This window comes from Dryas octopetala, chromosome 4, assembly GCF_963921425.1.
Source record: "Dryas octopetala chromosome 4, drDryOcto1.1, whole genome shotgun sequence".
Classification (NCBI taxonomy): Eukaryota; Viridiplantae; Streptophyta; class Magnoliopsida; order Rosales; family Rosaceae; genus Dryas; species Dryas octopetala.
In genome coordinates, this window is record NC_141369.1 from 12996453 (window position 1) to 13127357 (window position 130905).

The 130905-nt window shown below is 35.1% G+C and overlaps 6 protein-coding genes and 5 pseudogenes across 7 annotated transcripts; 5 read left to right on the top strand and 6 right to left on the bottom strand.

The window, feature by feature from the left end:
• Positions 1-4976: 4976 nt before the first annotated feature.
• On the bottom strand, positions 4977-5734 carry LOC147286970 (prunin 1 Pru du 6-like). The gene is made up of 2 exons (XM_086240862.1): positions 5399-5734; positions 4977-5315 (listed from the first exon to the last, which is right to left on the bottom strand). The coding sequence occupies exons 1-2, from the start codon at positions 5732-5734 to the stop codon at positions 4977-4979; spliced, it is 675 nt and encodes a 224-aa protein (XP_086096988.1).
• A 30474-nt stretch (positions 5735-36208) lies between these two features.
• LOC147286971 (DNA-binding protein S1FA-like) lies at positions 36209-36418 on the top strand (annotated as a pseudogene).
• A 4080-nt stretch (positions 36419-40498) lies between these two features.
• On the bottom strand, positions 40499-43109 carry LOC147286972 (uncharacterized; annotated as a pseudogene). The gene is made up of 2 exons (XR_015121988.1): positions 42975-43109; positions 40499-41349 (listed from the first exon to the last, which is right to left on the bottom strand). The product of XR_015121988.1 is annotated as an uncharacterized LOC147286972 (transcript).
• Positions 43110-48062: 4953 nt separating this feature from the next.
• On the top strand, positions 48063-49792 carry LOC147286973 (putative UPF0481 protein At3g02645). The gene has a single exon (XM_086242323.1). It carries the CDS (start codon positions 48107-48109, stop codon positions 49790-49792), a length of 1686 nt encoding a protein of 561 aa, XP_086098449.1. The 5' UTR covers positions 48063-48106.
• A 4532-nt stretch (positions 49793-54324) lies between these two features.
• LOC147286974 (putative UPF0481 protein At3g02645 pseudogene) lies at positions 54325-56016 on the bottom strand (annotated as a pseudogene).
• A 4807-nt stretch (positions 56017-60823) lies between these two features.
• LOC147286975 (putative UPF0481 protein At3g02645 pseudogene) lies at positions 60824-62399 on the bottom strand (annotated as a pseudogene).
• A 17143-nt stretch (positions 62400-79542) lies between these two features.
• Positions 79543-80498, top strand: LOC147286976 (uncharacterized). Its single transcript, XM_086241641.1, has one exon. The coding sequence runs from the start codon at positions 79598-79600 to the stop codon at positions 80207-80209; it is 612 nt and encodes a 203-aa protein (XP_086097767.1). The 5' UTR covers positions 79543-79597; the 3' UTR covers positions 80210-80498.
• A 4338-nt stretch (positions 80499-84836) lies between these two features.
• On the top strand, positions 84837-89896 carry LOC147286977 (Major facilitator superfamily protein). The gene is made up of 3 exons (XM_086241250.1): positions 84837-85332; positions 87595-88481; positions 89086-89896. The coding sequence occupies exons 1-3, from the start codon at positions 85003-85005 to the stop codon at positions 89549-89551; spliced, it is 1683 nt and encodes a 560-aa protein (XP_086097376.1). The 5' UTR covers positions 84837-85002; the 3' UTR covers positions 89552-89896.
• Positions 89897-90778: 882 nt separating this feature from the next.
• LOC147286978 (Sterile alpha motif (SAM) domain-containing protein) lies at positions 90779-91807 on the bottom strand. The gene has a single exon (XM_086242051.1). The coding sequence runs from the start codon at positions 91761-91763 to the stop codon at positions 91161-91163; it is 603 nt and encodes a 200-aa protein (XP_086098177.1). The 5' UTR covers positions 91764-91807; the 3' UTR covers positions 90779-91160.
• Positions 91808-96752: 4945 nt separating this feature from the next.
• On the top strand, positions 96753-99906 carry LOC147286979 (pentatricopeptide repeat-containing protein At2g03880, mitochondrial pseudogene; annotated as a pseudogene).
• Positions 99907-100093: 187 nt separating this feature from the next.
• Positions 100094-102299, bottom strand: LOC147286980 (Transmembrane amino acid transporter family protein). Its single transcript, XM_086241369.1, has one exon. The coding sequence runs from the start codon at positions 102112-102114 to the stop codon at positions 100636-100638; it is 1479 nt and encodes a 492-aa protein (XP_086097495.1). The 5' UTR covers positions 102115-102299; the 3' UTR covers positions 100094-100635.
• Positions 102300-130905: the final 28606 nt, after the last annotated feature.

The window sequence follows — 130905 nt, forward strand, 5'->3', positions numbered from 1 at the left end:
GCTGCTTCCATTCCTTAATAGGAGTATTGAGTACTAAACTTCTAACCTTCCAGGGGAGATTCAATGAAGGCTTAAAAGGTCGCGCAGCTGACCCCTTCTAAACCTTTTTATCCCTTATGCCAAAATGTGTCAAATGATGTAACCTTACATAATGGTGTATGTTCTTCAGTCCCTCATTCTTCCTCATAATGATGTAATCTTATGGACAATCTTATGCAGGAGTTGACAAGGATAGGTTTGTGGATGCCTGCTACAGTAACTGCAAGAAGAATTAATTCTCAGTTGATTCTTAGAAATATTGACTGTACTTCTTGGAGGGAAGAAAATAAGGCATTCTGTATATATGATAGAAGAAATATTAAGATCGAGATGTATGATATACCTCTAATGATGTTTTAGTTACCCATGAATGATCTCTCTAATAAACTTCCAATATAAGTGAGGCCCACCTCTATTAGAGAGATGATACTTACACTAGATGGTACAAAGAGATGTCTCCCTAGCATTTTCCCTCAAATAAACTTCCAATTTCTCAACATGGTTTCACCAAATGGAATAAAGGATTAAAATATTGACAATTATTTCGCGATAAACTGTATATAGCCTAGACAATGCTTTGATTCATAGCTAGTTTTAATTCATGCCATATTGCCATGTGTTACATACTCTAATGGCATGGTTCATTTACTGATATATGCTTTCTGTTCTCCATTTGTTCTTACTATTTTTCCACTTCTATATCTACAATAGAGCTGTGTCAATGTTTTTTCACCTTTTGTTTATCCCACCTAGTGTTGACCCTTCCAAGCCTCCAGTAGAGGAAAACATGCAGAGCTGTAGAATGTTCTTTATGAGAAATTATCTCTTATATTGCAGGTAACATAAGAAGCCATATGTGTAATTAGCAAGTTCTTTGGTTTGTGCAGTAGTACTAGACAAAATAATAAATTAATGCCTGGACTACACGAAAGCAGAGGTGTGGGATTATAATCATATTAATTGAAAATAAGTCTGCAAACTAATAAACTAGCTAATATTGTAACCATAAAGAGGAAGAAAGCCATTACAGAGATCAAATAAGCCAAGTCGATCTAAAAGGAGCATAAGCTCAAATACTTCAAAATTATTTTTTGATTAGAAGCTCAAATACTTCAAAATTATTTTTTGATTAGAAGCCCAAATACTTCAAATTGCAGCACCAGCCAAGTTCCCCATTGTCGCGCCCAAATAACTTGCCTGCATAATTGGAACAAGACTCAACATGATCGAGTATGAAATCTAAGTCTGTCCACTCCATCATGTGAAACATTAGTGCCTTTTCTGTTCAGATTTAGCCAATCTATAAAAGTAACAACAATACCCACCCTGCTAAAACATAGAAACAATGTTGTATTAACAAGCTAGATAGGATGCCATTTCAGTGGAAAGGACAAAAGGAAAAGCATGTAGCCATTGATAGAAGTTCAGAGCATGAATGAAACAAAAAACACATAATTGGACAAAAACCCAAATACGATCTTTGACTTTGGATTAAACCCACCGTTTCTGAATTATCAAATTAGGTCCTATTTTACCTTGACATGTTGGATTTCTATTTTTGTTGTATTTTTTTAATTTTTTTTAAATGTCCATTTTGCCTTTTAGTTGACAAATGACTAGTTTTAATGCTATGTCAATAGAAAGTTCAAAATGAAAGTTGAAGAATTTGAAGTTCAAACCTCATCAATAACAAAAGGAATCCATGCCTCTAACTCGTCTACTAGCCTAGCTAGCTATAATAAGAGAGCAGTTCGGATTGATGTCGTATTGTTTAGCTCGATCTCATTTCTAGCATAAAACACAAGGATTGACTAACATTTCATACAAACTCAGATGTGTTTACCAAAAGAATTGTGAAATTGGTAAAAAGATTTAGATTGAAATTAATGCTCTGGTTCTAAACTGTTCAAGCATAATGAATTACATGCCATGGTGGTATCTAAATGTATTCATCTAGGAGCTTAAAGTAACTGAACCTAATTGATACAACCACTCTAACAGTCTAAATGTATTCTAATGTGTCAGATGATGTAACCTTACATAATTAATGATGTATATTCTTCAGTCCCTCATTCTTCCTCAAAATTAAACTAGGCTTGTGTTTCTAGGAGCCAGATCGAGCATTTGGTGATCTGAATGCATTATAACAGACTAAATTTGCCTCTATTTTTCTTTTTATTTGAACTATGAAGTGTATACTTTGAAATTGTTATTTTCATTTAATCGGAATGATTGCAATGCAATGTTCATTCATGGGTCCATGACTAATTAAAAGCAATATATATATATATATTTGAAATGGTTAATTATGACTTATTAGCTCTAACACCATGGTTAAGATCAGCAGCTGGGCGCACGTTCAATGGAGGTATACCTAAAATCTTGATTGGATTATGGGGTCAGAACTCCTTCAGCTAGAATCCCAACAGGAATATAATTGACCTTCGAAGATGAAGCCATTTGGGGAGTCGAAAAAGACTATCAAAGACAATGGATTTTCCCTCTTGGTTTAGAATGTATGAATACATAAGAATTTTTGTTGGGCAACGGGTTAATGTGGGCCCACTACTATTATGGATCCTTTTAATAGTGGATCCCAACTTATATATTATAGACTGTTGAGTGACTTTTACAATATGAGATTTCATTTCGCATCCATTGGTATTGGGTCACACAACTCCAAAAAATTTCAAGTCCAAAGTTTTTTTTTTAATTATTTTTTTAGGCTAAAGTTCAATTTAAAAAACATACCTCATCTAAAATTTAAATTGAGAAAGATGAATTTATCTTCCTCTTTTCCTTTTTAACCCCTCTCCACCTCCCACTCTCTCTCTTCTCTCTCTCCGACCAACCCTCCCAACCCAGCCCCTCTCGACCTCGGCCACCCCCCCACAACCTTCCCGACCCCAACTATAGCTAGTGGGGGGATATATGGCCAGCACTAGGGAAACTTGCCGGTGGCCTTGGGCCGCTGGGAAATGGCCGGCCTTGGCTGGGCTGAGGTGGGCATAGGGAGGGAGTCGTGCGAGAGAGGAGAGGGAAGAGAGGGATGGTCGGGGGGTGAGAGACGAGCTAGTGGCTGGTGGCTAGTGGTGCTACGTTGGTTGGGCTTGGCCAAAGTTGGCTTGGTCACGGGCGGACTGTGCGAAGTCACGCGAGAGAGAAGGGAGACACAGGGAAGAAGAAGAAAAATGAGAGAGAGAGAGAGAGAGAGAGAGAGAGAGAGAGAGAGAGAGAGAGAGTCGGGTAAATGGAAGGGGAGAGTCCGACGGGTTGTGGTGGGGGGGTCAAGAGGGGCTGGGCTGGGAGGGTTGGCCGGAGAGAGGGAAGAAAGAGAGAGTGAGAGATATATAGAGGGGGTAAAAAAGGAATAGAGGAAGAAGAATTTATTTTTTCAATTTAGATTTTAGATGGGTATGTTTTTGAATGATTTTGTAGTTGATGATACAGTTGAAATACCCCCTATAGTTTAGTGTCAAAATTGAACTCTCGCATTTTTTTTTTTAATAAGGAATCAAATTGCACTCATTCATAATATAAAATGCTAGAGGATAGGTACTAATATTAATTTAATACACACTATTGAAGACTTGTGATCCTTTCCATGACAAAGCATTACGTACACAATTGAAAAAAAAAAAAAAAAAAAAAAAAAAAAGGCCTCCCTAGTACACCAAGAGGCACCTACCTTGCTCCCCTCCGGCCCCAACACAAATTTTAAATTCCTTTAATACTAAACTTCTTTGCATACTTAAAACTTAAATGTACGTATATATCATTGAGATTAAACCAAGTTCTAACTTAATAACTTGTCATGAAGAAGGATTTAAACGCTATGATTTAAAGTTTTGTTTTTATTCAAAAGAGGGAGGGATATATCATATATCAAGCTGAAGCCATGGACAGAAGTAATATTAGAGCACTTGTTATGGTGATGTTGATTGTAGTTCTTGTGCCAATTGTTGTGCAAGCCAAGGGGTTAAATATCACCACTCTATCTGCCTCTCCTTTTCCTCTTCCCTATTTCTCTGCAACTTCATATGGAAAGAAAAATATTAGAGTTTTAAATAGAACATGCCATGAAGGTTGCGTAAATGATTGCGATGTAAGATTCAAATGTGAACCATTCAAAGTTTACAGACATTGTGTTGAGATATGTGAACAAGTATGCAGTTATTATAAAACCATAGGCAAACCCTTAAATGTCGTCCACGAGGACCACGACTGTACTTTTTCTTGTAAGAAGTCCATGAAGAATAATTTTGGAACTGGTACTCATTCTTTTACCCCAAATCTTTAATCTTGTCTCCCTTGATCATCATGCATGCGCGTGTGCACACCCACATATTTGTATTTATGTGGTGTACATGCTTGTGTCGTTTTTGTATACATTAGATTTCTCACATGAATAAAAAAGGGCAAATTACACAAAAATACCTCAACTAACCACCCTATATCACTTGAGTACCCAAATTAAAAAAAGTTGCTCGTAGGTACCTCAATTACTGATTTTGCACTCCCAGGTACCTCCGTCAACTTTTCCGTCAGGCCTGCCGTTAATTGCCTACGTGGCACACTAGAAACATGCCACGTGGACAAAAAAAATTTTAAAAATAAAAAATGTTTTAAAAAATAAACTAATTATTTAAAAAAACAAAAAAAAAAATTAAAAACTAAAAAAAAAACAAAAAAAAAATGGAGTTGCAGGAGCCTCCCTCCGCCTCTCACCTCTCCCTCCGAGACCCACCCAACCCAGCCATCCCCCCCTCCGACCCCAGCTACCATGCCGCCGATCCACCCACCACACCGCCGACCCACTCAACCACTCACCCCCTCTCTCCTCTCTCTGCCTCACTCTCTCTCTCTCTCCTCGCCCCTCTCTCTCTTAAGAAATCAGCATGGAAAAAGAACAAAATTAGAAGATGATTGTTCAAACATTATAAATTCGGAACGCCCCTCTGAGCCTGCTCTCGAGAAATCTGGAACGCGTTGGTCAGCACTTCATCCGGCAGTGCCCGCAAGGCCGAGGTCTGGCCCGCTAGAGTGTTAATGGGTGCATTGTCCTCGGTTATGAAGTTAATGAACTCGTATCCCTCATTACTCGCCTGCTGCAACACTGCGTGGTTCTGGGGCACAATGAACAGCTGGCCCTCCCTCACCTCGTCGTCCAAGATGGCCTCGCCGTTCTGGTTCACCACCTGGACCCTCGCGTTACCCCTGATCACGTAGTACACTTGGTGGGCCCTGAGGTTCCAGTGTGGGCTGTAGATAGCATTCTGCATAAAGAGATGATCAATTGAAAAGATATAGGAATCATTTTTACTCTCCATTTTCATTAATTACTATCATTTTCACTCACGTTGTAGAGGAAGCCCCGCTCAGCGCTGAGCCCGATCCACCTGAGCAGCGGGAGGTTCTCGCTGTTCAGGGTGCTGATGCGACCGCCCTGGGGAGTGAAAACGTCGGCGCGTGAAGGGTCGCCGATGTTCTCTCGGATCCTCTGTCTGCACCCTCTGACCTCGACACTGTTGTACTGCTCTTGCTCTCTCTCCTCTTCCTGTCGCTCCTGTTGTCGCTGCTCACGTTCGCGCTCCTCCCGGCTGCCGTGCCTGTCGCTGAGTGGGCTGAGGAAGTCGAGTCTTCCCCTGACTCTCACAATCTCGTTCGAGCAGCACAACACCAAAGCCATACACATCGCTCTTCACATACAAATGACCTGTTAATTTATGGTGTACATGTCAGGCATGTCAGCAAGAGAGAGCGAGGCAGAGAGAGAAAGTGAGGGGCGAGGAGAGAGAGAGAGTGAGGCAGAGAGAGGAGAGAGGGGGTGAGTGGTTGAGTGGGTCGGCGGTGTGGTGGGTGGATCGGCGGCATGGTAGCTGGGGTCGGAGGGGGGGATGGCTGGGTTGGGTGGGTCTCGGAGGGAGAGGTGGGAGGCGGAGGGAGGCTCCTGCAACTCCATTTTTTTTTTTTTTTTTTTTTTTTTTTAGTTTTTAATTTTTTTTTAGTTTTTTTAAATAATTAGTTTATTTTTTAAAACATTTTTTATTTTTAAAATTTTTTTTGTCCACGTGGCATGTTTCTAGTGTGCCACGTAGGCAATTAACGGTAGGCCTGACGGAAAAGTTGACGGAGGTACCTGGGAGTGCAAAATCAGTAATTGAGGTACCTACGAGCAACTTTTTTTAATTGGGGTACTCAAGTGATATAGGGTGGTTAGTTGAAGTACTTTTGTGTAATTTGCCCAATAAAAAAACATTGTTGCTTGGGTGGTTTTATTTAGACCATAATTTGCTCACTCCTCCCAATAGACCCTTGCAGACTCAAACCCCCAAACCAAGATCAAAATCCTTTATTACCCTCTTAACATAATTAATGCAAGCAATTGGATCGATATATAGTATAATGGCAAAGACTATTTTTAGTAAGCTTTACAAGCTTTTGGTTCCATTTATAACAAGTATGGTCATTCTTCATTGTGCAGGTCCTGCAGGTCACATGAAAGACGTCGTGGAAACCTGCTCCAGCTATTGCAAAGAATTATATTAGTTGATATCCAACAGTATTTACTCTTTATCAAAGAATTAATGTTATAATATGTTCAAAGTTTAACAATGCCCCTGAACTTTAGCTTGTGTCCCTTGGCCCCTGAATTTCATTTTGACCCATTTTGTCTCCTAAACTTCATTTATGTGTTTACATGGTCCTTGCCGTCTAATAACTGCTTTCAAAGGCATGCCTCGGGCTCACCTCATGGCCAGACAGTAGCAAAACACCTGAGGCTCTCACTTGTTCTAAAAAAAGCATGAAGGGCTTACGCCTCGCGACGGAAATGCGTAAATGCACAACAGGCGTAAGACTTTGAAGTATTCTTTCTTTTCTCTTTGCTTTTTCTTCTTCACACTGTTCTAGTGTTATTTGGGTTAGTTTTACTGCAATTATTTGAAGTTCTTCACATTTTGCTTTTGTCGGCAGCTATTTATTCTGTTTCAAATTTTTGTTTTCCTATTGTTGTGTTGTTAAGGTTAAGGGTTTATCGCAATCTTTCGCATTGTTCTGCAAGGCTAAAAACATTATTTGGGGCAGTGTTTTGTATTGGTTTTGTTGTAATAATCAATCATGATTTTGTTAAATTTTATATGTATTGTGATTGATTTTTATGCTTGAATGACCATCAATATTGTTTTTAAACCATATTGTATTTTGTTTTCATTTTTATTATAATAATTTTAATACTGAAAGCTACGCTTACGCCTCAACGCTTATTTATTGCCTTGCAAGGCATAAAACACCTTGCATGACACCTTTGCAAATGAAAATAATGCGTTTAATCCGCTTAATTTTCTTTAAAAAATAGTCATATGCTATTCATTGGGCACAAGTTGAATCAATGGTAAATCAAATTAACAAAGGAAATCCCTAATTAACAATTCTGCGGAAAAACAAATATGCCCCTAACGCTATAAGTACTGAAAAAACATATATATCTTGTAGAGTTAATTACACTTACACCCTCTTGAGGTTTATCGCCTTTTCACATACACCCCCCCTGAGATTTCAAAACTATTGCATTTAACCCCTTAGCATGTATTTTTGCATAATTTATTATCATTTTTCATCTCATTATAAGGGGTTATATGCAACAGTTTTGAAACCTCAGGGGGTGTATGTGTAATTTTTGAAACCCCAGGGGGTATATATGTATGTGTATGTGTATGTGAAAATGCGATAAACCTCAGAAGGTGTAAATGTAATTAACTCATATCTTGTATGGGTACGTAGTGGAACAGAGCCCTTTCTTATAGGGTTGTTGTGCTTAAAGCACCAAAAACAAACACAACATAGATGCAAGAACAAAGAAAAGAGAACAAACACACAAACACACGATATAACGTGGTTCGGCAATGTGCCTACATCCACGGAGCAGCTAGAACAATTCACTAAATGATGGAGATTACAGAGTACAAATTAAGCTCACAAGCTTTCTCTCTAAATGGCTCTCACAAACAAAATAGCTTCTCTAGCTCACAAGATGAAATAAACTCACACCAACAAAAGCTTCAGCAAACTTTTTAAAGTATGCTCTTATATTTATTTCCCAAAACCACGTTGAAACAAAGAGGTGATTAAGACAAAACTATGTGGAATAGTAAAGGTCTTCATAATTAGAATAAGCTAGTTGTCCAAAGCATGCTGAGATATTGGGAAGCCCAAAGGTCTGCAGCCCAAATTAATAATTGAGCCAATATTTAATAAGGGTTTACGAACTTGAATGTCCAAATGGTCAAGCAAAGAAAGTACCTTGGAAATGTCTTCATCTGAGATATGCTCCATTGCAAGATCAACATGGAACTAATTCGGACCAGTTGGGCATAGGTTCTAAGGAGGTATAGAGACCTTAGGCCTTCCACAATGCAGCCTGAATCTGATCCCCAAACCTATTTTTTTGGTATAAAATGAGTATAGTCCAGCCATAATGGTTCAAAATGTGATCCCCATAATTTTTTGAGACCCAAAAACTATCTCCAATTTTGGGTATAGACTATACCCAAAACCAAATTAAATGGCTGGCCCACCAACAAATAAATGAGTTAAATATTAATATCTTCATATTTGAGTCTCAACACCATTGTGTTGGTGATTGCTAAAATATATATTTTTACACTTTTTGATATTCAAAATTGATTTGAGTATTGGATATTTGAGAATTACCATTGTAGAAGGCCTTAACTTTGGATTCGATTATGGGGGTCAGAGCTCCATCATAGAGAATTCCAAGACCAATCTCCGAGTCCCGACCTTTGGACATGCATGATTTGGGAAATCGATCGAGAAAGACTATGTACCAAGATGTTGACCAAAAAAACGAAAAAGAGTACAAGACAAAATGGATTTACCCCCGAAAGTTAGCCATAACTTTTAGTACAATTAAAAGTACTAAACACAACAAACTATATATATATATATATATATATATATGCTTTAATTTAAGTACAATTAAACAAGAAAAATAACTAAAAAGAGGTGTAGTACGTCTAGTGGGCAATGCTTCTTTTTTAACTTATGTCACTGGTTCAAATTCCCTTTCGTGCATTTTTTTTTTGTTTAAGATTATGCACAACGAGGGTTTGGATTATTGAAAAATAATTTAAAATAAAAAAAGTGTTGTAAAAATTAATATTTATGTGATTGTCCAAAATTATGTATTTGGGGTCTTTATTTAACTTTATAATTATAAAATCATTTCTTGTGCAAAACAGGAAAACTTAGAAATTGTCTCCAAATAACCCTAAGCCTATTAATATAGGCCTTATGCTAATAAAAAAAGTCACTTTGAATTCTCCTTGTTGTGCTATTCTCATATTTTCTCTCCCAAATCCCTTTATTTTATAACATGTTATTAGCACCAATATAATGTTCTCTACTTTGATTTTTTTTTTATTTTTTATCAAGCTTTAAATTGACAGATACAACAACCAATTAATAGAGAAAGCCGCCGACACTACTAGATCAACCCAGACAAGTGCAGAAAACATATCTGCTGTCATATTATAATCATTCATATACCTTGAAGATATCAGCCCTCATGCTTAGCTTTGTTTAATTGGTATTCTACTCAATTTTTTTTTTTTGTAAAAAATTAAGATTTTTCTTTTAAATGTGGGTTTTCAAAATCAATTTTTAAAAATTGAAAACTTGTTTGGTATGAAATTTGAAAACAATTTTTAAAGTTTAAAAATGATAACAGCTGATTAAGGAAGAATGATGCGTTAAAAAAAATAAAAGAAGAGAAAAATGATATTTTATCGTTTTAAAAAAAGGCATGTTTTTTAATTTTTTTTTTCTAAAATTTTTTTTCAAAAATGGTCTGCCAAACATATTTTCTTAATTAAAACACGCTTTCTTGTTTTTTTTTTTTTTTTTGAATACGATACCAATTCAACAAGTCCTCACTTATGCGTTTCCTAAAGTCTATTCTCTTAGTGCATGTAGGTTTATTAAAATAAGAACAAAACTTAAGATATGTTCTATATAGATTGATATATATATATATATGAGTAAATTACAGATTTAGTCCAGTTATTTTATACTTAGTTCAATTTTGGTCCACTAATTGTTTCACTTGTTCAATAAAGGTCCATATTTGTTTTCTCAAATTTGGTCTGCCTTTTATTCTATCAAATCTCATCCAAATTCAGCAAACATATACTTGTTTTAAAGCTATGCATTTCTTTTTTATAACCATATAAAGATCATTCAAATTGAAGTTCTAAAATTCAAGATAATTGACCCCAAAGTAGGGTACTCGAAACTGCCAATTTTTCAAACTTCACCCAATCTCAGTTCTCTTAGATTCTAATACTCCAAATTTGTTTTTATGACTAAAAAATGATGAAATATAACTTATGCTTCAATTATAATTGAAGAAAACACAACCTAAAGGATTTAAAGTTACAAATTTGGACCTTTATTGAACAAATGAAACAATTAGTGGACCAAAACAGAACTTAAAAAAGATCGTTGACCAAAATTGAACTAGATATAAAATAAGTGGATCAAATCCGTAATTTTCTCATATATATATAAATTAATTAAGGTGCTCTTTAAGCGCGCTTGTTGCCACCATCAATCATAACTTTTAATTATATTGTCTCTTATGTATGCTTCATCTATCAGTTTATGCATTCGGTTCATATGATCTGTATGTTTGTGAAATATATATGATACATTTCAAATGTTTTTTCCTTACTCACGATTGCACTGTGTGTTATGTAAATATATATATATATATAGAAATGTTCTAAAACTTATTGGTTAGTAAGTTAATACGAAGCTAATCATGTTTTTAGGAATACCACATAACTAATCTCATAATCAAACCGTTCATTTTTTAAACCATACTTCGAAGATCATTATTGCAAAAAATCAACTAAATCGGAAATCATTTAGTCATCTAATTGTGATCAAATAAATAGACGACTACTGATTTCGATAAAAGCATATAAATAGTTATTATTATAATCAAATGGCTAAATGACTTTCGATTTTGGATTTTTTTACAGAAATGATCTTTGAAGTAAGGCCTAAAAAATAGACGGTTCAGATTCTGAGATTATATTGTGCGGTGGATCCAACATGGTGGTTAGTTTTGTATTAACTTGCTAACTAGTTAGTTTTAAAGCATTTTTGTATATATATATATATATATATTCTATTATGACTTTGATTTGTTATCTTATGTTATTATAAACTATTGCATCATGTGATTATCATCATGAATAAGATTAAAACTGAATGTTGCCTGATTCTCAAATTAAAATTGATTAAGGGCATCCTCAATTCTCAAAAAACTGATCAAGGGCCAGAATATTCTTAATCCTATAAAATCGATTGAGGACAAACGAGAGCTAGCTTCAATTCTTATACAATTGAATGAGAGCTAAAAGAGCTTTAGTTCTTATACATTCAAATGAGTGCATCAAATCTTATACAATAAAATGAGGGTCTGAAGTTTCTCAATTATTATACAATTACCTGAAATTACATAGATCAAAAATACTCTAGAGCTAACCAGTTAATAAGATAATATGGTGCTAACCACCCTTTTGGGCTCACTACACAATGTAATTTCATGATCCAAACCGTTCATATTTTAGATCTCTATTCAAAGATCAATCTTGCAAAAAATCAACCAAATCAGAAATCATTTAGCCATTTGATTATCATTAAAATCATTTCACGTTTTATTAACTGATTAGCTGTAGAGCGCTCATCTTACATAGATAGCCTATTTTGGGGGTCCTCTTACTTGTTTAGGTAAGCGAGATAATTTTTACTTTTCCAACCCTTTTTTTACTTAAAAAGACTAAAATGCCCTCACTATAAAGACTATATCAAAGGCCAAAATTTTCTCATTTTGTTCTCTCCCACCTCAGCTCTCTCTTTTTCTTCCTCCAAGCCTAGACCCCCCCTCACTCTGTCTCTCAAGATTAGAATGATTATCCAAAAAGGTACAAAGATTTCATATGCCAGATCCAGTAAATTTAGTAATATAAATTAGCTCTGCTTCTCATTATTCTGTATTCTTTTTTCTTTTAATATATTTAAACTTTTAGTAAATGTGTATAAGTTTGTGTTTTTTCTTTCAATGCGTATAGCTAGAGCTTTATGATTACAAGCACTGGTTTCTTTTTTTCTTTTTTCTTTTTTGTCATAAGATCGAAATACTCTTATTAAGGCACTAAGCCGGATAAAATCTATCGATCCTCATCGATCGATGATATAAAACAACCATGAGGGAGCTTCCTCCACCTAGCTAGACCAGTTCATCTATTACAGACAGAGAAAATTAGGCAAGCTTGTGATCGAGTTGCTTTATTACAATCTATAAGTACAAGAAACTAAAAGTTTCATCTTGCAGTTGTTTGTAGCATGCCTCCAAATTAAGAGCCTTTTACCAAATAAACCACCAAACCCTGACTTCCCACAAGAACCTTAACAAATATAATAACTTTTTTATAATATTTTGAATGGAAAACTTGAATATTCCATTGGGAATTATATTTTTGTCAAGAAAATTCCGTTGGGATTGAATAAGTAAGAAGTAAGAACAGAAAAAGTAACATATACGAATCTAAATAAAATAGTTCCATGAAGTGAGAGATCGTGCATCCGTATATATATAGCAGTAGTGCTAGATATACCATATTTTTATACCATAATTTTATACCACCTTATGTGGCAACTTACATGGCATTCATACATTGGATACTAAAAAATAAAAATAAAAACCCAAAAAAGAAAAGAAAAACTTTGTCCAATAAAGTAATAACACGTGAGATGGTATAAAAATGTGGTATAAGAATGTGTCAAAAAAAATATATTAATGGTGCCCAGAAGGACATTTATGGAGTTGTGAGAATATAACTAGGAAATTTTGGAAGTGTAGTACCAGGAGATCTAGGAATATATATATATATATATATATATATGGAGTTGTATAACTAGAAAATTGGAGGTTTAGGAATATATGGAGTTGTATAACTTGGAAAATTTGGAAGTGTAGTACCAGGAGACCTAGGAATATATGGTGTTGTATTACTAGGAAATTTTGGAAGTGTAGTACCAGGAGACCTAGGAATATATGGTGTTGTATAACTAGGAAATTTTGGAAGTGTAGTACCACGAGGTCTAGGAATATATGTAGGAGTTTTAAGGGATTTAAGATGAGGAGTACTTTCAGGGGTTTTTGGATGGTTAGGTTTTTTACGAATTTTTCTTTTTATGTCAGCAATGATTTTGTGAATAACCCTGTGAGTTTTATAAATATCACCATGCAAAAAGGATGATTGAAGGGGAGAGGGAAATGTTTTAGAAGGAAAGCGAGGTGGAGGGAGGAAATAACAAGGCTCTTCGTCTTTCGCGGGCATTACCTCTGGCACAAGTAAAATGATCCATGCGACCAACACCTTTAGAACTAGTGTTTTTGTGCCAAAACCTTCCATATATAGCTTTCATTTCTCTCTTAAAATTCTTTGCTATTTATAGGGTTTATAAAAACTCATGCACGGGTTTCTACTTCATGTTAGAGAAAAAATTATATTATTTTTCTTCGTTCTTTTTTACTTCGTAGCTGTTGTTCTATGGAAAGGGTGAGGAGGCAGTTTAAGCCAACAAACACTGAAAAACCACCAATAGATGTCAAACTATATATGTCAGAGTTGTCCTAAACTACTCATGACTCCTGATTAAGGCCAACATTCACTTAACAATCAGCAAATATTACTTTATTTTCTTCAGAGTATGCCGGAAAGGGATATTAATTACATTTCTTAGAGTGAAATATTGGAGCCAAGCTATAATCACTACAAGAAAAATATATTTGGGTGACGAAACTTTGGGAGACGAACCAAAATTCGTCGCCCAAAGTAACATTGGGTGACGAACCAGAAACGTTGTCACCTAATACCATCTAGGTTTGGGCGACGAATATAAATTTTCTCGCTTAAAGACACTTTGGGCGACGAAACTATGTCGTCACCTAAAACACGCACCAAAAACGATAGTTGATCCATACGTTGAGTGACAAATACGTACGTTCCTCGCCCAAAGTGACTTTGGGCGACAAACAGAAACATTCCTCGCCTAAAATGACTTTGAGCGACGAACGGTTTCGTCGCCCAAGATGATTTTAGGCGAGGAATGTTTCTGTTCGTCGCCCAATCTATGGGCGAGGAACATGCATATTCCTCGCCCAAAGTCTCATTGCCTTTTTTTTTGGTACAATTTTATGTAGGCTATATTCATATAATGTGATTGTGTTTCCATTAATCCAAACCGTTCAATTTTTAATTCCTCACTCAATGATCATCATTGCAAAAAATTAGCTCAATCGGAGATGTAAAAGTTACGTAACGGTGCTCGAATTTATGAACGATCGTGAATTTTCTAATACTAATCGATCGAGTAAATCAATTCCGATTTGGTCGATTTTTTGCAGGGATGATTTTTTAGTATAAACGAATAAAATGAACGGCTCCGATTGTTGAAATCACATTATTGTAGTCTTCACAATTGTTGAATCGACAAAGTTTCAACGAAAAAGTTAATAGAATTATACTCTTTAAGTATATTTGTATGTAGAAGCTCACTTTTCTATTGTGTTTTTAACGATCCGAAACGATCATTTCTTAGTGCCCCACTCAAAGATCATCCATGCAAAAAATTATCTCAATCGGAGATGTAGAAGTTAGGTTTGGCGTTTAGGGTGTATAAACGATCGTGATTTTTATAATAATAATTGAACGAGAATATGAACTCTGATTTGACCGATTTTTTGCAGGGATGATCTTTGAGTATCAACATAGATGATGAATGGCTCTGATCGTTGTAATCTAGTTGTTCTCTTCATAATTATTGAAACGACAAGGTTTCAATGAAAGAGTTAATAGAATTTTATTCTTTAAATGTATTAACCGTTCTTTTATATATAGAATCTAAAATATTGATCGTGTTTTCAATGATCCGAATCGTTCATTTATTAGTTTCTCACTCAAAGATCATCTATGCAAAAAATAAGCTTAATTAGAGATGTAAAAATTAAGTATCGGAGTTCGAACGCATGAACGATCATTGCCTACTAATAAAGGTTTGGGCGACAAACTATTTCCTCGCCCAAAGTTACTTTAGGCGAGGAATGTAACATTTCGTCTCTCAAAGAAGTTTTGGGTGACGAATATGTTCGTCGCCTAAGATAACTATGGGCGACGAAATTTAAATTCCTCACCTAAAATGACTTTGGGAGAGGAAATAGTTCGTCACTCTAGGTTACTTGAGGCGAGGAATATTAGTATGCGTTGCCCAAAGTGATCTTAGGCAAAGAAATGTTCAGTTCGTCGCCCAAAATCTCATTGCCTTTTTTGTGTACAATTTTATGTATGTAATCGTATAAGATGCGATCGTATTTCCAACGATCCAAACTGTTCATTTTTTAGTTTCCCACTTTAAGATCATCACTGCAAAAAATTAACTAAATCGGAGATGTGTAAAAGTTAGGTAACGGTGCTCGAACTTATGAACGATTATGAATTCTAATACTAATCGAACGAGTGGATGAATTCCGATTTGACCGATTTTTAACAGAGATGATCTTTGAGTATAAACGAATAAAATGAACGACTCAGATCGTTGAAATCACATTGTAGTCTTCACAATTGTTGAATCGACAAAGTTTCAACAAAAAAACTAATAGAATTATACTCTTCAAGTGTATATGTATGTAGAAGCTCACTTTTCTATTGTGGTTTGAACGATCTGAACCTATCTTTTCTTAGTGCCCCACTCAAAGATCATCCCTGCAAAAATTTATCTCAATCAAAGACGTAGAAGTTAGGTTTAGCGTTTTGGGTGTATGAACGATCGTGGTTCTTATAATAATAATCGAACGGGTAGATGAACTCCAATTGGACTGATTTTTTGCACGGATGATCTTTGAGTATGAACATAGATGATGAACGGCTCTGATCGTTGTAATCACGTTATGGTCTTCACAATTATTGAAATGACAAGATTTCAATGAAAGAGTTAATGAAATTTTATTCTTCAAATATATAAACCGTTCATTTATATATATAATCTCATATATTGATTGTGTTTTCAACGATTCGAACCGTTCATTTATTAGTTTCTCACTCAAAGATCATTTCTGCAAAAAATTAGCTCAATCAAAGTTTTAGAAGTTAAGTATCGGAGATCGAACTTATGAACAATTATGATTTTAATAATGATAATCGAACGGCTAGATGAATTCCTATTTGACCGATTTTTTGTAGGGATGATCTTTTAGTGAGGGACTAATAAATGAACGGTTTGGATCGTTAAAATTAATAAATTGATTATATAAAATTAAAAACATAATTGATTATGTAAAATTAACAACATATTTAGTTATTTAAAATTTATTATTCTGACAGCTTTTAGGCGACGAAGTGGGAAAGTCGTCGCCCAAGACTCTTTAGGGCGACGGAATTACTTCTTCATCACCCAAAAGTTGAAAAATTGGGCGGTATAAAGCCCGCCATATATTTTAATGTTTGGGCGACGAACCTAGAATTACTTAGGCGAGGAGATTCTTAGTTCGTCGCCCAAGAAGGTTTTAGGCAACGAAAATGCTTCGTCGCCTAAGGTTCTCGAAATTTTTAAAGTTCTTTCCTTTCTTCTTCTTCTTCTTTTCTTTCTTTTCTTCTGTTTTCTTCTCATCTCTCTGTTTTCTCTCCCAGCCCCAGGCCGCCCATCCCCTCCTAACCCCAGCCCCAGGCCCGCCCATCCCCCCCGATCCCCGCCCAGCTCCAGCCTCGCCGTGGCTTCGCCTCCCCTCATCGCCGCTTCGCCCATCCCAGCCGATCGCACACAGAAAACTCTCTCTCCCGATCTCTCACCCCCTATTCTTTCTCTCTCCCCGAAACCCACCCCCTCCTCATTCATAACAATCTAATATTTTTTTCAGGTTAACTTTGACATTCAGATGGATGATCCCCTCACCGTCACGTACATGACAGATTTACTCATCAAGTCCTACAGGCAGTGGAAGCACGAGCTACACGTGTATTTCAAGGGATTTTCGTCGGCAGTTGAGGCATTGGCGAACCCCCCTATGGAGTTGGTAGAGCGGTCTGACCAGTGGCGTTTTTTGTGCGATCATTTCATGAGTCCGTCATTTTTGGTACGTTTTATCATTTTAAGACTTTAAAAAATCGATTATTGTTTTGTTATTCTATTATTGTATACATACACTAACACATTTATAATTTGCTTAATATTTAACAGAAGAAGTCGGTCGCCAATGCCAGAAACCGGAAAGGGAAGCCGTTAAACCATCATAGTGGTCCGACGCCCATCTCATATCGAGTGGAGTCGCGACGTCGAGTACGTCATTATTTAATTTAATACATATATATTCTTTAATATTGGTTGGGTCTTTGACAAAATTATTTTCTTTTTCAGTGGGGGTCGCAATTCCCGAAGATAGACACTTTCGGGGATATCTATGTTCATCCCGGTTGTGATGCGGCCAAGGCAAAACATGTTAGTTTTTTATATTTTAATTTTTTTCACAGTTTTTTATATTTATTTTTCTAATTGGTTACTTGTATATATAACATTTTGAAGGATGAGATGGTGGCCAACTCGAGAATATATTTGGAGAGCTTGGCCGAGCAGCACCCTCTGGGTACTCCGTTGGAGTCGATTCCAGTACCCGATCCCGATGTCGGACTTTGTATTATGATAGACTCATTGGGTGTTAGGCCCGGTAAGGAAATACGCGGCATGGGATATAGGCGGTTCATGATGTTCGATCCTCGTCTTTCTCTTCATCTTCTTCTCAGCCATCTGCAGTCGTCGCAGGGTTGTCTGCTCAAGTGAAGAAGTTGTAGGAGGACTTACGAGCTGAGAAAGCGGAGAAGGAGGCGTTGTATGCTGCATTGACCAAGGCGATACCTGGGTTTGTCACGCCACCATCTTCTCATCAACCTCCTCAGATATGAATGATGATGATGCTACTGGTTTATAATAGATTGACCATTAGGATTATTACTACTTTGTATGGATATTTTAATATATAAATTTCTTAATTTTGTTTTATATAGGTTTTGAATAAAGATTTTTTTTTTAAATATTAAATTCAAATATATAATCTAAATAAAAAAACAATTTTTTTTTTAAATATGTTTAGGCCACGAACAATTTCGTCGCCTAAACATGTTTTGGGCGAGGAATAGTTAAGTTCGTCGCCCAAAGACACCTTGGGCAACAGAGTTTTTTCGTCTCTTAAAGCATATGACTCCTCGCCCAAAGCATGTTTGGGCGACGAAATTGTTCGTCGCCTAAAGTATGTTCTGGCGAAGAAATTAATTATTCCTCCCCCAAAGCATTTTTTTTTTTCATATGCTTTAAGAGACGAAAAAACTTTGTTGCCCAAGGTGTCTTTGGGCGACGAAATTACTGGTTCGTTGCCCAAACATTTGGGCGTCATGAATTAGGCGTCCAAACTCTCGACGAACTCAGTTCGTCGCCCAAATTTTTGGTCGACGAAATCCGACTTTGGGAGAGGAACTAGGTTCATCGCCCAAACCTTTTTTTCTTGTAGTGAATAGAACATTTTTGGAAGATGTGAGACTGTAGAAAAATCACTATCCTAAAACCAAAATGACATTCGATTCAAAATCGAAACAAAAAATGGAATCCTCAAATAGTTGGAGCAATAAGAACTTTTCTTATCAAAATCATAATTTCTCTTTGTTATTTATTAATTGACTCTACATCAAATCTTACCATTTAGGAATATGGAGTAAAATGGACATCCAAAGTAAAGGGTTTGGTTGGGGCAAACAACATTTTATGGGATTAATGTCATTTTGGTCTCCAGACTTCTAATTTGGAAAATTAAGAACCTTGACTTTTTCAGTTTTACCAATTGTGTTTATTCCGTCAATTTACACATTTTCTATCCAAATTTAGCGGAAAATGAAAGAGTTAAAAATGGTGCATGAGGAAAAAAGGGTAAGATATAAACGAAAGGGATCATTTTTCCCTCAAAAAAGATTCCACGTAATTGGCACATGGTACTATGCAAATGAATAGGTTATATAGAAGGGTGGGTTGGTTATATACTTGGATGAAAAATGTGTAAATTTACAAAATATCCTCAATTGGCAAAATTGAAAAAATCAGAGTCTTTAATTTTTCAAATTAAAAATCTAGAGACCAAATTTATACAAGCATAATAGAGTGGGGTCTAAAATGACATTAATCCCTTGAAATATTAAAGACATACAAAACAACATGCATACTGTATACGGAAATCATGTGTCCGAATATTAAAAATGGGCCTATATTGGAAAAAAAAAGAAAAAGAAAAAAGAGGTGACTTAAACCCAACAGCATGCATAGTATTAGATTAATTTATAACTAACTTTGCATTAAAAGAATGAATTATATTTAGAAAAGGCGGACGATTATTTTAGTTTAATGTATTCTTTCTTAAGTTTTAAAGGATGGACTCCCTCACCATCATGCTCATAATTAATATCTTTGATTGAATGGAGATCGGCTCCATCATGGCTTTTCTCACTACATTGAGTAAAGAGTGGAGTTAATTACACTTACACCCCTTGAGGTTTATCGTCTTTTCACATACACCTCATGGGGTTTCAATAATTACACATACACCCCCTAAGGTTTCAAAACTGTTATATATAACCCCCTATAAGAGAAAAAAATAAATAAATAAAAAAGAAAATATTTGTATTGAGGTTAAATTTTACACCTTGAGTAATCTTATTAGGCCATTTAACCCCTTAGCATGTTTTTTTGCATAATTTATCATCATTTTTCGTCTCATTATAGGGGATTATATGCAACAGTTTTGAAACCTCATAGGGTGTATGTGTAATTATTGAAACCTCAGGGGGTGTATGTAAAAAGACGATAAATCTCAAGGGATGTAAGTGTAATTAACTCGTAAAGAGTGGAATATTAATTTGAAAAAATTATTGTGTATAATTGTAATATTAGTATGGTGTAAGTGTGTAACTAATCTACACAGTGACAACCCACGATTGGACTGAGGTGGGCTGCAGCCCTTTTTTTGTAAAAAAATAAAAAATAAAAAAAATATACATGTAGTAGTCTTGACCCAAACCAAACTAGTTTCAGCCTAATTAATAATCCAATCATACCCATACCCAATAGCCCAAACATGTAGGGGTGGGCATTAATACCGGGATACCGAACCCATACCGATTCCATCTCGTCCCATCTCGGTTATGTCCCGTACCGTTTAGGTCCCGTAATTTTTGGGATGATCCCGTACCGATCCCGAATATAATGGGATGGGAACGGTACCAACATTTCAATCCCATCCCGTCCCGTCCCGTCCCGTCCCGTATATAATTAATTTTATTATTTTTATTTTATTTTATATCATTCCCCTTCTTTTCCCCCATAAGACCTGACATGCCTGAGCCCTTCTTTCAATTATTTCTTTTTTTTTTCTCTTTGTTCTGTCATCTTTTTCCCCCTTCCCCTTTCTTCTCTCAACTCTCTTCCCCCCTCCCCGTACACTTTCATTTTTTTTTTCTTTGTTCTGTCTTCCCCCCTCCCAGATTCTCTCAACTCTCTTCCCCTCCTAGGCTCCTAGTGCTTCTCCCTTTCTCTTCCCAGGTGCTGCGCAAAACCCAGCCACTGAGCCACCCATCTGCGTGTGCGTCACAACCACGGCCAGATTCCGGCGAGCTTCCCTCGGCCTTGAATCCGATGACCCAGACCACTGGCAAGCTTCCTTCGCCGACGCAAGACCTCCCATAACCCCTCACAGTCGCGAGAACAGCTTGGAGAAGCTCCCCCATCGCTGGCCTTCCACGGTACCGAACCCGTCCCGAACCCATCCCATACCACATTGTTTGGTTTTGATCGGTACCATGGTCATCCCATCCCGATCCCATCCCGAATAGAAATTCCAGTATTGGGAACGGGATGAGGTCAATCCCATCCCCCCCCCGTCCCGTGCCCACCCCTACAAACATGAAACAACCTGATCGGCCGATTCCCATCCCAGACAAAAAAAGAGAAAAAGTCTTCACTTATTTAGAAGAGGCGTGACCATCCCCTGCGTTTTTATTTTTTATTTGTTACTCTTTTTAGCTTTCCACTTGTTCAGTTGTTCTTTATCGAATCACTCTTCTCCCCCTCTCGATCAATCAGTTAATCTGATTCTTGTAAGTTCTCTCGACATCACTTCTTTAAGAGAAGTTGGAACATTATGAGTATGAGGCCTGTGAACTTTCACAATTTCAACATGTGTTTTCTTTTTTTGAATAAAAAAAAATTTGTTAGAATAAGAAAATCATATTGGTTAGTCGAGAGATTGATTCATCTAGTATTGACTCTTTCTTGTTGTAACACAAAGGCGAGCATTTTCATATACAAAACTTATTAAAACTCGACTTCGAGAATTTGTAAAATATACTAATTGATCTATACACGCACTAATAAAAGATACTGAATGGTTGAAAATTTCTAAGAGACTAGAAATTTGGTGTTGGATGGTGATCAGCAAGATTAGAATGATTATCCAGAAAATTACAAACATCTCATGCGCCAGATCCAGTAAATTCAATAATATAAAGTAGCTGTGCATCTATGTTAAACAAGTAAAAGCAACTGAAAAAACTAGCCAGCACCCTTCAGACCAAAATAAAAAAAAATAAAAAACTAACTCGCTGACTTTTTTTTTTTTTTTTGCCAGTGGTTAGCATGCCTGCAAATAGCCTTCTACCTTCCAATATCTGTCAACAACTCACCACAAGAATGTTTTTTTTTTCTTCTTAAATGGCTCCACCTTGCCCACCCATGTTGACTACAATGATTAATGGCTAGCTCCCTAAATAATCCGCCAAACCCTGAGTGCACGAAAACCTTAAAAAAAAAGAATTTTTGTATAGTATTTTGACTCAAAAACTTGATTCCATTGGGGTTGAATAAGTAATAGTAAGATCACAAAAAGTAACAAATGTACCTTGTTTGCACGAATCCAAATAAAAGAATTCAAATGCCAACAGAGTAACCTTTCACGTATAGTGCCACTTCTGTGCACAGGAGAAAATATATGATGTCAAGGATCAATATAAAGAAGTTATGGGAATATATATATAACTAGGAAATTTCTGAAGTGTAGTACCAGGAGTTCTAGGAATATATATATTTAGGATATGTAGGAGTTTCAGGGAATTTAGGATGAGGAGGTTTAGGAATATATTTAGGATATGTAGGAGTTTCAGGGAATTTAGGATGAGGAGGTTTAGGAATATATTTAGGATATGTCGGAGTGTCTGGAAATTTAGGATGAGGAGTTTCAGGGGGTTTTGTATGGCTAGTTTTTTTACGAATTTTTCTTGTTAAGGTAGATATAATTTTTGAAATAACTTTGGAGATTTTAAAAAAATCACCATATGAAAAGAATGATCCAAGGGTAGAGGGAAATGTAATTGTAGAGGGAAAATGAGGTGGTGGGGGGAAAATACAACGGTCTTTTTCTTCGGCTGGCATTACCACCGGCATAAGTAAAAGGATCGATATCATCATCATCTTCGTCTTTGTGCCAATTCCTTCCATATGTATCATCCATTTTCTCTCTTAATATTCTTTGTTATTTATAGGATTTTCAAAACTCATGCACGGATATATATTGCATGTTACTTCTTGTTACAAAGATAATTTTAATTATTTTATTTTTATGCTTTATTCTTTGTGGCTATTGTTCTATGGAAAAGATCAGGAGGCAAAGCCCAGAAAATCTCAACTAACCCGGATGTCAAACTATATATGTCAGACTTGTCCTAACTCCGGCCGACTCCTGAGAATGGCCAAGATTCACTTAAAAATCAACTCATAATTAATTATCTTTGAAATAATTAGAAATAACCCAAAAGGTATACATGACTTTATATAAAACCCAAGGTTTTTTCACTTTCAATTTAAACTCATTTTGATTGATGGCACGTTGGATTACATTCCTTTTATCGGTTTTGATGATCGAGTCACCCAATTACTCAACAACCTCATATTGCCCCTATGTTTTCAAATGGTAACTTTTTAATGTTGAATTAATGAATACCATATTGTCTAATAACAAGGTAAATAAAATTGTCATCCTTCTTCTTCAATTGTACGTCTTCTTATTATTTCTTCTTGTTTCATCTTCCATCTTCTTTCTTTTATTTTTTTTGTCCTGATTTAGAGGTATAATTTTCTCTTTCTTTACGTACCCCTTCTTGTACAACCTTTTTTAATTTTAACTTGAGCGAAAGGTATCTTCTCCTTCTTTCATCTTTTTCTTTACCTGAGCCAAAGGTATCTTCTTCTTATTTATTTGACCTGATCTAGCTAGAAGTTTCTTATTATTCTATCTTTTTTTACCTGAGTTCGAGGTAATGATACTTTGTACTTTTGAGTATATATATATATATATATATATACCTATTTTGGGTGCACTACAAAAAATATGGCCAATGATCACCTTGAAAAGAAACTAGATTAGAGTTAGTGGCTATTAACATTTTTTTTCATCACTAATTAATATTTTAGTAGAGGTAAAAAAAAGAGTGGAGTTAAAGGTTGCCATATGTTCCACTAATAGATATATTAGTTGACTAAGGGTAGTATGACAAAAAGAAAAACTCATTCGGTGGAATACTAACTAAATACAACTAAAATAATGAAAAAAATAATAAATACAACTAAATGGGTTGCGTTGGGCTGCGGGTGGTAAAACCCATTGTAAGATCCTTTCTTCCCACCACAAATTCAACCAAAAATTGGAAGAGTGGGAAATTTCTTTCACTTATTACAGTGGCTAGCGCACCATGAATTTGGGTTGCAGCCCCTTCAGTCACTATTTACACCTGTGTTGATGATAGATAACAAAATATGGTGATTTTAGTTTAAGGGGTAAATGTGTAATTTTGCTACTTAGGGTTGATCAAGGAATTAAATTTTGAAATTTTCGGTGAAATTTCGTTTTTTTAGAGTGTCGAAATCGAAACACATGTTTAATAATTTTTCGGGAAGATTTCGGCAAAATTTTCGAAATTTCGGCGATATTTATTGAAATTTACCGAAATTTATCGAAATTTTCATATTTTCTATTTTCTCCAACTTTAGAAATTCACCAAAAATAGATCGAGACTTCAAATAATTCACTAAAAAATTCTACGAACTCGTATTGATGAGTACTAATTTCCTATATCCTCAAAATAGTCAAATTGCTTTCAAAAAAATTATGAAAAATCCTACTCTTATAATTTAATTCTGAAAGAAATAATAATTGTCAAATTCTTGAATTTTCATTTTCTAAAATTCATTTCCACACAACTAAGCTCTAGAACCACAATCAAAGGTCTAAGTTAGTTAAAATAAATTTAAAGAAATTTCTAATTCCTTTAAACAAACCTTAAAACAAATTTGAAAAATTTAAGTAACAAAATTACCAAAAGCCAAAATTTGGGTTGTTACACTTAGTGAAGACAAAGCTTGGCTAAGTAAGAGACACAAGGAAAAGGGAAGGAAAGATAAAAAATAAAAAAAAAGACTGAAGAGAGAGGCAGGGGAAAAAAAGTAAGGAAAGAAAAAAAAGGAAAACAAATGAGGGGGGTTTGGGGCCTTTGGGCAATTGGAAAGAAGAAAAAAATGTTTGAGATTTCTTTTAGTTATTTTAAACCTTAAACTTTATTACATTTCAATATAAAAAAATAATTAAAAGTATCCTAAAGGGCTTAAAACCTAATATCCTAAAAAATATAGAGTATATAGGGTTTAATGTATAAATTATAGAGTATATAGAGTATTAAGGTTTAGATTTTAGTGTATAATTAAATTATACAGTATAAAGAATATATTAATTTTGTTTATTCATTATACTAATTTTATTTAACAGTATTTGCTACAACGCGCATTATAGTCACCTTATATTACATGAAACCTACTATATAATTTGATTTCTTCAATGTTTTTTATCAATTTAGTAGATAATATGTTAAATAAACATATGGTAAAGTTTCATTCAAAATTTTCATATTTTGATAGCAATTTCCGTCATTCCATCTAATTTCTGTCGAAATTTAAAAATCTTCGAAATTTTCATCGAAATTTCTTCGAAACTCGAAATTTTATTCCTTGGGGTTAATGGAGGATAAAAAACTAACTCCAGAAATTCATTTTCATTTTCTCCAAACCCCAAACCAGCCGCACCCTCTCTTCTCTCTCATTTCTCTGTCTGTGATCTAACCACCATCGTATGGTGGAGAATTCTGGCGACATTATCGCCAAACTCTTATTCTCCTTCTCTCTCTCTCCCTCTGATCTATGTCTTCCCAAAAACCCAGCCATGAAGCTAGATTGAAACCAGATGAGGGTTTATACTTTGTAGATCTGAAAACACATGGTAGGTTATGTTTGTAGATCTCTCTCACTCTCTTCTCTCTCATCTCTTTGTAGATCTCATTTTGTTCATATTTCAGGATTTTTTTTGTTTGTTTGTATCCAATTGATTAATCAACACAATGTAAATTAAATAAGTAAATTGTGGGTTATTTTGTAGCGAGGAGTGCAACAAGGATGCCAATGGCACTAATCAGCATGCACAATTGTAGCCTTGATGCCAAAATCAAGATGCATTTGGGTGGGTTTTGTGTTGTGTGAATTGTTTGTGAATATGATTTGGACTTGCTTTGATTAGTTTGTTTGATATATTTAGAGTCTCAAGTTGTGGAGAAGTCCATTGAAGGGTCGCTTGCTCGCTACGGCCAGCAGTAAAGGGACTTTGATTCGGGTTTTCAATACTTTACATGCTTCATTGCTCCAAGAGGTATTTAAATTCATTTTTTTTTTTCTAATAAATGTATGTATATCAAATTTGAATCTGAGTTAAAATTTTGATTGTCTGTTCATGGGGTTTTTGATTTTATTATGTGAATATGGGGTGTGTTTATATCATAAAATCAAGTTTTGATGAACATGTTCATCGTTTTTGCATGAACATCATTAAAATATATGAATTTTTGTAACCACTACAAAATATTTGTATTGAAGAAATGACTTGTATTTTTATGAAGGTTAGGAGAGGAGCAGACAGAGCAGAGATTTACAGTCTTGCTTTCTCTTCAACTGCGCAATGTCTTGCCGTCTCGAGTGACAAGGGAACCGTCCATGTTTTCAGCCTAAAGGTTGATTCAGCTGGATCCTTGGGGGGCATTGATAGATCAAGCAGTGCACCCGAAATCAGTCATATTCATCCATCAGGCATTTCACTGAAGTGACTAAGAAACCTTTCACAAAGAGGTATTCCTTGTTTCCATTTGAGTGGCTTTGTACGATTTTTGTCTCTTCTGATATTGTTGTATGTATGTTTTCTGCAGACCAAAGGCAAAGAGTTTCAAGACAGAAGATTGTGAAGAAGGGCAAGGACCATACAATTTATGTATCTTTTGATATTGTTGTATGTACGATTTATGTATCTTCTAATATAAGTGTAAGTTTCAAGTTGATTTTTATTCAATGAAATTCACATTTCTGGTTGCTTCTATCTGATTAATAATGGATGAGTTAGAATCTGCAAATAGCTCATCAAATATACTAGAAATAGCAGCAAAAACCAATGGATTTATGCATTACAATTAGCAGCAAAATCATTTGCCAATTTATCAAATATAATTCAATCTCACTCTAATAAAAAATTGGTTGAAAAAGGCATTTTGATTAACACCAATACAGCAACATTTCCATCAATGGTGATCCCATATTAGCAACTATCTGCAACATTGGTGGAGCCACAAGCTGTCAGCAGTGAAAGACAGTTCTTGTCTCCAAACTCCACCATTCCAAAAAAAAAGGGTTTGTTTAGCCACTTTGCCACCTCATTCTGAACAACTATCAGCTTAATGGTGACTGCAGAGTGGCAATTGCACCATTGATAGTGGTTGCTACATCAATAGCTAACAGAAAACAATACAGCAATACAGCAACATTTCCATCAATGGTGATCCCATATTAGCAACTATCGGCAACATTGGTGGAGCCACAAGCTGTCAGTAGTGAAAGACAGTTCTTGTCTCTAAACTCCACCATTCCAAAAAAAGGGTTTGCTTAGCCACTTTGCCACCCCATTCTGAACAACTATCAGCTAAATGGTGACTGCAGAGTGGCAATTGCTAAATTACTACCATTGATAGTGGTTGCTGCATCAATAGCTAACAGAAAACAATACAGCAATACAGCAACATTTCCATCAATGGTGATCCCATATTAGCAATTATCTGCAACATTGGTGGAGCCACAAGTTGTCAGCAGTGAAAGACAGTTCTTGTCTCCAAACTCCACCATGCCAAAAAAAGGGTTTGCTTAGCCACTTGCCACCCCATTCTGAACAACTATCAGCTTAATGGTGACTGCAGAGTGGCAATTGCTAAATTACTACCATTGATAATGGTTGCTGCATCAATAGCTAACAGAAGACAATACAGCAATACAGCAACATTTTCATCAATGGTGATCCCATATTAGCAGCTATCTGCAACATTGGTGGAGCCACAAGCTGTTAGCAGTGAAAGACAATTCTTGTCTCCAAACTCCACCATTCCAAAAAAAGGGTTTGCTTAGCCACTTTGCCACCCCATTCTGAACAACTATCAGCTTAATGGTGACTGCAGAGTGGCAATTGCTAAATTACTACCATTGATAGTGGTTGCTGCATCAATAGCTAACAGAAAACAATACAGCAATACAGCAACATTTCCATCAATGGTGATCCCATATTAGCAATTATCTGCAACATTGGTGGAGCCACAAGCTGTCAGCAGTGAAAGACAGTTCTTGTCTCCAAACTCCACCATTCCAAAAAAAGGGTTTGCTTAGCCACTTTGCCACCCCATTATGAACAACTATCAGCTTAATGGTGACTGCAGAGTGGCAATTGCTAAATTACTACCATTGATAGTGGTTGCTGCATCAATAGCTAACAGAAAACAATACAGCAATACAGCAACATTTTCATCAATGGTGATCCCATATTAGCAGCTATCTGCAACATTGGTGGAGCCACAAGCTGTTAGCAGTGAAAGACAATTCTTGTCTCCAAACTCCACCATTCTAAAAAAAGGGTTTGCTTAGCCACTTTGCCACCCCATTCTGAACAACTATCAGCTTAATGGTGACTGCAGAGTAGCAATTGCTAAATTACTACCATTGATAGTGGTTGCTGCATCAATAGCTAACAGAAAACAATAGTGATGATAAGGGGATAATGTTGTAGTGGTGGGGATACCTTTGGTTTATACACCTCATGAGGAGGTTGAATTTTTAGTGAAGTTGAGTATAGAGTTTAGATCGATGACTATTTGGAGTGTGTTAGGTGATGTTCTTTAGATACTTCATGAAATGTTATGATTTTTTTGTCTATTGTATACCTTATGGGGAGGTTGGGAAAGAATGGTTTAAGGTTGGAGATTGGGTGAGTTTGTATTCGGGGATGTTACACAAGTAAAGGCTTTGTTACTTATAGATTAGGTAATGAAATTAATACGATTATGCTTGTTTTTGGTGTATTGTTACATTGTACGACTATGTAAAAAGATTGTGATTATAGGTTCGTATTTGTGTATATATAATTAAATGTAGGTGCGTCATAAAATATTAGGCAGTAAAAAATTTTAAAATTCAAAATTAAAAGTAATAAATGCCTAAATTTATGGATTCTTAATTAATTTTCATTATTTACCTTAAGGGGTAAAATAGACATATAAATGGGCCTAAATCAAAAACCAAAAACCCTTGGTTTAAATCTAATAGTCATTATACTGTTTGGGCTTAAATCTAAAAATTCTCTAATAGAGAGAGAGAGATTTTACAAATCCACATGCAACTGGAATTATTTGGCTGAAATTATCACTCCATAACGACGTCGAAGACGTATGTTTACGTTGAGGACAATATTTAGGATGCTTTTTAGGAGGTTTACTAGGTTTTTTTTTTTTTTTTTTTTGACCATTTGGAAACGATTCCATTAAAAAGCCACAAAGGCAGAAAGTCCAAACAATACACAGGAAACAACAAACTAATTACAACTGAATCAAAGCAACTAAAACAATGTAAGAATGCAGACTACCAATCACAGAAATTAATCAATTGGTAGGCCATCAGCTATTAACACACCAAGCAAGGAGAATTGGGGGGGAGGGGGGGTTAGAAACCCAGTCCTCCGGACACATTCCCCTTCGAGCCAGTTGAGCCAACTCATGAGCAGTCTTATTGGCTTTTCTTGAAATCCATGACCATGTAACAGAAGAAAAATCTTGCTGCAATAGTTTGATGTCATGAATAATATGAGTTGTTTGCCAAGAAATAGGATGTGTAGAGTGATTCAAAGCTATAATGATAGACTAAGAATCAGATTCCACAAGTAAATCTGCAAAACAACGTCATGACACATTCCATATATATATATATATATATATATAAGCTACTTAAGGCTCAGGTCAATAATGATGGAAGAAGGAAATGAAAAATAAAAAAAGAAGATAGAAGAATAAGATACCTTTGGTTTAGGCTGATGTGTCCTCAACCTTCGCATAAGGTATCCAAACCAACAAGAAAGTCGTAACAACATTCTAAAGCACCTTAAAAACATCAGCCAACACAACGATTTGATCCATACTCAAACCCCCCTCCCCCAACAGAATTCAACCTCCTTATGAGGTATATAAACCAACGTTTCATCACCTATGATTAATGTAGAAAAAGGTGGTTTAAAATCAATATAAACCAAAGGTAGTTTAATACTGTTACGTGCTTTTCCAACATGGGTCGTGATGAGTAGTTGAATGAGTCAAATAGCTAGTTTAATTCATGTTTTAGTTGTTGAGTAATTGTAGGAGTCAGCATATGGTTAGTTGAGAGTTAGTAGGAGTTATGTTGGTCCACTTGCTGTTGCAGAGTGGGGTGTTTATGCTAAGAGTCGTGGGACTGTGTTCCTACTTTTATGCTTTCCATTATCAAGTCTTGCTTGTATAAATTTCATTGTTGAATAGAATGAAGCACGATCTTTTTATCTCAATTTGTTAGCTTTGTCTAACTTGGAGGTCATGGGTTCCCTCGAAGCAATCCAATCCATTCTAATTATCCTTGTCGTTATATTTTCCACTACAACAATAGGAAGACGTAAGAAGAAAACACCAGTGAAAGACCCACCTCCATTGCAAGATCGCCCAGTTACTCGGGCTGTGACTTTGGCACGTAACAAGTTGGTATCAGAGCCAGGCATGGAGGAGCAGAGGTTGGGACGTTTAGAGAATGACGTGAGTTCCCTGGCTACTGGCCAAGAGAAAATTCTTAAGGAGATGCAAGAAATGTTCTCAGCTATGAATGCCCGCTTTGATCAAATTTCTCGTACTGGTGACAGCTCTCATAGTACAAATCAAAACGGAAATGGTCGACCAAACGGAAATGGAGGGACTTCAAACACCACTGGCTCTTACCTCCCTAAGTTGGTGAAGCTGGACTTTCCTCACTTTAATGGGACAGAAGATCCCACAAGCTGGATCTGCCGAGCTGAACAATTTTTTGAAATTCACCAAACTCAAGATGGAGAGAGAGTGCCGCTAGCTTCATTTAATATGGAGGGCGATGCTTAACTATGGTTTCAATTGATGAAGGAGGAAACTCCCATTATCACGTGGGAGGCATTCAAGCAAGGGCTTCATGACAGATATGGCCCAACTCAATTTCAAGACTTTTTTGGCGACCTGACGAAGCTACAACAAACTGGTACGGTGAGTGATTACCAAACCCAATTTGAGAAATTATTAATTAGAGCAGGAAGACTGACTCCAGATCAACAAGTTGGTTGCTTTGTGAGCGGTCTGAAGGAGAATATTAAAACAGATGTGCAAGCTTGCAAGCCACAAACACTTTCTGCCACCATCGGTTTGGCTCGACTATATGAGTCCCGCAACCAATCCAATCGTCGAGCAGTTATTTCGGAGGTGAAGAGGCCCCTACCCAATGGGCTTATGAAGTTTGAACGGCGCCGTAATTTCATGCCAGTCAAGCAGATGTCCCCAGCTGAACTGAAGGAAAGAAGAGAGAAAGGACTTTGCTTTAATTGTGATGAGAAATTTAGTCCGGGGCACAGGTGCAAGAAATTATTTCTATTGAAGGTTGTTGGTCAGATGAAGAAAATGAAGAAGTTGGAGAAGCTACATCAGAAGATAACATAGATGAAGAAGGATTGCCTGAAGTCTCTCTCCATGCCATCTATGGGGCTCGGACTCCTCAAACAATGCGGGTGAACGGTAAAGTGGGTAAGCACCATATGATAATTTTGGTGGACTCTGGAAGTACACATAATTTTTTAAGTAATAGAGCTGCTAAAAAGATTGGCATTAACCCCACTGGTTTTGGAAAGTTTGAAGTGTAAGTTGCAAATGGCGAAAAGCTTACAAGTGCAGGGCTTTGTAAAGGGGTGTGCATGCTGATCCAAGGTGTTCCAATTACAGTTGATATGTACCTACTGCCATTGGATGGATGTGATGCTGTTTTAGGAACCCAATGGTTGAGCACGTTGGGACCTATTATTTGGGACTTCTCCAAATTGCAAATGAAATTTCAAGTTGAGGGGAAAGAAGTGGTTTTAAAAGGAGGGACACCACCAGAGGATAAAATTGTGGGTGAGCAAGAATTTTGCAAAGAGTTAAAGAAAAAGAAAGATGGAGCTCTCTTACAAATCTGCTCTCTTACTATGCATGACCCTCAAGGTACAACTTATTCCACACTTCATTTGGTTACCATTAATTCACAGCTTGAGCATGTATTGCAGCTTTTTGAAGGTGTCTTTGAAGATCCACAAAGATTACCACCTCCCAGGTCACATGACCATAAGATACCATTGAAGGAAGGAAGTGGTCCTGTTAGTGTGAGGCCTTATAGGTACCCACACTTCCAAAAGAATGAAATTGAGAAGTTAGTGGCAGAGATGTTGAAGTCGGGCACAATTCGACCTAGCCAAAGTCCATATTCCTCTCCAGTCTTACTAGTAAAGAAGCACGATGGATCTTGGAGGCTTTGCATAGACTACAGGGCCTTGAATAGGAATACTATCAAAGATAAGTTTCCAATCCCTGTCATTGACGAATTGCTAGATGAGCTTCATGGTGCAAAATATTTTACCAAATTGGATCTTCGTTCCGGCTATCATCAAATCCGGATGCATCCTGGTGATATATCCAAGACAGCCTTTCGAACACACCAAGGGCATTATGAGTTTTTGGTAATGCCATTCGGCCTCACCAATGCACCCTCCACTTTCCAGTCACTCATGAATGAAGTCTTCAAAGAATACCTCCGTAAGTTTATATTGGTATTTTTTGATGATATTTTAATTTACAGTACAACATGGGACCAACATTTGGAGCATCTAAAAATTGTACTGTCAATTTTGAGAGCTAACCAGTTGTTTGTGAAAAAAGAAAAATGTGCATTTGGGCAGAAAGAAGTGAAGTATTTGGGGCATGTGATTTCCAACAAAGGAGTTGCTGTAGACCCAGAAAAAATTGCTGCTATGTTGGAATGGCCTAAACCAACCACTGTCAAAGCACTGCGTGGATTCTTGGGATTAACAGGGTACTACAGAAAATTCATTCAAGACTATGGCAAGATTGCTAGACCCTTGACAGAATTGCTTAAAAAGGGAAGCTTCAAATGGAGTCCCCAGGCTGAAGAATCATTTGAGAGGCTCAAGAAAGTGATGACGCAAGCCCCTGTTCTTGCCTTGCCAGACTTTAACAAGCCATTTATTGTTGAATGTGATGCATCTGGATCTGAAGTTGGTGGAGTTCTCATGCAAGAAAAGCGCCCAATAGCATTTTTCAGTCATGGATTGCAAGGTAAAAACTTGTTTTTATCTACTTATGAAAAAGAGATGCTGGCTTTGGTGCTTGCAGTGAAAAAATGGAGACCATACTTACTTGGGCGAAAGTTTGTTGTGCGAACTGATCAAAGAAGCTTGAAGCATTTGTGGGACCAGAAAATAATAACAACAGCTCAAGAAAAATGGCTTGTCAAATTGATGGGATATGACTTTGTCATCGAGTATAAAAGGGGTGCAGAAAATTTGGTCGCTGATGCTCTTTCAAGAAGAAGTGAAAATGGTGAAGTTGTAGCCATCTCAATCCCTGTACCAAATTGGTTGGAACCAATTAAAGATGAGGTACGCAGCCAACCAATCTTGCAACAGATTGTAGAGAATATCCAACAAGGTGAAGAAGTGGGTCCCTGGGCATTAAAAGATGGTATACTCTACTTTAAAAATAAAATTTATTTGTTGCCAGATTCATCTTTAGTACCTACTATTGTAAAGGAGATGCATTCCAGCACACATGAAGGCTACCACAAGACCATGCAGAGAGTTGGGTCAGTTTTTTATTGGAAGGGCATGAAAAAAACCATTAGGGAGTTCATCAAGCAGTGTGATACATGTCAAAGGAATAAAGGAGAAAATACTAAGCCAGCAGGACTCCTTCAACCTCTCCCTGTTCCTTTGCAGGTATGGACTGATATCTCAATGGACTTCATTGATGGGCTTCCTAGATCCAATGGGAAGACAAGTATTTTTGTGGTAGTTGACAGACTCTCCAAATATGCCCATTTTATTCCCATCTCCCATCCATATACTGCTGCAACTATCGCTCAAATATTTTTTGAGAACATTTTCAAATTATATGGCATGCCAAAAAGTGTTGTTTGTGATAGAGATCCTACTTTTACAAGTATTTTTTGGAAGGAGTTATTCAGATTGCAGGGAACAAGCTTCAATTTTAGTTCCTCTTATCACCCCCAAACTGATGGTCAAACAGAGGTGGTAAACAAGACTGTTGAAATGTATCTCAGATGTTTTACAAGCCATAGACAAAAAGAATGGGTGCGGTGGATTCCTTGGGCTGAATATTGCTACAACACCAGTGTACACTCTTCCACCAAGACAACTCCATATGAGGTAGTATACGGGAAGCCACCTCCTACATTACTGTCCTATGTTCCAGGAACAACTCAAGTGGAAGCTGTTGATTTGGAGTTACGGAGCCGTGACCAAGTCCTTAAAGAGTTGAGAGAGCAATTAATGGCGGCGCAGGAACGTATGAAAAAATTTTATGATGCCAAGCGAACAGACAAGAGTTTTGTGCTTGGAGATTTTGTTTATCTGAAGTTGCAACCTTATCGACAGGTATCTGTATCATTAAGGAAAAATCTGAAACTATGAAATCATTCAAAAGGTTGGACAGGTGGCATACAAGTTAAGACTTCCTGAGAGCTCCAAAATTCATCCAGTATTTCATGTCTCTCGACTTAAGAAGACGATAGGCACGAACGTGGCAGTCCAAGACTTTTTACCAGAAATTTCAAATGAGGAGGGAACCATTATTCCCATTCCACAAGCCATCCTAGATTATCGCAAACGGAAGCATCAGGAAGAGGTTTTAGTCCATTGGCAAGGCTTATCTCCAGCAGATGCAACTTGGGAAACCTTAAGCGACTTGAAACTGAGGTTTTCAATTGACACCCTTGAGGACAAGGGTCTTCTGTAGGGGGAAGGAATGTTACGTGCTTTTCCAACATGGGTCGTGATGAGTAGTTGAATGAGTCAAATAGCTAGTTTAATTCATGTTTTAGTTGTTGAGTAATTGTAGGAGTCAGCATATGGTTAGTTGAGAGTTAGTAGGAGTTATGTTGATCCACTTGCTGTTGCAGAGTGGGGTGTTTATGCTAAGAGTCGTGGGACTGTGTTCCTACTTTTATGTTTTCCATTATCAAGTCTTGCTTGTATAAATTTCATTGTTGAATAGAATGAAGCACGATCTTTTTATCTCAATTTGTTAGCTTTGTCTAACTTGGAGGTCTTGGGTTCCCTCGAAGCAATCCAATCCATTCTAATTATCCTTGTCGTTATATTTTCCACTACAACAATAGGAAGACTAAGAAGAAAACACCAGTGAAAGACCCACCTCCATTGCAAGATCGCCCAGTTACTCGGGCTGTGACTTTGGCACGTAACAAATACTCGATTCCCCCATAATCCAACCCCCTTATAAGGTATATAAACCAAAGGTTTCATCACCTCTGACTCAGATAGAAAATGGTGGGCGAAAAAGAAAAGACACATAGCACTTAATTAAGCAGCATAAGCTAACACAACCATCTAAAGTCCATATATTTTCAAGATATATCCAACCTCCTTATGAAGTGTATAAACCAAAGGTATCATCACTTCTAACTCAGGCTGAAAAGCTGGAAGAATAAGAAGAGACCTCTAGATCATGTGAGAAACAAAAAAACAAAAAAATATTTGGCTTGGGTAGAAAAAATGGAAGAAAAGAAGATACATCTAGCTCATGTTGAAAAAATTGAAAAATGTGAAGAACAAGAAATGGTATAAAGAATAAGAAAAAAAATAATCACAACCATGGAGGGCTAGCTTGGTATTGAAGAAGAAGATTAAAGTACATGTAAGGCATGTCTGTAAATGTAAGAAATATTATGAAGTTGAAGCTACAAATTTCTCCAATTGGTTAGTATTTTTTAGATTGCGTTGATGGTTCCGTGGGATGAAGTTGAAGCTACAGATTTCTCTAATTAATTAATATTTTTCAGATTGCATTTTTGAGTTACAAATTTCATCTAGTTGAGTTTTTTGAAATGGAGATTTAGTGTTTTATATTCCAGAATATTCTAGGTCGTATGCTGTTAAAATAAAAAGTAATTTCGGATACTATCCAACACAATTAATCATGTACGTAGCACTTCAATTGTTGCCTACGAAAACCATACGTTACGCACACAAAGAAAACGCAAAGAAGGCATGAATTAGGGAAAAATGACTAGAAGTATGTACCTTCCCAATAGGCCAGAACCACCCAAAATATATACATACAAACCAATAGATGCAAACTAGAAAGTGTAAGCTAGACATGAACCTAGCTCGCTAGAAATGAGGTAAATTATTCAGTTGATGCAGTGAGCCGGATCTCTCTCTCTCTCAGGCTCAGAGCGAGACAGACAGCCATGGAAGATGAGTTCGGAGACAAAGTCCCTTCCCTCCTTCGATCACGTGGGAGATGTGATCAAGGATGCTGGGACAAAAGGAAACTCTGGATTGATAGTGTAATTACTTGTTGTGGGTGGGCTACTAGCGATTTTCCTTGTTGGAAACTATGCACTTTACGTGTATGCTCAAAAAGCTGTGCCCCCGAAAAAGAAGAAGCCGGTGTCCAAGAAATGAGGTAAATTCAATTGACCAAAAATACGTATGGCAGAGGAAGCTCAGAACATACCTGTCATAGAAAATTGAAAGAATAACCTATGACATAGAAACTATTGTAGCACACAATTTTATTATATGAATTTGTAAGTCGACTATTGAGAATTGATTGCTAGGTCTATTTTGTACAAATATATATCATCTTCCTCTAGTATTTAAGAAAAGAAAAAGAAGAGAGAGACTTTCAATTTCGGATGATATCACATGTTGCAGTGGCATATCTTGTAACTTTCACAGATAAAACATGTTTTTATTAGTTTACTTTTCATCCTCGTTTAAGTAGTTAGGCGCATTTAAATGTAAAAAGTCAATGGGTTGCATCTAATATATACCAAGACAATGAAATGGGCCGGGATCTAAAAACTTGTATTATTAATTGATATACGGAACGTCATACAGAAAAGTCCAAAACTTAGAAACAAATATGTATTTGTGAACACAAGTTTTACAATATCCACTAATTGGAATTATTGACCTTGCACAATCATAGATCATAGATGGCAACATATATTGTAGCCGTTCTTGCATAGTGCCACTTCTACAACAACATTAACTGGGAACCAGTTCTCCGGGAGATGTATGTTGATGTCGGGGACGTAAACGACGTTTTGGTTTTTTGGATTTCTTGGGAGGACCAGGAGGAGGCTTTACTTTGGGAACATGAGGAGCTTTTTTTGGTTTCTTAGACCCTTTACGACCAAATATATTAGCAATTCCACGAAGCTTAGGAATATTTTTTAAAATATCACCATGTGGAAGGGATAGGAGAAGGCGAGAGGGAATTTTAAAATGGAATTGAGATGGAGGGACAAAAGAAGGAAGGAGGAGCCTCTTCCTCATCAGCTTGCACTGCAACAAGCTCAAGTAAAACCAATGCCATCATTATCTTCATAATTAGTATCATGTGCCAATATCGTCCGCATATAACTCTGCTTTGCTCTCTTGAATTGTTTTGTTATTTATAGTGCTTATTATAACTCTTGGAAACGAATGCAAGGCTGCACCTTATTTTTAAAATATAATAAATTTTATTTAATTGTTTTCTTTTTGTTTGGGGTTGTTGTCTTATGAAAATATTCAAGAGGCAAAACCATGTTGGTGTTATATATGTGGCTCTAGGCTGGACTGGGCATTAACCCGAGAAAACAGACCAAACTGCCCGGATAAACTTGTTGGGTTGGGTTGGGTCGGTGACACGTTAGCACGGCTGAGGCCGACAAGCCCAGCCCATCAAGCCGTTCATAATTGGGCCGGTATCGGTTTTGGGCCTTCACCGACCGGCCCGTTTTGTATTTAATATATATTTATATTTTTAATTCTATTTTTAGTTTTTAGTTTTATCCTTTTAGGTTTATGCATGGGTTTCTTTTTTTCTTTTTTTCTAGACTCTCTCACTCTCTCAGTCTCTCTCTCATGTCTCATCTTCTCTTCGAGCCAAGACCTAGTGCATCACCATCACCTCTCCTTCCTTTGATCTCCTCCAACCATCACCACCACCACGAATATCAATTTTTCGTCGCCTAATGTCTTGCGCAACTGACTTTGGCCAACAAAATTCGTTGCCTTAGGTCTTAGGCAAGGAAACATTATATTTTGTCGCCTAAATTTTTTTTTTTTTTTTTTTTTTTTTGTAGTGGGAAGTTCTAGCTCGATCTGGAAGTGTTAGGCACGATCTGAAGTGCAAGTCGATTTTTACTGTCGAGCAATAATTATCTTCCCAGATAGTTACTATTTGGATAGTGGAAATTATTGTTACTGTTAAAATTAAAATTTTTGAGTTTTGTGTTCGTTTTATGGTTTTTTTGACATTTTTATGCATAAAAAAAGAGGATATTTATACAAGTTGCGTTGTTTTTTGGTGTTGTTGCATACTGGGAATTGCCACTGTCCCACAGTGACAATTATTGCCACTATGTGATAGTGGCAATTCTCCTAACGCGTAAAAAAAAAAAAAAAAAAGACTAGGCATGCACCAGTGGCAATTCTCTTGACGTTTAAAAAAAAAAAAAAAAAACCTAGGAGTATTAGGCACTGCATGTGCTCAGCGCATTTTTCCAAGTAATTTTATTAAAGTTGACTGTATTGAAACTTGCTTTTTTATAGTGTGTGTTTTGTGTTTTTTTTTAAAAGTCCATTATAGAAAATAAGAACTTTTAAAGTGGGCATATGCTGAAAGAAGCCTTCACTAATTATCTGCAATCGATTATTATTGAGAAAACATGGGTATAAGTATAACTCATATGCCATTGGGAATTTCAAAATTGAAGTCCCTACAGTATCTCAATCTATCACAAACAGGCATTAGAGCATTGCAAATTGAGTTAAAGGCCTTAGAAAAGCTCAGATATTTGAACCTAGAGTTTACCAGCAAACTAGATATGGTTCCCAGGAATGTAATTTCAAGCTTTCTGATGCTTAGAGTTTTGAGAATGTATGATTGCGGGTTCTTCAGACGATATTCTATTTGGAGGTGAGGAAGCTTTGGTAGTGGAATTGGTGTTTTTGAAAAATTTGGATGTGTTAACTATGACCATAAGGTGTGTCTCTGCTCTCCAAAGATTCTGCCCCACCCACAACTTACTGGCCTGCACTCAAGTTCTATGCCTCGAGTCCTTCATTGGTGTGAGTTCCTTTGGTGTATCATCTTTGGCAAATATGAATTAAACGTCTAGAGATCCTTAACATTTGCTATTGTGAAAGCTTGGAGGATTTGAAACTTGATTGGGATATGGATGGATGGGAAGTACAAGTACCTAATGATCCTTGCAACTTAAGCATCAGAAGCAAAAGTTGCTGACTTGCTTCCACAGTGTTCAACGTGTGAGTGTGTCTGAATGCCCCAAACTAAAGGACTTAACCTGGCTTATTTTTACCCCAAATCTCGTGGCTATAGACATACTTGAATGCTCTAAAATGGAACAGATAATCTATTTTGGGCAACTGAGTAAAGTTGAGGAGGTGGTAGAAGATTTGAACCCATTTGTCAAACTTAGCAATCTAATCTTGATTAATCTACCACAGTTGAAGAGCATCTATATATGGAAATTCATTGCCCTCTCCATATCTGAAGACAATATATTGTTATATTTGACTGTCCAGAACACAAGATGCTCCCACTTGATTCCGGTGCAAACAGACGCAATATTGTCATTGAAGGAGAGGACTGGTGGAATGGATCGGAATGGGAGGATGAAGCTACTCAAAATGCTTTTCTTTCCTGCTTTCGAAATTTAAAGCTTTAACTGAAGAGAGCTTCAACATAACTGAACACTTTAGATATCAGTTTTGGTTGGTAGTGGTATAACCTACAATTTCTGTAATTGCATTTCATACTTATAGCTTGGGTACTTTATATTTCTCATTGCCAGTGGGAAAAAAGAATGCAACTCTATGATTGCAGCTTTATATTATTGCTTACTGGCCAGTGTTTCCTTCTTATGATGCTATAATTGCTTCCTTAATTATGTACAAGTTCTGTTAAGCAAATTGTTAACTATATCAATTCTAATAAAGGAAAGCTCAAGAGAGCTCTTGCTTTTGGAACCAACACTTAGAGCAGCTTAGCAGAGTGGACTCAATTAGCATCAACAGCTTGCAGCTCCTGTTTGGTTCGGTAACCCACTGGCTGGCTTTACACACAAGGGATACTTCTATTTGGTTCAGCATGATTGGTTGCTCCAAATCGGCTCTTGCCTTTTACAGATTTGCAGCAAGATCGTGTTTATGTTTTTGTCTGCCATTTTTGGCATGCTTTATCAAAGATAAGCACACATGATAATGTGAAAAACCATGCAGAAAGTTGGGAGGAGTGCTGGAAAAAGAGTTGGTGGGTGAAGGATTACTCATAGATAATAAACCAAGGGAAATTCAGTAATGTTTATAGGCAATGATATGTATTCTTTTTTTTTTTTTTTTTGGTGAGGAAATGATATGCATTGTTTAAGAAAACATAAAAATATATAACCAATATAAAAAAAATATCTATTCTTAAAATTTATGAAAAAGAAAAACACCAAAATTTATATCTAGTGCCAAAATTAATGAAAATCATCAAAATCCCAGATGATAGAAGTTCCTATTAATCAATATTTGATACCAAATGGTAGAAGTTCCTATTAATTCAAGAAATTCATCAAAATCCCATAAAACTTAAAAGCATGTATCGATCAAAATCTGATAGACTTACATACATAACCCAGGAGACAAATCCCCAAAACAGCACCAACACATCAGCCAAAACCCGTCCAGTTGTTCAAAGCTCATCCTCCATCCTCAGGTACTCACCAATATCCGCTTGGTGAAGCACCACAATTCCATTGGGGTCCAACTTCCTACAATCCTGGGTAGACTTGGCTGCAATCCCAAAACCCAAAGGAAGATCTGACATCGAAAACACAACCACCCCATCACCTGGCACAATATTCTCTGTAATCCTCCCCAACCCACCTTTCAAAACATGGTTTCCGTATAGGAACGACATCTCAGAGGTAGGTTTGAGCCAGACCTTGTGTTTAGCATTTGAGGCCAATAAACTCAAACACTGAACAGTTATGTGGAAACTGCCACCATGAGTGAACCTACCGATACAATTTCCAAGAGAGACTAATTGGGTCCGAGCTATATTTGTTGCACGCTTTACTAGTGAGTCACTAACATAGTAGACCTTGTTCTTGTGGAGGCGAAAGCAGTAATGGCCTGGACTTTGGTCTGGGCCTTCATGAGAAGGGTTCTCGACAATGTTTTTGAGGTTGTTGCCTGTGAACTTGAACAGCTTTTCGAACACTGCTGTGGTCTCGGTCTCGTCTAAAGGTCTCATCTTGGTCTGGGACTTTAGGGAGGTTTTGGAACAATGATTTCTGAGTCCTTGCTTGCTCTTCTAGGGTTTTGTATTTCTGATATCCATAAACATAGTACCATTAATTAGTATTCACACATCTGTCAACATGTACACAACCAATGCAGCATCGATTCACCAGAGAACAATCGCAGAAAATTTCAGTCAATTGCATTCATAATTATTTGTCAGAAGTTTTTTTTTTTCGCCATATTTGTCAGAAGTTTAAGCACTCAAGAATTGTATGCTTGATATACACTTTGACTGGAATTATGCAATATTTGAATCACATTAGTCAAAAGAACAAAGGCACAAGAAAGATATAATCATCATTCAAACAGGGCTCAAAGCAAAGCAAGCTGTGGTAAACACAATCAATAACAAATTGCATGCATAGACAAAGGACTTAACATCATATGGTAATATAATCATTATTAGGTTGAGCTTGTAATCTTGAAAATCTTGGTATTCAAATTTTTAGTTATGCACAGAAAAAACCTATCTTGTAAATTTGATCAGACCAAGATAATGGAATGATGACCAAAACCTATCTTGTAACTTTGCAGAGTAAAAACTGAAAAAAAAATTAGCAAAGGGTTTGCTAAAAATTTGTTCAGGTTTTTTAATACCAAGATCACTAATAATCATGAAACTATTCTCTTGTATTGTCAATGTGTAGTCAAACAAAAACAACTCAAGTGATCTCAAATAAGGGGAAAAGGGGGCATTTCAATATAAGTGATTTACACTGCCCAGTGTTGCAACAAGTTGAGCTTTTTATTCTTACAAAAGTAAAACAATAGTGCTAGGTATTTGTGATCAGAATACAAAATGAAAAGCTAACCGAAATGAGTCCAAATTTAAGGAAATCTATGCAATTAATGAAATTGTGGAAGTTTATGCTAAAGGCTCAAATTAATATTATTTAGCAATAATGTCACCAAACTCAAATAGCAAGTATGCCAGTATATAAGAAAACCTAATGACCGGAACATGAATTTCCTTGGTCTCAAGGTGAAAAGTCGGATTAGAAGTGGCCTAAGAGACTTTCCATTTCCCCAGAGCATCTAAAGATATACTGATAGCAAGAAAAGAATACATAGACACAACTCAAAATTAGCAAGCGAACAGTATATAGATTGATAGATACATAAAAACCCCAAAGATATTCTCCCATATGCATTGATACTTGAGACTCCAAAAAAAAAAAAGAGGAGAAGAAAGATAATGAACACACCATAAACCAAACGAAGGCTATTGAGCTATTGACAACCCCAACAATTCAAACAGAACTAACCCAGTTGTAAATAAGCAAGCAAAACTAAACCCACTTGCAGTGGACAAGCAGTTCAAACAGCAAGCCCTAACTCACAGATACCAGAAACTCAAGCACATTATCAAACAGAATTCAAACGAAAAAGGAAAAATAAATAAATAAATAAATTTTAATTAAGATAAAAACCCTAACTTGATGAAAATTCAATCTAAAAAACATGAAAAAAAATCAAAGCACAAATCTTGAGACAAAAAAAGGCACTAAAGCATGGTTTTGGGGCTGGGTCGCGACAAAAATGAGGTAGATACAGAGTAACACAGAGGCAGAGGATGAGACAGTGACAGAGAGTGAGAGACTAACCTGAAAAATAAAAAATAAATAATTAACAAAAAGAGCTCAGAACTTACAGGGTAGCAGTCAGTACAGAGAGATAAGGCTTTTGGGGTGCTCTGATGGCGCGCTGGAGAAGGCAAGAGTTGGGGAGAGAAGGAAGGTAGGAGTACTGGCGGGGATGGAAAAGAAATTTGAGTGATTAGGTATGGTCCGTGTGACGGTTGTAAAATAATGTAGAGTATTTATCAAATAATTTTGTGACATGTGGCGTTTAAATAACAGAAATTGTGAGAGATTTTTTATTGGAGTAGTCGTGTCATGTGTATAATACAGAACATATGTTCTTATTTTAGGTAAAGTTAAGAGTCTCCTAAAACAAATAGAATACATAACACTATAGTATTGATTGGTCATACCATACACGCATTCATGTTGCCCTATTTGGCCATTCAAGGCTTAACAAAGAGTAAGAGAAGATTAGGGTGAAAGATTTTCAATTAAAATTTTCAATTTTGTAAAACAAATAGAATATATTATGTCATCTTTAATATTATAAAGTCAGAAAAAGAGTTTGGTATTACAGGCTTCATAAAAAATGGGATTGCCTAAATTATCATTTATTCAACAAACAGTCTTATAAAAATAACATAATAAATGAAGATATAGTTGTAAAATTAATTATTAAAATAAAATTTAAAAAATAAAAAAAAACACATCATCACCTTAAAACGTAGAGAGGGTAGTGAGAAATTATGTAGGAAGTTATAAAAAAAATTAAAAATATCAATTCACACACGCGTGGCACATGCCAAGAAGCTAATAATACTAAATAGTCATACCATACACATAATACGAGTGTCCCGTTCAAAAATTTTCCGCTAGGGTGGGTGATGGGCTTGCCCACTTGGGTCACTCCTAGGCATTTTCTTCTTTGAGGAGGCGTTTGTGGCTTGTAAACAACATCTGATAAATGACTTCTTGGGTCTGTCCACAAATTGATTAGTGAATAGTTACTCTCTCTTTTGCTGGGCCTTTGGAGGCAGTGGAGTGGCAGAGAGTCTTGCTTCCTTCTATTTAACCTTGGAGTTGGTTCATGAAGTTTTGTTGCAGGCCCTTAGAAAAAGAGAGAGAGGAGAGGGGAGAAAGGAGGGTCCGGCAACGTCGGCAGGGTGGGTAGGGAAGAGAGGGTGGTGTGAGGTTGGAGCTGCTCGGGGCTTTTTTTTTTTTTTTTTTTTATATATATACAATTAAGGGTTAAGGTTGGAAAATTTTGTGAAAAAAAAAATGATGGGGTTTATTTAACAACGGGGTCCTTTTATAATTACCTACGTAAACTTGTTTTTTGAGTTAGAAACAGGTTTCACCATTTTCAGAATGTGTAGTATTCTTTTAGTGCATGTTGCCTATTGCAATTTCGACTTTTTGTATTTTTTTTCTCCTTTTATCTCTGCTTGGGATGTATGGATGTAATTTCGGTTGAAAGATATGTTAATCTTGATTATTGTTTAAAAGTAATTTTGATCGTTTTGTTGATGTCTACATTTGACTAACGGTAAACTAAATTGAAGGAGGCATTTGTGTAACCAAAGTTAAATTTCAAGTAGAGTCGTACTGTAATTTTTTAGAGTGTAGGACTTCAGTTGAAAATACTCTAAATCTCATAAGATTTTTGTGTAATTAACTCATATAAGTTATTCCCGGCCAAAAAAATAACTCATATTCAACATTTGCGAAATCAGTTCACAGTAACTCATGCATTGGCACATTTTGCTGTGAATTGTTCTTCTGTGGATTGGGGAGACTCCTCCTTGGTTAGAATCTCTCATTCTCGTTGATGCAAGCCCTTAATTGCATCAATAAAACTTCAGTTCTAAAAAATAAAAAAAGTAATAAAAAATAACAACCCTAGCTAGTTGTTTTGAGTTTCGGAAACAAAACGAGACTCCCAACAAAGGTAACCAAGTTCAACCTCAATTGTCATATAGGTTTAGTGAATTAATTTGTTTTTAATCGACTCAAGTTGACCAAGTCCAAATCACAAATGTCATTATTAGACTGATAAAGGTGAGAGCTTTATATTTCACAAATGTGTTTGATTTAATATCATAGTTCTCATTAAGGAAATGGGTTTTTTTTTTTTTTAAGTCCAAAACAAAAAAATACCCTGATCGGCCAGCTCACCTACAAAAACACAGTACGTCAATCCACTTTCATGAGCCAAGTGCTCGGCATGGTCACCGAGCACTCGGTACAACCCACCGAGTGCTCGGCATGGTCACCGAGCGCTCGACAAAATACTATTGTGCGCTCTGAAATTGCCACTATCAGACAGTGACAATCATTGTTAATGTGCGATAGTAGCTTTTTAAAGAGTTATTTACACTTACACCCCTTCAAGTTTATCGTCTTTTTACATATACCCCTGAAGTTTCACAAACTGCTGCATATAAAAGAAAATAATAAATAAACAAGAAAGAAGATATTTGTATTGAGGTTGAACATTACATCTTGAGTAATGTTATTAGGTCATTTTAGTCCTTAGCATGCCTTTTTGTATACTTTCTTATCATTTTTCGTCTCACTGTAAAGGTTATATGCAACAGTTTTGAAACTTTAGGGGGTGTATGTGTAATTTTTAAAACCTCAAGAGTGTATATAAAAAGACGATAAACTTCAAGAGGTGTAAGTGTAAATAACTCTTATTTAAATTGGAAAAACACACTATAAATTGTTATTGTGTGACAATGGCAATTTTTTCTTTTTCTACAAAAAAATCACTGAGCGCTCGGCGCAAAAAACACAAAACATAATATAATGCCGACTTTATTGTACAAAGTGATTCATCATTCTAACTTTTTAATTAGGCGAGTTTGTTTATTACTAAGTGCTATAAAATAGATTTTAGAGTAATTTATTTTTAAAGAAAATATAGAAAATAATTTATTTTTTTACAATTTATTTTTGTTGGGAATGGAACACTTTCGTTAATAAAGGGAAAGAATTCCAACAATGCAAATAACAACCAACCCAAAAGACAAACAAATTAAATGAATAAACAAACCAGTCATGTCATAAACAAAAGACAAAAGTAGAAAAACGTAAGCTAATCACTGGGCAAGTAATCAACAAGCAGCCTGGAAAACTAAGGTAGATAGGGGAACAAGCAACCAATCCTGTTAAAGAATTTTGCATAAACAAATTTGCAGTGCTTTCCACACATGTAAACTAATTATATTTGGTTTCCTCCAATATTTCATATAGACTCAAAGATTTTTAGATGGTAACATGATGTGAAACACATTTTGCTCGGAATGATTGAGTCAATTACCTTTTCCAAATTAATTAATGACTAACATATGGATTTCGAAATGGTATTAATGCGAGGGAAGACTTAAATAAAACAACTGAACAAAGACAACCTGATACTAGATGCTACCTTTCGTGTACTCATTGACTCATTACGAACTTATGAATGCTAAGCCTAAATACATGCATGTAAAATGCTATTCGCATGTACCACCAACAGCCCAATAATAGTTTTGTTGTGGGAATGTGCCTATATTCGATCCACTCCCTTCTAACTAATAACTTACTTTTGCTTTTTTAATATGTGTTCTACATATTGTTGTTTAAAAATAGTAATACTCTAAATTCAAAAGACCAAAAATAAGAATCTAGCTATAGCGTTCTTCACTCACAGATCAATTCCCAAACAACTAAGCACCAAAAAAAAAAAAAGATATGCATAATTTTCTTATAATTCATGAACCAACGTAGTTGTATTGGACTGACCCTGAGCCGCCCTGACTATGTCAACACTCCTAATAACAATGACAATTTAAGGTTCTTTTTTTAAATCGTTTTATATGTTTCATGTGATAAAAATTGGACATATTAGACCTATAAGACCGTTCCATGAATATTAGACGTATTGACAATATTGATTTTCATATTATTGACGACGGTAAACAATGACACAAATGTACACATTGAAGAAAGGTTTAGAATATGACATGCGTTACAGGAAAAAAAAAAAGAAAAAAAGAAAGGGAGAGTGGATTGAGAATGGGCTAAATGAGTCAAGGCCTAGGCCATGAGTCAACCCTCAAAGCGGAGTAATGGGCCGACCCTTGGGTCCAATTCAAAAGTAAACCCAAATACAAATCATTAGTGAGCTTGAAGTTGAACGACAACCGCAAAGCCAAGCATGGGCTAAAGCCCTCAAAACGAAGTACTATTGGCTTTTTGCTAAGGTTGATATTCATACGGCATTCAGCCAGTCACCATGAACATGATTCAAGAAGTACAAGAAAATATAATTGCATAATTGAGCAATCTAAAGAAGTTTGAATTGCAAACATTAAACTTCTTGGGAAAGAGAGAGTTTGGCTAAGAATTTGGTAATAAAGAAATCAACTGCTCTATTTGTCTTGAGAATGTTTAACTTTTAAATATGAACCCTATTACAAACTCAAATGTTATTTTGTCTTTGTGTTTTATTATTAAACCCTAAACTATATAGGAGGAGAATAATTGGATTGTGTAATACATGATTCAAATTAAAAGTGAAGCAATATTAGGATATGTCCAAAATTAAACAATATAAAGGCCATGTTGTAATCTTTTAAAAGATAAGTATGTCACAATAATTTAGTATTGGATAATTAATTACCATCCGCAGCCAATAAATTAGGCAAGTAAAAATAGCCGTATATGGGTTTCCAAGTGGCCAAAAAACAAAATGGCCGTTTATGTACTTGACTTTGTATTGAAGTAGACGAAATTAACATATTGGAGGACCCCAAGTCCATTGAGAAAAAGTAGCATAGAACTTTCATGATTTTCATCCCACAGCCTTCATGTATCAACTTGTAATATGTAAAACCCAAATAATGAGATTCACATGCTATAAACTAATCCCAATTGCACAAAACATGATTGGACTCTTGTCACAAACAAATTTCCCACATGTTGGTGTTAGGCAATTGTCAAAGAGGGGTCATGAGCCGTGAAGGTGTAAAACACATTTGACGCTAAAACAATTAAGCATGAGGAAAACGCATTCACCATTGTTTAATAGCACTCAGTTAAAGTTCAATTCATGACATTATTTAAGGCTTAAATTCTCATAACTTTCTCACAATTCAATGCACCTCAGAAAACTGTCACCACCCCCACCAAAACATCATCCTTGAACAACACAAACATGTCTACTCTCCAACCAACATTTTCTTCCAAATTATCAAATTCAACCTTCAATGAGCTCCAATGGGTGATCCAAATCCGTAAAACAGTTGAGGACGAGCATGAGGATGAAAATGAAGTCCCTGTTTGCATTTTCAATGTCCCAAAAACCCTTTTGGCTAGTGATCCAGATTCCTATGTCCCTCAACAAGTTGCAATTGGTCCATACCATTACTGGCGTCCGGAGCTCTATGAGATGGAGAGGTACAAAGCGGCTGCAGCCAAAAGGACCCAAAAACAACTCCAAAGCCTCAAGTTCCAAAACCTTGTTGACGAATTGAAAAAGCTCGAGCCACGAATTCGAGCTTGCTACCACAAGTACTTGGACTTCAATGGTGACACTTTGGGGTGGATGATGGCTATTGATGCCTCGTTTTTCCTCGAATTCCTCCAAGTCTATGCCATCCAAGAAGGGAAGGTCTTGACAAGAGTTTCCTCAAGGATGTCACACTTGGTTGATTTTGCAGGAAGGAAGTCAGCACACCATGCAATTCTCAGGGACTTGGTCATGCTTGAGAATCAAATCCCACTATTCGTGTTGCGAAAAATGCTAGAATTTCAATTCCCATCATTGGAATCCGCCGATGACATGCTGCTTTCGATGATGATGGGGTTATGCAAAGAGCTTTTGCCTTTCAAGATGATGGAACTAGACCTTTCAAAGATTGTGGTCTCAGAATGTGCACACTTGCTAGACTTTTTGTACCGCTTGATCACTCCCAAATTGGAAGGTGGACCGTCCGAAATTGTGGAAGCTGAAGATCAGGGAGAAGGAAACAAACACAAGGAAAAATCTTCAGATAACTCAAGTTTCGTGAAGCAATTTCTGGAGGAGTTATGGAAGCTGCTATCGAAATTAAACAAAGGCCCGATACGTCTTGTCAAGAAAATACTTCTGTCAGGACCTGTGAAAGTGATCTTTAAGTTGCCATGGACAATCCTCTCCAACCTTCCTGGATTTGCAATTTTGAAAACTCCAGTTGAGTACTTGTTTTCCTCCCAAAGCAAAGACGAGATCAAACCCGAAGATGAAAATTCGAGCAACAACATCAGCAAACCGCCCTTGGTGGAGGAGATTTCCATCCCTTCTGTGTCGGCGCTTGCGAAATCTGGGGTCCATTTCTTGCCTACAATCGATGGTAGCATTTCAAGCATCTCTTTTGATGCTAAAACAGTCACATTTTACCTTCCAAGTACAAGCTTAGATGTGGACACAGAGGTGATCTTGAGGAACTTGGTGGCATATGAAGCATCAAACGCATCAGGGCCGTTGGTTTTCACTCGTTACACAGAATTGATGAATGGGATTATAGACACTGAGGAGGATGTGAAGTTGCTTAGAGAAAAAGGTATCATTCTGAACCGTTTGAAAAGTGATGAAGAAGTGGCCAAGCTGTGGAATGGGATGAGCAAGTCCATTAGATTGACCAAAGTGCCATTCATGGATAAGGCCATTGAAGATGTGAACAAGTATCACAGTGGTAGGTGGAAGGTCAAAATGGGAAAATTCTTGAAGGTTTATGTGTTTGGTTCCTGGAAATTTCTGGCTCTGCTGGCTGCCGTTTTGCTCTTGCTCTTGATGACATTGCAAGCATTTTGCTCTGTTTATAGCTGCAGTCGCATATTTCCTATCAAGACCACTACATAATTAGTGTGATTTAATTAGCTTATTAATTTCCTTGTGATATTGCTAATTGAAACCTATTCGGATCGTTCGGGTGAGTTTTTTTCAACTTGTTTTTACTTGACTATAATCTTAGCCTTGAATTTGCAAATGCATGACTAAGATTGAAACAAGTAAGAATAAGTAAAACAGAGATCCATTTCTTTGATTTGTCTTGCTAAGATGGTTTGGTGTGGTTTCTTACTTGAGTTATATTTTCAAGGGTGGATTTCAATGTTCAAAAGATTGTAGTGATCAAATAAGCTTCGATTCTTTCTTCTTATTATTTTTTTATTTTTTTTTTACTTGGTGGAAATTTGTGATTGTAATGATGGCAAGGACTAGATGATTGTTTTATTTATATGTAAATGGTTTTATCTATGATTCATTATTCTCAATTTTTTGGCCCCTCTACTTAAATTAAGATGAGTAGCTGCAGTTGTTGGATAACTCAGTTAGAAGGGCCATAAAATTATGCACAATACATCCAAAATCGATCCCCCTCCCCTAACTCAAAAAAATAAAAAATTAAGTTGAATAGTTTTATATTTTGTACATATATTTTTCCTTTTTTCTACTTTGAGTTCTTTAAGATAAGATGCGCAGTCATGTGACTCATGTGATTGACACATTTTATATATTTTACATGATATTTGGTTTCTTTTAGATATATGATGATATTATATATATGGCATTTGTGGTATGACCAATTGGCACACGACTAGAATAATCATATGGATAGAATCATATTTAATTTCATGGAAAATCCAAGAAAAATAATGAAAACTTAACAGAGTTTAGCTCATTGTCAAAATATATTCTACCTACTACTTTATAATATTTAAGTCGTTCAGATATATATGAGATTTTTTATATAACCGAAAGCCCAACCAATAAATTTTCAAAAAATGCTCTGTATTGTTATGGGATTAATATTTGGATGGATGTAGATGATGGGCCTTCTTGGCTTAAGACAAAGCTGTATGAAGATGTTTCTTCTTAACCTTGATTGTGAATATACATAAACACTCATACGTTGTCATTGAAGCAAGAAATCTAGCTCCACAAGAGTTATTAACGTTGGCTATCACATTAATTATTGTTGATGAAATGGGCCAACAAGGACTCATCTGGCATGGAAGCAAACACATGCAATTTTAAAGCATCTAGACAAAAGAATATTGAGGTTTAGTTGCTTTGTTAGTTTTTTAAGTTATGCGAGCTAGTATCTGAGAAAGATCGATCGCTAAGCCCCAAAATATTGGCGCTAATTAAATGTGAACAAGGACATCTTACCTACTGTGGACAGAGATAATTTCATAACTTCCACTTGGCCTGTTAATTAATAACGTTGTAGCTAGCAAGGTATGTCTAATTGCAGATGGATTGCCCATTGATTAGGGTTTTGTTGACTGTTTGTTTTGGTTTTGTTGGTTTCTTTTGTATTTGGTCTGTTTGGACGCTTGTTTCTTTGTCGTTTTATTGAAAGTAATACATTTCCTGGCCAAAAAAAAAAAACCCTATAATTAAGTACTTCTAATGCCATTACATATACAATTCTAAATAGTCTCATGTGCATCTTGCAAAGAAAATAGTTTCATGTACTGATGTGCATGGCCAGCGCGAGGTCTCAAAATCAAATGTTTCAATTAATGTTGTAACTGATATTAATATATGCAAGTGGATTATACACACCATGTTTGGAATATAGGTTAGAAAATAATGAATTAGATGAAATATTGATCATTATTAATATCTTTAATTATAAATATATTATTATAATTGTTTAAAGTACTAAGGGTATTTTTGAGATATCCTATTGGATGGTAGACAAAGTAAGTTTTCTAAATTATTTTATTAGATGAATCCCACACACATAGGAGTGGTCCCAAAGATATGCAAAGAATGCAACCGCCTTAGGCTCTAAAATGTTGATGATCTTCAAATTTGATTTAATACCTTATATACATTAGACCCAAGTAATGTATATGAAGGGTCGATGGTCCTACTTTATAGTTCGCCTCATACCCTGAATTTTCAAGGTCAGCCCTACCATACACTACCATACACTATGTTTGGAGATCGGTGACTGCAACGGTATGAGATTAGCAATTTTCTATTACCTTCCCCTTTAAGAGATATCTAAATAAGTGAGTGAGCTTGCAACTTTGAGCGTTTTTGTTGCAGAAGATAATTAAAACGAATAAAGCAATACCATTCCAAGTTAGTTACTTAATAAGCAATGGTTTAGGGGTTCCATTAGGTAGTTAAAGTATTAACAGTGAATTTTGACCCAAAAACAAAAAAAACAATAATAGCAATGGCTTCCAGATTAGTTTTAAAAAAATGTGACCTTTGCTTAGATTTCTTGTAGTGCCTGATCAAAATGAAAATGTGATATAAGAGTTAAACCAAGTTCTTGGTTTAAGATAATATGTAATTTCTATATTACCCTTAATTTTTAAGTTTAGTTTACAATTATTTTCAAGTAATAAGGATATACTTGAAATTTAAATATAGTATATAGTTAGACAGTATGAGTTTTCTTAATAGCGCAACAGTGACAAAAGAGTGAGGTTATGCAGACCACCCTCAGCTGCTGAGTTAATCACCCTAACATATTTTGTCCAATTTTTTTTCTATTTTACCCTTTATTGTAAAAACATGAAGCAATCACCTAGATCCATTCGGTGGTTATCTACCGAAACATCCACCAATGTTTGATAGATAAGTGTCGAATAAACACAAATATTTTAGCAGATACTGTCGAATGCCTTTTTCATTTTCATTTAGTGGTTATCCACCGAAAAATTCACTAATATTCAGTAGATAACTGTCGAATAACCACAAATATTTCGGTAGATAACTGTCAAATGGCCTGACGAACAAAATTAAAATTTTTTATTTTAAGAGTAAAATTAAAATTTTAAAATAAAATAATCAACTCAACAGTTTAAGATGGTCAGAATAGCATCACTCTGTGATAAAATTTGAATTCCCTTCAATCAATTAAGATCCCCAGAAAACCTCAAGCAATAGCCCATTGAAGCCCATTCCTGAGAGCAATGCATTAAGGCCATTCCGTAACTAAAAATTAAAGGGGGGGGCTATTCAGACCACCCCATTTTGCTGAGTTGACCACCCCCCTAATTTTTTGCCCATTTTTGCCCATTTTGCCCTCCTCTCCTCCTCCCCCACCCAGCCACCACTCCCCCACTGATCCCCTCCCCTCCCCAGCCCGCCCCCAGCCAGCCCACCCCTACCCAACCAGCCCGCACCCCCTCACCTCAAGCCCCGCCGCCGTCGCACCCATCCCCAGCCCGCCCGCACCCCCTCACCTAAGCCCAGCCCCCGTCACACCCATCCTCATCCCCAGCCCGCCCGCACCCCCTCACCCCAAGCCCAGCCCCCGTCGCACCCCCCAGCCCCAGCCCCCGTCGCACCCATCCCCCACCCCCGATCTGGAGGTATATGGGGTCGCGCCGGCCACCCATGGTGGTCCGGTGAGGGAGGGAGGCAGATAGAGGGGAGAGAGAGAAGATGGCAGAGAGAGGGAAGAGAGAGAGAGAAGGGAGATCGGGCGGCTGGGAGGGCTGGGTGGGTCGCGCCGGCGATGGGGAGGGGCGGGGTCGACCGGCGAAGGGGAGGAGTGGGTCTCACCGGCGGCAGGGAGGGCTGGGTGGGTCGCGCAGGCGGCGGAGAGGGTGGCCGGCCAAAATTGGAGGGTGAGGTTTTTTTTTTATGTAGGGGCAAAATGGGCAAAAAAGGGTAAAAAATTAATGGGGTGGTGAACTCAGCATTTTTGGCTGGTGGGAATAGCCGCCCCCCCCAAAAATAAATTAGATTTGGTCCAGCTATCCAAACTAATTCAACACCCGGTCAGGACCCTGGGCCTAGAAGGAGAGCAAGTCCAATTCCTTAAAAGGAGTTAAGCAGTTGCAAATCAAAACTGTCAAGAGAGTGAGTTCCTTCAGCAGTCAAAGTCAAAAAAAGAATGTAAAAATATAAAGCTATTCTTTTCATTATTTAAGTAAAGGCCGGGGCCAAGTAATTCATAATAATGAATCATAGATAAAACCAGTTACGTATAAATAAAACAATCATGTGGCCCTTGCCATCATTACAATCACTAATATTCTCAATAAGAAAAAAAAAAATTCCGAAAAAAAGAAGAAGAAAGAATCAAATCATTTAACAATAATCACTGCAAACTTCATCATTAAAACACATCCTTGAATATGTAACTAAAGTAAGAAAGCACACCCTTGGCCAAAAAAAAAAAAGTAAGAAAGCACACCAAACCATTTTTTCTTTCACAAGGACATATTAAGGAAAATAGATTCTCTATCAATTGTACCTGTTTTTATTTGTTTCAATCTTAATTATGTGTTATAAATTCAAAAATTATGAATCTACCGTTTTTTTGTTCATGCACTTTTGAATTTATAATTCATGAACATGATTCAAAATTAAGAAAAAACAAGCAAACAAATACCCGAATATCAAATTAAAAGGTTTCACGAAGTAGAGGTCTTGATACCAAATATGCGACCGCAGCTATAAACTGAGCAAACTGCTTCAAATGCCATCAATAGCAAGAGCAACACAGTAGCCAGCAGAGCCAGAAATTGCCAGGAACCATAAACATAAACCTTCAAGGATTTTCCTATTTTGACCTTCCACCTACCATTGTGATACTTGTTCACATCTTCAATGGCCTTATCCAAGAATGGCACTTTGGTCAATCGAATGGACTTGCTCATCCCATTCCACAGATTGGCCACTTCTTCATCACTTTTCAAACGGTTCAGAATGATACCTTTTTCTCTAAGCAACTTCACATCCTCCTCAGTGTCTATAATCCCATTCATCAATTCTGTGTAACGAGTGAAAACCAACGGCCCTGATGCGTTTGATGCTTCATATGCCACCAAGTTCCTCAAGATCACCTCTGTGTCCACATCTAAGCTTGTACTTGGGAGGTAAAATGTGACTGTTTTAGCATCAAAAGATATGCTTGAAATGCTACCATCGATTGTACGCAAGAAATGGACCCCGGATTTGGTGAGCTCCGATACAGAAGGGATGGATATCTCCTCCACCAACGGTGGCTTGCTGATGTTGTTGCTCGAATTTTCGTCTTCGGGATTGATCTCTTCTTTACTTTGGGAGGAAAATAAGTACTGAACTGGTGTTTTCAACATTGCAAGTCCAGGAAGGTTGGAGAGGATTGTCCATGGCAGCTTAAAGATAACTTTCACAGGTCGAGATAAAAGTACGTTCTTCACAAGACGTATCGGACCTTTGTTTAATTTCGATAGCAGCTTCCATAACTCCTCCAGAAATTGCTTCACAAAAGTCGAGTTATCCGAAGATTTTTCCTTGTTTGTACCTTCTTCGCCTTCATCTTCAACTTCCACAATTTCGGATAGTCCAACTTCCAATTTGGGAGTGATCAAGCGGTACAGAAAGTCTACCAAGTGTGCACATTCCGAGACCGCAATCTTTGACAGGTCTAGTTCCATCATCTTGAACGGCGAAAGCTCTTTGTATAACCCCATCATCATCGAAAGCAGCATGTCGTCGGCGGATTCCAATGATGGGAATTGAAATTCCAACATTTTTCGCAACACGAATAGTGGGATTTGATTCTCAAGCATGACCAAGTCCCTGAGAATCGCATGGTGTGCTGACTTTGTTCCTGCATAGTCCACCAAGTGTGACATCCTTGAGGAAACTCTTGTCAAGACCATCCGTTCTTGGATTGCATAGACTTCAAGGAACTCAAGGAGAAACGAGGCATCAATGCCCATCATCCACCCCAAAGTGTCACCATTGAAGTCCAAGTACTTGTGGTAGTAAGCTCGAATTCTTGGCTCGAGCTTTGTCAATTCGTCAACAAGGTCTTGGAACTTGAGGCTTTGGAGCTGCTTTTGGAACCTTTTGGCTGCAGCCACTTTGTACCTCTCCATCTCATAGAGCTCAGGACGCCAATAATGGTATGGACCAATTGCAACTTCTTGAGGGACATAGGAAACTGGATCACTGGCTAGAAGGGTCTTGGGGACATTGAAAATGGAAACAGGGACTTCATAATTCTCATCCTCAAGCTCTTCCTCAAGTGTTTTGCGGATTTGAATGACCCATTGAAGCTCATTGAAGGTTGGATTTGATGATTTGGAAGAGCATGTTGGTTGGAGAGTAGACATGTTTGTGTTGTTCTAGGATGAACTTTTGGTGTGCTTGTGACAGTTTTCTGAGCTGCTTTGAGTTGTGAGTTAGTTATATAACCTAAAGCCTAACCAACATATATATTCGTCCAAAAAGTTAATTAAAGAAAAAACAAACAGGTAACTCAACCAACATAGAAAGACAAAATATATATACCATGTAATTTGTCTAAGAAAGAATAATGAAAAGCAACATTTAGATACCAATCCAGAAACGTAAGCTACTATTAAAATTAGTCCTAGTCCTTGCTTTTTCTTTTTTCTTATGGTTAGAACATCATAATATTTTATAAAATTATAAAGCTAAGGCGAGTTCTAACTACCTCATAACATTTTTAACATTCTTCCTTGTTTTTGTAAAGGGAGTTCTAATCCTGCTACGTAAACTTAATAAATTATAGGGATATTAGGATATTAGCCCATTAAACTAATTTTTTATAAAGTCTAACAACAGTAGCTTTTTTTTTAATAGATAAAGCCCATATTCAAAAGTTTATGCCACGTGGGATAATATTAATCCATGAGTTTTATATTATTTACAAGTTTTGTCATTATATAATTAATGTTGATTTCAGATTTCTCTCTCCTACAATTGACTATCATTAAACTTCTATAAATATGGTTGTTCATATTTAAATATAGAAACTAATAGATATCTGAGTTTCTTTTTAATTAGAGATATGTGTGCTTTGTTTATTAGAGTTATGAGCGTTTTTTCTATTTGAGATATATGCGTTTTTTCATTTTTTGTTTTTTGTTTTTTGTTTTTTGTTTTTGTCTATATGGGAGGTGTATTAGCTATTGTATTTTCATTAAATGTAGGTTCTTTAATTATTAAATAATTCTAATGTTGTTCCTTATTGAATATGATAATGTAAGTTCTTATGGAATAATTCATGTAGGTTCCTTAGTTTTTTTCTTTTTTACACAAATGTTTGTTCCTTTGTAAGTTGTTGTAGGTTATTTACTTATTTATGGTGTAAGTTCATTTTATTCCTTGAAATTTTATAGTATAAGTTCATTATATTCCTTGAAATTTTATCGTGTAGGTGCGTTGAAATATATTCCGTAGATTTCTACTTATTGCATAATATTTTCTAATATTATTAGTGTTTGTTTAGAAGTTTATGAAAAATTCATATTTGAAATTCAAAAAAAAAAATAAAAGTCCTAACAATGAATTATGAGCATTAAAAGTACCAAAGATTTAGGAAATAATAACAACAGTTACCAACAATAAAGAGTCGAATAATAGTCTGACATAGGGTTGAAGACATAAAAAAGATTTACAGTATTTGAATTTTAAAACACGTTGACTAGGAAATATATATATGAAAATTAGATGAGTACTAGTCAAAGGGGTTAAGACATGAAAAAAAAAAAAAAATTATATATGGGTTTTAATGGGAGAAATATAAATTTGAAGGGGATTTTCCTATTTGTCCCTAAATTATACGCCCATACTATAAGCAATCTTATACAAAAATCAAGTCATTGTATACCCTAAGTCATTGTATACACATCCCCAAATTTTAAGTTTGCAATCATCCTCTTTAGAGAATGACTGTATATGTATATATCATAACATTTGTATCAATATATTTCGCCATCGAACTTGTCGAAAAAGTGATAGGTGAAAGAAAACCGTCTCAAAGAAAAGGAATGATTATACTTTACTAGCATTCTGGCGCACACAGCGTGTTAATTGGAAAAAAAAAAAAATTATCCTTATTAAGTATAATTTTTTTTCACTTGACATTTAATTAACCATTGGCAATTTATGAAATTTTGAATGATTCGTTTAGCAGCTCTATGTATTTGCTTTAGTATATGAGTAGTGCTAGAGATTCTAAATTTGTATCCCAAATTTGGATCTCAAATGATGTACCAGTATTTCATTGATTCATACATAGCTCACCCTAATGATTATTTATTTTAGAACAAATAAAACATTGACATGTGTATTTGAAATCCAAATTTGGGATATAATTTGGGATCTCTAGCATTATTGTTAGGGTGCCACTATTCGGACCTACTTTTTTAATTTCTATCTCCAACACTTTAATAAAAATATAATTTTCAATTCTACCCTAATGTAAATTGACCTTCAAGGACTTAAAAATTTAATTCAAATTAAATTAAATTAACTTGAACCTATATCCAACATTTTTCAATACCCAACATCAATTCTTCACTCACATCGCAACTTAACTCTCAATCAAAATCCTAAACACACTATAACACTCTCTATATTGATGCAAACAAATTTAATATTGACGAAAGGATGATTAAATTGTGATTTGAGAACCTTTAAATGAAGTATTTTCATCATTCCTTTGAGTTTTAATAGACTAAATGCTTATTTTCAAAAACTGAAATCGCAACATGTTCAGCACATTAGAGCCGAACATTTTATGAGTCGTTCTGCAATAAAGCACTGAACATAGTATTGTCCGTTCGGCCATAGACTACCGAACACTTCTAAAAAATTTAGAAAAAAAGGTGTTCAGTGGTTGCCAATCGAACATCCTTCTAATCATTCGGTTGTGCGCTGCCGAACATCCTTCTACCCGTTCGGTTGTTCGCCGCCGAACATCCTTATACTTGTTCGGTTAAACAATGCCGAACAAAATCCAAAAAAAAAAAAATTTCAAAACTCTCCCCTTTGTGTTCAAGTTCAACATTAAACAACTAGAATTCAAATTATATATTGCAGTCATAAAATAAAATTTTTGATGTAGAGGGCAATATATGGGTGATGGTGTTGGGTGGTGGGTGGTGAGGTATTGGCGTTGAGTGGTGGTGATGGTGTTGGATGTATTGTTGGGTATAAAGAGCATGAATAAGTTAGGTTTGTTTGTTGGGTTTTAGTTAAGGTATTTTTAGAAAAAATGTTGGGTATACTGATAAGTTTTTAAATTTTTTAAATTGAAGGTGAGTGTAAATAGTGTGTTGGGCTACAGATAAAAAAGTTAAATCCGAATAGTGACACTTTTATTGTTATTATATAGATTACTTAAGAATCCTTGATAGCTTTAATAAATAGCCAAAAAGATATTATTATAAAAACTTAATGTAAAGGACATTGGTCACTTTATTATTAACATTAATGACAGTGATCGATGCTTCCCTAATTAACATTAAAAACAATGATTAAAGTTACATCATAAAGTAATGTATTCTACTGCACAATTTGACATAAAATATTTATTTTGTTAGACTGTGAATTAGAGGTGTCAAACGGGTCGGGCCGGCCCACGGACCTATTTTTATTTTTATTTTTTATGGTGATAAAACTAATCTTATGATATTTTTTCTTATTTATAATTAAATATTAACATTATTTTTCATGAAAATTGAATATTTTTGTTGAAAAGTTCTTTAAAAATAGAAAAAACAATGTTAAAATAGTCGTGCCTAATTCGGGCCCATTTCGTGCCCGTGCTCGTGCCGTGCTTGGCCCGTGTCGTGCTCGTGCCGTGCCGTGCCCGATGGGCTAAAAACTTCGGCCCAGCCCGGCCCATTTAATCGTGCCGTGCCGTGCCGCGCCTATTTTAATCGTGCCGTGCTGTGTCGTGCTCGGGCCGGCCCGACCCGTTTGACACCTCTACCCAGCCTTAACCAGGCTGAGCGAAATATGAGCAATTAAGCATCTCCAGGGGACTTCCTAAAAGAACCACTTAGCTAAAAATAATACACTAGAGAGTGCAGAAAGAAAAATAAAGCTCAAGAGACTCCCTGTCCCCCTCTCCATTTTGGAGAATCGCTTTTCGCTTCTCCAAATGCGAGGAGAGAGATCCCTATCTCTATCTATTATTTTATCCTTTTTCAAGCATACTTTGAGTTTGAACTAGAATTAAATTATTGTTTTTTAAATTAAAAAATATTAAATAGAGAATATTGTCAGAGTAAGTAACCACTTAAATGATTAGCTCAAATGATTTTCTAGCTATTTTAACATAGATTTTGCTGAGAAATGGAGTTCTTACTTACCATAAAGATCATTTAAGTATAATGAATAATAAACTCTAAACACATAATAATAAGTTAGGAACTCTATAGTCACAAACGTAATTGTATTACAATGAATTAATAAGATTATGCTTAAAAAGTGTATTAATTAAGTAGAGTAAAACTTTAATGTAACATATGTATACTTCTATGTGTCAATCATTAGTGTATGTGAGACTCATTGTGAGATCTACATATGTCAACCACTAACAACTACCAACCATTCATGTGTAATTTGATTATCCAAATCTAAGTTCTGGTATCCATTTTGGCAAGGTTTGAGGCACCTTCTAATAGAAAGTTTGGATATACAACAATGTGTTACGAATTATCGATAAAAAAGTTTGGATATACAACAATGTGTTACGAATTATCGATAAAATAAAATTTTTCTGTGCCCGATAAATGAAGATAATAGTTAAAATCATTGACATATAAATAAAACAATCATGTGGTTCATGCCATCATTACAATCACTAATATTCTCAATAAGGAAAAACAAAGAAAGAGAAAAAAAGAAGAAAGAATCAAACCATTAACAAATAAAATCACTACAATATTTTGATCATTGAAACCCACCCTTGAAAATATAACTAAAGTAATAAAGCACACCAAATCATTTTTTCTCATTTGCAATGACAAATAAAGAGAAATAGATTCTCTGTCGTAGCTATGTTTATTTATTTCAATCCAATCAATGTGTATATCAAATTTAAAAGTAAGATAAAAACAAATAGAGAAATACCGGAAGATCGATCAAACTAAGAGGTTTCAACTAGCAAAAACACAAGGAAATTGATAAAGCTAAATCACGATCGAAGTAGTATTCAACTGTCAAGAGCAAGAGCAACACGGCAGCCAGCAGAGCTAGAAATTGGCAGGAACCAAACACACAAGCCTTCAAGGATCTTACTATTCTGACCTTCCACGTACTACTGTAATACTTGTTCACATCTTCAGTGGCCTTATCCAAGAATGGCACGTACTTTGGTCAATCGAATGGACTCGCTCATCCCATTCCACAGATTGGCCGCTTCTTCATCACTTTTCAAATGGTTCAAAATGATACCTTTTTCCCTAAGCAACTTCACATCCTCCTCAGTGTCTATAATCCCATTCATTAATTCTGTGTAACGAGTAAAAACCAACGGCCCTGATGCGTTTGATGCTTCATATGCCACCAAGTTCCTCAAGATCACTTGTGTGTTCACATCCAAGCTTGTGCTTGGGAGGTAAAATTTGACTGTTTTAGCATCAAAACGGATGCTTGAAATGCTACCATCGGCTGTACGCGAGAAATAGACCCCGGATTTGACGAGCTCTGACACACAAGGGATGGAAATCTCTTCCACCAACGGCGGCTTGCTGATGTTGTTGCTCGAATTTTCGTCTTCGGGTTTGATCTCAACTGGTGCTTTCAAAAATGAAAATCCAGGAAGGTTGGAGATCGAGGATTGTCCATGGCAGCTTAAAGATCACTTTCACAGGTCGAGATAAAATTTTATTTACGACACGTATTGGGCCTCTGTTTATTTTCGAGAGCACCTTCCATAACTCCTCCAAAAATCGTTTCACATAACTCGATTTAACCAAAAATATTTCCTCGTGTGGTGTACCTTCTTCTTCGCCATCTTCTTCAACTTCCACATTTTCGGACGATCCACCTTCCAATTTGGGAGTGATCATGTGGTACAAGAAGTCTAGCATGTGTGCACGTTCTGAGAGCACAATCTTTTGAAGGTCTAGTTCCATCATCTTGAACGGCGAAAGCTCTTTGCATAACCCCATCATCATCGAAAGCAGCATGTCGTCGGTGGATTCCAATGATGGGAATTGAAATTCCAACATTTTTCGCAACACGAATAGTGGGATTTGATTCTCAAGCATGACCAAGTCCCTGACAATTGCATGGTGTGCTGACTTTGTTCCTGCATAGTCCACCAAGTGCGACATTCTTGAGGAAACTCTTCTCAAGACCGTCCCTTCTTGGATGGCATGGACTTTGGGTACTCAAGGAGAAACGAGGCATCAATGGCCATCATCCACCCCAAAGTCTCACCATTGAAGTCCAAGTACTTGTGGTAGTAAGCTCGAATTCTTGGCTCGTGCTTTGTCAATTCGTCAACAAGGTCTTGGAACTTGAGGCTTTGGAGCTGCTTTTGGAATCTTTTGGCTGCAGCCACTTTGTACCTCTCCATCTCATAGAGCTCAGGACGCCAATAATGGTATGGACCAATTGCAACTTGTTGAGGGACATAGGAATCTGGATCACTGGCTAGAAGGGTCTTGGGGACACTGAAAATGGAAACAGGGAGTACCAGCAAGATCCAGCAAGATCCAATATGCTTCATTTGAGGTGAAGCTTAAGGATAGTCGTCGGCGTCTCGTTGATGGTTTGATCATCGGCATCCCCCGTTGCCAGATCTCAAAGTCCATTGATGAACTTTTGGGTTGGACTTTGGTGTACGTATTGAGAAAGAATATGAAATGGTGTTAGAAAGGGACTATGATTTTCACTATTCCGACGTTAACGCTGACTTTTCCATGTAACAGACAGACATTAACAAACTTAGCAAGTAAGAAGTCCATACCAGGAGTAAGTTCAATACCTTGCAAAGAGAAGTTTCTTCAGCAAAACATTTTGCATATTGAAAACACACAATCTTGGGCACTTCGAAAACGTATATTGAAATCAAATTTAAAAAGGATTAATGTCATTTTGCTTCCAAGATTATTACACTTATATCAGTTTAGTCTCCAGACTTTTAATTTAGAAAATTAAGAAATTTGACTTTTTCAATTTTTCCAATTGAGGTCATTCCGTCAATTTACACATTTTTCATTTAAATTTAACGGGAAATAAAGGAGAGAAAAATTGTGCATGAAGGAAAAATGGTAAAATCTAAATGGAAGGGACCATTTTGCTCTAAAAAACTAAAAAGGGACCCCACATAATTGGCACATGGTGCTATGCAAACAGGAATTTGGATGAAAAATGTGTAAATTGACAGAACAACCTCAATTGGCAAAATTGAAAAAGTCTAGAGTGCTTAATTTTCTAAATTAGAAGTATGGAAACTAAACTGATACAAATGTAATAGTCTAATGAGCAAAATGATATTAATCTCAATTAAAAAATAATTTTACATATTAAAAGTAAACTCCAACAGTCCATAGCCCACAACAAAAGCCCATTTTAGGCCCAGCCTTAACTAGCCTCAGCCCTCCAAGTTAGGCCCACTAAATTATTTAACACAATCTGAAATATAGAATTTTATTCAAGTGTGAACGTCTCACACTGAGTGCTCAGTGTATATAGGCCGAGCTCTCGGTGTGAGATGTTCGTACAGTGCGAACGTCCGCACCTGATCAAACCTACTGAAATATAAGCATATCCAAGAGACTCCTAAAAAGCGACTTAGCTAAAATAGAGAGTGAAGCCAGAAAAATCAAGTAGAGACTCTATATCCTATTTTAGAGAGTCGCTTTTTGGCTCTCCAAATGCGAGTACCTCAATATTTTATACCTTTTCAAGCATAGTTGAGTTTGAACCAAAATTAAATTATTAAATCCTGAGTAAAAAATAATTTTAAAAAATCATGATTTGTTAAAATAGAGAGTATTGTTAAGGAACCACTTAAAAGTGATTAGCTAAATGATTTTCTAGCTATTTTAACTCAAATATAGCTAAGAAATCGGGTTACTACTAGAGATGCTCAATCATGGTCCAGTCCCGCTACTACTCACCACAAAGATTATTAAGTATAAGAAAAAAATTACAAACATGACACATAGTTTGATAGTTATTTCATTTTAGGACATTAATTTTGCTTTGTGTTAATGAATGACACATATTTTCATTTTGTGTCAATTAAGGACCATGTTTTTTTCAATTTTTATCTCAACTTTGGTCTGGCGTTGGACTCATCAAAACTCCACCAAATTCATAAAAATTATACTAGGTTTAAAGATATGCATCTCCTCTTTACAACCATATAAAAATTACCTGAATCGGATCTTTACAACTCCAAATAATCGGCTACAAAGTAGAGGTACCCAAAAACTGTCCGATTTTCCAAATTTTTTTCCAGAGGTCCGATTGGACAGTTTTGAATACCCTACTTTTGAGCAATTATCTGGAGTTATAGATGTCCAATTTAAGTGATCTTTATATGGTTGTAAAGAGAAGATGCATAGCTTTAAACCAAGTATAAGTTTGTTAAATTTGTTTGGAGTTTTGATGAGTCCAATGTCGGGTCAAAATTGAGATAAAACAGGATCCTTAATTGATACAAAATAAAAGTATGTGTCATTCATTAACACGAATCAAAATTAATGTCCTGAAATGAAACAACCATCAAAGTATGTGTCATGTTTATAAATTTTTCCCTTTAAGTATAATGAATAATAAACTTTGAACACATGACAATAAGTTAGGGAAGTCTATACTCAAAAATGTGATTGGATTCCACTGAATGCATGAAGATGCTAAGAAAGTGTACTAAGTGGAGTAAAAATTCTATGTAACAAGTATATGCTCCCCTTGTGTTAGTCGTTGCTAGACTCATTATGAGATCTACATATATCAACAACTTGACAACTATTGACCATGCACAGTTAGATTAATTACCCAAAGCAAGGTTCTTATTTGTATCCATTTTGGCAAGGTTGGAGGCACCTTCTTATAGAAAATTTTGGCAGACAAGAATGTGTTACGATCGAATTGTTGACCAAATAGAATTGTCTTAGATCGAATAAATGAATATCAACATTGAGTTATTAAGTGGATATATGTTACCTCACTGTCAAACCATGGGATTTGATAGTCCTTTTTTCCCAACAAACCAACGCAAGTCCATTACTAATATTAATCTACTAGTATTGTTTTCAACTTAATCACTTAAGTCCAACAGAATTTAGCCAAACCAAACATTAGACTCATTAAGTGACAATGTGTGAAATTATTTTTGTTAAAGTAGTGGATTACCCATATTATATATATATATATATATATCTCATAGAAAGTATGCTAATTCATTTATAATTTGCATCTAGCGACATATATGACTTAAACGTTGTAAAAAAATTTCTTCTTTTCCAGAATCAAATGTTAAAACCTTGGTAATGTGCTCACGAAATTAATAATGGAACATTTTTGCTGGAACCTACTAGTCGACATAAAACATTAAAGAGTCCCAGGTTTTGTAACTAAAAATGAGAGAGAGAGAGAGAGAGAGAGAGAGAGAGAGAGAGAGAGAGAGATCAAATTCTAGTTGTTTGTTTTCTAGGTGTTGGTGAAGTGTCACTGGTTCAGTCAGAATAGGCAAGTGCGTGCCCAGAAAGTCCACACATTTGTCAAGCTCTTTCGCACATCTTTTGCTTAGAATAAGTTAGATAACGCGATTTGGATCACAGATTGGTGGGCCCTCTGTTAATATATATGACAAAAGTGACCACAATCCCAACCGACCAAAGGAAAAGTGTAACAAAAAACAAAACTGTGATGACTCATGGCCATGGCGAAAGTGTTCTAGAGCTTACCTTTATTCAATTTAATTTTTCAGGAATCCTTTCCATTTCGATGGTCTTATTTTTTATGGGAAACTAACTTTCAAAACTTATGTTCCCTTTTCACTAGTGCTTGCCAAGACATGCAAATGGATGATCGGTAGGAGAAATTTCCATTTCTCACCTTTTAATATAATATATAGAAGAATTTTTTTATTTACTATTTAAATAATATTTAACATGCATGGGGGATAACATCCTCTTATTAAGTAAAGTGGTGTGTTGTGAGAAATGTCTCTTAATCAGCTCCTTTCAGTAATGAATCCGTTTCAAAATTATTTTGTTTTTCGTAATGAATTAATTGATCTTTTTCATATGAATCACATAAATCTTTATTTTGAACCATACGGTGTTGATTGAATATATTTCGCCATTTTTGTGGTACTAATCTAGACCATTTGATCTGAGATACATCATATTGATAATGACTCATTAACCAATAATCAACAATAAAAGGAAGAAAGAAAAGAAAAATTATTAAGTGTATTTGATAATTACCACGTGGTATAACCAATTTAACATGTAAATGTATTATTGGACGATATATTTATATTAGTAAGGTATGATATTAATAACATCCACCCATATTATGACACGTTAGATTGGTTACACCATATTGCGGTGTATCAGTTACACAAAATAATTTCTCGATAAAACATAGGTAAAAGATAAGTCTAGCTAGTTTCAATGAGGCAAAGAAAGCTTACTATATGTTTAGTAATACAAGTTTCAATGTACAAATGTATATATAAAAAATGTATATTTTTAAATTTTTCATTAGATCGAGCCCACTCAATTTAATATAACATATTTCCTAAGCATAAATGATCATGTTTGGTATATAACTGAATTTGAAAAAGAAAAAATGGCATTAATAGTTTGAGATAAGTTCAAATTATTTCTTTAATTTGACTTGCGTGGACCTTCTTTAGTTTCTTTCTAGGATATGTATGTATGTGCATTAATCGCCTTTTATTGATAATAATTGACTATACATACCATGACATCAATTCATACACAAATCACATTTGTCAATATTGAAATCTTGGTGATTGATTATTTTTGTATAATTTCAAGAAAAACTGAAGAAAATTATTTTTGCATAATCACCAGGTGTTAATTAATGAGTTTCTCTGTCAAAGGAAAACTCTTTTCTAAGAAATGTTGTATACAACAGATCTCTCACGTCTAATTCTTACATGTTTTGCTGGAATTTGATTTTTAAAGTCCTTTGCAATACAAGATATGTCAAACAACGTGTTTAGGGTTTAATAATTTCAGCATTTCATTAATCACATAAAAAAGGTATTTATACCTGTACAAGTGAGGGTCTAAATAGCAAATACATCTATTCCTATAATTACAAGAAAACTCATATAAACTAGGAATTTAACACTCCCCCTCAAGTTGGTGCATAAACATCACACATGCCCAACTTGATAAGTGAATAATCAAATATCCTACTCGACACAGCCTTGGTAAGAACATCAGCCAGCTGGTCTTCAGATTTCACAAAAGGGAACTCAACAATCTTAGCCTCTAATTTCTCCTTAATGAAATGACGATCAATTTCCACGTGCTTCGTACGATCGTGTTGAACCGGATTATGAGCAATCTCAATCGCAGATTTATTATCACAAAATAACTTCATAGCGACCTTGGGTTTATACCCCAAATCTATCAACAACCTCCTTAGCCACAGGAGCTCACAAATACCATTTGCCATACCTCGGTACTCCGCTTCGGCACTGGATCTAGACACCACCTGTTGTTTCTTACTTCGCCAAGTAACTAAATTACCACCAACAAAGGTGAAATACCCAGCTGTAGACCTTCTATCATCTGCTGATCCTGCCCAATCAGCATCTGTAAACCCAATAACATCCAAATGGTCATGTTTACTAAATAACAACCCTTTACCCGGTGCGGATTTCAGATACCTCAAGATACGTTCAACTCCATCCATAAGTAATTTCCGTGGGTCATGCATGAACTGACTCACCACATTAACAGCATAGGCAATATCCGGTCGAGTGTGAGCTAGATAAATTAATCTTCCCACAAGTCTTTGATATCTTCCTCTGTCAGTCGGAGCAGAATTGTAGCTTTCAAACAACTTATGGTTCTGCTCAATAGGAGTTGCAGCAGGCTTACAAGCAAGCATACCTGTTTCTGTCAAGAGATCAAGGACATACTTTCTCTGGGACAAAAGAATTCCATGTGAAGATCTCGCTACTTCAATCCCAAGGAAATACTTCAGGTTACCTAATTCTTTCATCTCAAACTCAGAAGCCAGGTAAGTCTGTAGCAAGGCCATCTCCTCCTGATCATCTCCTGTCAAAACCATATCATCCACATATATAATGAGTACAGTACGCTTGTTACCTCTTCGTTTAATGAATAGTGTATGGTCTGAATTACTTTGTTTATAGCCTGCAGCTTTCATAGACTTGGAGAACCGTCCAAACCAGGCTCTAGGTGATTGCTTTAGGCCATACAATGCCTTTCTTAGCCTGCACACCATACCTGACTGTTCTAGTTCAGGAATTCCAGGAGAAGGATCCATATAGACCTCTTCTTCAAGGTCGCCATGCAAGAATGCATTCTTGACATCAAACTGAAGAAGAGGCCACTCCAGATTAGCAGCTAGAGACAACAACACCCTCACAGTATTCAACTTTGCTACTGGAGCAAATGTCTCCTGATAGTCAACTCCATACGACTGAGTGTACCCCTTGGCAACCAACCGAGCTTTATACCTCTCTATGGAACCATCAGCTCTATGTTTAACCGCATAGACCCATCTGCATCCCACAGGTTTCTTCCCTTTAGGTAACTGAACCAACTCCCAAGTCTCATTTTTCACCAATGCCTCCATTTCTTCTGCCATTGCCTTAGTCCATCTTGAATCTGCTAAAGCATCCTGCAAATTTCTTGGGACAGATACAGAAGATAATTGATGCACAAATGACTTATATGACTCGGATAGCCTATGCGAAGACATATGACTATTTATAGAGTATTTGGCTTTGGCGTTAGGATCTGGTTCATAAGATGTAGGTGGAATACCTCGGGTTGACCTATGTGGAAGCTTATACCTAGAGGTGTCAGGCTCAGACTCAGATTGGATACTCAAATCATCAGAAAAAGAAGGGGAAATAGGATGTACCTCATGAGACGCCTCTGGAGAAGATTGTATCAGTGGTGAAGTATGAGGACTGAGAGTTGTACTATCATCAGAAAGATCACTATCACACTGCACCGCCGAGTCTGTAGGTAAGCAAGATTGATCTACCAGAGGAGGTATTTCACCCACCGTACCCACTGAGCGCTCGATACTACATTGCTCGTCCTTTTTGTCCTGTAACCTGAAACCATTGAAAAACTCCATATCTATGGCATTCGTCCCTTCACCAACGTTCTCCCCCTGAAGGGAAGGTGCGGAACACTCATAAAACAATTGTTCCTCATGAAATGTAACATCCATAGAGACATGGAACCGACGAGACGGAGGATGATAGCACTTGTACCCTTTAGTAGCACGACCATAGCCAACAAATACACATTTCAAAGCCCGGGGCTCCAACTTGGTACGTTGGTGCCCATGTAAATGGACATACACAACGCAGCCAAACACTCGAGGTTCCAAATGCAAAATAGACGGAAGCTCACAAGAATCAGCAAGGACATCCAATGGGCGCCGAAAATCGAGAACACTAGATGGAGTGCGGTTAATTAAGTACACGGCTGAGCTAAGGGCATCGCCCCATAAGAAGGTCGGTACCCGACCACCAATCAACAATGATCGAGCAATCTCTAGTAAGTGTCTATTCTTCCGTTCAGCCACCCCATTCTGTTGGGGAGAATAAGAACAAGATGTCTGATGGATAATGCCATGTAAACCAAAGTAATCTGTCAATCCTTTGTTAACATATTCGCCACCATTATCCGAGCGGAGAATACGAATCGAATGATTGAACTGCGTTTTCACCATCTGATGGAACAATTGGAATACTTCACATACATCACTTTTATTATGAAGAAAATAAATCCAGGTCATACGCGTGCAATCATCTATGAACGTGACAAACCATCGAACGCCATTACAAGTAGAAAGAGGGGCAGGTCCCCAAACATCAGAGTGAACCAAACCAAAAGGAATTCCACATTTATTATCATTAGAAGAAAACACTATTCGGTGACTCTTAGCCAACACACAAGTTTCACATTGGAAATCCTGGAAATTACAACCACGAAACAATGAGGGAAATAACCGCTTTAGATAACTAAACGAAGGATGACCCAACCGCTGATGCCAGAGCCAGATCTTCTTCTTATTCGCAACTAACTGAGCACCACTAACATGATGAGCCTGACCTACACCATCCAGACCTAAAGTATCACCATCCAGATAGTACAAGTCCCCATCTCTCCTACCACTGCCAATCCTCTCCTTGGTATGAATATCCTGAAAAATACAGTGAGTAGGAAAGAAAACAACAACACAACCACGAGATGCAGTTAGTTGACTAACAGACAATAAATTGCAATTTAAGGACGGAACAAACAAGGTATTAAACAAGGTAAGAGACGAAACAGACACAGTTCCAATGCCAAGGACTGGAGAAGACACACCATTGGCATTAGTAATGAATGGTTTAGGACTACTAGATGACAAGGATTGGAATGCATATCTATCACAAGTCATATGATCGGTGGCACCTGTGTCAATTATCCATGTATTTGAACAAGAAATAGCAGGAGTACGCAAAGCACAATAAGATATACCTGACTTAGCAGCAAAAATAGAAGTATTGACCAAATTTCCCTTAGGAGCCGGTTGGGTAGCCTTAAAAGGAGAGTCCCCTGGAGATGCCTTCATGCCTTTCGGATGCCATTCCGGATACCCATGAAGTTGAAAACACTTTTCTACCACATGGTTGGTACCATTACAATGAGTACATTTCCGAGTCTCATTCTTTCTAGTCCCGAACCGGTTACCACTGGAGGGTCTGGCCACCATGGCCATACTAGTATTATTAGGACCACCAAGCATGACATCCTGGCGATTAGCTTCAGCACACACTGTAGCATAAGCAGTACGAAGATCAGGCAGAGGAGAGGTAGCAAGAATCCTTCCTCTAACACTATCCAAATGCGAATCAAGTCCAGCCAGAAAAGCATATAACCGATTAGCACTAACAATATCATTATACAACCCAATATCTCTCGAACATTCCATAGGACAAGGTTGAATTGCATCCACCTCCTGCCAAAGTTTCTGCAATATACCATAATATTCAATAATAGTTCGACCATTTTGACGAGTGGAGATAACCTGACAATGGAGGGAATAAGCCTTGGAACCATCCTGACTCACAGAATACTGCCTCTTGAGAGCGTCCCATATCTCCTTGGCTGTCGCCATACGAATGAACAATGAACGCACATCTTTGGTCATTGCATCCAAGAGCCAAGACTTAACCATGCAATTTTCATCTTCCTAGGCCTCAAATTCAGGTGAATCACGATCTGTAGGCATAGGATGTGAACCTGAAACTAAACCCCAGCGTTTCCGGCCTCGGATCTTATTCTGTGCATTTAAAGCCCACTCTCCATAGTTTGTGCCATCAAGCTTTTCTGGAGTGATGACTGAGTCATTAAAAGTAACCGGAGGAAGTGTAGGAGGTGTACTCAATTCAGCCTTCTTGCCATCAATCTTGGAAGAGTCGGCCATGATACCCAATAGCAATTCAAATATGGCAAATAGCAATTCTAATACCAAATAGCAAATAGCAAAAATGGCAGCGGAACCAAATAAAAACTAATACCAAAAAACTGATTTGTAGCAGCGGAACAAGGCAGAAAGCAAGTCACAGCAGCAGCGAGGAGTAAGAATCGACGCACACAGCAGCAGGAAAGATTAACGGCGTCCCTGTGATGCCGGCGGCGTCGTTCTCTGGGCGGCGTCGTCGTCCCTGGATGCAAGCAGGAGAGAACGACGGCAGCAGGTGGCGTCGCGGGCAGCAGGTGGCGTCGCGGGCAGCAGGTCAGCGTCGCGTCGGGCAAGCAGTCGCTGGCGTCGCTGCTGGCGTTGCTGGGGTCGCGGCACTGCAGGTAGAAAGAACAATCGACTCCGCAAATCGTCGTCGTCGTCTGGGCAGCGGCGTTGCAAACAGGAGATCGACGGTGGCGCAGCAAGAGAAGACGGCGTCGCAGCAAGGCAAGAATGGTCGTCGTCCCTGGATGGCGGCGGCGTCGTCGTCTTCGTCTGGGCAGTGAGTCGTGGAGGCGGTGAGTCGTCGTCGTCTGGGCTCAGTGATCTTTCGTCTGCCAGCAGCAAGCTACCGTACTGGGCTGATGAAGATAGGTACAGAAAAAAAAACTGATAGTTGTTTTTTCCTCAGCAAGCAGGTGGATACCAAAGTCACGCAAGGAACAAACAATAGAGCAAGATTAATCCCATGCACACAGCAATAAGGATTTACACAGAGATTCCCACGTAAGGAACAAGAAAACAGATCAAGATCAACCCTAACACACCACCAAAAACCTAAGTCTGACGAATAGGAGTTTGGGTGGCTCTGATACCATGTCAAACAACGTGTTTAGGGTTTAATAATTTCAGCATTTCATTAATCACATAAAAAAGGTATTTATACCTGTACAAGTGAGGGTCTAAATAGCAAATACATCTATTCCTATAATTACAAGAAAACCCATATAAACTAGGAATTTAACAAGATAATCATATAGGATCTAGATCATCTGATTGTCTTGACTGGCTATTTTTGACTTCTAAACCAAATCGTTGATTAGTTAACTGTTGTAATATGCTTTTGAGCTTTATTACCAAACGAAATGGGCGAACCTTTAAATTTCTAATAGGGCTTTAAATTTCTTAAAAAAAAAAAAAAAAATTACTTGGATTAGAAATTGAAGACAGACAAAGGAAGAAGAGTTTCGAAATAAAATGATATAGGCAAAGTGGCACTGAGCCAGAGCATGAGTTTTGAAGAAAAATATTAAATAAATTAATATGGTGGTGCTATTATTTGAAAGTTATACATAAAGTGCCCAAATATATAGATAGAGATTTAAATCGAAACAAAGACAAGGGTATATTTGGCAACTAATTATTTCCTTAGAAAAGAGAAAAGGCAAACCCAACCCCGGCCTTTTGCTAATGGGTTAGCTAGCTTAATAGGGAAGCAGCTGACAGAGTTAATAAAACAACACTGAGAGAGTCAGAGACTAAGCACATGCAATTGCACACACCAATGGCAAACCAAAGCTCATCTTCTTCTTCTTCTTCTTCTTCTTCTTCTTCTTCTTCTTCTTCTTCTTCTTCTTCTTCTCGTACATGTCTATGTTCTCCTACCACACACCCAGGCTCATTCAGGTGCAGCCTTCACAGGGGTCCACCCTGCAGATCAGTTTCAAACAAATCCTCATCAAGTGGTGGTAGTGGTACAACAGGAGTCCATGTTATAAATAACCAGTCCATGAAGGTGAAGAAGAATATGATGATGATGATGGTGATGAGCAACAACTCCAGAGCTGAGCTTCTCAAGGCCTTTCTGATGCAGATCCTCAAGCCCTCTAGCCATCACCTTCAAAGGAGGAGGAATTTCAAGCCAAGGCCCACCAGGTTTTGTGTATCATAATATATGATCCATGGACATCAATGATATGATGATGCCCATATATTGATCCATTAATTAATTGAAGTTTTTGGATTAATATATTGCTATTAATTGTCTCAAAAATATAAATATAAATTACTGCTTTTAGGATGATCCAAATATTTTTAATGTTTAATTTCCTTCTTCTGGTCCTAATTCATGGCGTCAAGAAAAGGTGCTTGAGAAAGTTTTGTTGTTTACCCAGTTCTCTATTCAAATACGTATGGTTTTAATTCTATGAACAGAGCACTAGAGAAATTTTTAAAACTAGTTCAAATTTGGGCATTTTGCATATTGAAGACATTTAACTCTTTTTAGCAGTAGTGTTTGAACCCTCCTCCAAACACTACTTGGTGGATATGTGTAAAACTCTAGAAAGAATTTAAATTCTTTAATACGAATCATTACTTCTTTGATGTAATGCTTCTTTCTAGTATGCCTCAATTATGGATATATGTAACTCTAGAATGAATGATATTGGAGGAACATTAATCTTCTACACGAACTCTAATTGCTATTAAGGTGCTTTTATTTTTATATTTTTTATCTTTTAATCTTGATGAATTAACTTTTTTACTATAAAAATATAGATTTTTTATTGTCAGAGACTCAGATGTGGTTGTGTTTATACCGTATAAAAAACGAACTTCCAAAATGACTAGGTATGCAATGCAATGTTCGTAGCAGTCATGTTATGATATAGGCCTATAGGCAGTATTAATATAGCATGCACGCACACTTTTTTTTTTTTTTTTTTTCTTTAAAGAAAATAAAAACAAAAACTACATTTGTGTGGCTGTAATAAGAGGAGTGCGTTTTTCCAACTATATGGGGAATGAAGCTGTTAATGAAGGGACAAACATGAAATCAAGAATACAACTCCACTCATCATTCTTGTCTTATAGTAGGGAAATCTAGTTCCAGAGAAAGGGTTTTAATTACCTACACCCATTATAAGCTAGTTCAAATTTTGTGATCTCTCCTTTCTACTGAATTCCCAAAAAAACAAAAAAAGAGTTATAAATCAAAATGACTATTTCTTAAGAATTAGCGATTGCTCAAGAGAAATGCAGTGACTAACAATAATCGTTCCAATTTGTACATGAAGAATGGATATATACTGACAGACATAATTGGAAGATAGAAGATTCAAACTCAGAATCTTCTAAACTCTTATACCAAGTTAGATAATCACCATACTTCAAAAACTTAAACTGTTAAAAAATTTGTCAATAATATATATCAAACTAACAAATTTTCCTGGAAATCAACCACCTCTTTAACAATTTATAGTCATCCACACTTAAATGTGTGTTGGCAATTGAGGCTAACTAAACTCACTCATCACTTAATTATCAAACAAAGGTTTAGAGTCACTTGAACCCATATAAGACAGATTTGAGATCAAACTGTAATCATTTCTTTTCTTTTTTTTGTTACATATATTGGATAAAATTGAACCATTGACCTATCCTAATTTTAACCCTTACCTTACCTATTCCTACCACTTGAACTAACTACAAAGGCTTAATCAGAATGTAATCTACAAGCATATATATGATAAGTACTTGCCTTTTCCTGAAGCAATTCGGGTTTGATCAACTAAAAAATTGTCAATTTAATGTTGCCCCTGAAACCATATGGTCAATTTTGAATTTTTGACTAGTCAATGCGATCAAACTATGAGGTGAGGACCCATCATAATTCTAGAAGAGGGTCCCATTAAAGTCACTATATATTAAACAAAACTGAAATATTCTTTTGACATCAAATCCGCACCATGTTAAAATCATGCAGGACTCAAGTTGTTGGTCATTTCCCATAAGTCTGCTTAAAAATTGTTTGATATATATGGACAGCCATACGTCTTGGTCTTCTGGAAATTAATTCAAAAATGAATCACTCAAAGGGCACAATCAAAACATTGTGTATTGAAAAATATTGTATTAGAATTTGATCCACCAACACTAACCTCACAGAGCTAGCCACTAATAGATTCTTTGATGCGTGACTACGTACCTTTCTGTATATATTATATACCATTACAGAACGAAGATGGCTAGTTTAATGCTGAAACACCCTTGATCGATATGCCTTTGTTTCGATCTAAATCTAATTATGCTCTAGACTTTTTTATTTGGTTCATCAAATATATCAGTAAAAGCCACAACGTATATTAAGTGATACACTTAATGTGAGAATACTTATAGTCGTTTGACCCAGCACATAAATTGTCTAATTTGATATTATAAAAAAAATTAAAGCATTTAACCAAAAACCAATTAGGAATGAGTGAAAAAACTCAAGATCTTATATAGGAGCAGAGCCATATTTTGAAATTTGGAGGGCCAAAAACAAAACACAAAGCATCATTTATCGGGAGTGGGGGGCCAAATGCTTAATTATTCAAACTCTCTATTCAAATTCATTATTCTGTCAAATATACTTTAAAGGGGTTGAAAAATATTGGGGGGAAGGAATAGCTTCGCCCTAATCTTATATATTGTCATACAAAGTCTTAATTTTCCAATATACAATTCTGTCTCTCAACAATTTACCATAAATAAATATCGATATATATGTATGGAGAAGCATCCATGGTATCATATTTTTTACACAAATTTCAATGGGGCTCATTACATATAAGATTTCAACAATCCAAATTATCTATTTTTTAGGTCTTCATTAAGGGATCATCCTTGTAAAAAATTAGGTAAATAAAAAATTATTTACCATATAAGATTAAATGATCAACATTTCAAGTGTTTATTTTGTTGACTATTTAATCTTTGTAAGTAAATGATTTCTTATTTACTTAATTTTTTGTAAAAATAATCCTTTAATCAAAACCTAAAAAATAGACAATTCGAATCTTTAAAATCCTATATAAAATGAGCCCTATTAAAAATTAAGAGGAAATTACAGATTTAGTCCAATTATTTTATACCTAGTTCAATTTTGGTCCACAATTTTTTTCAAGTTCTGTTTTGGTCCATTAATTGTTTCACTTGTTCAATAAAGGTCCAGATTTGTTTTCTCAAATTTGGCCTGCTTTTTACCCTATCAAATCTCACCCAAATTCAGCAAATATATACTTGTTTTAAAGCTATGCATTTCTTCTTTACAACCATATAAAGATCATTCAAATTGGAGTTCTAAAACTCAAGATAATTGACCCTAAAGTAGGGTACCCAAAACTGCCAATTTTTCAAATTTCACCAAATCTCAATTCTCTTAGATTATAATACTCCAAATTTGTTTTTATGACTAAGAAATGATGAAATATAACTTATACTTCAATTATAATTGAAGAAAACACAACCCAAAAGATTTAAAGTCACAAATCTGGACCTTTATTGAACAAATAAAACAATTAGTGGACCAAAACAGAACTTAAAAAAGATCGTGGACCAAAATTGAACTAGGTATAAAATAAGTGGACCAAATCTGTAATTTCCTCAAAAATTAATGTTAAAATTTATGTCAAAAATAAAATGTCACGGATCCGTCCCAGTATGTATATTGACACATCATTTATCATCTAAAGACTGAATATAACTTAAACAATTAGTTTCATATAAGCCATCTACATATACCACGTGAACTAAGTTAACTAACTAAAAGAAAAAGAATGAGAATATAAACTAAGGAGTAAAGACTAAAGAGGTTCGCACTTCGCACTTCGCACTTCGCACTTTGTTAGCAGATGATGTGAAAAAAAGCAGTGGGCCCCTCGAACGAGAGCCACCTGGTGTCATTGTGTCGACAGAGAACAAACAAGCCGAATGACACGTGGCATGCCACCTTGTCACCTCAGTGCCACTGGTCGGCACGTAAGTCAAAACTCCGATCGTTTTTTAATAATATAAGACCAAACCCCGGCAGCTTTGTTGTCAAACCGGCCCCAAGTACCAGCTCGGAACAAGTAAGCGCAGGTTGTCTTTAGGCGGCCCAATGTCAGTTGGCCCAAAAAACTTCCAAAATCCATTCCACTGCAATAAACGATTAGACTATAGTCTCAAATAAATTTAAATATGTATTTTTAAAGCTAATGACCATTTATCCATCATTTCCTGGCCAAAAAATGCTAATGACCATTTAGATAGCATCTATCTAAATTAATATATAAATTTTTTTTGTATATTATATACACACATCGCACTCACACTGTCTAATTCAATTAATAGTTAGTAAATACATGTCTATGTGTATACACGTATTTTTCGATATTGAAAATTCAAGAATTTAGTTATATTTCCATGCTAGTACCCAAAATTTCAACAATCATAGGAAAATATTTTCAAATAACAAACATCACTGCAACAAAAACTTATGGCCGGCATAAGGATTAATCCTCAATATTACGTGTCAAATTGTTGGTGTGTTTAATAAATTACTTAGCTTCGGAATTTGAGAGGCTTATAATAGCTGCAATGGTAAAACACGCACTATCATGTAGTTATGTATTAGTAAGAGTTTGACTCTCATTCTTATTTCCTCTAAATTCTAAATGCGTAATGTAAAAATCTATGTAAAAGTTATTATAAATATATATATTTTTCCTCACATAGTCGCATGTAATATGACTTGAGCTAAATGAGTGTATAATTTATATTGAATGACGTAGAATAATATGTGGTTATTAGTCCTAACACATGAGTTATATGCTCTTATATTATGAAAAGTTAAAACATTTAAATTAAAATTAATTGACAATAAGTAAAAAAACCAATACCAAAATATAATGTAAGGTAAAATTTTACATTTTTAATAATCGGTATTCTATCACCACCATGAAAAAGAATACAACAAATAAATGAAAAAGTGGTCCAAATCTATAAATTAACAATAAACAAGAAAATAAAAAAGCTTTCCTATTTTTTTGGTGACGTGGCAAGACACTAATTATGTCCCTATGCATTGAGAAAATTTTCATTCACAAGGCATTGAAAGTGCAATGCGTTTTGATATTTTATTAATGAACGAGTTCGAAACTGGACAATAATATGAAAAATAAAATAAGTCCGAAATTAACTGGGTCAACATTTGATTTGGTGGCTTTGTGTACAAAGAATTGAAGAGGGGTATGTAGGAAATGTAGATTGGTCATACGAAAAGGATAGGAAAGCAGTGGGCGGACTGATAATCATTCAATCAACCAATATATATGTATAGATGGATGATGCTGATTTCAATATTAATTGTTTCTGTATAGTTTTCCCGCCATTCCAAAAGGACCAAAACCTTCACTCGACACTCGATACTCTCTGCTGACCACTCTCTTACACAAACGCGCCACTATCAGCACTTGATGAATTTCACGGGATTCATAAGGCCTTTAGTACTAATACTCTAATACGAATTGCTATTGTTATAATTAATCACAATATATAATCTTTTTAATAGAGATTAGATTTATTTATGTGAAACCTATTGAATACATAAAGTCATATAACAACATCGTATTACAAATTTCTCAAATTATATTACATATACAATTATTAAGGGTAAGGATTTAAAATTTAAAATTTTAGATATTAATAATTGTATATATATTATAATTTAGGTGAGTTTAAAATTTAAAACAGTGTAAAATCAAGTAAATGAGAAAATACACAAATTATATATACAGTAGTGCTACATATACTACATTTTTATACCATAATTTCATACCACCTTATATGGCAACTTACATGACATTTATACATTGGATACTAAAAATTAAAAAAAAATCCAAAAAGGAAAAGAAAAACTTTGTCCAATAAAGTAACGACACGTCAGATGATATAAAAATGTGGTATAAGAATGTGGTAAGTATAGCATTATTCATTATATATATTATCAACTTGTTGGGCAAATTTGTACACCGTAAATTACATATACGGTAAAGTTATTTTTTGTACACAAATTATACACAAATTATTTTTTGTACACAAATCATTTTTTGTATAGATACACCGTAAAGTTGTTGGGCAGTTGGGCGCGTGGGGTTTAGTTACTGATGAGCCCACAGGTTTTCCTAATCCGACCCGGAAAGCGAAACCCTAACTCATGACGTTTCGGTTTGGCGGTTTCTCCACGAACCAAGGGGCCGCTCTCCCGCCCGAACCCCCGCAAAAACAACAAATCCTAATCCCCCTCGGAAACACCTTGAAATTACAACTCACCCATCCCCTCTTCGAAACACCTATTTATACCCTCCTCCACTCTCTCTAGGTTTTTACCAAACCCTCAGCTCAAATTCGAACTCTTGCTTTCTTTCTTCAAAAAACAAAACCGACTCAAACTGTACGACAATGGCGGTAACGTCGTCGTCGTCGTCGAGAACAAGATCGGACACGTACACCTGTCGCAGATCCCAGCCGTTGTTTTCCTCCTCTTCTTCTACGGGCTTCGCGTCCTCCGCCTCCTCCACATTCTTCTCCCGCTCATCCTCCCCCACGCGCCTCGCCATGTACAGCGCCCACACGCCCTCCCCTTCCTCCTCCTCGTCCGTACGCTTCGCGATCGACCGCCCGAGCTCTCCCGGCCGTTCTATTTCGTTCAGGAACCAGTTCGCCAACACCACGAACAACACCACCGCCTCCGCTCCTAAGAAGGCGTGCCTGTGTTCCCCTACCACGCACCCCGGCTCCTTCCGCTGCGCCCTCCACAAGAACTCGCCACGTACCGCTCATCACTCGAACACCCAAACGGCGTCGTCGTCGTACCACTCGAGTATCAGGCTCAACTACAGGAGGTCGGCGATGAAGAACTCTCTGGTGAGGATCGGAGGAGTGGAAGGTGACTTGGTGAAGAGAGCTCTGGCGGCGCTGATCAGACCCTCTTCGCACCACCAGCGGCGCCGAGCCGACTTCCGCCCCAAGCCGAGCCGGCTCTCCGCAATGTCCAAAGCCGACGAGTCCTGATCCGTTTTTCCTCGTTCTCTGTTTTTTGTAGAGTGATTGGCGAAGTTAAGGTTTGGAGCAGTTTGGACATAGGAGCGAGTTAACTGTTGAGTTAACTCAGGAATCGTTCACCAGTTTTTTTTGTGAAGAATGGGATGATAGTAACGTAGATGAACAATTTTTTTGTTGTTGCCAATATTAGGAATTATTGGATTAAAATTTTTTAGACCAATTTGTAAATTTGATTTTACCGAACGAATTATTCTTTCAATTTGAATTTGGGTGTTTGAAAATAATCCAGATTTTTTATGGTGAGTTGAGATTCAGATTGTGGGTTAGTAAATTGTATTGTGCTCTGAATATGTTCATATTTTGATTTTGTTTTTTTTATTTGCTATATCATAAATTGAAGAGTCTTGTATGGAAAATTCATGGTGCAAAATATTGGTAAGCAAAAATAGTAAATTTTTGAGAGCCAATTTACCCAATAATTGAGGAAAACAACGCACAAATTGGTGAAAAAGATGAACGTTTCCCTAATTCCCTTTCGTTTTTGGGAAATAATCTGGCAATAAATTTCAAATAATTTGAATGAATTTTGTTTAAGATTCTATTTGGGGTTACAGGTTGAATTGTGATAATTAATTACCGAACTATTTTACATGAGTTGTATTCCACGAGAGACGGTGAACCATATTAATGACCTAAGTTGGCTACTAGTAGCCTACTACTACTAGTCAGAATTTCTCCGCTACCAGAAGGGTCCATTATTTGTTTTCTACTTTTCTTATTCTTAAAAGGCATATAAAACTGGCCTTTCAATATTTGGAAGTCTATTTCTACTTTATTAATTTTTTTTTCCCCTTTTCAATAGGAATTCTGGTTTATCTTTTAATTGTGCAGTTTTTTGCTTTTAAATTAAGAATCTTACATTAGTTATAGAAAGTTTTGTGTATCCAAGTTTGGTATTAAGACTTGGGAAGGAAGAAAGGTCAAGCAATTATTGAGCATTGATTGTGCAATTTGACAGGACATGGTTTAGCTTTCTTCACAGCTAAGGCTGGCTGAAAATTTAAAACTTGAGCAATTAAACAAGTGCCCTTACAAACACATAAGCAATGAGTTTTAATCATCCATGGTCAGCAACTATCCAATAGTTGACATTTAAAATTGATTTAAATTTAAAGTACATTATTTTTTAGAATTATTGTCAACCATTAGATTTTGATTCAACGATTAATGACAAAATTTAGGGCAGGCCTTTGCCATTACAGACTCAAAAACAGAAAGAGTCATGCTGCAGTTGGTACCTAAATTTCTTGTATTTTAGCTCAACGTACTGCCCATTCCCTATGTCCAAATTGCTAAATCAAAATGCAGAAACAGGCATATAGTGCATATACCGAATGAATGATTTGAATTTTTGTTAATAAAGTAGAAAGAAATATAACAAAATCATCACTAGTTGGTGCATACAGTGAACTTAAACAAAGTGAAGTTACACACAGACTTACACTCACCAAATTTATTGATTCATTTTTATTGACCAAATAATACAATGGTGTTTTATTTATTTAAATTTGTGCTGACTTTGAACTTCACTTATTATAACAAATAAAATACATGTATTCACACATAATATAATGAGCAAATTTAGTAACCTCAACAGGCATAACGTGGCAAATGTTAATAGGATTTAGGAACATCAATAAGTAGTGTCTGAACTGTATACAAAAAATACAAGCAGTAATAGACTAATAGGTGTGATATATAAATATAATTCTGTCTTAAACAAATCAATTAAAAAGTGTTTTAAGGAAAATATGCAGCTGTGTTTGGGGAAAGGAGACATAAGCACGGCTGTGTCACAAATTCTGTTCAAATATATTCTCTAGTGTGGGACTCTGAAATGAATCTAGGACATGGTGTGTGGTTGAGCTGACATGCCTGACATGTGGTCTGGTTGAAGAATCAATTTTTATATAGGCTTAGATTGCTGGACATGGCTCCTAATCTCCAAGTTTCCACAACTTCAATGAAATTTCAAAATTTCATTTCATATAAAGCCAGGCAGGCTCTACCCTATACAGGTTCTATCCAATTACAGATTTTATGGTGGTCTCAAATTCTCAAATGCAGGTGAGAGAGGATTGGATCTGGTGAGCTCCCTACTTTGTATGGCCTAAAGTCTGTTCTGTGTTGATGAAGGTCATAATAACTTTGACCCATCACATAATTGGCCATGGCCCATGCCTAACATCAATTATGTGGCAATTTAAAACTGATAGAGCCCATGATTTTGACCCATTACATAACTGGCCATGGGCCATGACTAGTACCAATAACCTGGCAATTGTTAATTTGATACAGAAAATATTGGGCCTAATTAACTAAGGCAGAGGCAGGGTGTGCTAGAAGCCTGAAACTTTTACCATTTATTTTATACCCATCTCTCATTCCATAGACAAATAACATTACACTACCAACATTGTATTTTTCTTAGTTAATGAAGTAGCAAATTATCATTTACAATGATCATTTGGTTTAGTGTTGTCACTCAATCTCTTTTTTGTAGAAGGAGGTCATGAGTTCAAATATCATAAATGACAGTTATTAATTAATCAAATAAAAAAAATAACAAATCATCATTTACAATGACTCAAAGGAGGAAAAAGTATGTTTTTGTATCATTAAATTTCAATCTTTTTGCTATGGGTTTGTGTTTCATAGGGTAGTGTGGCGTGAAGGTACGATCTTGATCAGCTCGGTTGTTGTTCAAAATCGTAAATCAAATTGATATAATTGGTTTGAGTTTTTCCCAAACCAAAATTGATCGAACCATATGATTAATCTAACTAAACCAATCCCTTTATTGGTCGGTTTGAGTGGTTTAGGGAGAGAGGACAAAGCAATGAAGAACAAAATAATAAAAGGATGAAGATGAAAGGGAAGATGGAGAAAAGAAGTTGTGGAAAAAGAAAAGAGATGGTAGCATGGGAAAATTTTAGCTAAAGGACTCCAACTATACTTCATGTCTCTATTCAGGACATGAATTTCATTTTGTGTCAATTAAGGATCCTGTTTTTTTTCAATTTTTATCTCAACTTTAGCCTGACGTTGGATCCATCAAATCTCCACCAAATTCAACAAACTTATACTAGGTTTAGAGCTATACATTTCCTCTTTACAACCATATAAATATCACTCAAATCGGACATCTACAACTCTAGATAATCGGCCACAAACTAGGGTACCCGAAACTGTTCAATCGGACCTCTGGGAAAATATTTGAGAAATTGGACAGTTTCGGGTATCCTAGTTTGGGGCCGATTATTTAGAGTTGTAGAGGTTTTATTTGAGTGATATTTATATGGATGTAAAGAGGAGATGTATATCTTTAAACCCAGTATAATTTTTCTGAATTTTGTGAAGGTTTAATGGGTCTAACGTCAGGCCAAAATTGAGATAAAAACTGAAGAAAAAAAAAACAGTCCTTAATTGACACAAAATGAAAATTTTAGTCCTCAGTTGACACAAAGTGAAATTTATATTCTAAATAGAGATATGGGATATAGTTTGAGTCTTTTAGCTAAAATTTTCCCTATATAAAATAAAAGGTTGAGAATGTGAGGGGAGAGGGAGATAGGAGAAGTAGGAGGAAATGGATATGCAATGGTATAAAAATATAAAAATATTCCATTCAATTTAGTTTGGTTTAGATGGTTTACAAATACTATAAAATGCTCACTAATCGTTAATAGTGTTTTGATTTGATTTATCAACCAGTAATATTTTTTTTGTGCACAAAAATCGAACTAAACCACCCCAAATAGGTTCAATTTAGTAAGTTTAATCAATTGAATGCCCACCTTTTTTTTGTTTATTTACCTATTTAACCCTATGTAGGGGAAAAAAACTTCTATATCATAGGTGTATATGTTCTATTATGTCTATCTCTCGCTTGATAAGTTTATATCACATAATGAAAGAGATGCATAAATGGGATGTGTAGGTGGTTATATGAAGTAGGATACAAAAACTCATTTAAAAAAAAAATTGTAAAATGCTGAGTTGGCAACTTGTCAAAGAATATAATTTATTAAAATAAAAGATGCTAGATATTAATTTTTAAAAACATGTTTATCGAGGATTGAAATCTAATTATTATTGACTTGGCTTGTTTGACAGTACTTTTAGAAGGTTTAAAAATACTTTTAAATAGTCAAAAATGCTTTTAATTGCATTTGACAAAAAAAATCAGAAGTTCTTTTGAGTTATAAAAGCTCCCGGAAGCGCTTTCAAGTATATTTACAAAAAACACTTGAATTTTTTTTAAAAAAAAAAACTTATGTATTTTTAACAAAAACGTTTTTAGTGCAAACGATATTGAACAAAAGTGCTTCTATATACCACACATGTAGGACAAAAGTGCTTCTCCCAAACAAAGCTTATATATATGGTTGTTCTTAGGCGAACCTTGCCTATTCTGTATTCACCACACATGTAGGACAAAATATATGATTAATATATATAAAAGGAGAAAGGAGCAGTAATTGACTAATTATTAAATGAATAAAGACAGTCCCCGTGGTACGCGCGCACCTACACTTCGGCCTTTGGCCTTTGGGCCTTGGTCCTTTTTAACTGTGCTCTCTCCAACTCCACTAGGCCAAATTGGGAGCTTGGTGCCATAGCTCTCTCAGCCCCTCACAAATCACAATCACACTGCGTCTTCGTTTCTCTTCTTTTTGCCACATTTTTCTTCTCTCTCTCTCTCTCATTTTGTCATCCAGTAACCAAAAATAGCATAGAAAATGCCAAGCCCAGTTCTGAAAGCAGGAAGCAGACCACCATGGGTGGGTTTGGGAGCAGCAGTTTGGGTCCAAATAGCTGCTGGCAACTCCTACAACTTCCCACTCTATTCCCCTTTGCTCAAATCCGTGCTGGGTTTCAATCAGCAACAGCTGACCATCCTTGGAGTGGCCAGTGATATTGGAGAGAGTGTGGCTTTTCTTCCCGGGATTGCCTGCAACAAGTTCCCTCCTTGGGCTGTGCTTTTGGTGGGTTGTGTGCTTTGTTTCTTCGGCTATGGTGTTCTCTGGCTTGCTGTTAGCCAAACTGTTGCCAACTTGCCTTATGCTCTGGTGAGTCTGCCAGTTCATATCTCTCTACCTCTATTTCTCTCTTTTTTTAGTTTTTGGCATGTACCATTGGAAATTGATTTGTGGGTTCACTGGCTGCTAAGTTTGTTAACACCAAGTATTGCAATTTTGCATACCAAGTTGTGGATTTGATTGTTTTAGATATATATTTTTGTTCTATGGGTTAAAAGTGTTTTTTCCTGCAAACCCATTCGAAAGATTTGTTTGTCTGGAACTATTGAATTTGAGTGTGCATTTTTAGATATTGTATGTTTGATTGCAGAACATATTGTTAGGTGTTTCTTGAACTAGGTTTGTCTGCCACTACGGTCTTGGTTGTCCTTTTTTAAAAGATTCTGATGATGATTGCCTAATTATAGTATTTCTCATATTTTGTAGTTTTGCTACTTTCCTCCAATCTATATTTATTATGTGTGCGTAGCTTTCCTATGGTGTTAGCAATGGTATGATAATACATAATACGGTGATCATTTTCCTGATGCAGCATTACTGCTTTCTCTTGGTTTATCTAGTTTCTTAGGCAGCTTGTGAAAACGTGGTAGATCATGCTGAATTTCCATTTCCTTCTAGCAATAGTTTCTCCCTCTTAAAAGGGAATGCAATGATATTTAGGATAAATATGGGTCTTGGAGAACCAGATTTAACTCTATTTCAATGTAAAGATATTGTGGAGAATTGAGTGGTACAATTTTAATTGTTGGGTAGGTCTCATCTGAAAGGCCTTTTTTCGATGTAAAAAGAGATTCATTTTTACCTAGAATATTTGGAATTAACCATTTCCCAATGCCTTGTCATGTTTTATTTGTTTTGAAGATGGTTATATTCAAGTTTTTTGTCTAAGGTGTTCTGATAGCCAATGAGATTTTTTAAGTACTAATATTCAAAATTTCAGTCTTCATTTTGTTACTTGACTTCTAGTGTAATTTCTAGGTAAAGACACTTTTTTTTTTCAATTAAAACATTACACCTGCTATCAAGAAACCATTTAGCATAAAGGAAGGAATTCTTCAGGTTTCCTGACTGAGCATAGCTGGGGTTCATGTATAGACCTTTCTTATATTTATGCCAAATAGAATCTGGGTTGAAACCCCAGAAAAGAGACATTACACAAAAATCGATTACATTGAGCATAATAGTAACTTTCTACATGGGCTTATAATCTGTTTAGCTAGCCACAAATTATACAATTCATTGTTTCAGCTTCAGAGATGTCTATTTTGATAATTTGGATTGGGAAAATAAGGATGAACAAAGAAAGAGTATAGATTTGGATGAAACCCTGGAAATAGTGGATGCCAATAAGGAGGCTCAAAATAACAGAGATTGATGAGTGTGAGATAATCAACACAGTTTGCTTCTTAATTTTGGTGTTTGGAACTATTAGGGTGAGACTGAGGAGTCAAATGTTAAAAGATTGCTTGATGAGGTGATTGTGATGATAGGTTGGAATATTGTACAGCATTATGAGTTCAAAATTAGGCTCTAGAAATTAATTTTATATTTTTCAAGGGGAATGTATCAAAATTTCAGGTTTGTTTGATTTTCTGAAATAGTGGTGCATGTCAACCCTGAAGACTATTCATTCCAAAACTATTTAAGGTGCAAATACCAGTACATTGAAAGCTCTAGTACTGTGTTTGAAAAAGACTAACTTGTTGGCAATGCTGAGGTGAACTCCGCAATATTGGGGAGATCTTCATTTGTCTACTCAAGGAGGAAGGTCAAAGCTAGAGATTGACAAACCTCAGCATATTTGTGTCGTAGTATGGAAAAGTAAAGGCAGGGAACAAAAATTTACTATGTTTTGGGGATTATTCTCCAATTCCAATTTTATTGTGGTTGTGCTTGGCTCCATACTATTGAATGTCTTGTAATATCCAAAGTTCAAAAATGTTAGAATCTGTTACTAACTGAGCTAAAAAGATAGATTGGTGACTCCTTTATTTTGTTTTGGGGTGGCACCCAAAACTGTTCAGAAAAAAGCTACCCATAACTGAAGTCTATAAGTGCATCCAATTAAGAGTGGGGGTCTATCAATAAAGATTCGTTTAAGTGTCACCCCCTCTATATGAAGAGTTCTTTGCAATCATTGTTAATTTGTTTTGTTTACATTGCAAAATTTCATATAGTCAGAACTGTTTTTTTACATGCTTGCAGTTGGGGCCATGGTTTTGGACCTTTTGGTATATATGTCTTCATTTTGCATTTGGACCTTCTAACAACTATCTTTTAATGCTCTGGCAGTTATGCATCACACTTTGCATTGCCACAAATAGCAACGCTTGGTTTGGCACAGCTGTGCTTGTTACCAACATGAGGAACTTCCCTCTCAGTAGAGGCACTGTTGCTGGCATTCTCAAAGGCTATGTCGGGATTAGTGCTGCAGTTTATACAGTGGTATACAGTTTGGTGCTTAAAGATTCTGGTTTGAACCTATTGTTGTTCCTTGCTCTTGGGCTTCCTGTTTTGTGTTTAGCCTTGATGTACTTTGTTCGGCCATGTACTCCAGCTTCTGGAGAAGACTCTTCAGAGCATGCCCATTTTCTCTTCACACAAGCTGTCAGCGTTTTGCTTGCAATCTATCTTCTCACAGTCACAGTAGTAAATCAGATGATATCTCTTAGTGATGCTGTTTCCTACAGTTTGGTTGCTATTGTGGTTATCCTTCTGCTGTCTCCCCTTGCAATTCCTGTCAAAATGACATTATTTCCATCAAGGTCACAAGCTAATTCTTCAGACCATCTTGCTCCGGGAGAAGGCAATGCAACCCAAACAGATCCTTTGTTGACACCATCCCCATCAGCTACACATCTTGGAAGTTGTCATGAGGCTGAGGATGCTTCAGATGTGGAAACACTTATTGCTATTGGGGAAGGGGCAGTGAAGAAGAAAAAGAGACCTAAGAGAGGAGAGGATTTCAAGTTTCATGAGGCTTTTATAAAGGCTGATTTCTGGCTCCTTTGGTTTGTATATTTTCTTGGGGTTGGTTCAGGAGTAACAGTACTCAATAATTTGAGCCAGATTGGGGTTGCAGTAGGCAATAATGATACAACAATACTGTTGTCTCTATTCAGCTTTTGCAATTTTGTGGGTCGTCTGGGTTCGGGTGCTCTTTCTGAACACTTTGTCAGGTAATTACTCGCTGGCTTCTATCTAACTAATCATATACCAACTAGGTCTAGTTTTTAGTCCATTGTTGTTCTTTTTCAAGTTGTTAAAGAAAGTTTGATACCATACCAGATGTTTTAATTTAAGCATAGCCAACATCACTTAAATTCTTCTGGATAGGGCCTTAATATGTTCTGCCTCTACTCTGGCTCCAATCTTTAGTTTCAGTGAAGTTCTTACTTATATATCTTGCTAACTCATTTGGTTGACTTGTGTTTTTTGTTTCCTTCATATCTTTTGGTTGGAAAAGCTTTCAAACATGGATATTGTTGCATGCCCCTTAATGGGTGTCCTTTCACTTTTTCCTTCCCTCTATTGTAGGGTTAGCAGATTGAAATTTTTATGTCAGAGTTCTTGAGATTTTATTTTGCAGTTTTTTGTTACCACTGACTTTCTGGTATTCACATTATACTTTATGACCAAGATTCTTATAATCCTAAGACTACAGACCTTTCGCTTTTCGAGAATGTGATAACCTTTCTACTGTGTTCTTTTTATGGATGAATTATTCTCTTAACTTCTGTTAGGGCATAATACTAATTTGCTATAAAATTTGGCCCATTGCAGGATAAAAACAATTCCTCGCACAGTGTGGATGACATGTGCACATATACTTATGATCCTTTCATTTGTTTTATATGCTTTAGCTATCAGTGGTACTCTCTATGCAGCAACTGCTCTGCTTGGCATCTGCTATGGGGTTCAGTATTCTATGATGGTTCCAACTGCCTCCGAGCTTTTTGGGCTGAAACATTTTGGTATAAACTACAGCTTCATGTTACTTGGCAATCCTATTGGTGCATTTCTTTTCTCAGTTCTGCTTGCTGGTACCTTATATGATGCTGAAGCTGCCAAGCAAGGAGGCTCCACCTGCACAGGTGCTAATTGTTTCAGGGTCACATTTCTAGTTTTAGCCGGCGTCTGTGGGTTGGGCACCATCTTGAGCATAATTTTGACAGTTAGAGTACGACCAGTTTACCAAATGCTTTATGCTGGGGGTTCTTTCCGTCTGCCTCAAAGTTCAAACCACTGATGATTAGAATGTCATTGTCTGATGACATCAAGTCATACACAAGTTTATGGAGCCATGCTCCAATAAAGTTATCAAGATGACTAGAGAATACCTGCGGCTTGAACCTGCTGCATTATTTAGTTACTGCAGCTGATGGCATTTGTTGGTTGTGTGCTAATGGCAAATAGAGAAAGTCAATTACTCCATTATAGTAATTGATAAGGTTTTGGGGGTATGATATTCAAATTGATGTATTATTAGAATTCGAGGTTCTTTCTGTTATTATAGTTAGGCTCAAGTTCAAAATATACACAGTGGCAAAAAAAACAAAAGTTCATAATAAACACCCAACTATGGGGTGAATTTCATCTAGGTCTATAAATTAGAAAATCTTTCAAGAACATCCACAAATTAACATTTAAATTGAAAATTTGACTTTTGTTTGGTGAGTTATTAGTGTTGGGGTTAAAAAATACTAGCATGAACAACCATGGTGCGGTAGGTTTAACAACATTATCTCCACCATCCTCTTCATCATAGTCATGCACACTTCGATAATCTTCATCAAAGCACATGTCTCCTTCATTATCCTCAAGCTCAAACATTAGTACTTCCACCTCTGGAATAATAAATATTATCAACAATTCAACACTAGGCCTAGAAGATGATCAAGCCCACTAACAGGTCATTAACATGATGTGTCATGATTGGCCACACTGGCATTTAACTCCAACACTAACAGCTCATCAAATGGAAGTCGGTTTTTCAATTTAGATGTTAATTTGTGAATGTTCTTAAAAGATTTTTTAATTTGTGGATCCGGATGAAATTCACCACATAGTTGGGTGCTTATTTTGAACTTGAACCTTATAGTTATTTTGAAGTATGATTTCAGACCACAAAAAAAAATTTAAATAAGTGGCGTAAGGATTATAAAATGAAATCTATTTGGTAGCCAACCTCCATTCTAAGGGTTGATGCTCTGATGACATAATTTTCCGAACACATTATATTATAAGTAAAATTTTCATTTACGGTAATATTCTCTTATTAGATATGTTACACTGGTAGATGGATCAATACTATCAAATAAGATTATGCCTAATTGATCAGTAACCTAGGTTTACAACCTGGAAACATAATATGACTCCTTATCTAGAAAATTTAACTTTCAATCCATTCACTATCTTCGAAAAAATGAAAAGGATACAGATGACCATCATATCTGTGATGCAGAATTATGCTCCTGTTACTATAGTTTTGCATACCTGACAAAATCATACCTTTCACAAAGAGACAAATTAAATACTACTTCTTTCAATTGTAATCAAAGATAAAGACAAGTCATGTACAAAGAAAAGCATGGCCGGGGAGACAATGTCATTACTGAACTAGACCCTTGACTACAAAGTTTTGCCAAATGCATGACCCACCTACACTGAAAAAGCTAAACACAAAGTCTTGTGATGCACAAAGCCAAAACTCTCTGGTGGAAGAACCCAAAAAACCAATCTCTCACCATTAAATTACTAGCATAGACAGATGCCAATAAGGAAGAAGATGAACAAACCAAAACTAAAACAAAATTCAAAAAAATTAATGAGATGAAAAAAAAAAAAAAAAAAAAAATTCATGTGGGTTTCAAGTCCTGGAACATTGTATCCCACCTGATCTCTTCAACTCCAGTAGACCAGTAACCATCATCATCACCATCCATCTTTTCCTCTTTTCGAACATCGTCAACCACTGGACTCCAAAAGCTTTCGGCCTGAGGCCCGGACACCACCACAGGACTACCATTTGTGAGTAACAATGGTCTGCTGCCTGCAGGCTTGGGCATCACCAACTTCTTCTTGTTCCTCTTCAACATGGCCCCTCTAAATCTTGTTCTGTAATTGCTTGGCCTTGGCACAAGTGCCAGAGCTGATGAGTCCTCCTCACGACGAATCCATGTGCGTATGTATTCACCCAAACACCTCTTGGTCCTCTTGATTGCCACCAAAAGCCTTGTCATGGGACGTGGAGTGCTTGTTAATCTTCCCTTTTCTTTTCTAGCAAGCTTGAGGATCTCTAGCCTGTGTTTGGCTATGGAGATGCCCATGCTTTGAAGAAACTCATGGTTGAAGTAGATTATGTCTTCTTCTTCCAGCTCATTGTGAGCAAAAGCAAGCCCATACTCGTACACAAGTGAGGGCTCAAGGCCTGTTTTGGATAGCCATGAGAACCAGTCCATGGCTGCAAATGATATGGAGTGAGCTTTGAGTTTGTGTCTGTGGTGATCTTAGATTGATATATTTATAAAGACCCCAACTACTACACTTACCAAATTTGTTTATTAAACTTTGTTCATTAAATAATATTACAATGTTTCATTTATAGAGATTTGGACTCACAACCGACATGAACCATATTTATTTTAAACAAATTCTACTTCTTACACTGTCACATTATTTGATAAGAATCTTTTATTTCGATTACATTAGAACAAATCGGACTCTTAACCTATTATAATCCTTAGACTGATCTCAAGGGCTTATTTGACAAAGACCGTAATTAGCATTATACATACATTGAGTAGGATCGAGATGAGGGTACGATGAAAGTAGGGAACTAGTTGTGGGTGACTTAGACTTACTTTAGGCTTTTGAGGCAGGTTTGATTTTTATAAATGGAAATTGGTTGTTAGTTGAAACTTGAGGGTGGCTAAAGAAAAAAGAAGTTGGGTGTGGGGTATGCATGCCCATTATCCTCCAAATTAAAATGGGCTATGCATTATCAAACTTTATGGAGTGAGAGCCAAGGATTCCATGTGGAATTGTATTGCCATCAATCACGCTTGGGAAAGAGACTAGCTAGGGTGTGGCCGTGTGGGACATCCCCATTACTTAATTGTTCTTGTGCGTTTGGTCGGAACAAAGTGAAAAAAAATGCTCAATTTCAAAATTGACAAGCACCCTTGTTGCAAGAGATGAATGAAGGTTTGGAGTTTGGAGTTTGGACTAAAAGCTACTCAACTGTTAATTGCAGCCTAATCATGTGAATTATATATATATATATGATGGATGGAATTTCTTTAACTTGTTGGCCTGAATTACCAACCAGCTGATTTTATTTTAGTTTTCTTTTTTCCCCTTTCTGGGCCTAACCCTCTTGCATGAGTGCAATTATATGTTTTCAAACCACCTAAAATGATTAAAGACCTTTTGAACTCTCCAATTTTATTCAATATATCATACAATTCATTAAATGGTACGTTGGTGTGCCATTTGATTATTGAAATCTTATATAAGCAATTTGTGACATAGGAGGGTAATGTTGTGTTTTCAGACTATAAATTTAAACCATACATTCAATTAATAATTCAGATTTATAGTCTACTATTATGTTACTAGCCTGAAAAGAGTATATTTTCAGACATGAAAGTGTGCAGGTTCATTGTACGTTAGAAAGCTTTTTTCTTTAGCAAACTGGAACAAGTAACAATAATTAACATATTACGTACTTACTCTTACAGTATTGATAATATTTGCAGAAAAGCTTTTCCAAATCTATAGGCGAATCTACTTTTCTTAAAACATTACAAAATTGAAGGCTAGGCTTGAAACATATAATGATCAAATATGGGAATTTGACCTGATTAATTTAAGTTAATGGTAGTAGGTTTTGTCTGCCATATCACCAACTAATTAATTTCTAGTATTTCAGAAAATACAAACATAAGGTTATGCTTGCTTTATGTGTACATATATTGGAATGAGCTAGTGTCATCTACAATGAGACAATGCTTTAATAGTTATGTGCTAATTAACAAGTTAGGAAAAGAATTTGATATAAAATTCCAAGGTTCTGCCTAGTTTTATTTCCTGCAGGTTAAGAATTTCACAATTTTTATTGTCAATTTTAAGAAAAATTATTGCGACAGAAAGAATCACTTCCCTAACATGTTTCATATGTTTCTTACCTCATGTTCTTTCAAGTACTCCAAGAGTTAAAGCTTAAAGCATGATATGCAAGTTTTAGGACTTTCAACTGTAAGAATTACAATACTCTTTGCACAATTCACCCAAACTTAGATATCACAGTTTGTGAATCCAAATTAAAGGGATATGAAAAAACAAGGAATTGGCAGTCATACTTGACTATCCTTTTGCAATTAAGCTACAAAGCATGCAATAAGTTTCTAGGTCATATCAGTAACTTGACTTCTATAAATTTAGTCTTCATAAACATTAAACTAAAGCTTCATAAAGCCAGTCATAGCTAGTGTGTAAGACACCAAAAAATATCCACTGCGGCTCTGGTCGGCTGCCTTTGTAGATATTTTTCTTTTAACAGTCCTCCTGTAATCTTGCTAGATGGCACTGCCCAATATAAAAGAAAAAGAAAAAGAAGGCCACGTACTCCTAACAACAAAGTGGCTTCTTTCTTTTTGTAGCATCAAAACTTAGGCAAATTCAATTCTAGGATATTGGCTCCAACAAACTAGTGCCAAGCTCAGAAGGTTATTATTATAAACAATTGTTTGTTTGGGCTAACATCTTTCGGCTCCTAGCTAGATTGCAAAATATTATTTCAACTTAATTATCTAAAAACTTTAACAGGTGTGAAGTTTTATCACAAAAATCTCAATGAGATTCAAAAATATTATCTCACTTAATTTATTTTTCAATATGAATCATAATGATCAATATATATATATATATGTAATTATTTTTGTTATTCATAAATGATAACTGACATCTTTGAGATTTAAACTCTAAACCTTCTTCCGACAAAAAGAAAAAGGCTATGTACGTAGCACCACTGAATGAAATGGAACGTAGGGCATACATCAATATATTTGATCAACAGTCCTCTAGCTTCTTGTTTGCGTCCCAATTTTGCCAGAATTCACATGGCCCTATCATTTACAATTTGGACTAGAAGAGGTTCACGGGCCCAATTAATTCAGAGTGGAGCACTATTTCCATGTGAGTGATAAATATTCGGTTCAGTGTGCAATTTAGATTTTTGTTGATGATAGAGAATTGGAGTTTATGAAACAAACAAAACAGCAAAGGTATCTGATTCATACAAATGATCGAGATTTAAGATCCCAATTAAAAGTCAGAACAAGATTAACAGCCCACGTTGCAATGTAATTGTGCACCCAACTGAATTTAATAACATTATATATATGCTATTCGGTTATCACTTGTGAGATGTGCATGCATTGCATGGGAATATATATATATATATATCTATATATCATATATATCACAAGTGGCAACAAGCCAATTCAACATCATTAATTAAAAAAAAAAATGGTCGGGTCTGATTAGCCGAACAAAATAAGGACAATAATAAAAACGAAAATCATCAGTAATGTTGAGCAATTTGTACCTCTTACTAACTTAATTATTGGCCTCCCATATTATGATTTGCTTTTAGATTCCTCGACAAAAACTTCATGTAATTAAGTAAAATATTGAGAATTGGGTAGTTAAGTCTTCGGAGTTGAGTAAAAAAAAAAAGTCTTTAGAGTTAGATCAAGTGAATAATATTGAGATTATATATGTCGAGTTTGAATATATAGAAATAATTATGCTTTTAGAGATAGCCTAAGAGTGATCGAGGATGTGAAATTAATAATGGGTTAAAATTATAATAGATTTGAAGTTTGATTTTCTCTTATGTAACCAAAAAAAAAATTGCTAAATAGCATTTGTTTTGCTAGAATATAACTTGAATGGAAGGATTTTTTACTTCAAGTTGGGTTTGTTGTAAAAATCTTTGGCCAATATTTTGCTCAATGACTTGGTTAAAATTAACACTTAGGAACTTTCTCTTCGAGCTTTAGTTCCAGATCACTTAATGAATTGGTTCCTAAGTGTTGGTGCGTAATCAAGTCGTATTATGTCATTTGTGATTTGTGTCGGCATTAGAACTTGATCTATTTAATTATTGTGCCAAAAGACTTGAAACTAAACCGATCTATTTGTTAATTTTGTCGGTTCGGGTTAACATACATATCTCATAACTTTTTTACGTGCATTATAAACTTAAAACTAAGAATCCTTTTATTTATAAACTACACTTAATTATCACTTATGCACTAATAAAAAAAATCATTCAATTCAAATGCTAGCACAAGTTGAACACAATACCCAAGTTATTCTAATTTCTATCACATTAAGCACTGCCACATCATAGGAACATCCCCACACATATTTTTCTTATATTAAGCACGGCCACATTAGTTAAATAGCTAGGTTTTTCGCGTTAAAATAGTGTTTAGCCAGGAAACACAACTTTTTTATTGTTGGTGCTAACAAATGTGTCATATTTCAGTTTGAACCTAGATTGTCTGTTTTTGTTTCTCTATTTATTTTTATTTTAATTTTAATTATTTATTTATTATCTAAGTATATAGAAAATATTAAAAAGGATTATCTAGTAATTATTACATTTTGTAATCCTAGAATTTATATTAGACAATTAAGATTAAAACATATAAAAAAAAAAAACGCAGGAGAGAATCTAAATCTTGTTAGGGGTGTGCAAAACTGCCCGGACCCAACCGCTAAAAACCAATTTGGTTTGGTTTGGTCAATGAAAAGTCAACAAGTTAAACTAAACTGAATCAAACCGTTCTTACTTACCGGTTCAGTTATAGTTTGAAATTTCTACAAATCGGCAAAACCAAATCAAACCATTCATTACATTTAAAAAAAAAAAAAAAAATTTATGTGACATATTGTAATTAGACTTTGATAGTTGTTTGTTTGCTTGATACATATTCTTATATTGATATTATTGCATGTTTTATTATGGTTTTAGTATAAATTGTGCATTTGAATATTTTAATGAAATTATTTTAAATTTAATAATTAATTATTTGATTAGTGCTAGTTGAATTCAAAGTTTTTTTTTTTTTTTTACACACAAACCACTTAACCAAGCAGGTTATAAGTGGTTTTGATTTGATTTGATTTACAAACTATTTTGATTTGATTTGATTTACAAACTATTTTGTATCAAATCGGATTGACTGAAACCGTTGAAGTTTATTGAGTTGGTTTTGATGTTCAAACTCGACCGCGCCCACTCCTAAATCTTGTTGGTTTTTAGTTTCCTGTCAAGAAACGCCACCGTTTATCCCGTGTTCTAGTCTAGTCCAACTGTTTCTTGTAGAGTTGGTATTTTCTCTGCTGCCTCTGCAAATAAACTCGCTTCTGTAAATGTGAGGTTTAGGCTACAACAACTCCGACTATGTTCGATGATACATCGTTGTTTACTTCACTTTCGGTCTCTCTGCTCTCTCTCTCTACCAACTTCACTAACCCATCTCATCCAATGCAACAAAGAAATCCACAAGCTCTCCCAACTCGGCCGAGTAACCGAGGCACGTCACTTGTTCGACACAATGACTCAGTGAGACTCCGGCTCTTGGAACTCTATGATTTCTGGGTACACCCAAAACGGGCTTTTGAACAGAGCCCAAGAGCTCTTTGATTCATTCCAAGGCAAAAATGTGAGAACTTGGACCATTTTGCTATCTGGGTACGCGAAACATGGGCTTGTGAATGAAGCTAGAGCGGTGTTTGAGTCAATGCCTGAGCGTAATGTGGTTTCTTGGAACGCTATGATCACTGCCTATGTGCAATGGTTTGATAAATAGTGCTAGGGATGTATTTGATCAAATGCCTGACAGAAATGTGGTGTCTCGGAATTCGATGATTACCGGGTACTGTCATTGTGGTAAGATGAGTGAAGCTCGTGAGCTTTTTGATCAAATGGAAGAGAGGAATATTGCCTCTTGGATGGTTATGGTTTCTGGGTATGTTGAGATAGGTGAGTTTCGTGAGGCGTGGCTTGTCTTTTTGATGATGTTGAGGAGCAGCGTGAGGCCAGACCAGGCCATATTAGTTGCTGCATTTTCAGCGGCGATGAGGTCCAATCAATTGGAGTTGATTGAAAGTTTGAGGGTAGTGGCTTTGAAGACAGGGTATGAGAGTGATGTGGTTGTGGGCACAGCGATTTTGAATGCTTATACAACAAATGGGAGTTTGGAATATGGGATAAATTTTTTTGAGAGAATGCTGGAAAGGAATGAATACACCTGGACGACCATGATTTCTGCATTTTCGCAATGTGGTAGATTGGATGATGCCATTTCACTGTATGAAAGAGATAATGAAAAGGGTGTTGGTACACACACGGCAATGGTAACTGCTTATGCTCAGAATGGGATGATTCATGAAGCAAGACATATATTTGATAAGATTGCTAACCCTACTGTGGTTACATGGAATGCTATGGTTTCTGGGTATGCCCAGAATGGAATGCTTGAAGAAGCAAAAGATATTTTTTTGAAAATCCCTGTACCGAATGCTGCTTCATGGGCAGCCATTATTTCTGGGTTTGTCCAGAATGGACAAAGCAGAGAAGCTCAGGAGCTGTTTGCTGAGCTTCATAGGTCAGGAACTGTTCCAAGCCATTCAAATTTCACCAGTGCTCTCTTTGCATGTGCAAACATTGAAGATGTTGGGATGGGTAGATAGATACACTCGCTCACTATTAAAAGAAGGTTCCAATTCAATTCATTCGTGGGAAATGGGTTGATATCCATGTATGCAAAGTGTAAAAACGCAGATGTATCACAAGCTTGTAGGATAAAGAAAGTGAGAGACACCGTATCTTGGCTTTCAGAGAGTCACATGTTGGAAGATGCTTAAAAAGCTTTTGAACAAATGCCAAAGAGGGATGTGGTGTCTTGGTCAGCTATTATATCAGTTTATGAGTAAGCTGGGCAAGCAGATGTTGCCTTCAAATGGTTCGTTGAAATGTTATCCCGGGGATTGAAACCAAACCAATCAACAATGACCAGCCTACTCAGTTCTTGTGGGTACCTTGGCGTAACCAAGCTTGGGGAACAGATTCATGCCTTGATACACAAACTTGGACTGGATTCATGTTTGTTTGTGTGCAATGCTTTGGTAACAATGTACTACAAGTGTGGAAGTCTAGATGGCCTTTGTATCTTTCGAGAGATGCCTGACCGAGACATTGTCACCTGGAATGCTGTTTTGACCGGCTGTGCTCAAAACGGGTTAGGTAAAGAGGCTGTTGAAGTTTTCAAACAAATGGAAACCGCTGGGATTTCCCCCAATGAAATTAGTTTTCTGGCACTCTTATGTGCTTGTAGCCATGCTGGGTTAGTAGACGAAGGATGGGCCTATTTCAATTCCATGAGGCAAGATTATGGGATTACCCCCTTGGTTTTTCACTATACCTGTATGGTTGATCTCCTTGGGAGGGCTGGAAGGCTTTCTGAAGCTGAAGCTCTCATTCAAAGCATGGCGGTAGAACCAGATTCTGTGGTTTGGGAAGCACTTCTTGGTGCCTGTAGGATCCATCGTAACACTGTACTTGGCCAGAGAGTGGCTGAAAGGCTTTTCCAAATGGGAACACAGAGATCTGGAACTTGTGTCTTATTATCAAATATGTATGCATCTAAAGGTATGTGGGAGAAAGTACGAGAAGTAAGGCAAATGATGAAAGATAGGGGAGTGACCAAAGAACCTGGAATCAGCTGGATTCGGATAAAAATAAGGTTCACTATTTTCTAATGGGGGATAAGGCGCATGATGAGATTAAAGAGATTAACTTGGCAGTAAATGAGTTATACAGACGCTTCAGAGCAAAAGGTTATGTGCCAGATACTAATTTAGTAATTTTGTTCTTCATGATGTGGCAGAGGAGCAAAAAGAGGATGAGCTTCTCTACCACAGTGACAAACTTGCTGTTGCCTATGGAATTTTGCACACACCAAATGGGGCTCTGATTCGGATTTTCAAGAACCTCCGAATATGTGGTGACTGCCACTCGTTCATGAAATTTGTCTCCAATGTTGCCCAGCGCAAAATTATTCTTCGAGATGGAAATAGGTTCCACCATTTTCAAAATGGTTTGTGTTCTTGTGGTGATTATTGGTGACCTTGGTGGATGAGCAGAAACCTTGATTTCTAACTTATTGGATAAGCAATCGCAATGTACCATATTATAGGGCATAATTAGCTCTTCACGTCCAAATTCCAATAAGTGCCTCCTTTTTTTTCAAGGGCCTAAAAGGATGAGATGAGTCACAGATATGGTACCAAATATATATTCAGGAAAGACTGTTGTCACTGCAACACCGGATGGTTCTGCTAAATGTAAAAAATTCAAATTTATAGATACTGATAGAGATTTATTCAGATTTTTCTTTCATCATACTGAAGGACGATTAGGGAGTAGGGGCCAAGGATGTTGCAGTTCTTGCTTATATATTAGTACCTTGCTCTTTAAAACTAACTGTCTAAGTGGCCAAAAAAAAAAACCTGTCTAGAGTTGGTTATTTTATGGTTCTTTTTCTGCCTGTTGCATCTTTTAACATTGCTTTTTTCACATATTCAAATCTTATGAACAGAGGCATTATTTGAATATCAAAGTCTATCTGCAATCTGATTATGTTGAGAAATGACATATTGTCCTAACAATTTACAGCCCCAGGGACAATAGCCACAGTAAGAGATTATTGAGAATTTCATTAAAAGCAGGATGCTTAAAATAGTATCATCCAAAAAACAAAAAATCATAATTGCTGGCTAGTAAGAACAAAGTATCACTTACAATTTACAAAGCAGCATGTCTGTGATCATACAGTTGCAACAACGTCAAATGTGAGGAAAAAGGAAAGGAACAAATGGGAAGCTCTTCGGACCAAGGAAACAATTGTGTGAATACTTTTGAATTAATTTTAATAACCTTCAAGTGGTAGCAATGACTATATAAGTATATTCCTCTCAACATTCCTTGAATATGCTGAAGCAACCTATCTGAATTCCTCCGAAGTAAAAAAGAGTATTATGGCCGGGACAAGAGCACACCCCTCCAACCTTTCTAAACTCATCTTCCACCTTCTAACTTCCTAATCAAGGGTCTACTCTTACCAATTTTCATTTGACTGTTCGAATCACATAGGCAGCAAAGGGACATAAATAAGAGTAGTCTTCCCTGTGACAATTTGTATAAAACCACCATATTTTGTATAGGCAGAAGCAACCCTCAAATATCTACAAGGATCATTCAGATTTGCTTTGGAGGCTAAAAGCATTGCCAATTACTCCAACAATGCTGACTGCTATTGCCATTATTAACATAAACCATGACAAGGTCTTCTCTACAGGGCTCAAACCCTCCCCTTTCCTACTTAACTTTAATGCAACAAGAGAAGGGAATATAAACCCCAATGAAACAGCTGTTGTTGCCCCTGTAAATTTAAAAGCAGTCCAAATGTTGGGAATCACTGTAGATCCTAAATAAATAAGTGCCAACAGAACCAGTGTCAATGCCAAACATCTCTTCCTACTCTCTGCGAGTGGGGCTGATCCTTTAAACACCAAGGCATCCACGGTCTGCCTCAAGGAGAAATGGACAACAGGGAAGACAAGAAGCAAATGAAGAATGTACCCAACTCTGACAATGTAGTTCAGTGCTGAGCTGAAACGGATTCCAAGGTCCTTATCAAAGTTGGTCAGCACATCAGACTCTGTATCCTTCCCAAAGAGTAGATAGCCTGATATGGCGGTCAAAGAATAAACCACAACGCAAAGAACAGTTGTGATCCTTCCAACCCGGTTCATCTTCTGAGGAGACCTTCCTTCAAGCTCATTATATATAGGTTGAACATTAAAATGGCAAACATAAGCATTGGTCATTATAGGAATCACCACAAGCAAATCCAAGATTGCCTTCTTCGACCCAAAGTCAGGTGACATCCTTGGAGATTCAGTTCGCCCTTCAACAAGCTTGATAAAAGCAATAGCACAAGCAACCACAACAAACACAACTGCAAGAGCTACAGAAGCAGCTGAAGTCAAGCTCAAGGAATCAATCTTCTCCAAGGCACAAAGGGGTGCTAAAAAAACCACCACCATAACAAAAGTTAGAAGCATTCTATGATCCCAAACCCCATGCCCCAACCATTGATCAAAAACCCCAATATGATGAAGCGAACCCGACATAACATCACCCATAATTATCAAATACACCACCAACACGCCTCCATTGTTGATAATTATGCAAATCTCGGACACAATCCTCGCGGGTCTTCCCAACGCGCATTGAACAACATCCCCATATGACGAGGCCTTACACAAAACCGAAAACCTCACCAACAATTCAACACTAATTTCCGACAAAATACCCATCAGGATTATCAAAATAAACCCCCAAACCACTCCCAAAACCTTCATTGTAGCAGGTAAAGCCATAATCCCAGCCCCAATAATCGTTGTGGTGAGGTTAAACACGGCCCCGGAGATTCCAGACCCATTTTTAGACTCATCAACAATAAGGGGATAATTCCCAAGATCAAAATCAAGATTATCATCAAAATCATCACCATCCCCACTTACATTCTTCGATTCTAGAAAACCTTCCTCATCTAAAGTGCCCAATTTGACATGAGATTTGGGAGGATAAGGGTTTTCAGAATCATATTGTGATTGCAATTCTAAATAAGAGTTTTTGGGAATAGCTGAATAGGTACTCTCCATCATTATAATATGAACGAAGAAAGACACAGATATTGAAGCAATTTAGATCTGAGAAAAGAAATAGCAAGATGCATCAAAAGACTTACAAACACAAATGGGTATTTGGAATTCTGATTGGAAACCAAGAAAAGGTTTGAGCTTTCCTGATGATTGAATGAGAGATCCTCTGGATCTCAAGGTCAACAACTTCTCTGCCTTGGGTGACCAATGGAAGAGAGAAGGTGAGGGAGTAAATAAGGTTTTGCTATTGGTTGATTTTTCAAACGTGGACTTCCGCGCCGTGGATTTAGGATTGGATTTTTATTGATGAGTAGAGATTAAGATTTTTCTCACACTTTAACACGTGAAAGCGTCGATTACACAAAACCTGGAAAACCACCGTCACACCGTGTGTGATTTGAAGGCAGATATAGTAGAAACTAGAAACTAGAAACTAGAAAGTGAAAAAATAGTATGTGTTAAAAGAAAAAAAAAAAAAAAAAAAAAAAGGGGTACGTTCTTTTTCCTAGTAGGAAAAAAAAATTTGATATATTAGAGTATTGTGTAATTACTATAATACCCTTGATTTTTAACCAATCATTATGTAATAACGATGCCCTCCCATTCAACAATTCACAAATACTCTTTTCTTAATAACCGGCTCTCATGCAATGCGTGCTTAAGAGAAAGAGTAAACATTGGTTCAACTTGGAGAAGTTATGTGTGAGGAAAAATAAATGTGTTTTCTTATAGTTTCTTCTCTATAATTAGAGATAAAAGCTAAATTTTCGAGTGGAATAGGATGACTCTATGAGTCTATGAGTTATGAGACTTAGGGTCAGTTTGGTATTACTTTGAGAAAAAACAGTTGTAAAATGAAGTCAGCTGTAAAGTAAAGCAGTTGAGTGTTTGGTAAACTATGTTTTCAAAAGTGATTTAAGTGCAAAAAATAGTATCAAAATGTTTGGTAAATGTAAATGTAAAAGTTTTGTGGCTGTGTATAATTACTAAAAATTGTTACTGTGATTCACTGCAATTTTCAAAAACATGTAGAAACCTGCTTTATGTTTTTGTTGTGGAAAGTTGAGAATTGTGGAGAAAAATAGTTTTTAATTTTTTTACCAAATACCAAAATTGATGTAAGTGATTGAGAATTGTCATTCACGGCAGCTTTTGGGTCTTCCACCGTAATCTCAAACGAAGCCAAACTATTGTTTTTTTTTATTTTGGGGTAGAGGAATTCGAACTTAGGACTTCTCTAACATGGCAAAGAAAAATACTACTAAACTAATTGTTAATTGGTATAATCATCCTGATTTATTAATATTATTTTTAAAATTTTATGGTATATTCATGGTTTTGGAGTAGATGTTTCCCTAGAGGGTTCTTTTGGTCAATTTTCTCCAGAGGTTTTAGGTTTTAGTTTTTGCCTTTTCTTCTTCCATGAAAAAATCAAAAAGGGTTATCATCATGGAACTGATCCAAACAGACCCAGCAAAACACATGGAGACCATTTTTTGGGCTTTGCCCGTACAAGCCCAATTATGAAATTAAATGGTTAAAATTGGAAAATAGGAGATGTGGGTCGGGAATAGGGGAGGCGAGCCCGGTAGCTCCTCATCTGGCTAATTATGCACTTTACTTGGAAGTGATGTTCTTTTACATCCAAGAGGAGACAAGCTGTCGGTAATCATTTTTGTTTTTATTTTTCTGTTTATAATCAATAATAACTTTCATTAAGTTATGATGATAATTAAATGTAAAGTTACCAAAAACTTGTTCAAAAGTGAATGATAATATTCTTAAAAAAAAAGAAAAAATTAAGTGAATGATAATAATAGCGGTTACTTAACAATGTTTATATTCAAGGTGTATTATCCCATAATTAATTTATGAATAATGTTACAGGCACTAGCTTGTATCTTAACTTATTAATTTCAACTGATGTAACAGATGATATGTCAATTTCTTATATGTTATAAATAAATAAGTTCTAAAATTGACCTATAATTGAATAAATGAAACACTAGCTCTCACATCAATTGAGATTTATAAACTTGGGATATAAGATGGTTCCTCTAGCACTCCATGTGTAGCTAAAACATATTATCACATATTGCATATTGATATAACCGATATGAAAAAAACTTACTTATCTCCATGTTGTAGTGATGTAGCATCTCTTAAAGAGAGATATAAGAGAGATAGAGACAAGAGATGAGAGAAAGAGTAAGAGAAGAGAGAGAGCCAATGAAAGATGGGGGGATACCATGTGGTATCACATGGGAAATAAGTAAGTTCTTCTCAACGGGTTACATGATGTGATGACGTGACCTTATCATATACATCAAATTTTCATTAATGGTTATTTTTTATTCACGAAAGGAGGAATCGACTCTAGAAGATCTAATTTTCATTAATTTTGAAGAGAAAATTATCTGATTAAGTGATAAAAAATTGATAAAGTACATACTTGTTATAACTTGGGGACCTATCTATTTTCCAATGAGTTCATTTTTCCTCGCTACAAAAAAGTGATGGTGAACGTTACTACCATGGTCAGCAAAAATGAATCCATTTTCCAATAGCCCATGCAGAATCATGGTGGTATCTAGAGCCTACAAGTCAATCATAAATAAGCTTCATAGATTCTTTCCCTGTTTTTTTCTTTGGCCACCAGTTGAAGAAGTCTGATTCTCAATTACATTGACTCATAAATTCTAAACTCCAAAACAATATTAAGCACATGATCAGCACAAAAATATATATATATATATTATAGAGAATCGTTTTTTTATCATACGCACAGTGTCAACACAACAAATATAAGGAGATAATGAGCTGAATTTGAATGGAGGGGAGCTTCTAGGAGAGCAAAGCACATTATCCATGTAAAATGCAAGCTGGTATCATGGTGTTGTGGTCAGCTTCATTTGCTCAAATTTGAAATCTGCTAAAATATGAGTGCATGCCATTGAAACTCGTTGCCAATGTTGGGTACCAAATTCATTGTTTTGGTCAAATTTGTTTTATATAGGTGGTGTCCTCAATAACGAATATTCCCTGGAGCCTATTTGGAAACATATATGGTTTAATATATTCATTAAAAATTTTGTCTAGGTTACTCTGCATTGTGGTTTGACTAATTGTTTCCTCTCCTTTATTTATCTGCAAATTATGACTTGTCCATTTCGATGCGACTTTAATTAGTCTTGGTTGAACCTGTTACCTGTAGGATTTTTCGTAGAAGTTGGTGTATAAGGTAGATTCGTTACATTCGTACGCCAAATGAACAAATTTAATAGTTCATAAATTTAAATTCTAGTGTGAAAAAGCAAATTTGGCCGATCCCATTTTCAGGGGAAGAGGATCCTCTCCTTTCCTTTTATTTTATTTTTTTCATATTTCTTTATCATATTTAGTATAGCTAATCACACTCAAGGTTTTTCTTTATGAGAAAGTCCTAATATCAAAATTTATGGACGACCATTGTTATTATTAATTATAAAAAAATTATTTAAACAAAATCTAACAATTGATTTTTATTGATGGGATGCATACTTGAGGGTATGTGGTGGAATGTGGATGAACGGATGATGGATCTTGAATTGGATTTTTTTTTTTTAATTTAGGGTTTTAGGTGAGAAAATAAGAGTTTATCCTTTTTTCAAATATAAAAAATTAAGATTAAATATCAAATATCAATAGTTTTTCAAAAAAGCATCAAGACATTAATTTTTTTTAGTTTATGTATTAACCTAAAACAAAACATTTTGGATTTGATTACAAATTGGTTTGTTATACAGTTGTGACTGTTGAACAATCACAGTTGTGACTATTTCAAATTTATAAAAATTCAAAATTTATAAGGCTTTAATGTTTTTTATTTAGGCTTGGGGGATAAAGTCATATAACTTATAGATTAAACATTAAAATTTAAGCCTTACAAATATTAAAAAAACAACAAATTAATAAAAAAGTTATCTTGGTATAATCATATTTTTAAAAATTTGTAATAAATTGAAATTTAGTATCTAAAGTGAAATACATAAATATTTTGATCAGTTAAAAAGAAAAAATATTACAATTTGATATCTAAAAACCGTTTCAAATAATACTTTTTAAAATGAAAAAAAACTGAACCATTATATAATTTTTACATAAAATTAAAAGGTCAGAATGAGTTTTGAGGAAGTGAGAGAGAACACGTGAAAGAGAGTGAGTGTGTCTTAATAACACACACCATATTTTGTCCTTTCTTGTATGCATTTCTGGTCCAGATAATTTAGCTCCTCTCTCTCTCTCTCTCTCTCTCTCTCTCTCTCTCTCTCTCTCTCTCTCATTTTGACAATGACTCTTTTTTCTTTCTATTTTTCTCGCATCATTGTTTTCCAAGTAGGTTCAAAGTTAAAGTGCATGTATATCTTCATGGCCAAAAAAAAAAAGTGCATGTATATCTTTCGATATGTCGATTTAATATATCATGATATTTCATGCATGAGAAATTGTATGTTACAAACTTACAATAAAGTGTTGTCCCTTGCATGAGAAATTGTATGTTACAAACTTACAATAAAGTGTTGTCCCTTTCTAATTGAATATGTACAAATAGAAAGTGGTGCACCATACCAAAATAAATGAAAGGATGAGGTGGATAGATTATTGAAGCAAAAAAATTATTTTTTAATTCCCTTGATTCTGAGTGTTTTCTTATAATTAAATTATAGAACCCAAAGTCACTACGATAGATTATTAACAACAACAAAACAAAAAAAAGTCACTATAATACTTTAAAGTTTTTTACTTTAAATCTCTTGACAAAAAAAAAATGATATTCTTTTACAATGGCGAAACCTATGTGTTCTTTTTGAGTGAAAAACAAAGAAAAGAAAGAATTCTTGCTTATGAGAGTTAGTGTTTTATTTTAATAATAGATTATTCTCAATTTTAGTTTTTGAAAAATTTTTAAATGAAAACTCAACTAAATAAAAAATTAAGTCAAAGCTCAATATATTCGCGTACGCCGACTTGGACATCAAAAATTTTAAGATTGAAGATGTAATTTTTTAGATTGTAGATGACAAATTTTATATTATAAATGCATGTTTTGGATTGTAAATGCAAGAGGTCTTAGATGCAGGTTGCATCTGCAATCGCTGAGCATTTGGCAAGAACAATAGAGTGCTCAGTAGAATAGATTGAATTTCTACTTAAGCTTTAAATCGGCTGGACCTGACTTATCTTTTTTTCTTATTATAGACTTCTACTTAAAGCACCCTTATTTTAACTTATTGTGCATGGACCATTTCTTGTTCTGAAGGGGCTCATTAAATGTGAAAAGGATTTATTATGAAAAGCTTCGTAATATTTAAAAAATATATTTTATATTATCCCAGGCCCAATATACTTTCAGAGAAAAGTCAAATTAGAACCCAACACTCGTAAACGTACAAACAATTAACAAAAATGTCGGCATCTTATCAAAATTAATAGTTATTGTCATTTGTCGCATCACAATTTCTATCATCTCAATTTTCTTCTCATATTTGGAAATATTCTTTCCTTGTGGTTTTGGAAAAAAACAATTGTTGAGATCTATCATTTAGGCCCCACAAAATTAATAGAAAATTATGTAAAAGAAAAATTGCAAATAATAATATAATATATGTCTCACGTGTGTATTATTGATATTTTAAACATTAACACATATTTATTATATACTAATAATTAAATTTAAAGGTTTGTTGACTTTAAGTACTAAATTGTAATATTTTTTTATAACTACCAAAACGTTTATGTCATTTTACTTTAGATACTAAATTTTAGTTTAAGTATCAACTTTTAAAAACATAGTTATACCGAACTGTGATTGTTTAACAGTTATAAATTTTTTATTAATTTGTTGTTTTTTTAATATTTGCAAAACTTAAATTTTAATGTTTAATCTCTAAATTATAAAACTTTATCCTTATAAGTATTAAACACTTATAAATCTAAATCAAAAGCATTAAACACTTATAAATCTTTAATTTTTATAAATTTGAAACAGTCACAACTGTAACTATTCGACAGTCACAACTATATATCAAACCAATTTATGACTTAATCCAAATTTTTTTACTTTAGATTAGTACCTAAACTAAAAAAAAAATTAGCGTATTGTTGTTTTTCTAAAAAACTATAAATATTTAGTATGTAATCCAAATTTTTTATAAATTTAATAGGCAATAATTATTTAGTTTAGTGAATAACACTTAAATTTACATTTATGAAAAAATATCCTAAATTAAAACTTTAAATCTTAATTAATTAATAAAAATACTCATATTTAAAATAATAAATAATAAATTATTTAATTTCAGTACTTATAAAATCAATCAAACAATGTTTATCATCGTACCATAGCTCAAATTTCTTCTTTCATTTTTTTTTTGTTGAGATTTTTAGAGAAAAATTCAAACTTTAGTACAAAAGGACAAATTTTATAACCCTTCCAACTGGACCGTCACCGACTGCAAATTTCTTCTTTCATTCAAACAACTTTCTGTCTCACACATACATTAACCTAATACAACATAATTTAATTTTGTTTTTGTTATTATGTTGATGTGACATAAATACTCTATGCATATACCACTCACTACCAACCTATCCTATCACCATCAATTTGAAAAAAGTATCCAACTTATTTGGATAAATTGTAATGGGCCCACTTAGAATAAAACGTAATGAGCCCGTGGGGTTGTATCTGAAGGGTGACGATAGTAAGTACCAAGTGGCTGATGCCAACATGTGGTTCAATGAATGACAGACTCACAAGCCACCACCAAAAAAAGAAAATAAGATAAAATAAAATAAAATAAACAGGTGAAGCACCTGCCTTTTTGGTATACCGTATACCGTATACATGTTAAATATCGATAATGGCAATCACTCACCGACCATATGGAGAGAGAAATCATGTTTGAAAGGAAAATTTTCTTTCATTCAATTTTATTTTCAAATATAATTCAAATTCATTAAATTATAGGTTTTTTTTTTTTATCACAAATTGTCTCTCAACTTTCACCTAAATATCAATTTAATCCTTAAAGTATATTTTCACTCAACGTGGTAATCCATCTTTACTACCGCATATCAATGTTGTCATTATATTGTATTTCGTCTGAATTTTCGTCAAAAATTGCCATGTGCAGTAGACGTGACCTTTTCTTAGGGCCAAAATGGTCTTCACACGTCTCATAACCATTCAAAAAAATACTACAAATTTTATCCTTAAAAAAATTTAAAAAAACAAAAGAAAAAAATTTATCTCAAACCAGAGTCTTAACACATCCTCTCTGGACGTGCATGTTAAGCCATTTTTACCCCTAAAAAAAGGTTTCTTGTAGTGTACCATTTTTTACGGCAATTCAAATGAAATTAAATGGAAGGACAATGTTGATGTGCAGTGGTAAATATGATAAATATTAAGTGAAAATGCACTTTAAAAACCAAATTGATATTTTGGTCAAAGTTGAGACACTATTTGTGATTAAAAGCCCTAAATTATATATTTTGGTCGTAATATGCCCAAAGTCCAAACCAAGTAATTCATGTTGAATTTATAGTCCAAATCCAGATTGTTAGAATTATATTCATTTTCCTTTTTTTTTTGGAAAGTAAATATATTCATGTTTAAATCTTAATGTTTTTCAATTGAGCATCCAGATGCTTATTTAATTGTTGGTGAATGACATGATTCACTTGACTCACAAGTACAATAATAACTTTCTAGTTTGAAATGCTTATTACCCCAACTAATTTTGCTAACTTCGCTTCCCAACATATGTGACACATTTATTTGACAGGGTTTATTTTTTTATTTCTTAGTTTTTAATTTTTTTTTTTTGTAAAATTAAATGTATGAATATTATGTAAGTTGAAAATTTTAGAAAAAAGGAAAAAAAATAGTTGTTTTAGCACGATTTTTCAATTTAGATATGTGAGTAGGGGTGTGATTTGGATTGGAAAATCCGAATCAGACCGATTCCAATCTGAAAATGTCCAATTTTGGAACTTTCGAATTAAATACGAAATTTAAAAATGCCCAATTTCAAAAATTCCGAAAAAAAATTGGATTGGAATTGGAATGTTTTTGTAAATTCCAATCTAATCTGAATTCTGATCTGAAAAATTCCAAAATTTTTCAAAGGCATTCTCATTCGATATTTTCTAAATTATGCCAATTTATTTTGTATTTATATTAATTTTATATAATTTATTTAGTTTTGGGAAAATTTTAGCAAAAAGATTATAACTATACCCCTATTTCAGTTGAGAATCCCGTTTTCACTATACTTCAATCAAGGACTATTATTTTTCAAGTGCTTCAATCAAGGATATTCTGTCAATTCTGTCAAAACTTCCATTAAAATTGATCACGTGAGAGTCACGTGAACAATTTATAAGGGCAAAAAAATCTTTTCTCATAAAAAAATTATAAAAAAAAATAAAACTAAATAAATTTAAACAAATTTAAAAACAAAAAAAATTCCTTCCATCTCCCACCCCCTGCACCATGTCGACCCAAGATTCCTCCCACCCATCCCATCCCATCCCCGCCCCTCCCCTCTCCTCTATTTTCTCTTCTCTCTCATCTCTCTCTGCCTCTCTTCTCTTCTATGCCTCTCTTCTCTTTCTCTCTCTCTGCCCCTAACCAGCTCCCCCTACCCCCTCCCTGTCACAGTCACCCATCCCAACCCCTCCTCCCCCTATACCATTGCCACCCATCCCCCTCCCTCTCCCCCACTCGTCCTAGCCCTAGCCCCATCCACCTCCACCACCACCCCCACCCAGCCCATGCCCCATCGCAAAACCCAATCACACCCAGCCCCAGCCCTAGCCTTGTCCAGATCAGAGGGATAAAGAGAGAATGAGAGAGAGAGAGAGAGAGGCGGCAGGGGGAGAGAATAGTCACTGCTACCGCTGCCGAGGGAGTGAGGAGTCGTCGGCCATTAGGTGAGGGGGCGTGATGAGAGTGAGGGAGGGGTGGGGCGGGGATGGGTTTGATTTTGTTTTAGTTTTATTTGTTTACTTAGTTTAGTTTTATTTTTTGTGATTATTTAGTTTTACTTTTTTAATTATTTTTTAGAGTGATAGATAGTTTTACCCTTAAAATTGGTCATGTGTTAAGCACATGATCAATTTTTAACGAAAAATTTGACAGAGTTGACGAAATATCCTTGATTGAAACACTTGAAAAATAATAGTTCTTGATTGAAGCAAAGTGAAAACGGGATCCTCAACTGAAAATAGGGGTATAGTTATAGTCATTTTGCTAAAATTTTCCCTTTAGTTTTCTACTATATGTTTCATTAATTTGTTATTCATTTCAAAGATACACATACATACATATTAAAAAAAAACTAATACTATTAATATAAACATATATATTATAAATATATGTGTATCATAATAACATAAATGCTAACAAAAACACCCACATTTTTTGTACGTGTAATTACTAAATATTTGAGTTTATTATATTTAAAATTTCAAACATGATATATATATCATGTGTGTGTGTGTGTGTGTGTGTGTGTGTGTATCTAGTAGTGACATTTATTCTCACTATGCTAGATGAGGTCTAAAGATTAATCTCCTCCTCTCAATATTAGATATGGGATATTATACTTAAAAAAAAAAACAGTAATGTGAAGATTTTGATTTTTTATCTAAAAATTTTGAATTTTTATCCGAAAAAATTCGAAAATTTCAAAATGAAATGAGATGTTGAAATTTCAATTTTTTGGAATGAAAATTTGAATAAAAATTTTATTCCGAAATTTTTTGAATTGGAATTTGAACACTCTATTTCCAATCCGATCTGCCTGAAACATACCCCTATATATGAGTATTAATAGTTACAATGATCACCAATAGTTACAAAACTATAATTTTGACGTAATATGTTGCAGGATGTCATTAATTAATAGTTACAATTAGGGTTGCCCATCGGTCGGATCGAATCGGTAAATGCCCTTGCCGATTTGATTACCGAAAATTTCGGTAATTCAATTTTGCTGCCGATTTCCGAATTGATTTTTTCGGTATTCGGTATTTTTCGGATCCTTCGATTTTCGGCATTTTTCGGTATTTTCGGTATTCATCACAAAATATAATCAGTGAGGCTTCAGAATTCAGATCCATTACCAATAATCCAAACGGGACCTTGACTTCTAATGTAGCATCGACCGCCTTCACAAACATTGTACCTCGAGTGCCAAATCTACACAAGTAGACAACAGAGAAACCATTAATCAAAACAAGATTTACCTGCAATTCCAAATCGGCGACTGAGTTGGGTGAGGACTGTGAGGTAGATCGAGAGTTAGAGAGATGAGAGATGAAAGAGTGAGAGTCTGAGAGAGGCTGAGAGAGAGAGAGAGGGAGCCTCCGACATCTCTGGCTTCGATCCGCCGCCGTGGTTGATCGGATGGAGAATCCGAGCACACCATCGTGCTCAGGACGTCGAGAGGAAGAAGACTTGGGTGGTGGGAAGCCTCGACGCCGCCTGGAAGGGAAGTCAACGCCGGCGACAGTGCCATCGACCGCTGGATTTTGGGTTCGGGTTATGGGTTTTCGGTTGGATTTTGGGCAATCAACACCCATGCGAAGAGAGAGGAAGGAGAGAGGAAGCTTTGGGGACTGGTCTCGTCGCCATCGACCGCTGGACGAGAGAGTTCTCGTCGAAGAAGGTGACCGGCCCAAGGAGAGGGAAGAGAGAGAAGAAAAAAAAAATGAAAAGAAAAACTGAGGAAGAGTGAGTCGCGGGGGGGGGGGATAGGGGTAGGTGGGCGCAAAAAAAAAAAGAAAGGAAAGAAAAAAATGAAAAAAAAAAAAAGGGAAAGAAAAAAAAAGATTGGGGTTTTGATTGGGGTTTGGGCAATTGGGGTTTCGATTGGGGTTTTGTTTGGGGTTTCGATTGGGGTTTGGGCAATTGGGGTTTCGATTGGGGTTTTATTTGGGGTTTCGATTGGGGTTTTGTTTGGGGTTTTTAGTTGTTTTAATTTATGTAATACATTTATGTATAAATAAATAATTAAAAATATCCTAAACCCTAATATAAACTATAGTATAAGACTATACTACCATAATACTAAACCCTAATATAAGACTATAATACTATATGTTATATGTTATATATGTTACATATATAAATTATAGTATTATAAACTATGTAGTATATACTATCAAATATATAAACTATAGTCTTATAGTATTATAAACTATATACTATCAAATATATAAACTACAGTCTTATAGTATTATAAAGTATATACTATAAATTATATAAACTATATACTATCAAATATATAAGTTATAGTCTTATAGTATTATAAACTATATACTATTAATTATATAAACTATAGTCTTATAGTATTATAAACTATATACTATCAAACTATAGTAACTACTAAGTACTAATTAGTTTATAACTTTATAACTTTATATATAACTATATATTATATACATAAACAATGTTAGGTATATATAACATTATAGAGTAATTAATAAATAATAATAGACTTAGTGTATAGAGTTTAGTGTTTAGAAATTAAAATTGTATGCTTAATTGGATTTTATGTTTTAAGTTTTAACTTTTAATTATAGTGTATATGATATTAATAAAGTTTAGTGTATTTACTTTTAAGTTTTAAGTTTAGGATATACGATAAAGTGTATAGACTATAGAGAATATATAAGGTAAAGTGTCTAAAGCTATAAGTTATAACTAAAAGTCTAAAACTATATACTAATTAGTAATTTTATTATATAGGGTATAAGTATAACTAAAATTATATATTAAAACATTATTATATAAGTAGTTTATACTTTGTACTATATACTATATAGAGTTATAAATTATATACTATATAAAGTTAGTAAAGTTATAAACTATATATTTATATAAACTATATGGTATTATAAACTATATACTATATAAAGTTGTAAACTATAAACTATAAAGTATATAAACTATCAGGCTCCTTCTGTTGAGGTATACCTCAACTTATTTATGTTGAGGTATGACCTTGTTGGGGCCCACACGAGTCGTTTTGTGGCGATCCGAATCGTTCGCAAGGATCATCTTCATTGATAGATCATCCTTGCAAAATATTAGTCAAATCCGAAATCATTTGTCTATCTAACTTTGATAAAACAAATGAACGGTTTCATCGAAAATATTTGGTTCGTCCATTTATTTGATCAAAGTTAGATAGGCAAATGATTTCCGATTTGACTAATTTTTTGCAAGGATGATCTATCAATGGAGATGTAAAAAATGAATGGTTCGGATTGACACAAAACGACTCGTGTGGGCCCCAATAGGGTATACCTCAACATAAATAAGTTGAGGTATACCTCAACAGAAGGAGCCTGTATAAACTATATACTAAGCATATTAATGTAATAATAATACATATAAATATATATAACCATATTAAATTATTAATGTAATAATATTACATATAAATATATATAACTAAATTTCGATAATTATTTTGGATTTTTCGGTATATATTTCGGTTTTTTCGGTAATAATCGATTCGGTTGCTTTCGGTCATAATTTTCGGTAATCGGTCGGTTTACCAACTTTTTTCGGTTTTTACCAAAACCAAACCAACTTTTTCGGTAATTTTTTGGTTTCAGATTTTCGATTTTCGGCTTGTTAAAATCGATTTACCAAACCAAAAAATTTCGATCGGTAGTCGGTCGGTTCGGTAAATACCAAACCAATGGGCAGCCCTAGTTACAATGATGAGCATCCCAATGTTGGACGATAATTGAATCCATTTTTGCTCACCACCAAAAAGATAGTGAATATTACCATCATGGTGGATGAATAACACGTGTTGTAAAAAGGTGGTCAGGTAACACGTGTCACCCATCCACTATTATGATAATGCTCACCATGGTGAGCAAAAATGAATCCGACGATAATTTATCTAGGCACTTAAAAATGGACTACATTGTTCTTTTTCTTAAGAATTAAACTATTTTATGCATAATCCTTCTCATTTGGACTTATCTATCATTGACCATAAATTATAAGAGTGAGATGAGTAATGTCAAGGTTGTAATAGAATCACTGAAAATAAATATATTTTTTTTGTCATACTAGAGAGAATTTAACCTTGAATTCATCCTAATATTAATTCATCACTCAACATAAATATAGTATATAATTATATATTAATCTAAAATTTAATAAATTATGCTATAAAAAATATAAACTAATAAAGGCTTATACTTTTATTTGCCATAGCACTTACACTTTATGAGAATGAGAATTCAACCCTACTTTGAACCAAATCATCAGGAATTTTTCAATCTACCATTAGAAATAATTACTGAGCTGATAAATTTCACAACGTTGATACTAGAAGTGCGAGTGCCAACTATTATTTTAATTGTTAATTACCAATTAATGTAACATATGATATGTTATTTTTTTATTTATTATACAGAAATAATATCTAGAGTAAATCCATATATAAACAAAAGGCAATTGTCATAATAATTTAGATTTAAAATTTAAAATAATAGTTGGTGCCTCACTGCCTCTTGTATACTCTATTGATCTTTTGGCAAACCTTTCTCGACACACTTCCTCTCTTTCTCTTTTTCTTTTTCCTTTTTTATTCCTTTGGTCCCCACATGGCCACAAGAAGGTTTGAAACTCGGAATCATTTCACTAATCTGATCCACCAAATTATAAAAATAAAAATAAAATAAAAATAACAAAGATTAAATAAACCCGAAGTGCCCTGGTCAATATATCACGATATTCTCATTAATTATTCACATATCGCAATGCATCCACATACTATATTCTTAAAATTTGATACGAAAAAATGGACTGAATATCCCTCACTCAATTTCTCACATTTGAAAATAGAGGAGATTGAAAAAGGGTTCATTGTCTCGAGGAGAAAAATGACATGGCCTGCAATTGCTCAACACCAAATCATCATGTAAAGAAAGTCCTTGTAATAAATGATAGGATGTGTAGAATTGAGATTTTTTTTTTTTTAAAAGCAAGGCTTTATTATAAAATGGATACAAAATCTTCAATGGACCGCACTTGCATTTCATTATTGTATTTGTACCTAGCTACGTTCCATGTGGTCCTACTTTGAAAGACAAGACATCAATTTTAATTGGGGATAGGGATGGGAATGGGATGGGAATGGGATGGAGATGGATTTCCCTTTGAGCTTTTTAATATGAACATGAAGTGAAATATTTGTAACTACAAAGAAAAAAACAATAATCATGAAGGCTTATAGTTCCAATCAACCACATAATTTTAGACCTTAAACCCTAAACTCAAAACTTTTGAATCTCAAAATAACGTGGTCTTAGACATTCACACTAGATTAATATAAAAAGATCAACACATACTTATATTCCCCCTCAGACAACATAATGCATTAGTACACCCTTAAGTATATTACTTGTTAAATATAAATGAAGGTCAGAGTTAATCTAGATTTACATAAATAAAATATGTTAAGCCACATTATTTAGTGAATGAAATTTGATAAACCAGTTTTACAAGTGTTTTGGTACTCATTTTTTTTGAGTTAATTGGAGCAATACTTCTTCAACTTTTTTTTTATTCTCACTTTAGTCCTTTAGCTAGTTTCTTAAACCAATGGTCCTTAAACTTTTCCATGCAGTTTTCTCATTTTAATATATTCCTTCTACTCCGTTAACATTTTTGTTAAAATTTGTCACATGCCTCTCACATGACCACTTTTTAAAGTAAAAATGCTCATTTACATTAAAATATTAATATTTTTTTAAAAGATTTAGAAGAAGGGGAAATCGAACTTGAGTGCAGAGGGTCAAACTCTACGGCTCTTCTAACTGGGTTGTCCACCAACTGCCATTAAAATATAAATTTAAACTATCATCAATTTTTTCTTTTTTTTAGTGGATAGACATTTTTGTTCTTAAAAAAATTGGTGATGTGAGAGGCATATGACTAATTTTAACATAAATCTTAACGAAATGGTCTAAATAGGAAAATTGAAAAAGTTTAAAGATCCTTCAGTTTAAATAACGAGCTAAATAATTAAAGTGAGAATCGATAAAAAGTTAAAAGGACTATTGCTCCAATTATTATTATTATTATTTTTTTAAGAGTTTCGGTACTCATTTATTACTACATACTGTATAGTTTAGCCGAGTTGAAGTTCAAGCCAAGGACAGAAGCAATTGGAGGACACAGTACGTGGCTTTTTCATGAACAATTGTCCCTACGTAAAAGCACAATTGTGAGGCTTTCCCATGAACATAAAATATAGAAAAAGTTTTTCCAGAAAAAAAATAATTCAAAAAGTGAGATAAGGATGAGAAGGAGAAAAAGGCCGCTATTTCAACAGTAACAGACATTTTTATAGCACCAGAAAGAAGAAAATGCTAACATTTTGGTAAAAATAAAGTTGATCTTCGCCGATGCCGACTTAACAACCTAATTATTGCTATATTATATATTTAGTGAAAAATAAGCGTTTATTTATGTTAATTCATACCTTTATGTGGAAACTTGAGGGACCTAAACCACCATCGTATTCGAAATTATAGACAAAATAATACTTATTTATGACACATAATTAAGAAAATTTTAAATCCATAACTAATGAGTAATCTTGCATTTATTAATATATGAACCGACATTAAATCTCGTTATTTCAAAGAAATAAAATACTGTACCTTATGGTGCCTCTGACATCATTTGGTGAAACTGATATTTCTTAAAATAAAAAAATTTAATGACTATAGTATTTTGTGTACGTTGGCATGTTGTTTCATTTCAGTATTATGCACGCTTGAAGAAATTATTTTTAGTCGCAGTTATTGAAATAACACAGTTGAAAGAATTGTAGATCAAATTGGTCCTACACTCAAATTCAATCCACTTTTCTCCAATAAAACAAAAATAAGAATAATATTTCTATCCATATTTAAAGTAATTAAAAAAATAATCTCTGAATATGATTAAATGAATACTCTAACGTAGTGTTTGTTTCCCGGAATGGTGAAGACCAAGAACCTGATTCTAAAGCAACGTGTTGGTTTTGACATAAAAGTTAAGAAATAATATATGGGAGTCAAATTAATGTAATAACTCACATGGCATTATGTTAGAGAGAAAGCAAAGAAAGACAAGCGGTTGAAGTATATGCTAAGAAAAAGACTCTGTACATGACATGAGACACCAGGACAAAGACAAGACGATAGAGAATTTCCTTGTACCATTCACTCTACTCTAATTATGTCTAGATTTAATAATTTAAATCTAACTACAAACTTCTTCTCTTTTTCTTTTTTTTTTTTCTTTTTCTCGATCCCAATCAAGGAAATATGGACCTTTTAATGTGTCATTTGAATTTTGAAGGCCCAAAGTCTTGTGGCCTGCCATAAATGGGACCACATGTGCTACGGGGAGTTCAAACTTGACAATTTTACCAGTTCAAATCAAAGGTTTTAAGTAGGATATCGTTGCATGTTAAGCACATAATGATATGCCCAGCAAAATTATTATATATAACCTTTCTTCTAAAGTGTATATGCCCAACTCACTCAATGTTGTGAGTGGGAAATCATATTTAAGTCAACTAATACAACCTCCAAGCTAGTCAACCCCATTATATGTTATGAATGAGGCACTGGTTACTTTTATTTAATTTATAAGGAACGTTAGTGACAAGTTTAATTTAGAAATAAGTAGAACTTAGTTTTAAGTTCTTGTTTATTATATATGTGGTGAATCCAAATGTAACGTTACTAATAAATGAATTGAATTAGTGTTGAGTCATCTAAGGTGATAATTTAAATAATTAAATTGATTTAAAATTAACAAGTATTTAACGCAAACAATATATATATATGGTCAATTACACTTTGCACTTCTTAAGTATATGTCATTTTTCACTTTAGTATCCGATGTTCAAAACTTTTCAATGTGAGACCTAAAGTTTATGAAAATTGCAATGTGCCTCTTTTATTAACTTTTTCGTTAACTTTAACTGCATATAGCATGTGCATGATTCATTTACACTGATGTAAACAGTATATTTACGCCACGGGAAAAAAAAAATTAAAAAAGTCAACTAAAATTTTATAGGTTAAAAAAATAAAAATAAAAATAAATTTAAAAAAATTTAAAAAACAAAGCACTAGGAACGAAAGAGATGAAGGAGGAGGGAGAGGTAGCTAGGGATGAATGAGATAATTTTTTATATTTAGTTTTAGTGTTATTTTTAATTTTTTTATATATAATAATTTAGCTGCCTTTTTCTATTTTTTTTGTTTATTTGGTTTATTTTATTTGACTACGTGGCGTAAATTTACTGTCCTTATAAGTGTAAATAAATCTCACACATATTATATGCAGTCAAAATTAACATAAAAGTTAACGGAAATGACACATTGCAATTTTCATAAATTTTATGTTTCACATTGAAACGTTTTTAATATTAGGTACCAAAAAAAAAAAATGACATATACTTAAGGGGTGCAAAAAAAAAAATAGCATAGTATGACATGATTGTCATTTTCTAAAAGAATTGTCACCCCTTATTATATGTAAGGACGCAAGTTCAATGTTCCCTTCCTTAATTAATTAAGAACAAGTAGATATGGATTAATATATACATGGACTATTTAAATTAAAAATAGTACTATAGGAAACTGGTGGTTCTATGAGTGCGTGATGACAATTAAATTCGTAAAATTGAGAAAGCAGAAAAAGGCAAAAAGAAGATAAAAAAACAAACAACAAAAAAGTTTATTCATAAGTAAAGCAATAGTGCTAATTGTACCACTTTTTTTTACATTTGTACTACACTTTATGAATTATTACTTTATTGGATAAAATATTTTTTTTTAGTTTTTATTTTTATTTTTAGTGTCCAATATATGAATGTCATATAAGGTAGTATGAGATTATGCTATAAAAATGTGGTATATGTAGCATTACTAGTTCATTTAATAAGATTTTTATTTTATTTTTCTTAGTTTGTTAGCTTTATGTGCCACATGAGATGATGTGATTTAAACAAATGTATTCACCAAATTTTGTATAACAAATGATTTTCATTTACTTAAATTTTCTGAACTTCATTTATACTTAGTACGTTAGTTAGATATTAACATGAATACGAAAACATATCATTTGATATATAACAAAAAAGAACATATCATTTGATAAAAAGATTTAATGAATAAATTAATGAGCCCAGCATTATTGGATCGATCTATAAACATAAATGGTCCATTTAGTACTGCTCATATAATAATTATGGCAGTTTCAATAACCTAGCTAGTCAAGGATCCCGATTGAAAAAAACAAAAAACCTGGTCAAGGTTTGTATGCTGTTCATACGTTAGCCAACCAATTGAGCTCAGTTCACTAGTTCAGCTGTCATATGTGCGCATGCATGCAACACGGCGGATGATCATCTAGTTGCTTCTTTTGCTTCCAAATATAAACAGTCTTTGTGTTTGAGACTGATGCTTGTTGAGTGGATGTGTTAATAGTCTAATACAATATGATACTAGAACCGCGCGTTACTCTTAACAAAGCTCATATATAAAAACTTTTATGTCATGATAAAATAATTTTTTCTGTTATCGGTTGTTTTTTTTTTAAATTAAATAAATAAAAACCTAGTCAGGGTCAAAACACATGTTGATCAAATCAAATACCATTTAGAACACTGTACAAGGGTTTCTGACTCTGAGTTGATTTATTGTTCTTCAGTACTCGTTTGTTCGTTCTTTATTGAATATTTAGTACTTAGTTGTTGGGTTGATAAAAGTAGAAGGTAATAGATTTAGTTACTTGGTTAAAAAATTTTATTGATAGAAACTACACATATAATAATAATATTGTTAAGAGTATCTCCAACGACCTCTTTATTTTGGCTCTTTATTTAATCTGAAGATGATCTTGAGAAAATGTATGCTCCCACAACCTCTCTAGAAGGCTCTCAATTTAATTAGCAAGTCACTTTTGGGCCCTCTACGGCTCTACATTTGAGGAGTGAGAGTGACTTTTCATTCTCTTTTCAAAACATAAAATACTATATTTTAAGTTGCTCTCTATATCTTTTCTAGTACAGTAAGTCTTTATCTGAATTAAAAAATAAATAAATATAGAGACCAGCTTGTCAAACTAACATGAGTTGAGATATTTGGGTGGGCTAGATTAGGCTGGGATTAAATTGACGATTGATTGTTACCTAGGAAAATTTGAAGAACAAAAAAATTTGCATGGGGCACTAGATCTCATCAGTGACAGTTCTAGAAATTTTATTCTGAGAGGTTATAGTGTAAAACCCAGTAGGAGTCGGCAGGTCACTGACGGGTGGGGCTGGTCGGCAACGACTTGCAGGTGGGTGGGGTGGCGGTAGATAGGGCTGGGTAAGGGATTAGGATTTGAGAAAATATGAATTGGGGATAAATGGTGAACACGCATCAGGCTCATGTTTGTTTCTTTACTCAATTTTTTTTTTTTTCAATTTCTGACTCCAAAACGACGTCATTTTGTGCAAGCCTTAAAAAAAAAAAAAAAGGTAAAGAACGCCTCACAACCATTCAGACATTTCGTCGAACAAGTTGTGGGTGTGCTTGCAAGTAGTCATTCCGAGTGGTCAACCCAGCAAGTTTGGCAAGGCTTTACCGGCGGGTGGGTGGTCAGGCGACCACCCTTGTCCCTTAGTGGATTCGTCCCTGATCTCATGTTGTCCATATATAGCTAGATTCATCCTCAATTAAATATTCAAGACTAACTATATTATAAAGCATTGCTGGAGTAGTCACTTAAAAAGTGGTTTGCTATAATAATATTTAGTTATTTTGACTAAAATTTAAGGAATAATTTTCTAAATAGGACACATATTTAGCAGTCAATTTTATTTCAGGACATATATTTAGGGTTGTCTTGATGAAGGACATTAATTTATGTTTTGTATCAAAGAAGGACAATCTCTCATTTCTGTTACTAAATCCCTTAAAATTAAGGGTAAAATTGTCATTTGTATTAAAAATAATTAAATTTAAAACTAAAAAAAAAAAGATTAAAACTAAAAAAAATGAAAAAAGAAGAAGAGGAGGTGCAAATCACACCCCCTCCCCACCCAGCCCGACCACCGGCCTTCCCCACCCACCCACTCCCCGGCGGCAGCCCTACCCGTCGGTGCTGCCCATCCTCCCCCTTCTCTTTCTTCATCTCTCCCACCATTCCTCACTTTCTCTCTTTTCCTCTGTCTATTTCTCTCTCTTTCCTTTGCTTTCTGCCCACCCTCCCCTTTCTCTCTCTCTTCATCTCTCCCACCATTCCTCTCTTTCTTTCTCCCCTCTGCTTTCTGCCCACCCCCTTCCTACCTTGCTGCTGCACCTCTCTTCCCCACCCCACCCTGCCCAACCCATCGGCCGATAACATTCTGGCAACACATAAATGAAAAGAGAGAAAGAGAAATAAATAGAGGAATGGAGGGAGAGATGAAGAGAGAGAATGGGCAGGGTGGGCAGGATCGGCGGGTAGGGCTGCCGCCTGGGAAGGGGTGGGTGGGGAGGGCCGGTGTCGAGCTGGGTGGGGAGTGGGTGCGATTTGCACCTTTTTTTTTTTTTTTAATATTTTTCAATTTATTTTTAGTTTTAATGTTTTCTAATTTTAAACTTTTTTATTTAAATATTTTTAGTTTTACTATTTTTAATTAAAAAAATTGAATTAAAATTGTTTTTAATCGAAATGACAATATTACCCTCAATTTTAATGGAGTTAGTAACATGAGTGAAGAATTGTTCTTCTTTGATGCAAAAGATAAATTAATGTCTTTTATCAACACAACACTAAATATATGTCCTGAAATAAAAATGACCCATAAGTATGTGTCCTATTTAGAAAAATTTTCTAAAATTTAACTATAAAATAAGGAGTATTACTGGAAATGCTCTAAATAATAAGTTTGGAAAATCCTCACATACGGATTCTATATGTGACATATAATCTTTTAAATAGTGGATGAGTTTGAAAGGTATACTATATATCTTTTGTAGGATATAATTTTAACCATTAGATAATGAAGGTATATGACATCAGCTGTCTAGGATGAGCACGGTATGGTATGATATGGTTTGATTTTGTTTTGTTGTTTCAGATTCAATTGTTTCACTTATGGGTGAGATTCAATTGTTGTTTCATGGCATTGAACAACGGTTTCTCTCTAGCTTGTTAGAAAAACATAACTTCGACCAAAAGTTAGAAAAACATAATTATAATTATTTTAGAAATATTAAGGAATGGATGGAGTCTTCAACGAAAACAAAAAAATAAAGGAATGGATTGAGTGGATGAGAGTGGATCGACTCCACACATGTCATTGGCCAAATAAAAACTCCACACATGTCAATATGACCACAAATATAATTATATAATTGTATGGTCCACATGTGTTTGTCAACCAACACCAAAATATAAAATATATATTTATTTAAAGAAGAAAAGAATGATAAGACGTATGGAAAGGAGTAAGGACGAGATGTAGCGTGGTTGTCACACTCCATGAGCAAGCGTGGGGTAAAGCATATGGCCAAATGAGCAGTTCGGTCGCTGATTGGCTGGATGTCACGCTCAGTCTGTGAAGCTTCGTTCCTCGTTCGCGTCAACAACTACGCAGTCTACGAGTCTACAATTCACAGTACGGAAGATACGTAATTTTAGAGAAATCTCGAGGGCAATTTTCAGGTTCAGATTAGTTGATGACGTGGCTGCTCACAATTTGTTAAGCGAAGAAAGTGACGTATCCGAACCGGACGGGATGACCGGCTTGAATTCAACACCATTGGCCAAGTCTCACTCACAGTTAGAGGTGTCAAACGGGCCGGCCCGGCCCGGCCCGACCCGTTTAAGTTGAGTCCATCGTGCTTTCGTGCCGTGCTCGGGCCGGCCCATATAGTTAAGATCTAAGCCCAGCACGGCCCATGGCCCGCGGGCCATTCGTGCTCGTGCCGTGCCTTAAACGGGCCGGCCCACGGACCTATTTTTATTTTTATTTTTTATGGTGATAAAACTAATCTTATGATATTTTTTCTTATTTATAATTAAATATTAACATTATTTTTCATGAAAATTGAATATTTTTGTTGAAAAGTTCTTTAAAAATAGAAAAAACAATGTTAAAATAGTCGTGCCTAATTCGGGCCCATTTCGTGCCCGTGCTCGTGCCGTGCTTGGCCCGTGTCGTGCTCGTGCCGTGCCGTGCCCGATGGGCTAAAAACTTCGGCCCAGCCCGGCCCATTTAATCGTGCCGTGCCGTGCCGTGCCTATTTTAATCGTGCCGTGCCGTGTCGTGCTCGGGCCGGCCCGACCCGTTTGACACCTCTACTCACAGTGATGTACTACCGACAGGGTTCGAAGTGTGAAACTGCCAAAGTGGGTAACCCCTGCTCCACTAATTGAGGTAGTAGGTGTTACTTATTATGACCCTCAGTTTTAGATTATGCTTCGTTTTTTGGCCAGGAGATTATGCTTCGTTAAGTAATAGACAATGCCCTTTTTTTAAAATAAAGACAGGTGTACCCACATTTGGGTACTATATTCTACATCACATTTTTTATAGAGGCGAGATTAAATTCTGTTGGTGGATTCCGCCTTTATTAGATTACAATTTTTATTTTATGTCAATTAAGGACTTTTTTTTTTTAATCTCAATTTTGGTTTGACGTTGAACTCATCAAATCTTTACCAAATTCAAAAAAATTATACTGAGTTTAAAGTTATGCATCTTCTCTTTACAACCATATAAAGATCACTCAAATTGGACATCTACAATTATAGATAATTGGCCCTAAAGTAGGGTATCCGAAACTGTTTAATTTTCTAAATATTTTTTCAGAGGTCTGATTAGACAGTTTCGGATATCCTACTTTGAGGCCGATTATCTAGAGTTGTAGATGTCGGATTTCAGTGATCTTTATATGGTTGTAAAGAAGAGATACATATCTTTAAACACAATATAAGTTTGTTGAATTTGGTGGAAGTTTGATGGGTCAAACGTTGGGTCAAAGTTGAGATAAAAACTGAAAAAAAAAAAAAAAACAGTCTTTAATTGATACAAAATGAAGACACAAAGTGAAATTCATGTCCTGGATAGAGACATGAGGTATAGTTAGAGTTATTTAGCTAATTTTTTTTTTTCTATAAAGAGAAGAATTTAAACTTAAAACCTCTTTCAACATTATAAAAAAAATAATACTAAATAAGGTTATGCAAAGCAGATGTCATATACAAAATTTCAAGATGTATATATTTTATGTATATATTTTTTGAAGTTCAATATCAAATTTATCCTCTCTAATCTAAAAACAAATCATATCAAATGTGTATATATCTTATATGTTTATTTCTCTCCTTACATGACCTAACACGTAATGAGTATAACAAACAAGTGTATAGACCCATTACATGTAAGTTTTAGTTAAACTATTACTTATTATTGTGTATAAGACCCACCATTCAAAAATTGATAAGAAAACAAATAAAACACTTTTCAATGTTGTATCTTTAATGCATTATTGGACCCATATAGTAAGAAATAAAATATTTCATTAATATGTTATTGATACGACAAACATATTTAACTTAAATTATCCAAAAAAAAGGACTAATTTTTCTCATTTATTGATATTGTATTGTATGAATCATTATAAACACATAGGTTTGTTTTTGATAGTTTTACTAGCATTAGGATCAAATGAATTTATATTTTATGAAAAGTGTATGAGCAATAAGTAAGGTTTAGAAATTAGAGGAATTTAACCTCAAGTTTTTAGTTTATAATAAACAGAGATCACTTGAAACACCCATACTATAATTAATAAACGAATCATATTTATGTCATATAGTCTGACACAATTAATTAAACATATCATATTATAATCTACATGTTTTTAAACTCCAACACAAAATAATGCAATCCATACATGATAAGACATTACTAGATTGTCACTCCTAGTCACAAATATGTGATCATTCATAATACCAAAATAATGTTATTATTTTGGTAACATAAAGTATGGAATGTGAAAAAGTAGGTGTCCTTTTATCAGAAAAGAGAAAAAGAGAACAATGCTCAATAATGTGAGCACTGAGCAGTGCATGACACTTGTCCTTAGGGTTTACGCTAGCATCGCTCTCTTGCATAATGCGTAGGGAAGACTAAATATATTATTGTTGCAATATTCTTTTGCTTTAGCCTAAAAAATGTTGAATTATTATTCATTCAAACAATCTTCCTGGGCCCACGGGCCCACGGGCCATGGAGCTAGATTAGTCATTATCCAACAAATGAGAAATAAAATTAAGAAAAAGTCAGTGATAGAGAGGATCACCACCTTCCCAATAAAAAAGACCCACTGTCTACTGTCTCTGACAACTGACCACTAAGAAAAGGAGAGGCAAGGATCATGGATGAAGGAACCAATGTTAAGTTCATGTGAATGAATCCTTTTCTCTTGATATTTTCACTGACATTTTGTCACGACATTTTCTCGATAAATTGTTTTGTCATGTCGGGATCTGGTGATCTAACTGGCTTGACTCTTGCTGTAGTTTTCTTATAAAATATGGATCTCACCAAGATAAAGAAATTAGTAAATATTCAAAAAACGAAAAATAGAAATTAGTAGGGGAAAGTGACATGTTGCCAAACCCTTGTCAGAATGCTGGTCGCTCTGTTACACAGAGTGAGTCTTTGGGACCCACATAGTTGTGGGTCCCACCTCATGTGAGAGATACCCCAATGGGGCATGCTCCATACAAGATTTATCCCTGTCACATATGCTGCGTGAAAGCCACTACTCATAAATATGGATTGAGGAAAATTTTATTGTGAATTCTATTGCTTTTTCATGCATATTTTAAATTTGTGAACTATTTTAGATCAGATTGTATAGCATATTAATGTATATCGTGTAGACAAACTCAATTTAGTTAAATATTATTTTGTCAAATAATTTAATATATTATGTTTATTACACTTTAAAATATAATTATCGAACAAACAAAACTGTGTTCAAATATATGATTCTAATCGACTGTTTATAACAGAGTTAGACTATTTAACAAAATAATATTAAACTTTTTGCCTTCTTTTTACAATAATGTTTAGTGTTTAACACGATAGTATGATACTAACGGATTCGAAACCTCTAGTAGGTAATCTCTTGCATGCTAATCTCATATTAATTAATTAAAACTATGTTATTTTTACGGTGTAGGCTGATGATTAGAACTGTTCATTATTTACATCACCCTTTAAGAATCATCTATGCAAAAAATCAACAAAATTAAAAATCGTTTGGTCATGTAATTGTTATAAAATAAAGTCTATTGATTTTTGGTACTAAATTTCAATAGTTTTTTAGTTTAGATACTAAAATATAATAGCATTTTAGATTAGGTAATAGTTGAAAAATTCAAACATAATAATATAGTGAAGGGTACTATAATTCACAAATATTACATCACATGTCACTACAATAAAAAATATGATCAATTACAAATAAATCAATAAAAAAATAGAGATAATTAGGCTTAGGTCATTTAGAAAAATAATTTTTAGATGGAGACCGGGGGTGTTTTAAAATTTATAAAAAAATTCTTTTAACTCATAATAATTTATAAGAAAATCATTTTAATTCATAATAAAGTCATTCCTCTATTTGAAGGGTATTTCCCCTCCTAGGGTATAGAGTGGGCTTTGTAAAGACTGCATGTTAGATTTTAACTCCGAGATTTTGGGCTGACCGGCAAAGAAGAAAAATAAAAGAACTTAATTAAAAACCCTTAATCACTACCGGTCTTAGTCTAAGAAAGACTCATAAAATAGACTGAACTTTAAGTCTCCCAAAAAAATATTAGGTTTGTATTTGATTGCTATGCAATAAAACGACTTAAGTTCCCGAGACCTAAATCTTAAGTCATAAACTTCAGAACTCCAATTTTAAACCCTAAACCTCATTTATATACCTTGCACCTCATTTCTATACCATACATCACATTTTTATACCCTAAACTAAATTAAGGGCAACGTTGTAATTTTATGCTCACAAGTACAATGAAATTACATTAGCCAACTTTCAAAATAATATAAAAGCCTCAAGGACAAAAATGTCATATGGAAATGCCCAAAACAAATGGGGCAACATGTTTGTGACCTAATCTAAAAAACTACATTTAAATTTGGTAGTCTAATTGAAATATTATATGGTTTTTATGCTATTCTAAAAAATTATTAGAATTTGGTAATTAATCCTAATTTGCTATATAAAATAAAGATACGGTTTTGGTAACAATTGACTCATTGTCTGTTTATTTAGTAATAGTTACATAACCAAACAATTTCTTATTTAGTTGATCTTTTGCATAAATTAACCATCTTTAAAGAGTGATATAAAAAATAAATGGTTCCAATTATGAGCCTACATTGTAAAATGATGTAATTTTAATTAATTAATTAATATGAGATCAACACATAAACTAGGAATTGGTAGAAAATCCAAACTCGATACTAACTATGATAATGTGAAAAAAAAAGATTGCCAATATGACACAACCCTTTTGAGCTACCTAAGAGAGTTGTAACTAATGGTTGGCCAAAAACACAAACCTAAAGACATAGACTCTTATATAATTGTATATTACAAATGATGGGGATTGATTTTGTTTTTTTTTTAATTGATATTTTCTTTCTCATCTCAAGTAGCTTAAATTATTGGAAGAATGAGAGAGTGAAAACTGTGGCCCTTATTTTTAGCATGCTCCTACATATATAAATTTATATATGTAAGAGCATGCTTCAACTTTCAGATCTTTATAAATTTTCATAATACACAAAAGTATGAGAAATTGATTTCATAACTTTAAGGCAAAAATGCAACATTTTTAAAATTTATGTTGAGCATTTGAACGCAAAAGTACAATTGCAATTAAAGTTTTGGGTTATTATGGGTGATGTGGATATCTGAAGGTGCATTTTAGCATAGGTTAGGAGATTTATTGATTTATGTTTTAAGAATTATAGTTTTTTTGAAGACTTTTTTGTTTCTTTTTTTGTGTATGTAGTTGCAGTCACACAACTTGCACCATAATTTTTTTAGCGTCGAAAGACCCAACGTTGAACGTGAATTTGTCCTTGCCTCCTTGGGGTTTTGAAACCAATTTTTGAAGGTTGTGAAGCCCTTGTAAGCAATAAACTCATAAATAAAACTTTTAATGCCAATTATGTCCTCGGAAAAAAGAGCTTTCCACTAATTAGCTGAACTGTGCTTTGCTTACAACAAGATTTGTACTTGGGTTCACGTTTCTTCGTCTCACTTTAGCGTTAATTGAATTATAAATCACGAGTTTTATATTCACATACGCTCTATTAAAGGAAAGTTATAAAATAAAAAGTTTTTTTTCTTTGGACAAAAAAGTTTTGCTTGTGTCGTTGGAAGATAATTATCAATTCTGTTAAATTAGGAATCTTACATATATTTTTTTTGAATTTTTGTGAAAACTTAAGCCTTGTTTGGAATTGTGGTGGAGGACCCAAAAGATGCTGTGGATGACAATTCTCAATCACCTACAACAGTTTTGGTGTTTGGTAAAAAAATAAAAAACTGTTTTTCCCCACAATTCTCAACTTCTCACAACAAAAACAAAAAGCAGGTTTTTAGGTGCTTTTGAAAGCTGCAGTGACTCACAGCAACAATGAATATTTTATTTTCCTCATAATACCCTCATTGATTTCTATGATTTTTATTTGTTTTTTAAATTAAAAAATATGTTCATTGTTAGTTATATTTTATATTGTCATAATTAATTATGATATTTTATTTATAGGATTAAAATTATAATATACCTAAAAAAATAATAGGCATACTTATTTAATAATGTTGTTCTTAGAAAAATTAATGCTAATAAAAATTTGTAGTCAAAAATTTCAAAAACAAGTAAAAAAACATATTATTTATATTGTGCTTCTTTTTTTCTTTTTTTTTTCTTCTAGTTTTTTATTCTATTCCCGACAAAGTTGATCGTTTTAGGATATAGCTTAGGGTTAGCTTTCAGAACTTAGAGAGCTAAAACCTAAAACCCAAAAGGATATATGAACTAGCTAATGTGGATTGATCCGGCTGAAGTCCTCTCTAACCCATCACAGTTGATCATGCTATAGTTACTCTGCTGTTTTAATCCTTTGAAATTGTTCATTTGAAAGTAAAAAGTATACAATTGTGGAATTGTTTGCAAATAAAATGATGTTGCATTTTTTTAAGTTTTCTAAAATGAATCTTCTACTAATTTTGTGTACTAATCTCATACTAATCAATTAAAATTACCGTGATTTTAAATTATAATATTGCATCCGACTGTTGAAATGAGTGTATGCCATTAATGGCGTAGAGTCAACGTTTGTCATTAATTGAGGTTAATTGCGTAATGTGCTGCATAATTAGATGCTTAAAATCATACATTTGCAATTAAGTTAGATTTGTAATTAAGACAGATTAGTTGACTTTGTGTAAGAGCTTTAAGTTTCTCCTATATAAACCTCCCATGAGGAGAAGAATAATAACAAAAAATTACCCCAAAACATTAGTTTTGACATGGTATCAGAGCCAACCTCAATTTCCTTCTGAAATTTCTTAAGGAATTGGGGCTTGGTTGTTTTGGGGTTTCTGGGTTCAAAAAATAAAGAAAAAAATATC

What these genes read in the sequence shown, in the direction of transcription:
- LOC147286970 (XM_086240862.1), bottom strand. Translation starts at nt 5,734, where the DNA reads ATGTGTATGGCTTTGGTGTTGTGCTGCTCGAACGAGATTGTGAGAGTC. An exon ending in AGCGGGGCTTCCTCTACAAC is followed by an intron (nt 5,316 to 5,398) that starts GTGAGTGAAAAT and finishes CTCTTTATGCAG; the next exon opens with AATGCTATCTACAGCCCACA.
- LOC147286973 (XM_086242323.1), top strand. Translation starts at nt 48,107, where the DNA reads ATGTCTACTCTCCAACCAACATTTTCTTCCAAATTATCAAATTCAACC.
- LOC147286976 (XM_086241641.1), top strand. Translation starts at nt 79,598, where the DNA reads ATGGCGGTAACGTCGTCGTCGTCGTCGAGAACAAGATCGGACACGTAC.
- LOC147286977 (XM_086241250.1), top strand. Translation starts at nt 85,003, where the DNA reads ATGCCAAGCCCAGTTCTGAAAGCAGGAAGCAGACCACCATGGGTGGGT. An exon ending in CCAACTTGCCTTATGCTCTG is followed by an intron (nt 85,333 to 87,594) that starts GTGAGTCTGCCA and finishes ATGCTCTGGCAG; the next exon opens with TTATGCATCACACTTTGCAT. An exon ending in CTTTCTGAACACTTTGTCAG is followed by an intron (nt 88,482 to 89,085) that starts GTAATTACTCGC and finishes GGCCCATTGCAG; the next exon opens with GATAAAAACAATTCCTCGCA.
- LOC147286978 (XM_086242051.1), bottom strand. Translation starts at nt 91,763, where the DNA reads ATGGACTGGTTCTCATGGCTATCCAAAACAGGCCTTGAGCCCTCACTT.
- LOC147286980 (XM_086241369.1), bottom strand. Translation starts at nt 102,114, where the DNA reads ATGATGGAGAGTACCTATTCAGCTATTCCCAAAAACTCTTATTTAGAA.